General features: G+C 42.7%; 3 protein-coding genes, 1 long non-coding RNA gene and 1 pseudogene across 10 annotated transcripts; 2 read left to right on the top strand and 3 right to left on the bottom strand.

Annotated features, from left to right (window-relative positions):
• Positions 1-17,374: 17,374 nt before the first annotated feature.
• LOC123041964 (zinc finger MYM-type protein 1-like) lies at positions 17,375-18,424 on the top strand (annotated as a pseudogene).
• A 3,722-nt stretch (positions 18,425-22,146) lies between these two features.
• Positions 22,147-49,359, top strand: LOC123062353 (serine/threonine-protein kinase ATM). Of its 2 annotated transcripts, XM_044485822.1 has the most exons (78): positions 22,147-22,338; positions 22,497-22,605; positions 22,688-22,831; positions 23,524-23,685; positions 23,772-23,970; positions 24,109-24,265; positions 24,349-24,485; positions 24,557-24,644; positions 24,749-24,855; positions 25,400-25,498; positions 25,585-25,641; positions 25,826-25,901; positions 26,564-26,647; positions 27,358-27,399; positions 27,512-27,582; positions 27,893-27,941; positions 28,654-28,731; positions 29,704-29,841; positions 29,924-30,016; positions 30,456-30,640; positions 30,925-31,531; positions 31,625-31,693; positions 31,807-31,971; positions 32,650-32,775; positions 32,858-32,985; positions 33,127-33,283; positions 33,441-33,487; positions 33,567-33,630; positions 33,731-33,805; positions 34,321-34,443; positions 34,779-34,964; positions 35,189-35,313; positions 35,402-35,471; positions 35,986-36,113; positions 36,633-36,774; positions 36,854-36,994; positions 37,106-37,204; positions 37,287-37,333; positions 37,456-37,651; positions 37,743-37,961; positions 38,171-38,242; positions 38,340-38,409; positions 38,911-39,019; positions 39,108-39,231; positions 39,304-39,462; positions 40,178-40,246; positions 40,705-40,752; positions 41,177-41,281; positions 41,392-41,478; positions 41,792-42,091; positions 42,175-42,287; positions 42,464-42,530; positions 42,617-42,691; positions 42,773-42,895; positions 42,989-43,153; positions 43,233-43,334; positions 43,495-43,646; positions 43,759-43,939; positions 44,014-44,061; positions 44,158-44,241; positions 44,964-45,047; positions 45,188-45,268; positions 45,354-45,443; positions 45,535-45,597; positions 45,957-46,097; positions 46,198-46,254; positions 46,346-46,411; positions 46,625-46,719; positions 46,812-46,920; positions 47,092-47,181; positions 47,269-47,348; positions 47,468-47,546; positions 47,632-47,678; positions 47,778-47,877; positions 47,952-48,083; positions 48,251-48,385; positions 48,476-48,541; positions 48,751-49,359. In XM_044485822.1, the coding sequence occupies exons 1-78, from the start codon at positions 22,270-22,272 to the stop codon at positions 48,967-48,969; spliced, it is 9,045 nt and encodes a 3,014-aa protein (XP_044341757.1). In that variant the 5' UTR covers positions 22,147-22,269; the 3' UTR covers positions 48,970-49,359. The 2 variants fall into 2 exon arrangements, with proteins under 2 accessions (XP_044341757.1, XP_044341761.1); XM_044485826.1 differs by lacking the exons at positions 22,147-22,338; positions 22,497-22,605; positions 22,688-22,831; ... (8 more) ...; positions 25,826-25,901; positions 26,564-26,647 and adding an exon at positions 26,920-27,014.
• An 8,335-nt stretch (positions 49,360-57,694) lies between these two features.
• LOC123062343 (F-box protein At5g46170) lies at positions 57,695-61,382 on the bottom strand. Its single transcript, XM_044485812.1, has 2 exons — positions 60,017-61,382; positions 57,695-58,221 (listed from the first exon to the last, which is right to left on the bottom strand). The coding sequence occupies exon 1, from the start codon at positions 61,322-61,324 to the stop codon at positions 60,059-60,061; it is 1,266 nt and encodes a 421-aa protein (XP_044341747.1). The 5' UTR covers positions 61,325-61,382; the 3' UTR covers positions 57,695-58,221; positions 60,017-60,058.
• Positions 61,383-80,447: 19,065 nt separating this feature from the next.
• Positions 80,448-84,099, bottom strand: LOC123062325 (uncharacterized). 6 transcript variants are annotated; one of them, XR_006429626.1, is made up of 4 exons: positions 83,512-84,099; positions 82,321-83,013; positions 81,357-81,806; positions 80,448-80,758 (listed from the first exon to the last, which is right to left on the bottom strand). It is a non-coding gene; the product is annotated as an uncharacterized lncRNA (long non-coding RNA). The 6 variants fall into 6 exon arrangements; XR_006429624.1 differs by having other exon boundaries at positions 80,448-81,480; positions 81,561-81,806; XR_006429620.1 differs by lacking the exon at positions 81,357-81,806 and having other exon boundaries at positions 82,321-82,516; positions 82,983-83,013; positions 83,512-84,096.
• A 1,639-nt stretch (positions 84,100-85,738) lies between these two features.
• LOC123062316 (ubiquitin carboxyl-terminal hydrolase 25) lies at positions 85,739-92,285 on the bottom strand. Its single transcript, XM_044485778.1, has 9 exons — positions 91,737-92,285; positions 91,136-91,628; positions 90,536-90,611; positions 90,315-90,407; positions 88,535-88,621; positions 87,629-88,416; positions 86,840-86,968; positions 86,241-86,385; positions 85,739-86,093 (listed from the first exon to the last, which is right to left on the bottom strand). The coding sequence occupies exons 1-8, from the start codon at positions 91,909-91,911 to the stop codon at positions 86,277-86,279; spliced, it is 1,950 nt and encodes a 649-aa protein (XP_044341713.1). The 5' UTR covers positions 91,912-92,285; the 3' UTR covers positions 85,739-86,093; positions 86,241-86,276.
• Positions 92,286-129,647: the final 37,362 nt, after the last annotated feature.

Genomic DNA, 129,647 nt, shown 5'->3' with positions numbered 1-129,647 from the left:
GCCTCTGCTCCACAGCTAACCGGAGCCCGCCTTCCCTGGTGGCCTCGGGCACGCGCCCGCGCGCATCCGTCCCTTGCGCTCGCCGCCGCCGCGCACTGCGGCCCCGGTCAGTCAGCACCTGGGTCCGGCGCCCCTGGGCTCCGTCCGCCGCACCCAGGTCAACCTCGGTGGCTGCCCACGCTCGTGCCCGTTTTCCGTTACCCGCGCGCCTGTTTGGCCCCTATGGGCCACAGACATGTGGGGCCCGGCCCCAGAACGGTTTTATAAAAAAAGAAAAAGAATTAAAAAAAAGAATTAAAAAAATAATAATAATAATAATTAATTAATTGACTAAATTAATTAAGTTAATTAATCCTACTTAATTAATCTAATTAACCTGTTAGTCTAATTAAACAGTAATTAGTTTAGCCTAAACACTAGTTACCTAAATAGAGTATGACAGGTGGGTCCCACGGGACCCACATGTCAGGGTTGACTCAGTCAACCCCTGTTGACTGCTGACGTCAGCATGACATCATGCTGACGTCATAAATACATTTTTTTCGAATTAATTAAATAAATAATTAAATTCCAAAATTGTTAAAATCTTTTAAAAATCATATCTTTTAATCCGTAACTCGGATTAAAATATTTTCAACATGAAAGTTGCTCAGAACGACGAGACGAATCCGGATATGCAACCCGTTCGTCCGCCACACACCCCTAACATATCAAACTCGCAACTTTCCCCCTCCGGCTCCTCTGCCCGAAAACACGGAACATCGGGAATACTTTCCCGGACGATTTCCCCCTTCGCCAGCATCACCCCATACTGCGTTAGAACACACCTAGCACCGCTCTTTGTCATGTCTTGCGTCGCCTTGCTTATGTTTGCACTGTATTTATTGTTTCTTCCCCCTCTTCTCTTCGGTAGACTACGAGACCGACGCTGCTGCTGCCCAGTTCGACTACGGAGTTGACGACCCCTCTCTCTTGCCAGAGCAACCAGGCAAGCCCCCCCCTTGATCACCAGATATCGCCTATTCTCCTCTATACTGCTTGCATTAGAGTAGTGTAGCATGTTACTGCTTTCGTTAATCCTATTCTGATGCATAGCCTGACATTGTCGCTACATCTGTTGATACCTTACCTGCAATCCTAAATGCTTAGTATAGGATGCTAGTTTATCATCATTGGCCCTATATTCTTGTCAGTCTGCCTTGCTATACTATCGGGCCGTGATCACTTGGGAGGTGATCACGGGTACATACTATACATACATACATACTATACAGATGGTGACTAAAGTCGGGTCAGCTCATTGAGTACCCGCAAGTGATTCTAACGAGGGGGCTGAAAGGACAGGTGGCTCCATCCCGGTAGAGGTGGGCCTGGGTTCCCGACGGCCCTTGACTGTTACTTTGTGGCGGAGCGGCAGGGCAGGTTGTGACCACCTAGGAGACAGGTGGGCCTGGCCCTGTTCAGCGTTCGCGGATACTTAACACGCTTAACGAGATCTTGGTATTTGATCTGAGTCGGCTACGAGCCTATACGCACTAACCATCTACGTGGGAGTAGTTATGGGTATCCCGACGTCGTGGTATCAGCCGAAGCACTTCAGACGTCAGCGACGGAGCGGCGCACGCCGGATTGGACTGGAACGCCACTAGGCTAGGTCTGCTTCCGGCCGCCCACGCAACGTGCAGGTGTGCTCAGGGCGATGGGCCCAGACCCCTGCGCGCTTAGGTTTAGACCGGCGTGCTGGCCTCTCTGTTTTGCCTAGGTGGGGCTGCGACGTGTTGATCTTCCGGGGCCGGGCATGACCCAGGAAAGTGTGTCCGGCCAAATGGGATCAAGCGTGTTGGATTATGTGGTGCACCCCTGCAGGGAAGTTAATCTATTCGAATAGCCGTGATCTTCGGTAACAGGACGACTTGGAGTTGTACCTTGACCTTATGACAACTAGAACCGGATACTTAATAAAACACACCCTTCCAAGTGCCAGATACAACCGGTGGTCGCTCTCCCTCAGGGATACGAGGGGAGGATCGCCGGGTAGGATATGCTATGCGATGCTACTTGGAGGACTTCGACCTACCCTCTTCTGCCTGTTGCAAGACGAAGGTGACCAGAAGCGTAGTCTTCGATAAGACTAGCTATTCCCCTCTTATTCTGGCATTCTGCAGTTCAGTCCACTGATATGGCCCTTTACACATATACCCATGCATATGTAGTGTAGTTCCTTGCTTGCGAGTACTTTGGATGAGTACTCACGGTTGCTTTCTCCCCCCTTTTTCCCCTTTCCTTTCTTTCTGGTTGTCGCAACCAGATGCTGGAGTCCAGGAGCCAGACGCCACCGTCGACGACGTCTACTAGCCCGGAGGTGCCTACTACTACGTGCAGGCCGCTGACGACGTTCAGGAGTAGTTTAGGACGATCCCAGGCAGGAGGCCTGCGCCTCTTTCGATCTGTATCCCAGTTTGTGCTAGCCTTCTTAAGGCAAACTTGTTTAACTTATGTCTGTACTCAGATATTGTTGCTTCCGCTGACTCGTCTATGATCGAGCACTTGTATTCGAGCCCTCGAGGCCCCTGGCTTGTATTATGATGCTTGTATGACTTATTTATGTTTTAGAGTTGTGTTGTGATATCTTCCCGTGAGTCCCTGATCTTGATCGTACACATTTGCGTGCATGATTAGTGTACGATTGAATCGGGGGCGTCACACTTTCCTTCTCTGATTCTCTATTATTAATCTGGTCCTACATGGTGTGTATTATATTCTCTAATGATATTTTGAAATTTTAAAGATATGTCAAGCACAAACCTGATGGTAATGCTTAAACTGTTTATTTTGGATGTTGCTTTGTAGCATGTTGCGGACCAATCCAAGCTCCCCGTGGTAGTGTACAGTGTGCCTAATTTTTTTTGACCAGTACATACAGGGATATAAAAAAATGGAATGTACAACACTCCTACATGAAACATTCTGAACTAAGTCATGTGGAGGTACCTCCAGAAATTTATGCAACTTCTGTGAACTATTATGTTATGAGAAATCAGATCAATATTGGTGGGTAAGAAGCTTCAGTTTACTTATGCAATTCTATTGGTGGCTGATTAGTTATTGCTCATATCCTAGGTTATTGAGTAGTCATGATTCGAAACTGAACCCTTTCATGAACCATGAATTACTGCAAGCTCTGTAACGTATGCAAGAAATTTTTATATCAAAGTGTGTGTATTTACAGTTGCATAAGATTCTTGTAGTCAGATACAATTTATTATTTTGCTCTGTGTGGCGCGTCCAAAAACTATGTACTTATTGCCTCATGATCTTCATCATTAGTTTTTCTATCACTACAGGGGTTTGACCTCACTGAAGCAATTACGTCTCCAGTCAAAACTTCAAAAGTGGTTCAATGCACATGTTGACGTACATACCAAATAACACTTTCATGATGTATGTATCTTTTGCCGAGGTTGGGTTTATAGGATCTCATTGCATGTGGATTTCCTGGGCTTTGAGTTTGACATGCTTACAATTACTTCCACTTTGGAATTAAATAAGGAAGAAAAAATCATTTCATCTTTACGTGCAAAAAAGAAGGAATAAGTCAATGCTAGAGATTTTGACATTGTATGCTATGCAAAGTTGATGCTTGTGTATCTTATATGGCTCAACATGTTTATAAGATCGTCTAAATTGTCTCGTGATCTCAGAACACCATGTATTTTTTATTTTGCTTTTGCTGCATTCAATTTTTTTGGCTCCCGTAGCAACGCGCGGGAAATTACTTAGTATATTAAAAGTGGAACAACAACTAACTACTACTCCCTTTGTAAATAAATAAAGGGCGTTTTAGATGACTACTTTAACATGAACAAACTAATAATACACTTAACATCCAAACAGTACTTATTAACAACCACCTGGTCGACGGCAACTAAAAGTACTCATGAACACCCACGTGATCCTGGTCGGGATCTTTATTTTCCCGGTGCGCCAAACGAAATTAGGGTTTAGATTAACTGGGATCGACGACTATAGGGTATCGACCTTAAGGATTTAAACGTGAAGGTTCATTTACGTTGTGCTCTACAACCTCAAGGTTTAAAATAGACTTTACTCTGCTTTTTTCCTTACACGAGAGGGGGTTCCGATGGAGGCATTTTGCACTAGTCAGGTCGGCAATGGTTTCGTACTTCATGGTCAATTAATTAAGTGTACCGCGTGAGGCATGCCGATTTCTTGGTACGGGCGAATGCTCTGCGAGACCGCAACAGTATTCTTATAGCCACATATCACTATGGGCTATGGGCACAGTAATACGTACTACTAGTACCCTGTTTCATTTGTCCTTCGCGAAAATACAGAAAAGAAGAGGCGCTCACACCATATGCACACATCCAGTACGTACTACTGTACGTTTCTTGATAGAATTCGCATCTACGGCATGGACCTCCAATGTGGCTGTGGTGACAAGTGCCGTGCCGACGGGGTCACCGGCTTTGGATGCCGTCACGTCCACTTGGCGCCGGGGTTTTGTCCGGCGACCGGCGGGGTCTGCTCCACCTCCACAATGGTGCGGTGTGTATGCGAAAACAAAACAAAGATTCGTTTCAGCAGGTACCGTTGCTATTCTAATGGATGAGACATTTTTGTACGATTTGGATGGATCCTCCACACGCTCGCTAGCCCTCGTGTAGAAAATGCGCATGACACGTTTCTGAGCACTACTGCTCCACATGGGCCATGACACGCAGGCGTGACTTCTTCTTCTTTGTTTGTTTGGGTACACATGTGCACGTGGATGTATTCGGACCACGATGCAACTCGCACGGTTTTCGCATCTTGCATGCAGATGTTGGCCTTCCCGCAGGAGGCTTCGCTGTCATTGACTGGCCGGCAGCTCCTTCACCGTCATACGCTTTGATACGTACTCCCTCCGTATCTAGATATAACTATAGATATAAGCTCTTCTAAAGATTCCAATAGAGACTATATGCGAATGTATATAGACGCATTTTAGGGTGTAGATTCATTCATTTTGCTTCATATGTAAGCTATATTGAAAATTTTAAAAAGTCTTATATTTAGAAGCGGAGAGAGTGCTACTACAGACACCGTGTGAGCGTGATGCATGTCGATAATCGACCCAACACACAACTACTTAAGAAGAAAGAAGAAAAACGTTTGCAAAGAAGATGGGTAACTCAATTCAGTCTGACAAAGTGGTTGTGTGCAAGCATCCGGAGCCGGAGGAGCGCCGCGCACACACCAACAAACCAACTCTGCCAGCCATCCATGACTTCGGAGCCTCGAATAACGACCTGAACCTGTTTTTTCGAGGCACCTAGAGCATCTCTGATAATCCACAAGTATAAAAGATTGTTTATAGATTTTTTGATAAATAAGAGTGTCGAACCCAACGAGGTAAAGGTAGAATAGATATTTCCTCAATTCATTGATCATTGATACAACTCTACGCACACTTGACATTTGCTTTACCTAAAACAAGTATGAAACTGTTTTGTAGGAATAAAACTATGAGTATTTTGCGAGAATAAAACTACGAATAAATAGCAAGGTAATAAAAGTATATAGCTTTTGTCAACAAAAAAGTCGTTTGTCCCTAGGCAATCGATAACTAGACCGGTAATCATTCTTGCAATTTTACATGAGGGAGGAGTATGAGCTAACATACTTTCTCTACTTTGATTATATGCACTTATGAATGAAACCCTAGCAAGCATCCGCAACTAGTAAAAATCATTAAGGTCGTAAAACCCAACCATAGCATTAAGTATCAAGTCCTCTTTACTCCCATACGCAATAACCCACTTATCCGTGTTCAGACTTCTGTCACTCCGGTAGCCGGCAATAAGCAAATTATGAACGTATTGCAACACCTTACAGTAGGGACCCCTCACATTTGCGCGAGACGGAGGGCACCGTAGGACAACACCATAATAAAATATACACTCAAACCAACCACGATCATCAATTAGCCCATAGGACAAACGGATCTACTCAAACATTATAGGATAACCACATATCATTGAAAAATAATATATAGCGTTGAGCACCATGTTTAAGTAGAGATTACGACGGGAAGAAGGGGCGTTACACCGCTGCATAGAGGGGGGAATAGTTGGTGTTGACGGCGGCGAAGTTGTTAGTGTAGATCGACGTCACGATGATTGCCCCGGTGGTGCTTCGGCACCACCGGGAGAGAGGGGGGAGAGCCCCCCTCCTTTTTCTTCTTCCTTGGCCTCCCCCTTAGATGAGAGGAGAGTTCCCCCTATGGTCCATGGCCTCCATGGCGACAGAGGGGCTGGAGCCCCTTCGAGATTGGATCTCCCTCTCTGTTCTCTTCTGTTTCGCGTCCCCAGATCTGGAGGAAAACCATTTCTTATATTCTCGAAGATTCGTAACTCCTATTGCATTGAGATTTTAACACGATTTTTTTCTGGATATAAGCTTCCTTGCTCCCAAAGTAGAGCTCCAACCGACGTTTAAGGATGGCACAACTCACCACCACGCGCCTGGGCTACCTGGCGCGCCCAGGTGTCTTGTGGTGGTTGTGGGCCCCCGTTTGCGTTGATCCCACCTCCCAAAAATCACAATCATTCCAAAATAATTCTCTGAAATTTTATCGCGTTTGGACTTCGTTTGATATGGATATTCTGCGAGACAAAAAACATGCAACAAACAGGAACTCGCACTGGACACTGGATTAATAGGTTAGTCCAATAAATCATATAAATTGTTGCCAAAAGTATGTGAAAGTTGTATAATATTGGCATGAAACAATCAAAAAATTATAGATACGATGGAGACATATCAATCTCCAACATTGACCTGCTAATTTGTTCCCTCATCTATCCGCTATACTTAGTGCCCTACTCATTCTCGGAGGAGTCTGCGACCTGTCTATCATCGGTGTCGGTGGACGTGAGGTCAATATGGACGTGGACGGTCCGTCACTGTCCACCTGCCTCATGCGCCCGAAAGTTGGACATCAGCGCGTAGGACGCGCAGTTGGCGGCGTTCTCGTCCTCGACCGCCTACGCAGGCATCGCTTGTGCGGCCACGTCCGCGTCCGGCTGCGTCGTTGCAAGCGGCACACTGAGCACGCGTAGCCTCGTAGAACGCCTACTGCTCCGCAAGAAGTTCGGGTTCACCGCGACCAGCCACGGCCTCCTTGCTTGCGTGCTCGCCATAGATTTGGCCCTCCATCAGCCGGTATTGCTCGAGGAGGAGCAGGTTGTACCTCTGCTCCTCATGCGCCTGCCAGAACGCTGACATAGGAGAAGACGCAAGCTGCTCCTCATCCGCCATGGCGGCATCGTAGTGCGCCTGCGCCTGCTTCATGGTCAAGTCGGCATGCACTAGCGTCGGCTCCGGCATGGTGTCATCGTCCGTCGTATCCAGTGTGGGGTCATCATCGGAGATCTCAGGGGAGCTAGCCGGCATGCTAGCCTCAGTTTGCCTGGCACGGCGGCTCTGCTAGGCGGCCGCAAGGGCCAATGTAGCAAATCTATGAGGTGTATAACTAAATCAGAATACTAATTACACCTGAACCAATGGCCTAAAAAACATAGATAGCAGGTAATCCACACCACAGAACCTTAAACATGAACTAGAGCATGAGTATGACCATAGAGCATCAATCAGAGTAGCACCACATCCATCCATGGCCATCGGAACAAGAACAGAGAGGTAGAAGAGAGAGTCGCCGAGGAGTTGAAGTCGAGGCAGGAGCACAACCCACCGCAGTTGCGCTGCAACCAAGACAATGTCGTCCATGCGATGGAGAAGAGCACCAGGAACACCACCATGATGCCTCACCAGGCTCCATGAGCACCACGGGCACAGGGCGCCGTCCCAAGGGCACCACGGAGTGCCACTAGCCATGAGAGAATACGAGCTAGAGAGTCAGAGCACAGCGGTGAAGCCACCACCCAAATGTAGAAATTATGCACTAGAGGCAATAATAAATGTTATTATTTATCTCCATCTTCATAATTATGTTTTTTGTGCTATAACTTCCATGGTTCTCGAGTCTGCAATAACCACGAGGCTCAGAGGAAAATTCATATGCATGTTTGAAATAATAAATGGAAAATAGATTCCTAGCCTAGCTTCTGAGGCTAGCTCAAGTGTTGCATGATGGTTCAGTTTTCATGATCATGGGCATGAGTATGCCCGCAACTTTGAGGACACAAATGTTAGAAGAACACTTGTGTTGAACCGACCCAATTGTTGTTATGCTATGAGATCCCTTCGTCATAAGTTAATGGTTTATAACACCTAGAAAGTTACACATTTGCATAATTTCTTAGACCGTGAGAGTGTCGAGTTCCTTCATACTTGCTTTGTGAACTTTCGGGTTTGTTAAATGTCATCTATAACAGGGTGGCTATTACAGCACTGAAAAGTACGACAAAGGACGAGATAGCTCAAGATTGGGATTTACTCCTTCGACGATGGAGATATATTCTTGCAGCCCTCTCGGTGTTATGGTATCCATCATCGTCTTGGCAAACACATTTTGATTTGATCATAAGGATGCCGGAACACGGGAATGAGAAAAGAGAACAAAACCGGTAACCAAGAAACTGGCATAGTGAACATGTTGTTGATTCATGGGGATGCCGATAAATCTCCTCTGGTTTTTGTAGCATATCCTGAAGCAACATGAATAGCACACGGTAACTAAAGGTTCACTCGAATATCCATTCATGTGGGTATATGGTTCAATATGGATGTCCACGATTCCGCTATTGATCATTGATCAGAAAAGTTCCCGTCATGTCTATATTTCATTGAACCTATAGGGTCACACACTTAAGGGTCATCTATCTTCTGACTACTAGGAAAGGAGTCTGAGAGAAAGTCACGGAAGTTTCAGAGACACAGAAAATGTTTCGGAGAGAAAACCAAAAGTGTTTCAGAGAAATCGATTTTTTCTCAAAGTAAACCACCAAGCTAGAAAAGTTTCGGAACGCCTCCGGATTTTTTTTGAGAGTGCCGGAAATGTTCTGGGACCTTCCAGAATTTTTTCGAAGAGAACACACGCGAAAAACACCATGTTCATGCAAGAGGGACAAAATCCCCCTTTTCGTGGGGAGCTGGTTTTGGTGGGGCCGCTTTTGGGGGGCAATACGCACTTGGTGGAAGCTTGTTAGGGGGCATGGTGTGGGGGCAGCCCCCACAAATGGTGCAGAAATGTTGGGAAGGGGGCCCTTGGGGGCAGCCCCTACGTGGTGCGCCATGGATAAGGGATCAACGGGAGGAGAGGGTCATCAGAGAAACCAATTGGACGGAACAGTAGAGCACAGAGAGGAGAGGAATCTGGAAGCCAGTACGATAGCCGAAACTGCCCAACGCCGACGAAATAGATGACAACACTGTCGGGCGAGAAGGGGGGGTCGAGAAAGAGAGGTGAGAGCTCGAGGGGGAGAGAGAGAGATAGGCCGCGACTGGGAGCTTGTCTCCCGAGCCAGTTGGGCCAAGCCCAATGGGCTAATGGGCCAGGTGATACGTCTCCAACATATATATAATTTTTAATTGTTCCATGCTATTATATTATCCATTTTAGATGTTTTATATGCATTAATATGCTATTTTATATTAGCACTTTCAGAAGATCTCTATATCAACCATTTGCTTGTTGCATCCGATTGCAAGGTGGTGGTAGATGCAATCAGACAGGGAAGCTCAGCAGAATTTGGAGCCATTGTTAAGGAAATCAAGACTAGAGAAACTACCTTTATTTCATGTTCGTTTACTCATGAGTATAGGATCTCCAATACGGAGGCCCATAATCTCGCAAAGCATGCGTTATCTTTAGGGTTTGGCCGACACACTTGGCTAGGACAACCCGGCGATCTTCTTTTTGTACCTATGAACATTATGATTCAGTAATAAAGCTTTGTGAGATTTTCAAAAAAAAATGAAACTGATTAAAACCCACCCAATTGCGTCTCCTCTGTTCCCTTCCAGTTCCTTTCTCCACCGTGCCTCTTCCCCTTATTAAGATAAACAATAATGGCCACGGCTTCCTTTTACATCCCCACGACTGTCCCAATTTGCTCCAGCTACGAGTCTGCCTATTAGCATGCCATCCATCGTTGGCGAGGCTTCCATTCTCCGCGAGGTCCTCGTGGGCACACATACGAGCCATGGATGTCTCACACAGGCGAATCTGTAGCCCCCAGCCCCGGCAATCATGATCTCATCCTCCATATTTGGGCGCCTCGTGCCAGGTCACCTGTATGTTCATCACATGATCTATCCACAAACGCGGATTTGTCTCAAACAGCTAGGCCCCATGTGGACACCTGCAGGTAATATGTGCACGAATGCCCATTCATCTCCAATATAATGTAATTTTTGTTTTACTTCTATCGTATTATCTTAGATTTATTACTAATCTTATCATGTATCTTTCTAATTCTTCGACTATGTGCCTGCAACTGAAACTGAAGACAAACTGAATCTTTGTGCAGGCCCATAAGGTGGTGCAGCTAGCAATCAAATATTTATGATCTCTCAACTGAGGTCATGAAAATTAGATATTATATATGTTTTCTGGTATTTGACCCACAAAAGGAAGTATACCAGTACGCAGTCAAAGTATTATAACACTCTCGATGAGCATCCAAAGTGGATGCCAAGTAGATGGTGCCAATGCAACTCTAACGTGCTCCCATGTTGAAGCTGCATATGTGGATTTTCAGGATACTCCTACTTTGTTCTCAGATATACTGATTTTTCACGACCTTTTTTATTTTACAAAGGTAAAAACAATTTTAATTTATTTTATATTGTAAATTATACATGTTGGAAGATGAAGGTGTATATTGTTCTGACCTTCCAATTATTTTGTGTTGTGGGCTCTGTAGCTCTCTCATGCATGTGGTTTTTTGATTCATTATGATGGAAATTGAAGCTTCTGATCATTCATTCATTTGAATTGTTATTTCTGATCAAGGGGACATATTTACCTTTTTGATCAATATACAGTGTACTCCACTCCGATTTGTGTTGGTTCATGGTTGACTTCACAAGGATGACAACTCCATCTCTTCCCTTTTCATGTAAACAACTCTTCTGTTCTCTTCTGCAACCTTTTGTAGACCAGGCCAGAAGTGGCTGTCGAAATTACAAACTTGCTCAAGCATTTTCACTGGACAACCACCATTACCTATAGTGAACCCTTCCTTCCAATTTAATTAATCATATTATTTTGTCGCACATTAAGGATTGTTGCTCTTTCCGAAGAGACTGATTTTCTAGTTTGGTTTCGTATATCACATGATTAACTTTTTTATTTTGCAGGGAGTAACCAAAGATTATCTTAATTGAAAACATGTTTTTTTATCTGGATCATACTCATCTATTCATGTTTAATAAATCCACCCTATATCCGGATCAAAAGGGTTACTCATAGTTCCGCAACAACGCGCGGGGTACCATCTAGTTAAACTAGTGTCCAGTGCCAGTTGTTATTTTTTCCTTGTTTTTTTCTTTTACAGAAAATCAATACCAAGCTGAGTTCAAACGGAACGAAACATTTTGAGGATTTTTCTTGGACCAGAAGACAAGCACGAAGCTTCGGGAGGAGGCTAGAACACCCATGGGTGAGCCACAAGCTCATCGGGCGCGCCCTAGAGGGACGCCCTATGAGCTTGTGGGCCTCCTGTGGCTCCTCTAACCCTAATTCCAGCTCTATAAATATCCCCTGTACATCATAGGGCACACCAAAAATATTTTTCCGCCATTGCAAGCTTCTGTTCCCGTGAGATCCCATCTTGAGGCCTTTTCTGGCACTCTGCCGGAGGGGGATTTGATCACGGAGGGCCTTTACACCAACCTTGCTCCCTTCTGATGATGTGTGAGTAGTTTACTATGGACCTAAGGGTCCATAACTAGTAGCTAGATGGCTTCTTCTCTCTCTTTGATTTTTAATTCAATGTTCTCCTCGATGTTCTTGGAGATCTATTCGATGTAATCTTTTTTTGCGTTGCATTTGTTGAGTTTCGATGAATTGTGGATTTATTATTAGATTATCTATAAATATTATTTGAGTCTTCTCTGAACTCTTTTATGCATGATTAAGATAGCTTTGTATTTCTCTTCGATCAATTGATTTGGTTTGGCCAACTAGATTGATCTATCTTGCAATAGAGAGGTGCTTTGTGATGGGTTCAATATTGCGGTGTCCTCATCCAGTGACAGTAGGGGTAGCGAGACACGTATTTGTATTGTTGCCATTAAGGATAAAAAGATGAAGTTTTTACCATATTGCTTGGATTTATCGCTCTACATCATGTCATCTTGCTTAAGGCGTTAGTCCATTCTTGTTAACTTAATACATTAGAAGCATGTTGGATAGCGGTCGATGTGTGGAGTAATAGTAGTAGATGCAGGCAGGAGTCGGTCTACATTCACGGACGTAAACCAATGTTCAACAGTAATTTGTTTACCCACCGTATGTTTCTTTCAAAGGAGAAGACTCTAGTGAAACCTATGGTCCTGGGGTCTAATTTATATCATATTATTTTCAGATCTATAAAACCAAAAACTCAAAAATACCTTACTGCAACTTATTTATCTTTATTTTATTTTACCCTTTTACTTATCTTCTATACATATCTCTATCAGATCTCGTTTTTGCTAGTGACCGTGAAGGGATTGACAATCCTTTTTTTCGCGTTGTGTGCAAGTGTTTGTTAGTTTGTGCAGATGCATTTATTAGGGACTTGTGTGTTTCTCCTATTAGATTGATACCTTGGTTTTTAACTGAGGAAAATACTTATCTCTACTTTGCTGCATCACCCTTTCCTTTTCAAGGGAAAAATCAACGCGAGCTCAAGAAGTAGCAGCAGGCAGGCCCAGTAGTTAAATAAAATAGCCAAAAAACTTTTTGTCAATTAAAATTTGATTTAAAGAAATAACATAAATACTAATATAGCTAGGTAAGTCCAAAAACTATATAAAAATAGTCAGTATTACTAGAGTAATATATACGATTTAGAAAAACTAATTCCTTAATTCTTAGACTTAATATAATAATTTAATAATTCTAAAGATACTTTAAAAATGTTCACTATTATCAGAATAATGCATTTAGTCCGAGAAAAACAATTATAGAAACAATAGCTAAGTTTAAGCATGTTAACTTAAAGAAACAAAAGTTGATAGTAATAACTCTATAAAAACTTAAAAGTAAATCCATTATTAAACCATTAGAGGGATGGAGGGGGAGTAAAGCCATAGCATTGTATGCATAATAACATGCTGCCAAGTTTCTTGGAAATTTAGTACTTATCGGACTACATGTCGATTTCAGAACCTGAAGCAATTGCGAATTCCGAAGCCTCGACTTACACTACATTTCAATCACCACACAAGTTCATACCTAACTCATGTCTTTGTTTATGCTTTCATAAAAGCATCTTTTCAAAACTCTCTATTATTACTGTATCTATTCACTGCAACCAATAAAAGGACTTTCAATATTATGATGGGTAATGGAACTCAGGTTGGTTACACGGTGGAGAGTTGGATTACACCAGGCTTAATAACCAAAGTCAATAGATATTCTAGCCTCGTAGCAATAGCGTTCATCAAGGAGCCTGAATGGGACGGGCAAGTAAATAATGCCTTCTTAATGCAGATGTGCTCTCGCACAGGTTACCGCACACGGGGCATAAATCCGTAAGCCAGCCAGAGAGATATGTATCCTATCGGTTATGGGTGCCGTAAATAGCCTTTTCGGCAGAGGTTCGTCAATCCTTAATCGTCAGGGCAACATAAATGCTCATCGGTCATGGGGCAATATAAAACCCTGCTTGTTGCAGGTTTTGGGAGATAGAGGAAATACCTCTCGAGCCAGGGGCAGGGGTGTTAACAAACATGGAATGGTGATAGACTCGGGTCTTAGACCCAACCATGCATCTTGGATGTGTGAGGTTACGGACATGACAGAAGGGCTAAGTTAATTGCTCATGGGTAAAGTAGCGCACCTTTGCAGAGTGTAATGAATTCAGTGGCGAAGCCACCCTAGACCTGTGTAGTCGAGCGACTACATAGGATTTTCGGGAGTGAATGACCCCAGGTCCACATACCACGCGGATGGACAAGCAATTTTCTGATTTTTACAAGATAGGCCCGTCTATTTAGGCGTTTGTTTTGGATAACAATTGGCTGGGCATGTACTATGTAGCAAAAAGAAAGTTCATAATAGCCTTGGCCCGCTGGTTGAACTGGCCCGAAATCACGTACAAAGTAATTTTCTCCTTAAACTTCTCTGCCTTCCCAATTTCTATCTCGTGTATCCAAATAAAAATCTCGATCATGTACGTCTCACAGGACCATCGACAGCCGCCGTGAGCCGCAACCTCCTCCCGCCGTCCGCCGGTGATCTTTGGTCAGGGCGTGAGCTGTGCGGCATGGACACCTCTGGCTATCCGGCGTCCGCGAGCTACGGGCGACGCACCATCCGGCGTCCATCGGCATGGATTGATCCAGACGGAATCGATCTATAGTTTCCTGTATATTCGTAGGTTCAGTCTTTTTAGTATGGTTATTTTCCTTCTCTAACCTCTAGTATTCCTTCTGATGAAGGTAGCTTTGATTTTGCCGGTCGCGACTGCAGAAGTGGAGTGAGCATTGAAATATATTTAGCCTCGTTTGCGCAATACAGTAGGCGATGACTTTTTTGTCTCGGTACTTATGTTGAAACCGATGTATTGTACTATAATAATACTAATGCCATTATACATACATATCAAAAATACTAATATTGCAAAGGCATTCTATACCATAATTATGTTTGCAATAAAGTATGTTTTTTATGTTCATTCGTCTGCAAAAAAAATCATTAGAAAAGTTTGACATCACAATGTTTTGACCCTGGCACCGGCACTGAATGAATTGTGGCTTGACACTCCCAGATATGGGAAAGTTCCGCGAGCGTGGCAGGGGAAGGAGTATATCGGCACTTGTAGCAACCCGTGAAGTCTGATGATCACATGTTTTAAGTAAAACTTGATCATATAAGATATTTTCCAAAACCATTGGTGAGACCTATTTGGAATCAGCAGTAGCTATAGTGCATATCTACCTCAATATATATGGACTTGTTGAGTACCCCTTTACTCATCCATGTTATCCTGGCATTTTAGGCTTGTCCCCTATGTCTTGTGAACACATTTACCCTGCAACATGTAGTGCCAAATTGATCGCGAAGACAAGAAAAGGGCACACATACATTTATCCCTAACCCACCTACTTTATCAATATTTTATTCGCCCTCGTTCCTAAATATAAGTCTTTTAGGAGATCCTATAATATGGACTACATACGGAGCAACATGAGTGAATCTACACTCTAAAGTATGTCTATATACATCCGTATGTAATCCATATTGAGATCTCTAAAAAGATTTATATTTGGTAAGGAAGATAGTATATGCAATAAGTGTGTCGTGTCACCATGTGTTACAAACTTACAATAGACACTCAAAACAGCCATATTATTTGTTCTTGATAAAGGAGATTTTCTCTCCGAATCTGTCACAGAAACCATACGGATGCTGAGAGCCATTTTTTTGTTTTCAAATTGGTCATTCAAATAGGTTCGAATATGTGTAGCTGTCTGTCTTGGGTCAATCTTTTTATTTGAGCAAACAAGATGCTCTTGTGCCACTTGGCAGGAACGGAAGCAACAGAATTCTAGTTTACGGTTACCGTACAGGCCTTTTCCAGCTCCTCCGTCAGCGAGTTCCCGATGTACATGCCGCCCACCACCGCGCAGCTCATGTACGCACGCCCCGTAGCGTTCACCGCCTCCAGCAGCCTCCAGTTGAGCTCGTTCGTCGTGGCCTCGGCCATGCCGTCGTCCATGGGGCGGAGGTGGAAGCACACGAGTCTGAACAGCGCTGGCACGAACACCTCGAACCGCGGCTCGGCGCGCACCATGGCCCCGAAGGCCGCGGCCATGTGCATGTGGGGGCGCACGAAGCCACAGAGGCCCTCTCCCGTCCGCCGCTAGCTCGACCTCCAGCCGTCAACTCCGCATCCGGCTGCCCAGTCTGGTCCGTCTGAGGCTAACTCCACTGCGCGACCTCAAACGGACGTCTATTTTGTTCGGATTCTGTCTATTTGGGTAGGAATTTGGGGTCATGTTCAGGCGTGTCCTGGATGCGGTGGCCGTGCGCCCAGCGCACGGACGCATCCTTTTGCCTCATCCTATCTGTCAGGACCAAAAATGCTCAAATTTTCATCAAAACTAGTTTTCAACCCAAATATTTGTCTAAAATTTAAAATAGTTTTAGAACCCAATTAAAATTGTTTTTAATAAAATAGTTATACAACCAAATCAAAATTGTCTTGACTAAACATAAAATGGACCAATACATCTATTGGTTGCCAATGTGATCCCACACGATTGAACACATGCCTAGCCATTCGAAAACGGCGACGGAATTTATCCGGCTTGAAGAGAGGGGTGTTGGCAAAGTAATCAGCATAGAGCAGGGTGTGGCCTCTCTCCCTGTTGCGGTTCAGGTTGAGAACACGGCCAGGGAGTGACCCCTTGTACCAGTGGCGGACCTAGCGTGTGTGCATGGTGTGCCGTGGCACACCCAGAATTTGTGAGAATTTTTTTATACCATATAATATTTTAGCCCAATTTAACTAAACCAGCCAGCCAGGCCCAACTGCCATTACGTGAGCGACCCGGACAGAGCGAGCGAGAGAGAGAGAGATAGGCAGAGCGGCGCGACCTAATGGCCTAATCCCCTCGCGCTCGGCCGCTGCCCAACCAGGGCGCGCCGCCGCTCGGCGCTCACCGCCTCACCCACTCGGCAGCTGCTACTCCCCTTCGAAGTCGAAGCAGCGCAGGCCACTGGAGCTCCTTCCCTTTGGCGAGAACAGCTAGCAAGCAGCAAGCACCGCAACCCGCGAGCCGCCGACCCGTCCACCTGGACCAGAGGGCCGCCGCCGCCCCAGAGGAGCTCTTCCCGCCCGCGCCTCCGGTCCCGACGGCCGACGCCCTCGACCCCTCGTATCCTCTCATACGGTCTTCCCCCGCTCGACCTTTGCTTGATTCGATTCAGGTGAGATACTGTACTGGTACTGCCTCATGTTCTTTTTGCCCAGTACTGAAATGCAGAAATGGTCGCTGCCTATATAACGAACAAACTGCACTGTCCAGTATGTAGTAATGTTTGATGCACTGTTTGTTGATGTTCTTAAACATTCAAAAAGACCATTTAAAACTCGCTGAACCTGTCCAGTTTTCATCTAGTAAACTGTAAACATAACCATTGATGATGCTTATTTGTGTTGTTCTTTTTGTTGTAATTGCAGAACCGAAGATGCAGAGGAATGGTGACATTAAGTCCTTTTTCAGAATTATGAGGCTGCTAAAAGAAGGAAGGTTGCAGCCGAAGAGCAACCTGAATATTAAGATATAGTGTCAAATATTGAAGATGAAGCAGTCCTTCCTCCACCTCTAGTCCATTCTGCAGAGTTTGAAGTTGATATTGAAGATGAAGCATTCCATTGAAAGTGAAAGTGAAGATGAAGCGGCATCAGCCCAACATCCGTGTGCAAGGCCATATAATATTCAAAGGCTTCCTCCTGATCCAGGGGAGAGGATTCCTATTTCAGAGTATGATGTCGATGATCAAGATAAAGTTCAAAGACGATACATTGCAAAGCAAGCAGTCCAACCATATGCACACAACTTTCAAGTCAGGAAAATCTATGGTAAAAGTCGACACTTCAACTTTGTTTGGTTTGAGACCTACAAATGGCTAGAATATAGTGTCAAATATGAGGCAGCATTTTGCTTTGTGTGTTATTTGTTCAAAGGAAAATCGAATGGGGGGCCTAGGGGTGATGTCTTTGTTAATGGTGGTTGGAAAAATTGGTATAAGCCTGATGCATTGGTCAAACATGTTGGTGGTATTAATAGCATTCACAACAAAGCTCAAGAGAAGTACAATTTATTTGTGGCACCTCAACCATCAATTGATAACATTATGGTGAGGGTGGATAAAGAGGATTTGCGTATGTACAAGGCTAGGCTGACTTATTCACTTAGATGCTTGAGGTTTCTTTTGAACCAAGGATTGGCATTTCGTGGACATGATGAGAGTGAAGAATCTAGCAATAGGGGGAACTTTCTTGAACTTCTTAAATGGATTTCGGAAAATGATGAAGAAGTTAATAAACTTGTTTTGAACAATGCTCCTGGGAATTGCATCTTGACTAGTCCAAAGATACAAAATCAAATAATTGAATGTTGTGCGGCGCAAACAACTAAAATAATTATTGAAGATATTGGTGACGACCACTATGCAATCCTAACTGATGAGTCTAGTGATGCATCTCATAAAGAACAACTTGCTCTCTACATATGATTTGTTGACAAGTCGGGAAGAGGATGTGAGAGGTTCCTTGGAGTTGTTCATGTTGCCAATACAACTTCATTGTAACTTAAGGATGCAATTCAAACTTTGCTTAAAGATCATCATTTGACTCCTAGTCAAATACGTTGGCAAGGATATGATGGGGCTAGCAACATGAAAGGGGAGATTAAAGGATTGAAAACATTGATCATGAAAGAGTCACCCTCTGCCTATTACATCCATTGTTTTGCACATCAACTTTAATTGGTTCTTATAGCTGTGGCAAAGGACAATGAACCATGTTTGTGGTTCTTTGATCATGTTTTCTTACTTGCTCAATATTGTTGGAGTTTCTTGTAAGCGCCATGACATGCTTCGAGATGTTAGAGCTCAAAAGGTGTTGGAAGCACTTGAAATGGGTGAGATTGAAAGTGGAAGTGGGCTAAATCAAGAGATGGGACTAGCTAGACCTGGCGACACTCATTGGGGTTGTCATTTTAAAACCATTATGCACATTGTTAGCATGTATTCCACAATCCTTGAAGTACTTGATGCTATTGGAAAAGATCCTTCACAAAAAAGTGAGTGGACAAGAATACGTGGAGTTGCTCAAGCCTTTGAATCATTTGACTTTGTTTTCAATCTTCACTTGATGCTTGTTATTCTTGGCTATACAAATGAGTTGTCCAAATCTTTGCAAAAGAGAGATCAAGATATTGTCAATGCAATGACACTTGCTAGTTTGGCAAAGAGTAGAATGCAGCACATGAGGTCTCATGGTTGGGAAGATTTTCTTGCAAAGCTAACCTTATTTTGCAACAAACATGACATTCAAGTTCCTTTGTGGGAGGATATTTATGAGCCAAATTGAAGATCACATCGGTATTATGAAGTACAAACAAATGATGATCGTTATAGAAGAGAAGTATATCTTGGTGTCATTGATCAAACCATTCAAGAGCTTGACAATCAGTTTGATGAGGTTAATACCGAGTTGCTTATTTGCATGTCGGCTTTGAATCCCCTCAATTCATTTGCTTCTTATGATGCACTCAAGGTAATGAGACTTGCTGAATTCTATCCCATGGACATTTCAAGCACAGATTTGATAAGGCTAGAATTTCAACTTACTAATTTTATTGATGATATGAGACAAGATGATAGGTTTAGAAATGCAAGTAATATTAGTGAGCTCTCTATTATGCTTGTTGCAACAAAGAAGCATGTTCTTTATGATTTGGTCTACTTACTCATCAAATTGATATTGATTTTACCGGTGGCAACGGCGAGTGTTGAAAGAGTGTTTTCAGTAATGAATCTAGTGAAAAATAAGTTGAGGGCTACTATGAGTGATGACCGCTTGGTGACATTTATTGAACGGGATGTGTTCATGGAAGTAAGCGAAGATGACATAGTTGATGCTTTCATGACAATGCAAAAACGTAGAGTTACCTAGTGATGTAATTTTCTACTTGTTCTTCTTTCATGTAAGACTACTCGGATTGCAATTGAGCACATTTGAGATATATTTTGTGAACTAAATTGTTGTGAGATTTGCATTAAGCTACTCATGTTATTATTTTGACATAATTTGTCTGACACATGGATTGGGTGGGGATTTTTTTGAGAGTGTGCACACCCTTCATTTTTTTCCTGGGTACGCCACTGCCCTGTACCGGGGAAGCTGCCGTTGAATGTGGTCGTGAACGACCAGTGCAGCCACCACAATATCTTCATTATCCGACGACGAATCGTCCGATGAACAAAGGAAGTGATGGAAGAAAAACTCGTCTCCACTGTCCATACCTTTGTGGGCAAAATGCCGAACACCTTGCGGGCGTGGTGGCGAAGAGGCCGCGATAATCACCTCGACGCAGCAGGGGTGGTTGCCGGCCGGCTACTGGCCGATGTGGAGCTCTCATCGGAAGCTGCCGAGGACGCCGTGGTGCGTCGCCGGCGGTCCTGTCCCCTCTGCGACCGGCAAAGACGGCGACGGCCAAACCTCCGATCGACGATCAAAACTACGGCCAAGGCGCGGGCGTGGTGGCGGCCATGTCGAGACGTGGTTTGGTAGGGACGGCCGGGGGCTGCGCGGTGAGGAGGCGGCCGGAGAATAGCGGCGGCGCCGGCGGCGGGGCGGGGCGGGAGAGAGAGGGTGGAAGTGTTGGGAGCGGAGGGACTGCTAGTGTCCCCGACAGGCGGGCCACGGGGGGACAAGGGCGTGCATCCAGGCCGTCCGCGCGCGTTCGTTTCACCCCAAACCGAGCGCAAGTTTGGGCCGAGGATGGGTCGAAAACGGATGGAATCCGGACATTTGTCCGTTTGAGGCCGTGCGCTGGGCCGCGCTATTCGTCTGTTTTACCCCAAACGGACGGGGGCGGACAGAATAGGGTCGCGCGGTGGAGTTGGCATGAGCTTGGCATACCGTCGCGGGTGACCTCCTCTCGTCCTCCCCCGCTCTGTCTTCTCCTGTGCCCCCCCTCTCTCTCTTGTCCCATTCCTCTCTTTTTTCCTCTGTTTCTCTCTTTCTTACCTTGTCTGTTTAACAATTTCTTTGCTTATGTGTTTGGTAAATTATATGCCGATTTATGTGGTGCAAATGTGAAAAATTGAATGATGGAATTTCCCCCCTCTATTTAGCAAATGTGTATGGTAATATTAAGATTTTTACAATATTCATAAATCTCCTTCGTGTTCACACTCAACGTGTAACTGTTTGAAACAAAAAATGCTAGCAATTAAGTACACAGCTTCAGTTTAGAAGCATTGTTCGGGCGGGTTTGGCTAGCGACCAAAACCCTAGCCACCGCCAAGAGATCCAACTTTCGGCACCGTTTTCTGGCGGCTCTCCTCCGCTGGCGACCTCTTGATCGTTGGTCGTGAGGGGGGTCGCCGGATCCCGCGCGCACGGACCGTCTTTGCTTTAGGTTTAGAGCCCTAATAGCTTAGGTTTTTGGATCGTCCAACATCTTGGCTTCGGCGGCGGCGACAATGATGCTGAATAAAGAAGCTCCAGATTCTTCTCCGGCGAGGCGATCGTCTCTATGGTCGGTGATGGATTTGGGAACCAGTCTGTTCAAGCAGGGATATCGTGGCGGCGAAGACATCCTTATGGTGAACTTGTGTCCTCGGGCTCCGCCGTTGCGACGACGTCTGCTCCTGCGTCGGCGCAGAGCTTGGAAGGTAGTTCGGGAGCGGATGCAGATTGTGGTCTGCATCGACGACATCTAGAAGACGAAACGTGTGTTGGGTTCGTGGTTGCCGGATGGCAGATATGGTTTCCTACTTCGGCGTCTTAGATGTGGTGGGGTGTCAGATCTGGAGTTCGATGGCGTGTCCAGGGTGTTGCCTCGGTCTGATTCGTTCAACGATAATGACTTCATCTTTGATGAACCATCTTGGAGATCCGCAAAGCTGGATATTAGCGATGGAGTCGCCTCGTGTTCGGGTGAGGAGGTGATCCGTCATTTTTTTTCTTTAGTGGCTGCTGTGGTGGTGCCGGAGACAGGCGATGAACATTGGTGTCAAACTTAACGATGTTCTGCTCTTTTCAGTTTTGTCATATCAGTCTTTACGTGACTTGTAATTTAATCTTTATGATATAAGTTAGACACATATTACCATGGAAAAAAAGTCTAGAAGCATTACAGACATTTCAGCACATAACCCGTACAAACTGGGATCTCAGAAAAGAACTCATGGCTGATTCTGTGAACAGGTGATTCTGTGGGCCCAAAAGAACTAGAGATGTTCTAAACCCACCAAGCACCAAAACCCCCGCCCCCCGCCCTCCGCCGCCGCCGTGGCCCCACCCGCCAAACCCTAGCCCCCGTCGCCGGCAGCGGTGGGCAGCGGCGATGGCCACTGCGCGCGACGTCGAGGAGGTCGTCCAGAAGCTCGCCTCCGACCGCGCCAGGCCCCGCGATGTGAGTACCCTGCTCCGCTCTGCTCTCCCCCCTAATCGGTCAATCAGTCCACCAATCATCTCCGACGACCTCCGATTCTGAGGACGGCGGCGCTCCTGGTGGCTCCGACGACCTCCTCCTCCGACCGATTCTGATTGCTCCGCCGCGTGCTGCTGCAGGAAGGGGTGAAGCTGCTGGGGACGTGGCTGCAGGGCGACCGCGCCCCCACCTTCTGCCGCCTCCTCGCCCGCAACACCGCCAGGGCCAAGCCCGGCCACCTCGCCTCCGGTAGCCACCTCCCACCTGCTCTGCTTCCATTTCGCTCGCTCCCCCCCTCGTCGACGCTTGTCATGCGTTTGCTGTTCCGCAGGGGCCACGTGGCCGTTCCTCATCACCGCGCTCGCCAAGTGCGTCCTCGCCGACATCGCAGCCAAGAGGCGCGGAGCCACCAGGAGCGCCGCCGCCGGGATGCTCCGTGCCGCCGTCCGCTGCGCAGAGGACGCCAGGCTCTCAGGTAATATTAAGCTAACAGTATTCCAAGGCCCTTCTTCTTCGTCCTGCTCCTTCCTTATTATGCCCAATCATTGCGACTCTGTTATCTGAAGTGCCCTGGAATAATGTAGTGCCCTGGAATTCTCGTCCAAATACTATTGCTAGTGCCTATTGTTGTTGACCGCAGCTTAATACTGGAATCATGTGGAATGTGGTATATCTTTTGCCATATGTTCTTACTCGTAGAGTTTGTGTTGGAGATACAGTAACTGTAAGCTTGGCAGTGGGTGTTAAATGTTTTGCTTGTGGTCTCAGCATTCTGTTATACCGTGAATTGATGTATTATGCGAGGTTTTACTTGCTCTGTTAACATTCTGAAAAGTTATCCAAACACTATTGTTAGTGCATATTGTTGCCTACCATAGCTTAGTATTGGGAGTCATGTGTTTTCTTATTCATACATCCTGTGTTGGACATATAATACTGTAAGCTTGACATTGGGTGTTGCATATTATGTTTGTGGTTTCAGCACTCTGTTTTTGGGCAAGCTGATAAATCACGTAGGCCTTAACCACGTGCTATTGCTACTTTGCTAGCATTATGCTTAATTTTTTTTATCTACTAGACTTCCATGCAAGTGGTTCTTCAATTGTTTTTATATGGAATATATGCTGGAAGGTGCACGCCATTAAAGATGGTTCACTGTCGTTGCAGGGCACTCCTTACTTTTGGTTTCAGTTGCTAAGCAGCTTTTTAGTCATATATTGGAGGTCATAAAAGATGCTCCCAGCTTTCAGCTAGAGTACAGCCCAATTCTCCGGCAGCTTTTGACTGTGAAGGAGTACCGATATCAGATGAAACCTCGAACATACAGCAGTGAGTTGCCATATCAATGCTCTCCCTGTTTTCATATCACAATGCCCTTTTGTTCTGTTCTTAATAAAATTCTGTATCTTCGCAAGATCTTGTAGTGCTCTATATGAAGAAGGTTGCGACTGGTTTTGATGCAAACTTCAGCAATCAAGCCAGCTCAAAGGAGGAATCCTTCCGCTGTACGTGGACTCTCCATGTTCTACTTGAAAACCCACCTGGCGATTATCCTGACACCATGAGGGAGGAGGTTCTTAATGGATTCTGTGCAATATTCTCACATATTAGGAGGCAAGTAGTCTCTGACCAAGTCTTTTCGGCTCTCCTGTTGAACCCCCTTAATTTCCAAGAGGAGCGGGGTGTTCATTTTAATAGCATCTCTTGTCAATTCTCTGAGTTGGAAATCATATATTAATTTTGTGGGATCAGGGAGGATGGAAAGCTGACTAGCAAGCTTATGGAATGCGTTAACACCTTTTTACTCATGGATGGACCAAACCTTGGAGACAAATCTGTGGAGATCCATAAAGCAGTTCAAGATTTTATATTGCGTTCGTGGCTGATGACTCGTGATCTGCGGCTGAAGGTTCTTATGACCCGACTTGCATTTTTCAACTTTGTTTCATATTTTTTATGTTTGATTCATCGTGAAGTTATTGTTGCTTCCAGAGCTTGTTCATCACATATGTGAAAATTCAGTTGAAGCTTGCTAGAGCTATTCCAAAGGTTTTGGAAAGAAAAAACCTTCTTGGTGTCATCATGGACGACCTAGATCAAAATGTTAACACTGAAGCAGGTTTATTATGGTAAAGGCTACTACTATGCTTTTCAGAGTTATGATTTTGACTTCTTCATTTACTAAGTTCAATAAATGTAGGTGTGAGGCATCTCGAGATGCGAAAGACGTGTCCTTAAGATGCTCCTTGGAAGAGTTAATGGATCTATCTGCTACTATTTTTTATCAGGTAATAGATATGCACACACAACTTTAACTTAACTCTTCTGAATCTCGTAGTAAATCAGCATTTTGTTTTTTATAATATACAAGTGACTTTTTATAACCGTGTAGGCATATAAATCCCCCACACCAATGAGGGGAGATGATGAGAAAAAATTGAAGACGGAGGATGTTATTAGCCGCATCACGAATAGCCTAAAAAAAGGATCTCTATGTTGGTAAGCTATACATGACACCATTTTTATCCCTGTAAGAAAACATCCTTTATCTTCTTTATATGAATTCTCAGATGTGTACCCTGAATATGGTGCCTTCCAAGCTTGAATCCTCTTACAACTGCATTTACTTGACCAAGATTCAGTAACTTCTATTAGACGCTTTATTGTGTGTAGTATCTTTCCATGCCTTTAGTTGTTTCTCTCTAATTTGAGTAACTCTTGACAAAGGAAAACCATCTGTATTCTAGTTGAAAAGTCAATTTTAGTCACCGAGACACTGACTAGTTGAGCCACTCTTGAGTCTTAACCATTGAGAAAGCGCTGACCCTCGTGTGGTCAACTCTTAACCATTGAGAAAGCGCTGACCCTTGTGTGGTCAACTCTTAACCATTGAGAAAGCTCTGTTACCCCCGTGTGACCACATGTACCTCCTACATGTTCGCGGGGGGGGGGGGGGGGCATACTTCTCAACAGATGTTCTATAATATTCTTTGGTGAACACACGGACAGATTGACTAATGGATCTTTTTTTTTTTTTGCACAGGATTGGTACCACATGTCTTCTTGTTCACAAGTATGGATATCGAGTAGACAAATCTTTGTTGATCAGTTGGCTCCAAGCATGTTGTCAATCTTTGAAAAGGTAACTGTACTTTCAATGTGCCATAGTTTTTGGTTAATGCAGTTATATGTTGTACCATCTCAGTTGACTTTGTTATGCTTATCCAGTGCTTTGAGCAAGGCAAACGTCATACGTTCTCAGGATTCACTGCTTTGGATTATCAGGTTTGTTTTGGTGGTAGTGAATTTTTTGGGAGTTTGTTGACATCATAAAACATGTAGGGCTGTTGTATGGAGTATAGTAAATACACTACTGGTACCAGTTATATGGAATATATGTAAGCACCAAGTTACATCTTCTATGGCTTGCTAATTAGTAGAACTGCCTGATTATCAATGATCTTAACAGGGCACTTAAGGAGTTCTCTGCGATGTTCATAGTGAATACTAGGGAGGAATCACATTGTTTATTAACAAAAGGCGAGGTTGTTTTTCGATTCCATATTAACTTTCTGTTTATGCCACTTGCATTTCAGTAGTTTTTGGTACTTACATCTATTGCTATGGAAAATACTGGTTAACTGGATCAGGGCTAAAGTGGATCCTCCTCTATCATATGCCATCCCCGTATCACTATATGCATGCTCTAGAATAATTTGGACTCGCATTTTTTTTCAGCTTGTATCTTTCAAATTAGATAACATTCAAAAAGTTGGAGTAATAAGTGAATATTTTATGAGGGATAATACATCAACAAGACTGCAAGGAATTGCAAGTATCTGTATCATTCATTACTTAATGCAGCTCTTTAGTTTGTATATGAATTATACTGTAATTTCCAGTATTTTGCAAGTGGCCCATTTCAATTTTACCAACCATTATGTACTGGCTTTGGTTTAGCTGGCCCCACTGTTACACATTGGTTTAACATGTCCACTGTTACACATTAGATATGTAAACATTTGCTTGCATGCTTACAAGGTTTTGTCTATTATTTTTTCTCAAGGTTATCAGATTGTCAAAACCCAAAACATGGCATCACTTTATTTTTAAATGCTTTAACCAACCAAGTCTTGTCACTTTTCTGCAAGTAAATTTATGACACTGATAGTTCTATTCAATATGTGTGATATCTGTTTATTTGCAGATGTCAATTGTTGAAGGTTATTGGCAAGATATCTGGAATTCCCTCATTCATGCACTTCCTTTGTTTAGCCCCACAGCTCTAGTGGTGAGTTCCAGTAAATTTCTTTTCCATATTTGCAGTTTTTTCAACCCCTACATTTTGGACATTTGAACACTTCATTCAAAAGCCCGATGTCATTGCCAGTCAGTACGCTAGATGCTTTTCATTCAAACCCTGCACTAATAGCTGATCTTAGCTCACAATATCTCAGTAAAATATCGCTATAATTACTAGAATGCTATTAATTCACGGTGTGTAATTTTTTATTTTTTATTTTTTATTTTTAGGGATTCAGAACTTAAAATGACTTTGAGACCGAATTTGAAGCATTGATCTGAACCTGATACATCCATGGTCAAATACATTAAGAGATGCAAGACATTCGCTGTTTATCATCGGTGACTTTTTCCTGGTACTGGATTATTCTTGCTGTTAGATGACCACAAAGATTTGAATGTTTAGTGATGCCCACCAACCTTTGAGTTCATATTGACTGCAAAGATTAAGTATGTAGTGATGCTCCCCAAGATTGAGTGGTGTTGGTATTGGAAATAGATATAGAACTCTGCATACTGAAATTGAACTCTGCATACAAACTCCCTGCCTTTTTATGCACTAGCGGTATTTTGCTTTGTTGTTATTGTGAGTGGTGGTAGGGGTGTTACTTGCCATTGCAAATTTAAGCTTTAACTTGTTACATTACACTACATCTATCTACTTTACACTCTGATAGTGTATACTGTGTACTTTTGTAGGCCGATTCAGCTCTAAATCTCTTGGGTGGAATGATCATGCGGGTGAGCTTTTTAGCCTGAGCTTACGACATGTTATATTATATACTGTGTATGACCTATAGCTGGCATTAGTTGGCTTTTAACTTCTGTAATTTATCTTGCTTTCTTCTTTTAGGATCAAGTCCATACTTCAGTTGTGTCAGAAGATACATGGAACCTGCAAACTTTTAAACAATCGCCATCACCGTATGCCTTCTTTTCCATAAACTCATTCATGTTGATTTCTTTATGGCTATGGTAGCTGCTAGTTGCCATATTTGTGGTAGCTTACTAGTGCTATTCCTTAATTTATTTTCTTTGTTCTCGGCATCCCTTCCCTTAGATAGAATTTTGCCTTCTAGTTTTTTCCGAGTTCCGACATTCTTGCTAGTTGTGACTTGTGTGTCAACTTTTTAGAAAAATAATTCTGGTCCTCATTGTGTGTCAACTTTTTAGAAAAATAATTATGGTCCTCATGGAAGTTATGTTTGTACTCTACTAATCATTCTCGCTCTAGGTCTGCTCTGTACTTCATTGCTTGTTACTTCTCAAGGATAGGGTTGCAGGTATGTTTTCTATCATTTTACTACGTTAACTAGTTAGAGCCCTGAATATGGTAGACTTGACCCCATTTTTTCGAAAAGCAGCTTTAGTTATCTTAAACCCTACCCTTTTGCTACTTCTCTTTTTATTGAGGGATTCTTAAATCATAAAACCCAACTTAAGGTAAACACAGAAGAATTGGGCAAAAAAGGACTTTAAATGGCTGAGATCATTTTCCCAGTTCGCTAGGTTTGCTTGGTGCCCAAATTCAAATTGTTCAAGTAAATTTGGTTATATTCCTCCCAAACGGAGTTCTATTATGTAAGAAACTTTATATGGTTTACTGCTGGTCATTCTGAAAATTATTATGCGCATGTTGTTTCATAATTTTCTATATTAATGGCTGCAGCTCACCGGTAGTGTTTGCCAGATTGTTCACATGTTCCTATATTGTTTATGACTAAAGTTGAAAAATATTGAAGCTGCTCCTGCCTCTGTATAGTTTCCATGCTTGCCAAACTGATCAGTAGGTAAACAGGACAGTATGAATGTACGATAGTGGGGATTTATAAACCAGCACAAAATAAAATCAGCTCAGGTTCGATGTACTAGTCCAAATCATACGACCTACTTAGTAATCTGCCATTATCAGATAAAGCAGCCGCCGCCTTATTTTCGTATGTATCTCAAATACGCTCAAAGGATGCATTTGTTAATTGACACCTCGCTATGCAGGGCGATTTATCCAATTCTAGCCTTGTTCGAAAGAATCTGCTAAGATCAACTTTGGAGTTGATTCAGTCAGTGTCAAAGGTGGTCCTATATTTAACCCCTTTTCTATCTTTGTATTGTATCCATTTTAAACTTTTGTTCAAGTTATGTATACTTCTCAATCCACAAACATTTGACCAAACTCTGCCTCCTCTCCAGTTATGTTAACTCCTGGTTTAGCTGCACTCATGTTCTAGAATGTGAATGCATGGCTCAGGCCTGTATATGGTGAATTGGTGATTGCTAAATGAACTCTATGCAGCAACCACACATCTAGGCGACAGGGCAACAATAACATGAAAGAACTTGTTTCGGAATTTATATGGCTTGTGTTCATATAGTTTATATCTTACATCTTTACAGATGCTATTTTATAATTCTCTGTAACTTAGCTTCTGTGTGCATTTCTCTTACTAACTGAATCATGCAGGGAATTTCCGTTACTCACGAACTCATTGTTATAGTAATTCTGCTATGTGCCAACATGCATATTGATAGTCCCATTGTTTACACATTTTTGGTTATTTTTTCATTTTTTCTCAGCTTTCTCCGTTGACTTCTGTGTTGTAAATGTTTTTTTCCTCTTCTGCAAGGGAGTATGGTTTGTATGTGATTACTGCATGCCTTAAATGAATGTGAGTTTTGCTGAAATGAGTTTCTTGATGGTGTGATTATTTAAGTCTATCTGATCTGATTTGATCTAGTTTACACTTACGTTTACTCCTTATGTTATTGTGATGTATTTTACTGTGGTGTTTATTTGCTTATACACTAATAAATCTTGTAGTCCTTATGTTATTGTCCGTACACTAATTTTGTTAACACTGTTGAGCAAGATAGCAAATTGAACTTGGGTTTGCTCTAGCATTTCATCACCATGTATTGTCCATTTTCGTATGTACATTCTGCACCACTACATCTATTTTTTTCTCACTTCCTGTCGGGAATTAGTCATCCATTTTAAATTGCCATCGAGATATTCAAGCTCAGTTACTGATATACGTTCTACGGCAGGGATCCTCTCTTTTAAATGAGCAAAATGTTGTGATGATTCCTGAAGCCATTTTTTCTATCTGTGCTGGTTTTTCATCATCAGCCATTAACTCAGCAAATGCATCCCAACTGTTTGATGAATGCAAGGACTTCTCCAAGGTATGTTACAGTTTGTTACAAACACTTCAATCTTTCTGAATATTTCTTTCTGGTTGCCTTCTACTAATTTTGTTTATTTTAGTTGTTACTCGAGAGTGAGAGTTGGGTCATCAAAGATGAACTAGGTTACTCTGTGGAAGCCTTATCAGAAATCAGTACTGAAAGTTCTACCAAGGTGATTTACTTGTTTTCCTGTTTTTCTCACAATAGTTTTGGGTCTGTGAGTAGCATGTGTCTATGCAATATGCATTGAACTTATAAAGCCATGTCCTGTAAACATGGATTTTTTGTTATGAAGTCATCTGATTTCATGGGCAACTGAAAGCCATTTTGACTTAACATGCACTGCAAACGTATGTAAATAATACTCCCTCCGTTCGGAATTAGTTGTCGTAGAAATGGATGTATCTAGACGTATTTTAGTTCTAGATACATCCATTTCCGAGACAAGTAATTCGGAACGGAGGGAGTAGATATATTCAGATTTTCTCATTTCTCATTGTGAAAGACCCAAATGAAAAGTGATATATCAAATATGACATAGTTATGTATGTTTTATTTTTATTCCACTTCTATGTATGTTGCTTACAGAAGGTTACTCATTTCTTAAACAGGTCATATCTGATAAATGCAACCGAGCACACCTTCCTGGGCACATCCAACAGCAATTGCTTGATCAGCTTATGGAGTTCGAAGGATTTATGGCCTCAAATGAACAGCTTGAGAAAGTGGACTTATGTACTCTTGTATACCGTTGTTCCCTCCTCTGCAATCTAATTCATTGTGCACTATTGTCAAGGTATCTTTTTTCTAGTCATATGTATCTGTTGTAATCAGTTGGTGACATCAACATCTGTGTCTTTTTTTTTGACTCAAATAGGATACCCAAATTGTAGTTACCAATTACTTAGCTAGTTACGTCGTAATCTTTACCAAATACTGTTATATGTTTTCCTGTAGTACCAATCAGTCTTATGTTGTATAACTCCATGCTTGTATTTCTCTATTTTTGTTAATGAACAGGCAGTGCTCTCGCCTGGTATTCCAATTTTTTTCCTTATATTATTCTGTGAATTTTTGCAGGGCAATAGAAGAAAATTCTTTATTTCTTAAAGAATTATTTGGTCATGTTACTGGCATCATAAAATATATGATATCAATGGTTATGAAAAAGCACGAGGAACTATCTCATGGTCTTACTAGTGTAGGCTCTGCATTTGAGACAGCCGGCTCCATTTTATCCTCATTTCAGACCTTCCTCTCTGCTCCAATTTTTAGACTGCGGAGTGTTAGTAACAGAGCCAGCTCTGTGCTTATTAAAGGTGTCACTGTATTGCTTGATGAACTATTGGTGGAATTCTCTCAGTTGTTTTCTCGTCTTTCTAGCTCTGCGAATAATTCTGATAGTGAGAACACTAATAAAATGTTGCCAATATCTTCTGTCAACTTGTCAGAAGATCTAAATCCTTTTGTTGACCACAAAAGTGTTGTTGATATGGATTTTGATATGACGGACTCTGGTGAGGTTGACTCTATCACAGCTAGTGTAAGTGGAAGTATTGGTATCTCGTCACGCCTTTTGGAGTGGAAGCTTGAACTAGTTGGTGTTATTTCAACTTTTTTCTCAGTGTCAGCACCCCATACATGGGAAATCTTGTACAACTTAGTGGAGAAAGAGAGTGATGTCAAGGTACAAATTTGTAATAGAATCTGCTTCATGTTCATTTTATTGTTGTTGTTGTACTTATATACTATCATTGTAACATTTTATTTCCTTTTGAAGGTCTCCCATGCCATCCTGCTTAATCTTTGTCAAAATATCTCCGCTTCATCTAAAAGTTTATCTTCTGTGGTACCGTCCGACTCATACTTGAGTTATACTCTAATTTGTACTAAGCTATTGCCTTATGAGTTTTATCCACTCAAGCTTTATGTGTTTTTAACCTTTTGGTTTTGGTCATGCAGGTCCATTTGCTATTCGATATGAGGGAGAAATGTGCAAGTTTACTACTTGGTTCTGCTGACTGCTTAACACATGTACATGCCTTGTTAAGAACTTTAATGGTTACACGTGATGTTGGACAAAATACTGATGGAAAGCTGCAAGCATATAATGAGGTTTCAAATGAGGTTGGTAGCTGGGATAATCATTTTGCTATGCAAAATATATTTCTCTGTTGTTAGTTTTGTTGTCTTCAATGAAAAGTTAACTTAGTGGAGTCCTGAATCTAAGCCATGAATAAACTTAAGAATCACAGTCAATCATTGTTATTGAATAGGCTGTTACTTCTTTTTAATAAAATGCATATCGGGCAAGGGCATTTTGATCAATTATGTTACAGTGGAATTGGCACTGAACATGTTTTCCTCCTCCCCTTCCAAGTTTTACTGGTGACCTAATGTATTGTTAGATATTTGCATGCCACTTCAATGAGCAGTGACGATTGATTTCAATTTCCTTGATTAGTTGTGTTTAGTGGTTCAAACTACTGAACATACTCAATTGTGCCAGAGTAAGGATGTAGAGAACATCTTTCAAACAAAGAAATGCTCCTTTCTAGTTTCTTCGAAATCCCATAAATCATCGGGTAAGAACTGATCAGAATCGTTCATAAATCATTGTACTTAGAATAAATCAGAGTTAATATGCTGATCCTGACAGGTTTCAGTACGGACCAGCTGGTTGCATAATCCTTGTTGGTCCATTGATCCAAAGAAATACCTGTAATAGTGCTTGGCCTACATTTTTTTATCCACTGCTGGAACCTGGAAGTAACGAACTGCAACATATGTTCTAATTATCTGCAGAACCAGGACATTCTATTAGACTTGGTGACTAAAGGTACTGAGATCAGCATCACAGATTGGTTTTTCCGGATCAAGCTCATTGATTGCATCACCCACTTTATTCACTTGTTCCCTGATGGTGCGCAGGTGATATATTTTTTCCGTTTTCTGTTATCTCGTACTACCATTTCAAATTATGTGTATAATGAATTGAATATTCTCATTTCAGGATATGATTGGACATTTCCTCAACATGCTGCATGATACTGATTATCGTGTTAGGTTGTATCTGGCTAGGAAAATGGTTGTGCTATTCGAAACATGGGAAGGACATGATGAATTGTTTCGTGACGTTTGGTAAGTGTTTGACGACGATACATGCTGTTAAATTCGTTTGGCTACACCAGTTAGTCAACCCTGTACATCAATGATGATTGGCATTTAGATTGCCAACCTCTAATCATGAGAGTTAGCTTACCAGTGTTCTGTTAATGTCAGCTCAAATATTGGTGTCAAGATGGTGCAGTTCTCCAGCGAGATTCCAGTTAAATCTAGAGAAGTCTTAGCTGTTGGTCCACAATCTGTTCCAGTTATTGAAACTGTCCTCATTACATTAGCTCATTTGTCTGTGCATAGTGAGGAGGTTGAATTTGAGGTATGTTTGTTCTCGTTGTCACAAAGTATTTCTGGGACATGTGTCACCATTATGTGTTTGCCTACTGATGTCTAATTCATGTTGGAAAAAAAATATTGGTCTGACTCTGCACTGAAGTTTCTCACTCAACATAATTTTGTCCTGTCTGATGTTGCAGTGTGCATTCATGATTTCTGCAGTTGCTGCTATACAGCCTTCTCAGCGGTATTTTCACAACAAATGAACTTTTTGTTGGTTTATGGAAATATTACCGTGCTTACTCTCTTTTCATGCTACTTCTCAGAAAATTGGAATATGCTTTATTTGATTTTATCTCAAGAAAGCTCAGTTACGCTTCACGAAGTAAGGTGAGTGGACATTCATCTACTTTATTGAGTTTACTAGAAGAGAATGACTTGCTTGTGGCAAACTAAAATTTGCATATTGTGATTTCTTCTCCATACCCAGTATTTGGACCAACTGATGGGTCCAATTCTCTTCCGGTGGGTTGCCTGTGAAGTGAGCCTAGTTTCACTTGTTAAGGTAATCTTCTTTTCTAGTGCTTATTACATTTCGATAATTGATTCTGAAATATGATTTCAATGTTTCCACATAGCGCCACAAAATGATGCCATTAAAAAGTTAAGCAAACTGAACACAGCTTAAATGGTTGATTAATGAGATAAGTAGGTCATTAGCTCCAGCTGACGTTGGATCTTCATAAATCCTGAGATCTGAGCTGTTGGATCTTCATAAAGCCACCATCCAGTTCCGAAAGGGCATTGCTCTCATGAGAGAAGGCGACACAGAATAGCTGTGTCGTGATAGTATACATCCAGGGTTCACAATGCCATCTGGAATCTGGTCTTCTGGCATGGGGATAAGCCAGAGTATATACTCTGAACACAGTACAATTGATTAGTTTTGCTGTGAACAGTCATAAACTGGAAAGTTTATTTACTTATTTTTAGGGTTTGTAAGATTTCCAGCTGTTATTGTATTAATGAATTACTCATTCATGCGTTAATGCATTGTACTTCTCATGCAATTTCTTACAGGTGCAAGAGATGTTTGGTTTTGATACGGCCAAGCCAAAGGAGTTCATTGAACATATCTGCCCATGGCTTCTTTCGTTCCTTATTCTCAGAGGTGATGCCGCTGGCCTTAATTGGATATCCAAGGTGTGTTCACCATTATTCTAAAACATAATACTAGCTTTGCTGTTGATTCTTAGTTTCTGTTTTTTTTCTGTAGTGTTTCATTCTACATGTAAGAAGCTTGTAAACAACGGAACATACAAAATAAAATTCAAAATTGACCTTGTGAATTAACTTCCCTGAAAGAAAAACATACCAAACATCGCAGTATTATTAGTTTCAAAAGTTCTTTGACTATTTGATAGTACTGTGTACAAATGCTTTTTATAAGGCGTTTTCTCTAGTCTCCACTGCCCAGTACTTGAATGCATTGAATGTCTATGGTCTAATTTTTTTTTTCACCTTTATGCACTTTTCAGACGTTGTTACAACCTTTATCTGCTGTCATCAAGGGATATTTTGTTCAGATCTTTGGATTGTGTATTGCCGCCAAAAATGGCACTGGGCCAGAGAAGGACTTGGCAGAAACTGTCTTATACGAATCACTTTTACAGCTTGGCGAAATTTCTGAGTTTGAGCGTGATGATCTCATTAGAAAACATATGGTATGCTTTCTGAGTAAACATCTCCCCTTCGATCTGCATGCAATGTTTGCTGTTCCTTTGTGTATTGTAATATTTATATGTTGTTTTCATCTAGTGCATTTACATATACACAGCAAAGTGATGTTGTTTGTGCTCCTTTTTGTGGTTGACTTTTACAATCTAGATGTTCTCAATCTTTTATCAGCTGTTATTCATTATCGCACTCATTCTTGTCCTATTTTTAGGTTTCCATTGTGGGCGTTTTGCTCACAGTTTCATCCACTGCTCGCCAATCAGAACTGCCATACTTTTCCAAGGAGATTTTAGCACGCACAATCAAACAAGTTGTTGATGGATTCATGGATACAGCGTATGTCCTTATTTTTCATGTATCCTACACAATTTTGATGGTCAAGTGCTGATGTAACAAAATCATTGCTACGCCTCTTTCATTTTAGGGACGACGATTCGGCTGATACGGTGGTTATTGACAAAGTTAATATATTCCGTGCTGACAGAGTTTTTAAGGTATTTTGTTTTTTCACGTGTTCAATGTTTATCTAATTTCTGAATTCTTAACTGCAAATTAGAATGTTTTCTGGCAATTATTAACTGCAATGTTATGCTGCAATCTGAGGGATGAATAGTCAAGAGTGTTATCTGCCAGCCACACTGTTCCTGTGATTATTATTTTTATATGTTGTACCTAGAGTTCAATATCATGAGAAGTGTATTCCTCAAGTAAACCAAATGAATGTTAAACCTTCCTCACAAACGAATTATGATGTTCAACCGAAAAAGAATACCTGGAGTTCAATATCTAAAGTGTATTCCTTGAGGGCCTGTATTTATGAGTGGGGATTAGTTCTTGCCTATCCAATTAAAACTTTTCAAACTACGAAGTGTTTTGTGCAAGTCTGCGGTTGTTCATCGACAACATAGGGACAAATGAAAACATTACTTTGGTCTAATCTATATATTAGTTCTTTTGTTATGTGGGTTTGACCAAGTTCCATGTTTTTTTCTTCTTATTTGGTTATAGTTCCTGTTGGCAATACATCAACAAGTTACAGAAGCAGGCCATCCTAGGCACATGAGTCATCGGCTTTGTGCGATTGAGGTTTTAATAGATGTACTTGGGCACAGAGTGGTACATTATAGCACTTGCTTGTAAGTGTTTTTCCTGTTCTCTTGTCATTGCTGTACCAGATGATTTTTAGATGTCTGTCAGTTTGGAATGGATTTTGTCGTTGTCATCTAGCACCCTCAAATATTTCAATGATCCAACTTTAGACTTGCTCAGCAAGAAAATGTGTTATACCTGATGTAATCTTCTGTAGGAATGTGATTCATGTTTCCAGTTTGATGCTGGCTCCTGCGTGTCAATGGCTCAATGCCATTGTCAGAGCTTTAGTTGGAGCACCAATTACTATGCAGTATTTCTAAAAGTTAATTAACTGCCTTCATTTAAGTGCATGTGCAGTTCTGAATTACTAGACTTCTTGGTTCATGCTGTGTTCTAGCACTGGGTTTTACTTTTATCTTGTCTTGTACAACCTCTGTCCCAAAATACTTGTCTTAGATTTGTCTAGATACGGATGTATCTAGGCACATACAAATCTAAGACAAGTATTTTGGGACGAAGGGAGTATTAATCTAAATTGTACTGGGTGCATGTCTCGACTGCAGCTATATTATTTGTATAGTGGGGAATTATATCTGGAGGCAACCATTGCAAGGCCAGTGCTGCAACATTTTATCTAAATTGTTGGTTGCTTTCAATGCAAACTCATCTACAGAAACTGTCGCTGTGCTTGGCACACAGCTCCAGGTTATTTTCACAAATAACGTTATTGGTTTCCTTCTTGTACTTCTTCTGTCACTTACTCTTCTCATCTGGACTGTTGCAGCTTTTGGTTCCTAAATTAATCACCTGTTGCCTACCTAATGATCAAGAAGGAGGATGTCCCAATGGGGATTTGTCAAAAGTTCTATCTTTGCTTCGTCAATTAACAGTTGATGCTGATCCCTTGCTTTATGATTACATACGAGTACGCTTCATCTCCACTGATCCACTCTTTATCTACCATTGCAGTCTGACAGGCTGCAACATGTTTTCCTTATCATCGTTGTGATCTTTTTTGTTCTTAATGGCCTTGCAGGATTTGGAACCACTTCCTGCTCTTGATTGCTTGAAAGATATAAAAGTTTTCCATGCTTCACTTTCTGACTCATATGCCTCAAGAGACCAGTTTCTGAAGGTTGCTGTTCATTTCTTTTTTTCCTATAATTATTATTGTAATATTTGTTATGGGCTAATGTATTACTTTTAACTTCCTGTAGTTTGTTCACAGGGCTCCTCACTTGCCTGCAGAATTATTTTTGCTGAGGTATGCCCTTACTTGCACAGCATATGTGAAACATGTTAGCTTAGACCATCATGATATCGTATCATGTCTTTCTTTTGAAGTCATCATGTTATTTGTTCTAACATAATTCTTGTTCTTGTAAGTCTTCGTACACATCACAAGAAGTTATTATCGGGAGAAATCATCTGCAGAGGCGATGTATCTGTCGGTAATGCTGACACAGTTAGTTGCTGGCGCAGCGACCCAGATGTTGTTTCGGCTGTATGGACTCTTGTTGGCCTTTGCAGCTCATCATCTGTTGCAAATGAAGCTTCAGTGCTTGCTGATTTTATCTCTAGGGTGTGCTTTCTATCTTCATCCTTTTGCCATGCCCATTATATTGTTAATGCGATTTTTCTCTTGTAATCACTTTTTTTCAACATAAGTGCAGGCTGGTATATCTGATGCTCATCAAGTAATATTCGATGTTCCAAATCTTACTCAAAAGCACTCCTTACAACTTCAAAGTGGTTCTACTTCCAAGGAAGATAAATTGTGTTCAGACTATGGTATTTCTGATGATATCTTGCTTGATCTTCTGAAACTTTTGAAGACTTATTTATCAGACGGGTCTGTTGAAATAATAGAAGTTACTTCACAGACATTGAAGGTAAGTTACTTCTAACTCTTTGTGTGAAGATTTGTGACTGCTTATGGTGGTAATTACTGAGCACATTTTACATGGACTAATGATGACTTGTTCGATTGTTAAATTTTACATGGAATTGCAAGTGTCATGAACATCCTAGATTCAGCTTTATTAGTAATGTCACTACAATGCGTTTAAGAGCTGGTTTTTGCTTTTGTTTCCATAAACAGGGGATTCTGTCAACATCGAAGGGCCTCAATTCTCTGCAGTGTCTTGATTCTCTTGATAGATCTTTACTGATGGTATTTAGTGCTACATTGTCGCGTTTCTTATGTCCTTTCAAGTTCATTTTTCATGCCTTCCAGCTTATCTTTTCACCTACTCATTTTTTTTCCATAGGTTCATTCGAGGGGAATAAACACTCAGTTAGTTGAGCAGACACTTTTGGGAATGGACAAGTATTCTACTGGTGAGCGATAGCTTGTACCTTTTATAAATTGATGATTTGTGTTATTTTTTCCTTTTAGTTGCACGACTTCAAATTTTACAGCTGCAAATTTGTTATTTTCTTTTCAGAAGCAATTTTGTTCTTTGTTTTACTCCATTTTCATGTTGGAATTATTCTGAATGGTTTGCTCTACAATGCACTATCCCAGAATGGAACAGAGACATATGCCACATCCATAAAGATAAATTATTCAACCATAAATATTTGGACGAATTAACAAGCGTAGCGCACCATGTAAATTTTTTTACTGGCAAGTTGACAGATTGGATTTTATTGTGCACTCGTTGTTTCTGGTCCCACACAATACTTGACAAATTGTATCATGAGATTTTGTATGTGCGTATGCCTGAATATTCTGAAATCTGTATAGTGCACCATGTAATATTTTCAAATATGGGCCTGTGTTCGCTGGTAATTCCAGATTAAATTAATTGCCGTTTTGGTTGAACTTTTGTTTGATAGTTCCACTTGAAGATTCAGACATCTGGCAAACTGATGGTCAGCCGTATGAGCAATGGTTATGTACCCTAGTGAGCTCGCTCATTTCCCATTGTGATGACATCATCTTAAGGTATAATTTTCCACAGAAAATATAGCCGTGACATTACTCAGTGTGACTGTAACCTCTATAGAGCTTGATAATGGTGTTTTTCTTACAGACTTTGTAGAAGTCTTGTTTTTCTTAAAGTTGAGGCTGCTGAGCTTTTGCTGGCAAGTGCTCTGGTGAATATTGCTGGCAATATGGATTCTAATAGCAGCATTTGCGTATTAATTTCCTCAAAGGTTTGTACCACACGAAGTTATTTGGTTGCTTGAAAACTGTCAATTGATGCCTTTCGTGATATATGCATGTAGGTTGAGAAAATAATTTTTTGCGACTCGAATTATATGATGAAATCAGTTAAGCTATTTCTGGATGCACTGAATGTTGTCAGATCTTTTTATGTTACCGAACGAGCCAGAGCTTCCCCTTATAATACTAGAGCTTCCCCCTCCCCTTACAATACTCCGAAGGTATGTTTTTAATGGCAGTCTGTTCGGCTGCTTGTTTCTAAATTTTGTGTATCATGACCATTGTTTTCTCTTACCATAGTTACACACTTACATGATATATGATTGAAGGCTCATGACAAGTTTTTCTGCGCCTGTCAATTGTATATCTCCAAGATATCACTTAGCATTTAGTTTTTCGTGGGAAGCGCTCAAGTTATTGGCATCTTTATGCTAAAAAACCATGGTTCGCTACTCTCGCATGGAACTCGATTACTTTAGAGTTGTTATCATGGTTTCTTTACTGAAAAATTCTCTTTGTTGCATGACACTTCACAATGTAATATTGAGTTGTTGACCATATAGTCAACACATCTTCTTTTTCTTGAGAGTGTTCCATTTGGTAACTTTCTGTGACTGCATCACATCAAAGAGCAATTTACTGTTCCTTTGCCTTCCAGCTTTCTTGTCTTTTACTTTAAATGATTTGACTCAGATACTGCATGCATGAATCAAGCAATCGGCATACAAATCCACTTGGCGGGCCTAGTTGATTATTTACTATTGTATGGTAGCCTTTAACAATCCTGTCTGTCAGGAATGAACGTATCAGGAGCCAATACTCAATGTCCTGATGTCACAAACTTAACTACTGTTTTTCTTCAATAGTAATGTTGTGCACTTGATGAACTTATTTCTGTTTATTTCTACTTTCCAACTGCCTATGGATCTTCTGTAGGATGGTAGTAGATCCGCTAGATCCAAAAGTAGGTCACCAGCGGCAACGCCGTCATCTTCATGGAGGAAGGTACCTTATTATCTTATCTTCTCTCTTTTAGAAAAAAACAGGTATCTTTTGCTGTAGATTTTTCATTGCCGTACGCATTTCTGTAAATCTTGGTATACAAGAGGATATCTGTCGTATTTTTACAGTTCTTGGCTGTCACAAGCTCATAAACATGCCATTCTATATTTCTATTGATGAATTGGCGTATTATCTCTCCTCTTAGCAATGAATTAAGTAATGAATTTTTGGGGATGCTCTTAGACTCCACCTTTAATCTTTAGGCCTGCAGGAGCATGTCCTTCGAAAATAGCAATTCCTTTGTAGTGTACTCCTTTTCATCCATGCTTCTATGTTTTTCTGTAGTTGGCACATGCGAAGCTTCTCACATCAGTCTATCTCAAAAGTTTGAATGTTTGCTTGTAACTGGGGAGAATGTCTACAGCTGCTATCCCTTTCTTAACATGTCATTAATTCTCCAGGTGTACTGGCTTTCGGTTGATTATCTTGTAGCTGCCAGAGCTGCTCAAGTAAGTGTGATAACTTTGTCATTATGTTGTTTGTTTCCTTTGTTATTTGCCGATCTCTATTATAGTTCTCTAGATGTTCAGTTACCTTCCATTGAAAATATGTTTAGCTACAGTCTTTGGTTTGAACCCATGTCTGGATATGGTAAAAAGTGCATGGCTGGAGTAATAGGATCGATGTGCTGTTTTGTATGGGTTCTGGAGTAATAGTATCCCGTCCCTCGCAGTGGTATTTAACAAAATAAAACTTGTTCTAACATTTCAACCATGAATAGTTCTTGGCCACAGAAATGCTTGCTGCACCAAACCTTTCTTCTGCATACAGTTTTTTCCACCTTACGCCTCTAGAGACTGAATGTTTCAATGCTTCAAGGGCTCCTTTTCTCTTTGATGGCACTGATTGTTGCTTTCTACTGGATTTTTGTAGCGTTGCTCATGTGACTTTGCGACACTTATGTATGTTGAACTTTGGTGTGAGGAACAATTCAATAAGCTGGACCTAGGACCTCCAGATTTTTCACAGCAAGAGTCGGTCAGTCCACTTTACATTTCGTCGGTTGTTGCTTTACATCTTGCTTGTGCTTTTTTAGCTCTATTTTGATGTCTTCAGTTGTGTCAAATTATGTTTCTTCCTCTTTCCAGTTGCCACCACATATTGGGCTATTGGTTGAGGCATTTACTCACATAAATGAGCCGGACAGCATTTATGGAATAACACTGGCCAATGAGGTTACTCGCACAACTTCTATTTGTAATTGTTGATTTATTTTGGGCGTGTTCTAATTTTATGTACGAAATCCGGTTGTTCTTAAAACGCCATTTTACTTTCACCTTTCTGTGTGAACTCCATACAAATTTGAAAATAGTGAAGGGAAATAATCTTCATCCATCGCCACATAGGCACACAATCGTTAAATTCACATTATAAACGTCTTATATTTAGGAACAGAAGGAATACTATTTTAGATATAACAGTTTTGCTGTTAAGGTCTGGAAGTTATGCATCTTAGATTGCTTCTTGTTCTGGCTGTATCTTGAACAGGTAGCTTCTCAAATCATCAGATATGAGCATGAGGGTAACTGGAGCAGCGCTCTTGAATATTATGATTTACTAGTAAGATCAACCCCGAAGGAGAACCTTGCCAATTTTGCTGGGACAGTGTTGACTGGACCATCTGTGTCTTCTAAAGCAGAGGAGAATCTGCTGAACTGGAAAATGCACAAAGGTCTGATGAGGTCATTGCAGAAAACTGGATGTAGCCATGTGCTTGATATTTACAGCCAAGGGTTAACCAACCAAAAAGCGTGCCTTCAACAGGATTCAGAGTTTGTTGATATACAAGTTAGTATTGCGTATTCTAGATAATATGCTTATTGCTAGATTTTGTAGTAGTTTTGTTATATGTTTGACTATCTATCTCGCAGTACGAAGCTGCTTGGAGGGCAGGAAACTGGGATTTCTCCTTTTTCGTTCCATACTCTTCGCAGCCTTCAAGCCGCTCCCGCGATTATTGTCTTTTCAATGAAAATTTGCACAGGTTCGTATTCTTCATTTGTCCTTTCTTGCATATCAATATGTTTTACACGTTCCACATTACCTTCTGTTGAAACAGCTCTAAGTTAATTAATTATTTTCATTTCGCCATTTTGCCCTTACCTTCTGAAAACTTGTTTCCCTACTTGTATATCTTTTAACTTTCTCTGCATGCTTCAGTTGCCTAAGAGCTCTTCAGAATGGTGATTCTGAGCAGTTCCAGGGGAAACTTTCCCATTCCAAAATGGTAGTGTTCAGTGTTTATATTAATTTACACAGGGTACTCATTTGGGTTTCTCTAGACTGTAACTTATTTACTTTGTCCTCTTGTAGGATCTCGTGTTGGCTCTTTCAAATGCTAGCAAGGAGAGCACGAAATACATCCACTCTACCGTTCTCAAATTACAAGTACTCCTTGTGATTATATGCTGGCCTTTCATGTTTTTGCTTATCGTTAGGTACATTACTTCTAACATTTTGTTAATTTAGATGCTAGATCATCTTTCTATGGCATGGGAGCTACGCTGGAAATTTTGTCCCGACCAAGCTCCAAAATTTAATGTTGGAACTGAGGAATTTTCTCTTGTGCCTGCTGTACCCAAGAGGAATCAGGTTCTGACGCTTTCCTTGTCATATATTGAAACCATTTTGTTAATACTTGAACTTTCCTGGTTGCCTAATCATTTCGTTACCTTTTTTTTGCAGCTGGAGTTGTTGAGTAAAGAGTGGAATTTCATCCTGTGTCAAACAGAACGTAACCTTGATCTTTTTGAACCCTTTTTAGCATTCAGACGTGGCCTCCTTAAGATCTTAGGTTCTGAAGAACATCTCATAGAACATTTATTTCAATCCGCTTCTGCACTCCGGAAGGTTGGCTCACTTCTTTACTCCGACTATGGGTCCACTGTGTTTGTTTGCTTCGTACATCATGATTATTTTCTGGATTCAGGGATTAAGGTTTTCTTTGGCTGCGGCTTCCTTATATGAACTCAAAGAACTTTGCTGTCACAGAGATCAGCAAACTGTGCCAAGCACTTATTTCCTGTCAAAGGTAAACAATTTACCTTTCTGTTATCCGACTGCTGATTTGAACTTTTGAAGTTCTAACTTGCTTTCCTTTCCCTTTCTCTTTTGCATCTTAATATCAGAGCATGTTTTTTTATGTGATCAATTGAAGTTCATATTCTGATAATCCTGCATTCACTCTCCAGCTTGAAGAAGCTAAACTGCTGAGAGCTCAGGGGCAGCATGATATGGCTATTGGTCTTGGTAAATACATACTGAAGAACCATACTGATGAGAGAAACAAATCAGATGTCTACCGATTGGTTGGCAAGTGGTTGGCTGAAACAAGATCGAGCAAGTAATCCTTTATATTTGATGCCTCGTATACTGTTTTTCTATTGCGAAGTGAGAACTCTTTCCACTTTTTGTATGTGTTGTTAACATGAACATTCTTTATAATAATTTTGTAGCTCAAGAACAATCATTGAAGACTACCTAAACCACTCTGTAGCTCTTGACAAAAAGTACATGTCCAGGCAGTGTCGCACGCATTTTCATTTAGCACATTACACATACAACTTGTTCAAAAGCTACGAGGAAAGACTTTCATCCAATGAATGGCAAGCCGCTCTGCGTTTAAGGAAATACAAGGTAGCTGAGTTGACAATGCCATCAATATTTGACTTTAAGCTTTGTTTATCTTAATCAATTGCTATTTAATGCAGACTAAGGAGTTGGATACGCTGCTTAAAAGACTCAAAAATTCATCCAAGGCACGTAGATAACTGGAACTTTTGAGTGTTGCTGAAACCTGAAAAGCAAGGTCTTTTATTCTTGCTACCTCGTATACTAAGCCTTCAAAATTTCAGGCTGAGAAAAGTGATTATGGTGCGAAAATCCAAGAGTTGCAGAAACAACTTGCACTTGACAGAGAAGAAGCACAGAAGATTCAGGTGTGCATATACTGTTTATCCAAGCTTCACACCAAAATTTCAAGTTCATGGTCCCTTCATATATACCAAATATACTGTTTAATAGTTCTATCCAATAACCATATATCCAGAAAAGGTGCTGATATATAGGCAAAACCTACCGTTCTCAAAAATTAACTATTTGGCAAACGGATGATGCAATATTATGATAATTTACAGAAAGATGCATTCACTTCATGTTGTGCATATATATGCCAAATTTAGTGGTAAATTCATCTGAGGCATAGAGTGCCAGAATGATGATTATTGCATCATGCAGTATTCTCTTTTACTGATTTTTCTTTTCGTAGTTGTCTACATCCAGAGGTGGAGCCAGCATACCACCAATGAGTTAATCTAATAATTTTTTGCATATCTTATACAATCACTATCTATCCATGGAGCTAAGCTCATACATTCGTCAATCTGACCATGCACTGGAATTGACTCCTATGGTGTCTGTCCTGCTTCCCCCGTCTACATTTTGGACTAGCGTGTCATGTGATTTTCATAAATGGGGTTATGGTGTCCATAGGAGCACCAAATATGGAGTCCCTCGTTCATTATGGCCTCAGTAGAAACTCACAGCATAATTTTAGCGTTACAATTAGTTGGGCATGTTGAGTGTTATGCAACGCATTCCATGGAATATTAAATTTCTCAGTTTGTTTTGAGCGTTTTATTAACTTGAGCCCTTTTACCAGGATGATCGAGACGAGTTCTTGAGTCTAGCACTTGAGGGGTACCAACGTTCCCTAGTTGTTGGTGGCAAATATGACCTACAAGTGGTATGCAATATATTTTCTGGGAATGTTCTTGTTCTTTCAGTCTCAATGTGTTTCATACTGCAAAACGGTTTACCTTCAATTCTGTGTTCTGTTCTCAAGGATACTGTTGCTTATGTCAGTGTCAAACATCTTACATTCAGGTTTTCCGGTTGGTATCACTGTGGTTTAATCTCTTCTCAAGGAAACAAGTTGTGGACTCAATGATTAAAACAACAAAAGAGGTCATCTCTTTTAGCTCCATTTCATTATTCCTGCTGGTACTTTTTTCCCTTCCATGCTAAAAAACTTTATTTTTTGGTTCGATAGGTCCAAAGCTACAAGTTCATACCATTGGTCTACCAGATTGCTTCTAGACTTGGGAGTTCAAAAGATGCTCAGGGGTCAACAAACTTCCAGGTATGCACAACATTGAGAACTGTCATATGTTGCTTCCGTGAGTAAACATGAATATGAACCTCTCAAGTAAGATCATTATTTTCCCTGGCAGAATGCATTAGCTTCTCTCTTGAAGAAAATGGCCATTGATCATCCATATCATACAATATGTCAGGTATTAAAGTTACAGTCTTCTATATATTGGAAGAACTACGATCAAAGTCTATTTTCATGGTTTTCATACAATGCGTATTGTTTTAGTGTTGAACCTAATAGTATATTGAATAGTGAACCCAGATCTAGTCAGCCAAATGCTGAATGCATGTAAAACAATCGTATAACATGGTCAGTACTGTATCAACTAATACAAATACCAACACAACGTTGTTTTAGGAGAACCCCAGCACGACTTTCACCATTAGGCCTAGTTGATGTATGGAGCAACTCGAGCACATTTTTGTTAAATCTGAGATTCTTTCAGGCCAGTAGAACACTCTTTTGCTGTTTTAAGTATGTGTCATTCTTTGGCCTCAGCTTTTGGCTCTAGCAAATGGTGACCGTGTCAAAGACAAGCAAAGAAGTAGAAGTTCTTTTGTTGTAGATATGGACAAGAAGCTTGCTGCTGAGAATCTATTAAAGGAGCTATCTTCTTTTCATGGGGCTTTGATTCGTCAGGTTTGCCACTTCTTACAATGATCATTTTATCGCGATATTCTTAACCATGGAGGTGGTCATGTAATATATTATTCATGATGCTCATCCCCACGTCTTATAGATGAAGCAAATGGTTGAGATCTACATTAGGTTAGCGGAACTGGAGACTAGGAAGGAGGTTAGTTACCTGTTCAAATAACGGCTTGTAGGGGATTTGTATACATACATTCTCCATGCTGACATATTCTTTTTGTACATCTGGTTTTCAGGACACTAACAAAAAAATCTCACTACCCAGGGAGTTCCGCAGCATTTGCCAGCTTGAACTTGCAAAGGTACTTTTTATGAAATTTACTTCTACAAATTCCTTCTGTCGCTTCCAGCTGAAAAATTACTATATGGTTAGGACAATAAGCAGTCTTTGCTTTGTGGGACCTTCTGATTTTCCTTGATTAATAACCTGGGTCTGTGTGTTCTCAACCGTGGGTGTTTTAAATGACTTATGGAAATTTCACTACGCTGCTTCTTTGTTTGTTTGATTTCATCAGGTTCCTGTTGTGACTGCTACTATTCCAGTTGATCCTAATTGTCGGTATGAAGAAGGTACCTTTCCACATTTCAGTGGGCTGGTGGATTCTATTACGTAAGTTGGGTTTTGGTTTAACACATTGTTTGTACCCGAGGATTTACTGTTTTTGGTCTTTATTGACTGTTGGAAGTCTTCCTCCATGACAGTATAATGAATGGAATTAATGCTCCAAAAGTTATTCAGTGTATTGGCTCGGATGGTAACAGATACCGCCAACTTGCAAAATCTGGAAATGATGACCTGCGACAAGATGCTGTATGTTGTTCTCTTTCATTTTATTGAGAAGTTCGACAATGTATTAGGCATACAGGGTTTGACACTAAATCAGTACTTAACTTTGGCAAAAGCTATAGTTGCCTGTGAATATCATAATACACCGCACTTCCACCCGGAGCCTGAGTAAACGCTGTCTTGTGTAAATTTCAGGTTATGGAGCAATTTTTTAGTTTGGTAAATATGTTCTTGCAAAATCACAGAGATACTTCGGAAAGGAGATTGCGAATACGCACATATAATGTAGGAATGAATGCCATAAATTTGCATTTCTCTTAAGTTTCTCCATGCCTATTTTGCAACTTGTGACAAATCAACTACTTTCTCAAGGTTGTTCCTTTCACCCCAAGTGCTGGTGTTGTTGAATGGGTAAATAGGACTGTTCCGCTTGGTGACTATCTCTTAGACAGGTAATTCTGTTCAGATTCCAGTTGTTATATGTAAAATAAATTCCAATTTCTGGATGTTTTTTATTAATTAAAGGTATTTTTGATTTCTAAAAAAACACGTCTTTCATTGGTTCGGACAGCAATAGAATTGGCGGAGCACATGCACGATATGGAACTGGAGACTGGACATTTCTGCAATGTAGAGAGCACCTGGCGTGTGTATGTTCATATCTGGAGCTTTCACTTTTATATATTCCAATAAATGATGATTAGTGTCCTTTCTGAAAGCACTTATGTTTTGTAGGAGAAAGACAAAAGGAAGGCGTTTTTCAAAATCTGCGACAACTTTAGGTTTTTGTTGATTATTTTCATTTACTGAAAAATGCAGAAGTAAAGTTGTCTGTTTTGCTTACATTTTCTTTTCTTTTTTCCTTGTCCTGCAATAACCAGGCCTGTGATGCACCATTTCTTCATTGAGAGATTCTTGCAGCCCGCAGACTGGTTCCAAAGTAGACTTGCGTACACAAGAAGTGTGGCAGCAAGCTCAATGGTAACTTTCATTTTAGTTGGTGAACGGGAGTCATTTGTCTTTGCCTATACCGGTTACTAATTTTGAGGGTTCAGGTGGGATATATTGTTGGGCTTGGAGATCGCCATTCCATGAACATTCTCATTGATGAAGACACAGCCGAGGTTGTGCACATTGATCTTGGTGTTGCATTTGAGCAGGGTCTCATGCTTAAAACACCTGAACGGGTACGTGATCGAAACCATACCATTGTAATGTTTGCTACTACTCCCTCCGTTCTAAAATAGATGACTCTCATCTTTTTTAGAATGGAGGTTACCATCCTGAAGCCTACTATGTGCGTGAAGCCTACTATAAATGATAGCCTGGATTAAGTTTCCATCTGTGCTTGTAGGTTCCATTCCGGCTGACAAGGGACATCATAGACGGCATGGGCGTTACTGGCACTGAAGGTGTATTCAAAAGATGCTGTGAGAAAACCCTGTCTGTTATGAGAGAAAACAAAGAGGCATTGCTAACCATTATTGAAGTATGTAGATTGCCAAAAGTTTTTTCATAAATGCATTCATCAGGCAAGTCGCCATTACAGTTTATCCTGATAATTGATCTAACATGTCAGGTCTTCATCCATGATCCTCTTTATAAATGGGCCCTTTCGCCACTGAAAGCCTTGCAGCGTCAGAAGGTAACCAGATGATTTTTCGGTTATACAAGTATAAATGTCCACTATGCATGACTACAGCTTGCAGCGCCGGTGCTGCTGCATATGTCAGCGCTAAAGCCACTATATCGTCCATACATACAATCTTTGTCGAAACATACACCATTTTTTTTATTAATTTCCCTTTGGAAAGTGTGGAATTCCAAAGTCTGAAGTAACATCTGATCCTTCAGGAAACTGAATACAATGACTCGTGCCTGGATGATTCTCAAGAGGCGTACGAGGGCAACAAGGACGCGGCCCGTGCGATACTCCGCGTCAAACAGAAGCTGGACGGTTATGAGGACGGCGAGATGAGGAGCGTAGAGGGGCAGGTCCAGCAGCTCATACAGGATGCGGTAGACACTGATCGGTTATGCCAGATGTTCCCAGGGTGGGCACCTTGGCTGTGAAGCCGCCCATGAGAAAGAACATAGATGGGAGATTCCGAACCCGCGGTAGAAGCGATGTTGTGACTGCTAGAGAAGCTTTTACTTTTGGTGCCCGGCGCCTGTTTTTGTGCGTGAAGGTGAGAAACATGGATGGAGATTCCGAACCCACGGTAAAAGCGATTTTGTCACTGCTTGAGAAGCTTTTACTTTCGGTGCTTGCTCTTGTGCGCGAAGGTGGGAGAGGGACTTATCACATCATACATGGGCCTGTAGGTGTACATATAACTGTTGTAGATATACTTGTCTGTTGATTGTATATAAAGGGGCCTCTTGTCTGGAGGATGTACGCATCGGAAGAAAGGTAAAACTCATGAGTAGTGTTGATGAAATGCAAAAGAAGTTGCTTTTCGAGGACTATTGTCTTTTCTTTATAATTCACTAACCGCAGTGCACGCCACAAGGACATGAATATCTTTTGACCATGGTGTCTGATGCACAACAACTATTGATGTGTGGAAAGTGAATTGGAGAGCAAATAAGAGGCAGCAAGCAGGGAAATAATTTTATGTGTGATTAGTGTAGATATCATTCACAACAAACATCGAATACAAATATTCATAATTTGGTATCTGCAAAGTTTTGGCATTGATTATCCTAATGAAAGAGCCCATGATGGTTAAATAGAAAATTATCGAGTTGAAATAAAGATTTTAGATGACTTGCATGAGCTAGGACTTAGATCATCCCTAGCCCTTGCACTAAATTTTAACCCATGATGGTTAAATAGAAAATTATCGAGTTGAAATAAAGATTTTAGATGACTTGCATGAGCTAGGACTTAGATCATCCCTAGCCCTTGCACTAAATTTTAACCCATTAAAATTATAAGTCCTCAAATTTGAGTTATAGCTTTTGCACCAACCCTTCCTCAAAATAGATTTTTTTTGCAGATGGTCATTTAAAATAGAACTTCAAACTAGATTTAGAAAACTTGCTGGTTCATTGTACTACATAACACAACCTAAATTAAGAGCTAAACTGAGCTAAACATCTACTTATTGTCAGAGGAGATGCCAATGAGTGGCCTTCCTAATCCATGGCATTGAGGCGGGGAGAAGGTTTAGGGAGAATACTGATGAGTTGGTTAAATTTGGGCAGGAGGTGGTGTACGGTAGACTCATGAGAGTGAGTTAGATCCATCACCGACGTGTGCAACAAACAAAAACCATGGCCAAGAGGTTAGGTTTTTGGGCTAAGGGGTTGGTATAGGTTGTCCGTGGCTATACTTTGATGATATTTCGATTCCCAGCTTATCCGTTGGGCCTGTTTCTCTATGAAAAGTGAATTGCGTAAATAACCTCGATTGATGTATTTGTCATAATCAACTACACTGCACACACCTCTTTCCAGTAAAAAGACCGAATGTAAAAGCGCCTTTTAGCTCCTCTTGCCATTAAACATGAAAATTAGGTTCCCCTTTTAGATGCATACTTTCTGATTTCTTTTCTAAAATTTCTGATGTATTTTGAATTTCATATTTTATCCATACAGATTGGTTTCCACATGTGCAAAAATGCCTTCAAATAATTCAAAAATCTACTTCTTACGATTCAAAGGATGGCGCGGAAAATATGTATTGTTTGGTATTGAAGGCCAAACTTGTTTGAGTATTAGTTGGAAGACGCCAGCATGACTCAGGGGCCTTCATCTCTGACGATAATCAATGCTCCACCAAACTTTCACTTGTCTGAATAACACATTTGCCCTTTATAAATACCACCATCTTCGCCGGACTAGGAAATTCCACTGCCCCGCTTCACTTTTATATGTAGCATATTTGTAGCACTGGATCTTAGTGCGCCAACAAAGACAAGGAGCGGATGAACAATAGGAACAGGAAACCATGGGAATAGGAGATAACAGGAAGATCTGATGACCGTGAAAATACATCACATACTATTTGGTAGCTAAAAGCATAGGTAAGCAAGCTCACTCACACTTTGGAGTAAACATACACTCAAGACGACGATACAAGCACCTACTCTCCTGACACGATGGTTTATTCATTGTCAAAGCTCAAAAAAGATCTCTCTATACAGACATTTAGTTGTAGCAGACATGAATTCCCACAAAAGTTTTGATGGAAGACCAAAATTCCACCAAAAATCAGAGTCATTCTTTGATTGATGGTCATGAATAATGTCCTAACTAGAGATGATTTGCTATGGTCATGATGATAGCATTGAGCATCTCTTCTTCAGATGTTTTGTTACTAGACTGGTATGGAGCCTTTTTAAGTGTGCTTTCAATTTAAGATCTATACCTGACAGTTTGAGTGTATTTTTTAGTAGTTGGTGTTGCTGCGAGAAATACACTTTGGTTCCTGGTTGTATATGCACCCTATATGGGGATTTTTTTTAATATTTTAACAAAAAGTCAAAATAGGTAAGAACTATTTGACAAAACACTTGACTTACTTTTGCACTGATATATAAATGTCGACGAAAAAAAACCAAAAGTTGACCTCACAGCAAAAAGGACAAAAATTATTTGCTATTATAAGTCACTATTCACACTATTTTAGCCAAAAAATTGTCTTTTTTGAAAAGAAGTCAAAAGGATATATTTTTTTGTGGATTTTATTTCTCACGAGTACAATAGAAGGTCAAGTTTATTTTAAAAATATTTTCAGGAATTTTTGACTTTTTGTTGAATTACTAAAAAAAATCCCATATAGGGTGCATATGTCCCCATAGACCAAAAGTTCCCCTCCGTGTTGTTGCTATATTTTGGATAATTTTGAGATGTAGAAATGACATAGTATTTGAAAGGATGGCCAGTAATGATTCTGTTATACCGATAAAAATGACTAGTCATTAGATAATGTTGGGCCTTGTGGCAGATAAAGGAGGAAAGTCAAAAGGTGTTGATGCTGGGAGCAAAAATCATAGAGCATGTAAGTGAAGTTTGCCGAGCATCTCAAGGGTGGCATCCTGGAGTTTTTCAGCTCCATGGCTGAAGCTTCTTCAACTTCGACATCCTTTGCAGCTTCTATGGTGATCTTGCTCTTGGATGCATGCGTTCTCTTTTGCTGCCTCATAGCTACTTCAGTGTCGCATGGTCTGGTGATGTTTCATGGGCATGTAATACAAGTATGGTGATGTTTCATTGCCGTGCAATGTAAGTATTGAGTCTGGTGTTTGATGCCTGTTTAGCGGGTTTGCTTTCAGGCTTTTGGTGATGGCTGGTAGTTCTTTGAGTAGGTCTATGTAATGAATCAGATGGCTTCTTAAATACTAGAAATCAGAGGTGGAGGCCTCTGTTTCGTTAAAAAAATCCTGCAAACAAACAAAAACACATACAAAAGCAACAGAAGAAGAAAGTCGAGGCCGGAATAACATTTTGCCCCGACTGCGAATAAGACATGCTCTCAGCAGCAGCGTCGACATAGAAATGCTTCAGCACTCAACACACAGCATTGTACCACTACATTAGCCCTTGTTTTGAAGTGAACATTTACAAAAGGTCCGCACGTTCAGACTAGAAACGAACCTGCTGATACTCATGTACATCTCGTGCTACAGAACGCTGCAAACTTCCTTTCCAAAAAGAGCTACAATCCTAATTGAAAATTCGACATGGTGTTAGCACCAGCTTCACGAGGATAAATACATACAACGAAGATCCGCCACATCCGACGTAGGCAAGGGCTTCCCTGGAGGGACGGCTGCCAACAGGCTCAACGATGACTTGTCTAGCAGCTCACGAGTACAATAGAAGGTCAAGTTTATTTTAAAAATATTTTCAGGAATTTTTGACTTTTTGTTGAATTACTAATTTTTTTTCCCATATAGGGTGCATATGTCCCCATAGACCAAAAGTTCCCCTCCGTGTTGCTGCTATATTTTGGATAATTTTGAGATGTAGAAATGACATAGTATTTGAAAGGATGGTCAGTAATGATTCTGTTATATTGATAAAAATGACTAGTCATTGGATAATGTTGGGCCTTGTGGCAGATAAAGGAGGAAAGTCAAAAGGTGTTGATGCTGGGAGCAAAAATCATAGAGCATGTAAGTGAAGTTTGCCGAGCATCTCAAGGGTGGCATCCTGGAGTTTTTCAGCTCCATGGCTGAAGCTTCTTCAACTTCGACCTCCTTTGCAGCTTCTATGGTGATCTTGCTCTTGGATGCATGAGTTCTCTTTTGCTGCCTCATAGCTACTCCAGTGTCGCATGGTCTGGTGATGTTTCATGGGCATGTAATACAAGTATGGTGATGTTTCATTGCCATGCAATGTGAGTATGGAGTCTGGTGTTTGCTGCCTGTTTAGCGGGTTTGCTTTCAGGCTTTTGATGATGATATGCTGGTAGTTCTTTGAGTAGGTCTATGTAATGAATCAGATGGGAGAGTGGCGTTACTGGTAGGGGTGGCATCTGGACATGTTATCCTGGCCCTAGGTCCATCTCTAGAGATCTAGACTAATGGGTCCATCTTTAGGATATACGGGTGTAAGAAAATGCAGCCATCTGACGCTATACTATGAGGAACAGTGATGTACGGTAGCCTGCGGGCTCGTTTATTGAAATTCAGGTTACCTTGACGCCGTGGCTCGCCTCCGTAACGAAAAGATGTGCGGGGATCAGAAACGTATGCGCGCCGTTTGCTGCAAAAACATCACCGTCAAGGTTCAGTAAACGCTGACGGCAGATGAAGCGTGGGGCAGCAAAAATATCTCGGTCAGCTTTAAGAAAAAAAACACACCTCGGTTCCCATCTACTCAGTTGAGCCCTTCCCCCTAGCTCGACGGCGGAGGGCAAATCAATGGTGGCGGCGAGCAATATGGCGGAGTTTGCGGACCTACGCCACAATGGGCTCGGATATCTGCTGGATCTGATTGACAGGTAATTTCTCCACCGTATTATTCTGTTCGATTCGATCCGAAGACGCGTGAGCGGAAATAGTCAATGACTGGTCTTCGGTTTGTTGAACATGCCATAGGCTCCCGCTCAGAGAGGTCACTGCGGATGTTGAGCAGCCAGATCCATTGGTGTTGACGTCCGTTGAGCCACCCGCACCGGCAAACGCTGACTCGTCGTGTGCGGGTGTGGTTGGACAACTTGGCGGCGTTGCTGAGCAGAACGATCACGCTGGCAGGAGGAAGCAATAGCAAACCTAGCCCGTGAGTCGACCGGGAAGGTGAACCCAGAGGCACCTGGGTGAACCAGATGGTATACATAAAATTCAATGTTCTTTCTCTCTGGATTCATGTTTTATTTTTATTTTTAGTGCCTGTGTTGATAGATGTCCAGGGACATTACTACTACTGTCAACTAGCTGACCCCCTGATTTTGGTCGTCATCCTCATCCATGCGCGTAATTAGCATACATAGCGGTTTGTGGACAGATCATTACGTCCAAATGTGCTGATGCACAAAAATCACGCCCCACTGTTATATGTGAAAGGATTGCATCATCTCAAAACTGTGAATTCAATTTCAGGTTAAGACTTGAGAGTAGGACGTGACCCTCCAGACAGGGTACCCTATCCAGGTATAGTCACTCCATTAGAAGAAACAATCAGGAGGTACGCTGATAAACTCTCAGACAATGTAGTGAAGCCAGAGATTGGGATGAGTTTTGACTCACTCGGGGAAGCATACGATTTCTATAACCTGTATTCTTGGGAGCTTGGATTTGATATACGATATGGCAAGGGATGGCTGAACATCGAGCGGACAAAGTGTATGCAGGAGATTGTTTATGGATGCTCAGTTAGCACTTAAGAGTTAAGAGCCGAAAAGAAAAGATTTGGCAGTTTTTTAACATATTGATTGCACGGGAATTCATTTTTAAAATTTGACACGGAGAAAACATTTTTTTTGCAGGGGAAGCCTGAGCAGCAAAATAACCGATCTTACCGGTGCGAGTGCCCTGCAATGATGAGATTACTTACAGGTGCAGACAATGATGGCTCATTGCTGAACACTGGTCAAGCCACAACCATTCACTGTCTCTTACTTGCGGTGAGAAAGTTCATTGGCCATCCACAAGCACATAAATGTGTACAATGTGAACTTGAACAAGGCACAACATGGTTGGCAGCTTCTTTGGTTCAACCCAGAATGTGCCTTCAACAAAACGGACGTTGCGCAATCTGTGTGGCCGGATAAGTCAAGACCAGACTGACGATGATGGAAATAAGACACTAGCTGTATTCAAAGGGATACAACGGAACGATCCAGAATTTACCTACCGAGTACAAGGTGATGAGGAAAGCAGGATCAAGCGAGATACCTCACGAACTGAAGATGTTCTTCCTGCCCTGCCTCCCTCGGACACTGGAGCTGTTGTTCGGTCGCCGTCCACATCCGAAAGGCCCCCATCAAGATCCTCCAAGAACGAAGGATTCCAAGAGAAAAGCCTCATCAAGATCCTCACCAAGGTATTCCCATCAGAATTATGGAAGTGTTCAAATGCTAATGACCTCAAAAAAATTCAATTACACATGCTTTAGCATCTCAAAAGGCACTCAAAAATGTAACTTGTACTGTTGTACATGCTTTAGCAAATACATATCTTTTTTCAAGTACCATTACATGCTTAAGAATTACTCTGAACTTCTGTAGTGTGAATTGCATATGTAGTGTCTGTTTTCAGAAAACAACCTTGTTTATGTGATGGTTCAGTGGTCAAATGATATTATTCTTGGCTAATTTGTTTTCTAGAAACAAACGATTCTGCAGTCACTAGTCCTAGAAAAATCAACAAGGCAGTATTGGTGATTTGTGAGAACTGAACCATTGAATCCAGTGAGAACCAGGATGCTGGTATTTTGAGTCCAGTGAGAACTGAACCTTTGAATCCTTTTTTCAGGGCACTGCTCAGATTCTTTTGATAGGGTCTAGTTAGTGCTAAAAGCATACAAGGTACTTGTCATAAAGTTCCTGTCATCCCACTCCATTCAAAAAACAATTGTAGATCTATACAGCTGTTCAGACAGTAAACTTTGCTAATTGTTCGCGGATGGACAACTTGACAGCTTGCTCTTTCCTTAATCATTTCATTGCAATTGCTCGGGAACTTGCACATCATACAGTAGATTTCTATCTCGTATCTTACTCAAGTTTTCTGTATGACTTCTTAAAGCTGCTGGGAAATTGTCAAACTGATAGCTAACTTAGAAAATAGTAAGATTGGAATCAGTACTTGCTAATGCCCGACACTTGAGGGGGAGGCCAGTGTTCTGAACTTAATTGCTTTTCGCACCTAACAGGTAAATATGTGAGAAGTTTAACTGTCCATATCAATCCTAGTCATACTTGTGGAAGTCTTTTTCAGGTAGTAGCCATATTAAGCCACACATCCTTTTCTCTTCAAGAAAAAGTGCAAACCTTTCAAATTATACAGCAACCGATCTAAAAAAAGATATACACGAGTTAAAATATAAGATCCTAGTACACTTTATTCAAAACTCTTCTGCTAATTAAACTGCCTTTTGTGAAGACATAGTATAGTTGAGCATTCATATGGTGATTTCCAAGTACAGAATTATCTGTGAATTCACATCCTAGAAGAGAAACAATCTCCAAACCTCATGCTCGAATTAAATTTGGTTTGCACAAATAATTATTTACCATCTGGATTCAAATATGTGAGCATGACCATCTGTCTACAATATTTTCGATCATGCCAATAACCATCTGCCAATGCATCAGTTCTCTTGTTCATCTCACTGACAATCAACCTATTTCCATTTTGTGCCAGGCCAAGTCTTCCAAGCAAAACAGCAGGAAGCAAGAAACTAAGCAGTAGTTTGTAATCCTGTTGAGTTTACTGATTGGGCATCATGTTTACAATGTTGAGTTTACTGAATGGGCATCATGTTTCAGAATAATTTTGAGGGTTCTCTGGCTGTACACTGAATCTTATGTCTTGTTTCTTTCTGTACACTTTTTGAATGAGCAAGAAACCAAGCAAAACATTGAGTTTACTGAATCCTGTGTCTTTTTGTACACTTCTAGTAATCATCGGCTAATACACACTGCTGTAGTTTGTGTCTTTCTGTTAGACAAGCATCGTCGGCCGTGCTAATTCTAGTGTTGTGTGCGTTATGCGAGCTGCACTAGTTTGGTTGATTCACTAATTTGGCTGCACTTGTTCCCTGTCAAATTGGCCTACGTGGGTGTATGTGGCCTATGCGCACGATGAAGAACAACCGGCAGGTAGCGGCGGCGGCAGGGATGGATTTTTCTCGAGTCTGGAGGGGTGGGGACTGGGACCTACGATTACTTATCCACCCCACCGGCTGGTAGGTTGCCGTTCACTGCGTTCGTCAACACGCAGTGTCGCACCGGAACAGGGAGACGCAGGAAGAAACCTGATCCATCCACGAGTATCCTGTACTGGTCTGACGGAGTGGCTGAGCAGCAAATTAATGCGTGGGCCCTGCCCTGAAATACTATGGCAATATGCTTGTCGCATACAGTATGGAATACAGAAAACGCATGCATCCCCAGAAGAGTCATCGAACGTGATTTCAGGATCAGCTGTGCTCAGGACCAGATGCAAATTTTCCATCAGATGGCTTCTTTAATAATAGAAATCAGAGGTGGGGGCCTCTGTTTCGTTAAAAAAAATCCTGCAAACAAACAAAAACACATAAAAAAGCAGCAGCAGAAGAAAGTCGAGGCCGGAATAACATTTTGCCCCGACTGCGAATAAGACATGCTCTCAGCAGCAGCGTCGACATAGAAATGCTTCAGCACTCAACACACATCATTGTACCACTACATTAGCCCTTGTTTCGAACATTTACGAAAGGTCTGCACGTTCAGACTAGAAACGAACCTGCCGATACTCATGTACATCTCGTGCTACAGAACGCTGCAAACTTCCTTTCCAAAAAGAGCTACAATCCGAAGCGAAAAATCGACATGGTGTTAGCACCAGCTTCACAAGGATCCATACATACAACGAAGATCTACCCGTAATACCGCCACATCCAACATAGGCAAGGGCTTCCCTGGAGGGACGGCTGCCAGCAGGCTCAACGATGACTTGTCTAGCAGCTCCAACATTGATGAGTTGAGAGGTTCCGAACGGGCCTGAAGGATGCACACAGCTTTTCTCCACATTCATACATTAGTAACTACTTGTCCGAGTCTCTCAGGTAGGTGCAGGCTGGAGTAAAATAGGCAGCCAGAGAACTTCAACTCCATTGCTTAAGATACATTGTGCTTCGAGTTGCATCTCGTGAGAGAACAGAATAAACCTGAAAACAGAGACAGGAACGTGAAATAGTTCAGCAAAACGCTATGAAGATTGAAGGGACTTCACAGTTACAAAGTTATTACAGCTTTCCATATAGCCTTCTGCACAGTAGTTAATTAGTGTACAACTGTACATTACATTAAACAGATTTGAGTTTTATGGCATTATAAATTGACCAGAAACTATTGTAGTAGGGCCTGAAATCTACAGCCTACATATAACTAAGTGGATCCTACATTTTAAGTGGCCCATCCACCCTCATCTTCTCCTGAGCGAAAATCCTTGAAGCGGACTAACCAATTTAGATGGATGAATGCGGAAGATTCATCATATGTGCTTGGGCTATGCATAGCAAGTACCTAATTCTAGGACTAAAGTACACAGCATATTGGGCCATATCGGCAGATACACATGATGGTAAGTTGGTAACCAACGCAATTAAGAAGATCGGCTTTTGTCCCAGAAAGCACACTTTCCTTTGACTAGCCTAGCATCAAGACTTAACATTTCTCCTTTTTTTCCTACCTTAACTGCACAATTCAAAAGTAGTAATGGAACAGATGATCCTTAAAGAGCATGCAGTACAACTTTTATCATAATGGGTAGAAATAATACATCCCGAAAGTGCAGGTTGGGGCACAGCATTTTCCTTTTCTCAAACCACACTTGCCTTCCACTAGCCCTTAGCCCCCAGCATTCCCCAAATCTCCACCACCCCCTCTCTTTATTTCCTGTTCCTTAATTGCGCAAGTCCAAAGTAATACTGGGAAAGATGGTTCTTAATGAAGTGCAGAGTACAGCTCTTATCAAAAAGGTAAAACAGCTGAAAACGACATTTTGCGGGTAGATATTGGTGTTTGTACATAAGAAAATGCAAGATATTTGGCATAGCAAAGAAAGCTAGCCAGCTAAACCTGTTTGCTTCTTGCTGGAAAGATGGACATTCTTATGTGTGGGTTTCAACTTGGTCAGTCAGTTAAATTTTTGAGAGTCGGAACTCAGAAGAAGAATTGACACCTCATAAATTAAGCGCCACAGGCAAATCAAACAGGATTATCTATGTCATGTATCACTGATGAATGATGATCAGTGCTAACATAATTTTCCAACGTCGCAAAAAGAAAGAAAGTGACCGGGAATAATGATTTGGCAAACCAATTGTTGATCATACGAATTGAATTATTTCATTTAAGTTTATATGAAGGTTACTGGCTTATCACCATCACCAAAAAAAACTTAAGTAACGAACACCAAACACATCACTGCTGAATCATCAATCTAGGAGCCTGTTCAAACTCCGATACTCTTTCAGGATTTGTGCAATAACGTATTGCCAGAGTTCATAATGTTCATGAGAAGTATGATTTTAAATTGAGTTCCATTGTATGATTGTACACTCAGTCTAGCAATGTACTCATGTAAATTGAGTTTGGAGCCAAAACTGAATATTTAAAGGGAGAACTAGTATATATACTAGCCGAAACAAGTGCTTCACAATAACTCCATACAAGTACACACTAATTCGATGATTGGTTTATCATAATTTGCTTCTTACGACAAAATAAACAAAATATTAACACGAGGTAAACCTAAATCCAACATTCTGACTAACACTCAAATCTTAAAATTTCTAACTATGTTGGTAAACTATGTTGGCTACAAATCTACAATGCATCACAATGGTGGTGAGCTGGTGATGATAGTGTCACAATTGTGCAAAATAAGGTTGAGTCAGTCCTTGGAGGCAAAGCTAAATAATCAGACAAATATTGGACCGAATGCAATGTGAAATTTACCTCTCACAGATGAAACTTCTGGAATGGCACTCCCTCCATAGCTTAGAATGAGTTCATCTCAAGGCTATACATCCTCCGCTTGAGGAGCACACCGACGGCCGTCCGATATGGCTCCTCAAAGGCATCTGAAACCCAGGATCCACCTGCCGAGCCAGCAGTTGCATTCCCAACTGCGTCCATCATTGCCTCTTCGCTCGGCTTGATGGCCACCAGTGTTGCTCCATTCAAGACCGTGCCCCCAGGCAGCTCAATGTGTGGCGCATACCACAAGCGCATGCTAAGGGCCGGCATGAGCGTGCGGTGTGAGTCACCAGACGCTGATACTGGCCTGACCCGTAGCTCCTGCAGTTGCCACTTGTCCATGGTGAGCACGCCCTGCCCATCGGCGTCCGTCAGATCCAGGCTCTCCAGCAACGCGTGGTCGGAAATGATGGGCTGCAGCAGGTAATGCCGGGCCGACGCGGCAATCAACGAGCTGATGGTCCACAGCACCCGCAGCTTAAGCCCCCCGTTGGTGTAGAAGGACTCCGGTATGCTCCCTGAATCGTCAGACTCGGCGCAATCAGCAGTTGGAGGAGGAGGCGCGGCCGTGGCGCCGTCCTTGGCGGCAGAGGACGGCGAGGCGGAGGCGGAGGCGGCGCCGAGGATGACGCAGCTGCCGAGCGTGGAGCCGAAGTCGGCCTTCCACTTGAGCAGCACGCCGTCGTCCATGCCGAGCTCGCCGGCGGGGAGCTCGATGCGCAGGCTGCGGAGCTCCCTGAAGGAGCGGAGCACCTCGGAGGGCGAGTGGTGCGAGACGTCGCCGGGGGGCGCCGACGCCGAGGAGGAGGAGAGCGAGGAGGCGGCGGAGCGGCGGAAGGAGGAGAGGGAGGCGGAGGCGGGGAAGTCGGCGGCGGGGCCGGCGTGGGAGAGGATCTGGCCGAGCGCCTGGATGGGCTTGACGATGCCGCCGATGAGCATGCGCGCGATCTGGGAGAAGACGCCGCGCGCGCGGGCGGAGGCGGAGGCGGTGGGGGAGGAGGGCGCGGAGGAGGACGGGGAGGAGGAGGCGGGGTCGTCGGGGATGACGCAGTCGACGCGGACGAGCACGGAGTCGACGAGGGGCACGAGGGCGTGGAAGCGGCGGGAGACGAGCGCGCAGCGGCCGAGCGCCTTGACGTCGCCGATGCGGTTGAAGATGAGGAGGAGCAGCGGGTCGGGGAGGCCGTCGAAGCGGTCGTCGGCCGCCGCGGCGGCCGAGAGGCGGTGCGGCTGCTGCTCCTCCTCCTCGCGGCGCCACCGGCGGGGCCCCGCGGCGGCGGCGGCCATCGGCCGCAGCGGATCTGGGGGAGGGGGAGGGGGGAATGCGGGGCGTGGGAGGGAGGCCACGAGGAGAGCCAGAGAGAGAGGGGGGCGTGGAGGTGGACGGCTTGCACTGCCTTGAATCCTCGATGTTGCTCTGTCTGCTCTCTCTCTCGGCCTCGGGGGAAGACAAAATGCGGTGGAGCCCCCGCACCTTCCCGAAATCGTGGCCGTGCGATGCAGCTCTTTTTCACTTTAATAATTCGGCTTTGGAGGTTTTCATCGGAGAGGCCAGGCCCTACCGGCACCGCGATTTGATTCAGAATCTGAAATCCTAAGCTAATCAAACTCTAGATTAGCCTAGAAAAAAAAGTGTTGCCAGGAAACTCTATGTTAGAGCATCTATAAAAAGGATTGGACAGTCCAGCCCCCTAAACGTCTGCAAGTGTTTTCCCGGACACGTCCAAAGCCAGTGCTGAATGGCCCCCTCATTTGTCCTCTCGGACAACCACACCTCTCATATATCCAGACTCTCGAATCCATGCAATTTCATGCCCGTCCATCATATAGCATGAATTCATCATTAATTTAACGGCGCAACCAAAAAAAAAACACAATTCAATAATTCAACACATGCCAAAAATGGAATACAATAATTTATAGATAGGCGATACGATAATGAATCGTTCGACGCTCGTGGCGGTGGTTGCGACTGCGGCCACACTCTCTTTTCGCGTGCGTTGATCTCCTTTTTCTTCGCCTCAAGCCACTTCGATGTAGGCGACCTCCTGGCCTGCAACTTCCTGCTTTGCGCTGTTGGGCGCACCGCTTCCACTAGACGACGTTCTCCACCTTGCAACTAACTCCCATGGACATGACCCCGACAAACTCCGCCGAGGTATCATCCATGCTGGCGGTGAGAGACAGGGAACTTAGCGACGACATCTACGAGGGCGTCCGTGTACTCGACGACAACATCCACGACCGCAGACATGGAGCAAGGGTGGAGCACGACGATGACCCAGACTCAGGAAATGAAGGACAGATGCGAAAGAAGGGAGATCGATATGGTGGACTCGGTCAATTTGAAGGGAATTAGGGTGGTTTCGTCTCTCGGACCAGACATGCCGGACGTGTCCGATACCCTATATTCGGCCGGCCCTTATATGAACTGGTTTTGAGGGGTGTGATTGCTTTATATGAACTGGTCATTGATCAGGCCGTCCGGATGGATGTTTGATAATAATACGGCAGGTCCGGGTGTAGATGCTTAGACCATAGAAAATGTGGGCAGGAGACTCCATGCAGTATTATACTACTCCCTCTGTAAACTAATATAAGAATGTTTAGATTACTATTTTAGTGATCTAAACGCTCTTATATTAGTTTACAGAGGGAGTACTAGAGAAAAGGTAATCTATCATGAGATAGTAGACGGGAATTTATACATCCAGTTGAAAGAGACAAACAGGAGTAGACAGTTGTACACTTGCACTATTTTGAGGACAAACAGGGGAGACTAGTAATAACCAATAACTTTGAAATCTTTAAAGTTTTGAGTGAAATTCGGTAGCTTTCGTCGGTGCGAACCCTACCACTAAGCTATGCAAACTCTAGAATACACAGATGAAATGTAGGCAGGAAACTGCATATAATATACGTACGTACCAAAGAAAAGGTAGGCACGAACGAGGCTTGGTGATCTATGATGGTAGACGAGAAGATGCATCCGTTGACAGAGACAAAAATGAGTATCTATATATACAGTTTTTTTGGGGGTATCTATATATATAGTTATGTTAACTTGTACTCCCTCGGTTCTTAAATACAAGTCTTTTTAGACATTTCAAATGGATTACAACATAAGAATGTATGTAGATATATTTTAGAATGTAGATTCACTTATTTTGCTCCGTTTGTAATCGTTTGTTGGAATCTTTAAAAGGACTTATATTTTGGAACGGAGAGGGTATTTTAACAAGCCTGACTTGGTTTGCCTATTGTTTGCTTGATAAGAGAGAGTGACATTTGGTGATTCACAAGAATCAGTAAACATTCGCAAAATTGCTGCACGATCCGTCCAACTAGGAAAAACAACAACTCCGTACGCATTAATCTGATTGATTGATTAATGGTGGTAAGTAAATTTGAGCTGCTCCACGCAAAAAAAAACTGTAAAACCTTGGAGGGTGGGGGCTGGGCGGTGGTGACTGATGCAGTGCACGCGGGGGAGTGGCTGCCAACGCTCGGTAAGGCTGCGTTCGGTTGACAGGGAATTGAAAGGGGTTTGACAGGGATTGAAGTGGATTGATTCCCCTGTAAGTCAACCCCCCCCCCCCCCCCCCCTAATCCCTCTAGGCAGGGTGTAATCGAACAAAACCTAACGGTAGGGTAGGGGCTCCCTTTTTTCCTAGACTAGACTAGATGGATTCTGCTCGTCCAGCTTTGAGCTTTCATCCTTTTGTTTAGGACCGGGCTCTCTTTGGCAATTGGCATCCCCTAGGAGCAGGACATACTCCCTCCTTACTTGTCGCAGGTACGGATGTATTTAAATGTATTTTAATTGTAGATATATCCATTTCTGCGATGAGTAATTCGGAACGAAGGGAGTAGAAAAGAAAAAGGAGTAGGACATAGAGAGAGCGGGCAGTGCTGCGGCGCGGGCGTTGGAAAATGTGTGTGTGTTTCTCGTATTCTGATGCCTGCCTCGGCGTGCAAATGTGCGTTTGCGATGATGGGGTGGCAACGGATCTGGCCATCCGTGAGGAGTATCTTTTCTCAGTCGAGTGCTTTGGTCATTTCTCAAATTCTCAGTGAAGCGCGGCCATCTTTGTTAGGGCATGTACAATGGTTAATAAGATAGTCTTATCTTAAGTTTTGCATGTAATTTAGAGATAACAAAAAAAAGAGTCTACAATGGGTCATCTCTTAGTCTTATCTTCAATAACTAGCAATTCCTAAAAACATGGTGAGACATATTATGCTAAGAGATCATCTCTTGTCTTCTCTTAAATAAGAAAAGACAAGCCTTTTCTTATGAGTTCTCTCTCCTCCACCTCATCATTGATCCTACGTGGCACTAATAAGATAGCACCTACCCGACTCGGGTGGATGAACACGTATTTTTGTCCAACCAATGCAGGATTATTCCTTCTTATTTTTTCCGCTGAATGCAGGATTATCCTTTTCTTATTAGTATTATTTTCAGCTGAATAATGGTGCCCCCGCGCCAGGCCCGGGTTCATGCTTGGGCCGCGCCACGCGCCTTGCACCCGACCTGGCTTTCATTTTTCCTCTCTGTTGGTTCAGCTGTTGTACCGGACGCGCGGGAATGGATATCGACTTGTTGAATAAAAACATAAAATGAAAAGATGGAGCGGCAGTTGACATCCATCAGCTCTCGGGGTTTGAAAACGTGCAACTTGTTTCCATGATCAACAAAGGTCAGTACAACATACGCGTGTTTTTATTGGGAAACAACAATGATAATGGAGAGCTGACTGGACCTGGACGTCGAGTACAAGGTTCAGTCAGGGTCAGGGATGCGCTGTCAATTCATCAGCTATATATGATGGTCAAGTGGAGAGATGCCAGTGCAGAATCAGAGCAACAAACCCGTAAGTTGACAGCCATGATAACTATAGATAGATATTGTTGTCAAGCCAAGTCCCACACGTAGGATTCCTTCCTTCGTGTAATCATCCCAAACACGCTACAAGCACTGAAGCACACAAAAAACATTTCTTGGACCGGGTTTGCATCAAAACAATCAAAGCTAAGCCAGTTAACGATGGAATGTGTCCAATGTCTGGAAATTACAAGAGGAAAAATATGTTGAGTAAATAGGCAATTTCTCGATTAAATTAATCCATGAGTAAATCATTAGCATGGCATTGATTAAGTTGATGACATACTGACTCTGATCTAAACATGCACGTACTAAGCAAACAGTAGACAAATCTACACATACTGCTAGTACTGCTAATATGAAAATAATCAGGAGCGGGATAAACGAGTTATACCCTCCAGTAGGCCACGCAGAGGCCGCGGCTTTGGTGGCAGCAGCGGCGTCCTTCTTGTCGGCTTCAGCTTTCTCGGCGGCGGCACGGTCGGCGTCGGTGGACATGGTGATGATGAAGGCGACGCGAACGTAGAGGAAGTAGACGATCGGAAGCGAGCAGTCGCGTAATCGCTGCCCAAAAACCTATTCGCCCCTCACCCCGTACAGGAACCAGAAGGGCGTGGTTTCGGAGACCTGCTCTCCCGTCGACCGTGTACGCGGCGGACGGGATGGAGTCACCGGCGGCAGCAGCAGCAAAGGAACGACGGTGGGCGTGCGCGTGAGCAGATGTGATCTGTTCGTGGCGGCTAGGGTTAGGAGACACCGCATACTTATAGGCGCAGCCGCGTGGAGAGACGTGGGCTCGACCCACGTCCGAGTCCGTGACAGCCCACGATCCGACGTCTCAGATCGTGGCCCAGCTGTCAGAAAACTCTCCGTTAGTGACTGGCAAAAATAAGCGCGTAGGTGTGAGCTCGGCTCGGCTCAATCCCGCAACCCCGCGGCGCGTCGTGACGAGGCGTGGCGTGGCGAGGCGGGCGGCGGAGGAGGAGTGCGCGAGGGCCTCTTCTCTTCTCAAGCTCCAATAGCATGTAGAAGAGAAACCCTTATAAACCACTCCAACTCTCCTTCCACTTCCGGGGTGGGACTAAACTTCCCACCACACCTAGTGCCATATAACCCACATGGGCCCTTAGAGATTTTTCAGAAATTGCAATATGGGCCTAGAGCCCATCTCAGATTTCAGCAATCCCCCACCAGATCTCGAGGGCCCATTGTGTCCTCTGTTCCAATTGCTGTTTCGATATACCAGTGTTTCAGTAAAGACCTGTTAAGGTTGAACTTCACCTAGAACAAGTGGCTACACTCCTTCACAACTGAACAATGGACTATGCCTTGAATTGTCAGTTTGGCGTAAAGAAGTTTCACTACATGTCTTACTAGTACTAGGCTGCCGAAGGCTGACCCCTCGGGTGGAGCATATAAGTCACACTCCTGGCCTATTCATGAGCTTACTAGAGATCACCCCAATCTCATAGACTGTGACCAGCAGTCGGGCTCATATAGGTGTGTTCCTCCAAAGATCGCTCTGTAGGATAGCATCTTGCTTTTATAAGCTTTGGAACACATTGAGACCGTAGTCATCCTACCATACAGTATCGAGAGTATTGCATCTCCAACGGAGTGGGTTAGTATAGTTACTCTCCTCAGTTCACCACTGGCTTGTTTTCCCAGGTCCTAGTTCACGGGATCTCCGATCACATAGGTTGGGTTACCACCATGGCAACTCATGTGGGTCTCATACCCATCTCCCTCGATGCATTATCTATCACAACACGTGATAGCCCTTTTGTAAAGGGATCTGCCAGATTCTTAGCCGTATGGACATAGTCCAACGCTATCACTCCGGAGTTTCTTAATTTTCTGACAGCTTTTAATCTCATTCTTATGTGTTTGGTGGACTTCATGTTGTCCTTTGAACTCTTCACCTTGGTGATGACAGTCTGATTGTCACAGTTCATAAGGATAGCCGGAACCGGTTTATCAACCAATGGCAAGTCCATCAAAAGATCTCGAAGCCATCTCGCTTCAACACCAGATGTGTCTAATGCCGTTAATTCTGCTTCCATTGTCGATCTCGTTAAGATCGTTTGCTTGCAAGACTTCCAGGAAACAGCGCCACCTCCAAGAGTAAACATATACCCAGTTGTGGCCTTCATCTCATCAGCATCAGAGATCCAATTCGCATCACTATACCCTTCAAGTACCGACGGGTATCCGGTATAGTGAAGTCCATAGTTCATAGTACCTTTCAGATAGCGCATAACTCTCTCAACAGCATGCCAATGTACATCACCCGGTTTGGAAACAAACCGGCTCAGTTTGCTCACAGCAAACGCGATGTCAGGCCTCGTTGCGCTCGCTAGGTACATCAGTGAACCAATGATTTGAGAGTATCTCAATTGATCTTTAGCCATGCCTTTGGACTTTCGAATCAATACGCTAGGATCATATGGTGTTTGAGATGGTGTGCAGTCCGAATATCCAAAACGACTCAACACCTTCTCAACGTAATGGGATTGCAGAAGTGTGATCCCACCCTCATTATCTCTCAGTAGCTTGATGTTCAAGATAACATCAGCCACACCAAGGTCTTTCATCTCAAAGTTCTGAGATAGAAACGATTTGACCTCCTCAATGACTTTGAGGTTTGTTCCGAATATCAGTATGTCATCAACATACAAGCACAGTATAACTCCTTCGCCCCCACCATGGCGATAGTATACACATTTGTCAGCCTCATTAACAACGAAACCAACAGATGTCAGAGTTGTATTAAACTTATCATGCCATTGCTTAGGTGCTTGTTTCAGGCCATATAAAGATTTTATCAACCTACACACCTTTCTTTCCTGACCATCTATCACAAAGCCATCAGGCTGTTGCATGTAGATTTCCTCCTTTAGCTCTCCATTTAGAAAAGCCGTCTTAACATCCATCTGATGGACGAGAAGACCATGTGAGGCCGCCAACGAGAGTAATACTCGAATGGTGGTCAGTCTAGCCACAGGTGAATAAGTATCAAAGAAATCTTCCTCTTCTTGCTGGTCATAGCCCTTGGCCACAAGCCTAGCCTTGTACTTTTCAATCGTACCATCGGGCCTAAGCTTCTTTTTGAACACCCACTTACATCCCAGTGGTTTGCAACCATAGGGACGGTCAGTGATCTCCCATGTCCCGTTAGCCATGATGGAATCCATCTCGCTACGGACCGCATCCTTCCAGTAGTCAGCTTCTGGAGAGGCATACGCTTCTGAAATAGAAGTGGGAGTATCATCCACGAGGTACACGAAGAAATCATCACCAAAGGTCTTTGCAGTCCTTTGTCTCTTGCCCCTACCAAGGGTTTCCTCGTCATCCTCCTCAGGATTTTCATCATGTGTTTGTTCATAATATTCCATAGGGATGGCAGGTTCAGGAGTCTCCTCAGATTCCTGTCTAGAAGTGCTTTGCATATCTCTCATAGGAAAAATATCCTCAAAGAATGTAGCATCCTTAGACTCCATAATTGTACCGATCTTCTGGTCAGGTACCTCAGATTTCACTACTAGAAATCTATAGCCAACGCTGTTCTTAGCGTAGCCCAAATTAATGCAGTCCACGGTCTTATGGTCCAAGCTTACGCTTTTTGGGGATCGGCACGTTGACTTTCGCCAAACAGCCCCAAGTGCGCAAGTACGAGAGTGTCGTCCTTCTCTTTGCCCATTTCTCATAGGGAGTGATCTCACTATCCTTTGTCGGAACTTTATTCAGGACATGACATGCCGTCAATATAGCCTCCCCCCACCATGCCTTGGATAAACCCGATGTATCTAACATGGCGTTAACCAAATCAGTTAGAGTACGGTTTTTCCGCTCGGCAACCCCGTTTGACTGGGGTGAATAGGGAGGCGTCCTCTCATGAATAATGCCGTGTTCCGCACAGAAGGAATCAAACTCACTCGAGAAGTACTCTCCACCACGATCTGACCGGACTCGTTTAATTTTCTTTTCAAGTTGATTTTCAACTTCTGCCTTATAGATTTTAAAGTAGTGTAGAGCCTCATCTTTAGTATTTAACAGATACACATAGCAATATCTAGTGGAATCATCTATCAATGTCATGAAGTATCTCTTTCCACCTTTAGTCAACACACCATTCATCTCGCAAAGATCAGAATGTATGAGTTCTAATGGTGCCAGGTGTCTCTCCTCCGCGGCCTTATGAGGCTTGCGAGGTTGCTTAGCTTGCACACATGAAAGGCACTTAGAACCTTTGGCTAAAGTGAAACTCGGGATTAAATCCAACTTGGCTAGCCGCGTCATAACACCAAAACTAATGTGACAAAGACGTGAATGCCAAACTTCAGATTCATTAACATTCGAATGAATATGGTTCACGACTTTATTACAAAAATCTGCGAGGGAAAGGCGGAACATCCCTCCGCTCTCATAACCTTTTCCAACAAAGAGTCCATATTTTGTAACAACTAATTTATTAGACTCGAAAACCAACTTAAACCCTTCTCTACATAGAAGGGAGCCACTAACGAGGTTCTTCTTGATGGCGGGGACATGCTGCACGTTCTTCAGCTGCACGATCCTTCCCGAAGTAAACTTCAGATCGACCGTGCCAACACCATGAACAGAAGCACTCGCGCCATTCCCCATCAATACGGACCCGTGACCTGTGACCTGGTAAGAAGTGAACAATGAAATGTCAGCACACACATGAACACCTGCACCTGTGTCCACCCACCAATCGTTGGGTTGAAACACTGAAAAAACAGTAAATAAATTACCGTACCCAGATGCACCATTCTCATTGTTGCCCACAATCATGTTGACAGACTTGGAGTCCTGTCCTGACTTCTTGTACTTGTTTGGGCACTTGTTGGCCCAATGTTCAACCGAACCACAAGTAAAGCAGCCCTCGTCCTTCTTGTTCTTCTTGAAGGTCTTCTTACCCTTCTTCTTAAAGTCGGTATTGTGTTGGACACCGTTCTTTCCCTTGGGCTTGTGGGAGTTGAAGTTCTTCTGGTTCACCATGTTGGCAACAGAAGTCCCTTCGGCCCCTTTTCCGTGCGAGTCTTTTGCCCTCGAATTCTGCTCAACACTCAGATGGCCAATGACATCCTCCACAGAGAATTCACGCCTCTGATGTTTCAGAGTGGTGGCAAAGTTCCTCCAGGAATTAGGGAGCTTAGCGATTATGCAGCCCGCGACAAACTTGCCCGGTAACTCGCACTTGAGAAGCTCAAGTTCCTTAACAATGCATATTATCTCATGAGCCTGCTCCAATACAGGACGGTTTTCAACCATCTTGTAATCGTGGAACTGCTCTATAATATACATCTCGCTCCCTGCATCGGCGGCCCCGAATTTAGATTCGAGCGCCTCCCACAAGTCCTTGGCGACATGCACATGTAAATATGCGTCGACCAGTTTATCTCCGATCACGCTAAGAACTGCTCCGAGAAACACAACGGTAGCCTCCTTGAACGCCTTCTCCTGTTCAGGAGCAATCGTTCCCGTGGAGACACCGGTGACCCAGAACACGTTCATAGCCGTGAGCCATAACGTGGTCTTAGTCTGCCAACGCTTGAAGTATGTACCGGTAAACTTATCCGGTTTCAGTGCAGCGGCAAAGCCACTTGCCGAGAAATTCCTACACATAATAGGTTTTTGGATTGTTGAGTAAATAGGCAATTTCTCGATTAAATTAATCCATGAGTAAATCACTAGCATGGCATTGACTAAGTTGATGACGTACTGACTCTGATCTAAACATGCACGTACTAAGCAAACAGTAGACAAATCTACACATACTGCTAGTACTGCTAATATGAAAATAATCAGGAGCGGGATAAACGAGTTATACCCTCCAGTAGGCCACGCAGAGGCCGCGGCTTTGGTGGCAGCAGCGGCGTCCTCGGCGACCTTCTTGTCGGCTTCAGCTTTCTCGGCGGCGGCACGGTCGGCGTCGGTGGACATGGTGATGATGAAGGCGACGCGGACGTAGAGGAAGTAGACGATCGGAAGCGAGCAGTCGCGTAATCGCTGCCCAAAAACCTATTCGCCCCTCACCCCGTACAGGAACCAGAAGGGCGTGGTTTCGGAGACCTGCTCTCCCGTCGACCGTGTACGTGGCGGACGGGATGGAGTCACCGGCGGCAGCAGCAGCAAAGGAACGACGGTGGGCGTGCGCGTGAGCAGATGTGATCTGTTCGTGGCGGCTAGGGTTAGGAGACACCGCATACTTATAGGCGCAGCCGCGTGGAGAGACGTGGGCTCGACCCACGTCCGAGTCCGTGACAGCCCACGATCCGACGTCTCAGATCGTGGCCCAGCTGTCAGAAAACTCTCCGTTAGTGACTGGCAAAAATAAGCGCGTAGGTGTGAGCTCGGCTCGGCTCAATCCCGCAACCCGCGGCGCGTCGTGACGAGGCGTGGCGTGGCGAGGCGGGCGGCGGAGGAGGAGTGCGCGAGGGCCTCTTCTCTTCTCAAGCTCCAATAGCATGTAGAAGAGAAACCCTTATAAACCACTCCAACTCTCCTTCCACTTCCGGGGTGGGACTAAACTTCCCACCACACCTAGTGCCATATAACCCACATGGGCCCTTAGAGATTTTTCAGAAATTGCAATATGGGCCTAGAGCCCATCTCAGATTTCAGCAATCCCCCACCAGATCTCGAGGGCCCATTGTGTCCTCTGTTCCAATTGCTGTTTCGATATACCAGTGTTTCAGTAAAGACCTGTTAAGGTTGAACTTCACCTAGAACAAGTGGCTACACTCCTTCACAACTGAACAATGGACTATGCCTTGAATTGTCAGTTTGGCGTAAAGAAGTTTCACTACATGTCTTACTAGTACTAGGCTGCCGAAGGCTGACCCCTCGGGTGGAGCATATAAGTCACACTCCTGGCCTATTCATGAGCTTACTAGAGATCACCCCAATCTCATAGACTGTGACCAGCAGTCGGGCTCATATAGGTGTGTTCCTCCAAAGATCGCTCTGTAGGATAGCATCTTGCTTTTATAAGCTTTGGAACACATTGAGACCGTAGTCATCCTACCATACAGTATCGAGAGTATTGCATCTCCAACGGAGTGGGTTAGTATAGTTACTCTCCTCAGTTCACCACTGGCTTGTTTTCCCAGGTCCTAGTTCACGGGATCTCCGATCACATAGGTTGGGTTACCACCATGGCAACTCATGTGGGTCTCATACCCATCTCCCTCGATGCATTATCTATCACAACACGTGATAGCCCTTTTGTAAAGGGATCTGCCAGATTCTTAGCCGTATGGACATAGTCCAACGCTATCACTCCGGAGTTTCTTAATTTTCTGACAGCTTTTAATCTCATTCTTATGTGTTTGGTGGACTTCATGTTGTCCTTTGAACTCTTCACCTTGGTGATGACAGTCTGATTGTCACAGTTCATAAGGATAGCCGGAACCGGTTTATCAACCAATGGCAAGTCCATCAAAAGATCTCGAAGCCATCTCGCTTCAACACCAGATGTGTCTAATGCCGTTAATTCTGCTTCCATTGTCGATCTCGTTAAGATCGTTTGCTTGCAAGACTTCCAGGAAACAGCGCCACCTCCAAGAGTAAACATATACCCAGTTGTGGCCTTCATCTCATCAGCATCAGAGATCCAATTCGCATCACTATACCCTTCAAGTACCGACGGGTATCCGGTATAGTGAAGTCCATAGTTCATAGTACCTTTCAGATAGCGCATAACTCTCTCAACAGCATGCCAATGTACATCACCCGGTTTGGAAACAAACCGGCTCAGTTTGCTCACAGCAAACGCGATGTCAGGCCTCGTTGCGCTCGCTAGGTACATCAGTGAACCAATGATTTGAGAGTATCTCAATTGATCTTTAGCCATGCCTTTGGACTTTCGAATCAATACGCTAGGATCATATGGTGTTTGAGATGGTGTGCAGTCCGAATATCCAAAACGACTCAACACCTTCTCAACGTAATGGGATTGCAGAAGTGTGATCCCACCCTCATTATCTCTCAGTAGCTTGATGTTCAAGATAACATCAGCCACACCAAGGTCTTTCATCTCAAAGTTCTGAGATAGAAACGATTTGACCTCCTCAATGACTTTGAGGTTTGTTCCGAATATCAGTATGTCATCAACATACAAGCACAGTATAACTCCTTCGCCCCCACCATGGCGATAGTATACACATTTGTCAGCCTCATTAACAACGAAACCAACAGATGTCAGAGTTGTATTAAACTTATCATGCCATTGCTTAGGTGCTTGTTTCAGGCCATATAAAGATTTTATCAACCTACACACCTTTCTTTCCTGACCATCTATCACAAAGCCATCAGGCTGTTGCATGTAGATTTCCTCCTTTAGCTCTCCATTTAGAAAAGCCGTCTTAACATCCATCTGATGGACGAGAAGACCATGTGAGGCCGCCAACGAGAGTAATACTCGAATGGTGGTCAGTCTAGCCACAGGTGAATAAGTATCAAAGAAATCTTCCTCTTCTTGCTGGTCATAGCCCTTGGCCACAAGCCTAGCCTTGTACTTTTCAATCGTACCATCGGGCCTAAGCTTCTTTTTGAACACCCACTTACATCCCAGTGGTTTGCAACCATAGGGACGGTCAGTGATCTCCCATGTCCCGTTAGCCATGATGGAATCCATCTCGCTACGGACCGCATCCTTCCAGTAGTCAGCTTCTGGAGAGGCATACGCTTCTGAAATAGAAGTGGGAGTATCATCCACGAGGTACACGAAGAAATCATCACCAAAGGTCTTTGCAGTCCTTTGTCTCTTGCCCCTACCAAGGGTTTCCTCGTCATCCTCCTCGGGATTTTCATCATGTGTTTGTTCATAATATTCCATAGGGATGGCAGGTTCAGGAGTCTCCTCAGATTCCTGTCTAGAAGTGCTTTGCATATCTCTCATAGGAAAAATATCCTCAAAGAATGTAGCATCCTTAGACTCCATAATTGTACCGATCTTCTGGTCAGGTACCTCAGATTTCACTACTAGAAATCTATAGCCAACGCTGTTCTTAGCGTAGCCCAAATTAATGCAGTCCACGGTCTTATGTCCAAGCTTACGCTTTTTGGGGATCGGCACGTTGACTTTCGCCAAACAGCCCCAAGTGCGCAAGTACGAGAGTGTCGTCCTTCTCTTTGCCCATTTCTCATAGGGAGTGATCTCACTATCCTTTGTCGGAACTTTATTCAGGACATGACATGCCGTCAATATAGCCTCCCCCCACCATGCCTTGGATAAACCCGATGTATCTAACATGGCGTTAACCAAATCAGTTAGAGTACGGTTTTTCCGCTCGGCAACCCCGTTTGACTGGGGTGAATAGGGAGGCGTCCTCTCATGAATAATGCCGTGTTCCGCACAGAAGGAATCAAACTCACTCGAGAAGTACTCTCCACCACGATCTGACCGGACTCGTTTAATTTTCTTTTCAAGTTGATTTTCAACTTCTGCCTTATAGATTTTAAAGTAGTGTAGAGCCTCATCTTTAGTATTTAACAGATACACATAGCAATATCTAGTGGAATCATCTATCAATGTCATGAAGTATCTCTTTCCACCTTTAGTCAACACACCATTCATCTCACAAAGATCAGAATGTATGAGTTCTAATGGTGCCAGGTGTCTCTCCTCCGCGGCCTTATGAGGCTTGCGAGGTTGCTTAGCTTGCACACATGAAAGGCACTTAGAACCTTTGGCTAAAGTGAAACTCGGGATTAAATCCAACTTGGCTAGCCGCGTCATAACACCAAAACTAATGTGACAAAGACGTGAATGCCAAACTTCAGATTCATTAACATTCGAATGAATATGGTTCACGACTTTATTACAAAAATCTGCGAGGGAAAGGCGGAACATCCCTCCGCTCTCATAACCTTTTCCAACAAAGAGTCCATATTTTGTAACAACTAATTTATTAGACTCGAAAACCAACTTAAACCCTTCTCTACATAGAAGGGAGCCACTAACGAGGTTCTTCTTGATGGCGGGGACATGCTGCACGTTCTTCAGCTGCACGATCCTTCCCGAAGTAAACTTCAGATCGACCGTGCCAACACCATGAACAGAAGCACTCGCGCCATTCCCCATCAATACGGACCCGTGACCTGTGACCTGGTAAGAAGTGAACAATGAAATGTCAGCACACACATGAACACCTGCACCTGTGTCCACCCACCAATCGTTGGGTTGAAACACTGAAAAAACAGTAAATAAATTACCGTACCCAGATGCACCATTCTCATTGTTGCCCACAATCATGTTGACAGACTTGGAGTCCTGTCCTGACTTCTTGTACTTGTTTGGGCACTTGTTGGCCCAATGTTCAACCGAACCACAAGTAAAGCAGCCCTCGTCCTTCTTGTTCTTCTTGAAGGTCTTCTTACCCTTCTTCTTAAAGTCGGTATTGTGTTGGACACCGTTCTTTCCCTTGGGCTTGTGGGAGTTGAAGTTCTTCTGGTTCACCATGTTGGCAACAGAAGTCCCTTCGGCCCCTTTTCCGTGCGAGTCTTTTGCCCTCGAATTCTGCTCAACACTCAGATGGCCAATGACATCCTCCACAGAGAATTCACGCCTCTGATGTTTCAGAGTGGTGGCAAAGTTCCTCCAGGAATTAGGGAGCTTAGCGATTATGCAGCCCGCGACAAACTTGCCCGGTAACTCGCACTTGAGAAGCTCAAGTTCCTTAACAATGCATATTATCTCATGAGCCTGCTCCAATACAGGACGGTTTTCAACCATCTTGTAATCGTGGAACTGCTCTATAATATACATCTCGCTCCCTGCATCGGCGGCCCCGAATTTAGATTCGAGCGCCTCCCACAAGTCCTTGGCGACATGCACATGTAAATATGCGTCGACCAGTTTATCTCCGATCACGCTAAGAACTGCTCCGAGAAACACAACGGTAGCCTCCTTGAACGCCTTCTCCTGTTCAGGAGCAATCGTTCCCGTGGAGACACCGGTGACCCAGAACACGTTCATAGCCGTGAGCCATAACGTGGTCTTAGTCTGCCAACGCTTGAAGTATGTACCGGTAAACTTATCCGGTTTCAGTGCAGCGGCAAAGCCACTTGCCGAGAAATTCCTACACATAATAGGTTTTTGGATTGTTGAGTAAATAGGCAATTTCTCGATTAAATTAATCCATGAGTAAATCACTAGCATGGCATTGACTAAGTTGATGACGTACTGACTCTGATCTAAACATGCACGTACTAAGCAAACAGTAGACAAATCTACACATACTGCTAGTACTGCTAATATGAAAATAATCAGGAGCGGGATAAACGAGTTATACCCTCCAGTAGGCCACGCAGAGGCCGCGGCTTTGGTGGCAGCAGCGGCGTCCTCGGCGACCTTCTTGTCGGCTTCAGCTTTCTCGGCGGCGGCACGGTCGGCGTCGGTGGACATGGTGATGATGAAGGCGACGCGGACGTAGAGGAAGTAGACGATCGGAAGCGAGCAGTCGCGTAATCGCTGCCCAAAAACCTATTCGCCCCTCACCCCGTACAGGAACCAGAAGGGCGTGGTTTCGGAGACCTGCTCTCCCGTCGACCGTGTACGTGGCGGACGGGATGGAGTCACCGGCGGCAGCAGCAGCAAAGGAACGACGGTGGGCGTGCGCGTGAGCAGATGTGATCTGTTCGTGGCGGCTAGGGTTAGGAGACACCGCATACTTATAGGCGCAGCCGCGTGGAGAGACGTGGGCTCGACCCACGTCCGAGTCCGTGACAGCCCACGATCCGACGTCTCAGATCGTGGCCCAGCTGTCAGAAAACTCTCCGTTAGTGACTGGCAAAAATAAGCGCGTAGGTGTGAGCTCGGCTCGGCTCAATCCCGCAACCCGCGGCGCGTCGTGACGAGGCGTGGCGTGGCGAGGCGGGCGGCGGAGGAGGAGTGCGCGAGGGCCTCTTCTCTTCTCAAGCTCCAATAGCATGTAGAAGAGAAACCCTTATAAACCACTCCAACTCTCCTTCCACTTCCGGGGTGGGACTAAACTTCCCACCACACCTAGTGCCATATAACCCACATGGGCCCTTAGAGATTTTTCAGAAATTGCAATATGGGCCTAGAGCCCATCTCAGATTTCAGCAATCCCCCACCAGATCTCGAGGGCCCATTGTGTCCTCTGTTCCAATTGCTGTTTCGATATACCAGTGTTTCAGTAAAGACCTGTTAAGGTTGAACTTCACCTAGAACAAGTGGCTACACTCCTTCACAACTGAACAATGGACTATGCCTTGAATTGTCAGTTTGGCGTAAAGAAGTTTCACTACATGTCTTACTAGTACTAGGCTGCCGAAGGCTGACCCCTCGGGTGGAGCATATAAGTCACACTCCTGGCCTATTCATGAGCTTACTAGAGATCACCCCAATCTCATAGACTGTGACCAGCAGTCGGGCTCATATAGGTGTGTTCCTCCAAAGATCGCTCTGTAGGATAGCATCTTGCTTTTATAAGCTTTGGAACACATTGAGACCGTAGTCATCCTACCATACAGTATCGAGAGTATTGCATCTCCAACGGAGTGGGTTAGTATAGTTACTCTCCTCAGTTCACCACTGGCTTGTTTTCCCAGGTCCTAGTTCACGGGATCTCCGATCATATAGGTTGGGTTACCACCATGGCAACTCATGTGGGTCTCATACCCATCTCCCTCGATGCATTATCTATCACAACACGTGATAGCCCTTTTGTAAAGGGATCTGCCAGATTCTTAGCCGTATGGACATAGTCCAACGCTATCACTCCGGAGTTTCTTAATTTTCTGACAGCTTTTAATCTCATTCTTATGTGTTTGGTGGACTTCATGTTGTCCTTTGAACTCTTCACCTTGGTGATGACAGTCTGATTGTCACAGTTCATAAGGATAGCCGGAACCGGTTTATCAACCAATGGCAAGTCCATCAAAAGATCTCGAAGCCATCTCGCTTCAACACCAGATGTGTCTAATGCCGTTAATTCTGCTTCCATTGTCGATCTCGTTAAGATCGTTTGCTTGCAAGACTTCCAGGAAACAGCGCCACCTCCAAGAGTAAACATATACCCAGTTGTGGCCTTCATCTCATCAGCATCAGAGATCCAATTCGCATCACTATACCCTTCAAGTACCGACGGGTATCCGGTATAGTGAAGTCCATAGTTCATAGTACCTTTCAGATAGCGCATAACTCTCTCAACAGCATGCCAATGTACATCACCCGGTTTGGAAACAAACCGGCTCAGTTTGCTCACAGCAAACGCGATGTCAGGCCTCGTTGCGCTCGCTAGGTACATCAGTGAACCAATGATTTGAGAGTATCTCAATTGATCTTTAGCCATGCCTTTGGACTTTCGAATCAATACGCTAGGATCATATGGTGTTTGAGATGGTGTGCAGTCCGAATATCCAAAACGACTCAACACCTTCTCAACGTAATGGGATTGCAGAAGTGTGATCCCACCCTCATTATCTCTCAGTAGCTTGATGTTCAAGATAACATCAGCCACACCAAGGTCTTTCATCTCAAAGTTCTGAGATAGAAACGATTTGACCTCCTCAATGACTTTGAGGTTTGTTCCGAATATCAGTATGTCATCAACATACAAGCACAGTATAACTCCTTCGCCCCCACCATGGCGATAGTATACACATTTGTCAGCCTCATTAACAACGAAACCAACAGATGTCAGAGTTGTATTAAACTTATCATGCCATTGCTTAGGTGCTTGTTTCAGGCCATATAAAGATTTTATCAACCTACACACCTTTCTTTCCTGACCATCTATCACAAAGCCATCAGGCTGTTGCATGTAGATTTCCTCCTTTAGCTCTCCATTTAGAAAAGCCGTCTTAACATCCATCTGATGGACGAGAAAACCATGTGAGGCCGCCAACAAGAGTAATACTCGAATGGTGGTCAGTCTAGCCACAGGTGAATAAGTATCAAAGAAATCATCCTCTTCTTGCTGGTCATAGCCCTTGGCCACAAGCCTAGCCTTGTACTTTTCAATCGTACCATCGGGCCTAAGCTTCTTTTTGAACACCCACTTACATCCCAGTGGTTTGCAACCATAGGGACGGTTAGTGATCTCCCATGTCCTGTTAGCCATGATGGAATCCATCTCGCTACGGACCGCATCCTTCCAGTAGTCAGCTTCTGGAGAGGCATTGTCTCTTGCCCCTACCAAGGGTTTCCTCGTCATCCTCCTCAGGATTTTCATCATGTGTTTGTTCATAATATTTCATAGGGATGGCAGGTTCAGGAGTCTCCTCAGTGTTAGTGACTGAGCTCGGCTCGGCTCAATCCCGCAACCCGCGGCGCGGCGCGGCGGGGCAGGCGGCGGAGGAGGAGTGCGCGAGGACCTCTTCTCTTCTCAAGCTCCAATAGCATGTAGAAGAGAAACCCTTATAAACCACTCCAACTCTTCTTCCACTTCCGGGGTGGGACTAAACTTCTCACTACACTTAGTGCCATATAACCCACATGGGCCCTTAGAAATTTTTCAGAAATTGCAATATGGGCCTAGAGCCCATCTCAGATTTCAGCAAAATAAAGTAACTGAATGGACAGTCGGTATTTCATGCTAGAAAAATACAAAAAGGAGAAGCAATAGTACTGTTAATTCGAGAGTTACATTTCCTTAAGCTTCTCTTGTTCAAGATGATGATGCTTGAAGCGTGCACTGCCTTGACTAAGTCAGCAGGTACTTGATGGTGTAAAATTGAGCTTTTAGAATTTTCTGAACTAGAAATGTTCTTGTCCAGTGTCGAGAGAGGGCGTGGATGTGGACGGCTTGCACTCTCCTGGTGTTTTGATGTTTCCTTGTCTCTCGGCTCGGGCCAGGTCGATGAAAAGAAACAAAATGCAGTGGAGTCCCTGCACATTCCTGAAATCGTGGCGGTGTGATGCAGCTCTCCCTTTAATAATTCATTCAGTTTTGTGAGTTTTCAGAGAGGAATTGGCCATGGCTTTCGTCGGTGCCAGGCCTACCAGCACCAAGATGAGAAGATAAATAAATAAAGCACAAAAAAAAGCTACGTAAGCAAGCTCCGCTAGAGTATATACTGGAGGAAATGTAGGCAGGCAGGAAACTCTAGATCAAATGCAGGCGGGAAGATGGTACATCCGTTGATAGATACAGTAGTATTTAACTTGTACTCCTACTTGAAAACTAACTTTGTTTTCCTCTCCGTTTGGTCCCGGGCAAAAAAGTTGGACCTTGCCCAATAATTTCGCATCGAACATTCCTCGGGTAGATGCACTGTCCGAATTCTTTTCTTCCAAATTTGATTCATGCATACTCTAGTGGTAAGTGAATTTCAACTGATCCACGCTCAGTGAGCGCCCACCTTTTTTTCCTGGACTAGTAAGTATGCACGTGCAACGCACGTCTCGATCAAAGCATCTATGAAATTCGTGTGAGTATTGAATTCTGAGTTCATATTTAAATAAATTAACCTCTATGTAACGGAAGATCTCCTCGGTGAAATGAAGCTTACTATATACTACTCCCTCCGTAGACAAATATATGAGTGAATTCTATTTTCAACAACACATGAAAAATAGTAATAAACCCGTGTAATAGCAGCATCTATGACAACCATATAGAGATTTGAATAATAAAAATGAATGATAAAAAGTGCCTGCATGAAGCATTACACTGCTATACGATATTGGACCAAAGTAAACATATTTGCAATCCTTAATCTTGGCACATAGCATTGGCCTTGTTTCACGGGAGTTGTGCAGGTCATCTTCTTGATTAGGAACATTTGGCTTCAGGCCTTCAACTCTTCCGCCCAAACCATTTTCTTTTGTAAATAATCTGCAAAAGAAAGGCCGAATTAGGTTGATAAAATCAAACCACATAAAACAGAACGCCAGAACGATCAAATGTGTAAGTGCTTACCAAAGAGTGAATAAATCAATTTTGATTTATATATCACTAAAATCAGATATAATCTAGATGGATCTCGGATATGATACAAAGGAGAACTGGTTTACATAGAAGGTTGAAGATTTTAAGAAAAGATCAATCTATTTTTTAGCAGGTGTGTTTCCAAACCAAATGATTTATATTGCGATTAAACTTGCCATGAGCATCCTTGGTTCAGTTGCTACCACAAAAAATATATTATGAACACATGATGTTCTCAATTATGAATCCCATCCTCGTGTTGATGCCACAAAAAAAAAAGAAATTAGTTGCTAAACATCCTTGGTTCAGTTCATGCAGCAATGGGACATCCACAACCCTTTATCCTGGATGCTCTACACTACATATGTTTGTAGTTCAGTTTTACGTCCTTCTTTCCTAGGGTAGCAAATATGCACATTATTCAGTGTTTTGGTGGATCAAGAGCTTTTCTATGTGAGATAGAGAAAACAAACAACAGAAAGAGGAGATTGAGAGGGAGAGAGACATGAAGGAGTAGACTGGTGCAGAGGAGACAGGAGGGCGTCGCTGGCAGCAGGGAGGAGACCAGTGCTCCATGCAGCCTCGACCTCGTTTGCCAGCAACTGACAGAGGACGGAGTGCTTGATCTCCTACCGGTGCCCACACCCAAAACTTAATCATGGACATAATCAGGATGGAAAGTTGCAGTTTTAATAGCAGAGAAACTTACATTAAACCCCCAACCTTGAGAAAAATTGTGAATAAAAAATCTCTTCGGGTGCTTAATTCAACATATTTTAGTCTTTGGACCGCTCAAGAATTTATGTATTTTCCCTTTGCCTCTTGAGCTATCCCCATCTAGCTCCGCCATTGTAATTAGTTAATTAAAATGACTTAGTCAAAAAGGCATTCGGGTGTTGCATCCACCCAATGGGTTCTTTGTTATGTTGGCGGAAGAAATCCTTTCTTGTTGGCCCTTCAAAATAAAAATGTTTGGCAATGTTATCATTTTATATTTTAAGATGGTGCCCAACCTTGGCACAAACCACAAGAATACTTTTGTCCAACAAATTGTTATATACTCACATGGTCAGACAGCACAACATAAGTACACCAATGACTCAGAAAACAATTGTTCTTTTAAAAATGTATGGTAAGGCAAGATGGAATTTGGAAAGATATACAGAGGTACAGTATATACACAAATGCTTCCATCGTAGATCTCCATGCCCAATCCTTCTATAATATACAACTAAAAATAATATATTAAAAAAACAAGATAAAGGTGCAAAAAAAAAGGGAAATTCCCTTCTCCGATGCCACAAACAGGTCAAGGACTACCATATAGTGAGAAAGAAAAATTGATAGCATGAATAGAGTGATATCAGCTGACCAAAAATGATAGTTTTCAGACACCAATAGAAGATATGAACTCAAGGGGCCATGCACATGATAGAAAGTGGTACTGAAGCTTAGGTGAAGCAAATTACCCAAGAGAAAATATGTATTGACTGTCGAAAGAGTGTGACCAGGTCAGACCACCATATAAAAGAGCCTGACCAGCAGCAGACTTCAGAGGGAAGTTGATTTTACCCCTAAATAACTTGTACTTCCATTTGACATGCTCTAAATGCACTAATGAAATAATGTAGAACTCCTTTGCAACTCTGGGGATTTAGTAATTAACTGCAGATTGTACAAAGTGTCAAATATGCGATATAAGTAAAATGTAGAGCAATGGAAGTCAAGTTATACGCCTGAATAAAGCATAACCTACAAGAATCACAAGGGCTAAAAATTCAGAACGCAGAAAATCTACATATGCCAAGAAGGTCCCTGACCAATAACCATGTGTACTTACATATTGCGCAAACAGGGGATAAAAATTGTTTGATCCGCAGTTAATCACCTAAGCATTGGGTTTACACACTGGTGCTACTTTTCTTTTTCGTCCCAAATGGAACCATCATGTCTTTAGTTTCGTAAATAGCAGTAGACATGCATGAGAATCCTAGTACTAGTTAACAATTGATAAAAGATGTCGATCAAGCTTCAGAAACTTAGCGGCTGCATATTGAGTTCCATAATTGTTTTCCTTGAAACCACAATCCATAACACCTGCATATATCTCACCTGGAGTATTATGACATACCTGTATTCATGCCTTTGAGAGTATATATCACCTGCAAAATAGGACATGTGCTACTTAAATTCTATTTTTGATCTGACAAGGCACTGAATTAAATAATTCCTTTGCCCATGAGTCTAGGTTTCTAACAATTTACTGAGAAGGGCAAAAAAAGTGCAGCTTTTGTAGGACATGCCAAAACAGAAAAGTATACATGTAACAGAAGTGGGAAGGACGGAACCAGGGTGATGGTATTTATATGGAGGTTATGGAGCTGAATTTCTCCCTCTGCGTCTGGTTATGGGATAACCAATCTTCAGACATTTGAAAGATGGGCCTTTGTTCTGCCGTTTGTTGGGAAGATTTGCTCTTATGTAAGAAGGCAGTTAGATTAAAAATTGTGAACACAACTTGCCGCAGAGCTTAATCCATGTTTTGCCACAGAACAAAATACATAGCCTAGCATAGGTGTTCTAGAGTACATAACCTACCGGAAAAAAAATCTGGAGGCAAAGAAGAAAGGATCAGACATTAACGAAGAAAAGGGGCTAACCTCAGAATCCTGTTTTTTCAGTTGAAGTTTATCTCATGATTCATACTCATCATCCTGTGTCCCCTGCCTGGTTCACCACACTTATGATTACTGCAACTTCTTCCTTCTTCTCCCTGTCCGCTAATCTAGCAGGAAGTGGCGGTCGTGGTCTAGTAGGAAAACGTGGCCACGAACCCGCAAAATAGGACGGTGGCCAGCCCGGATCACAGCAGCCGCGTCGGTGATCTGGTCGGGAGGAAGGCTGGCAGTCATGATGGAAGGTCCGGCGGAGCTTTCGTCCATGGCCATGGCGTCCTGCACGGGAACAAAGAGAGGGAGAGAGATCAGCGAGGAGAGGGAGAGAGAACGGAGGAGGAGGGCGTTGGGTACGGCTGAACGGAGGTCGGCGACGGCTTGCAGGAGCGCAGGCGGCGACCGGAGGTGGGGTGGATGGGGGGAAGTGCACGGGTGGAGGGGAAGGAGCAGCGACACGAGGTTTTGCTGCTGATTCGTTCTTCCTTATCACGTGGAATCGATCCTGTAATTAGGGAGTTGCGGGCGACGCCGCGGGGATATGTGGACGCGGAGCGCGCGACGACGTTTGCCAGGCAGAACATTTGATCTCAGACGTTGATTGAGATGGCAGATTATTGATGTAATATGGTTGGTTGGATGTGTTTAACTTGATTTAATCAGAGGGTCTGAATTATTCCGTGTGCAGTTTGTTGTGTGGCTTTAGACAAAATAATGTTTGCTCTTTTAATAGTAGTATAGATATAGATTCTGCTCGTCGTGCTTTCACCTTTTTTGTTTCGCTTTGGCATCCCCTAGGAGAGAGGCGTGGCTCTGGGTCAGCGGCACGAGTAGCGTGAAAGGAAGCGCGATGGTGCCCAACGGCGGCTCTCGGTCGGCGTCCGTCCCTGGCACTGGCAGGCATGCATGCGATGTATGCCAAGGCCACAGGTTGGCTGGCGTTGGAATTGCGCTACTCTACTCTTGCTGCGTACCAGCTCACACACACGCACACAATCGATAATGCTCGAGGTGGTTGGACGTCGTCCACGTACGGTTTCATCGGCCTTCTCCGATGACATGTCCGTTTGAATCCTCCGGGCTTCTCCGCAACACGCCTTTGTACCGAGCTCGGTTTCTTTCCCCCCTCTTTGTCGGTTTAGCTGTTGTATCTGACGCTGTGGGGATAGATGTCGACTTGTCAAATACTCCCTCTGTCCCATAATGCAGTGGCGAATCTAGCATGAAAATGAAGGGTAGGCTCAAACATCAAGTTCTAAGCCTAATTAGCAATTGCATTGTGATTCTTGCATGTAAAGCACATAAATATAATTGTTAAGTGGTATGGTTAGCTGAAATAATGTTTGTGGAGGGTAGGCTTAAGCCTGATGAAGCCCACCTAGTAGACTCGCCATTGCCATAATCTAAGACATTTTTAGATACTAGTACAATATGAGACCGATGGGAGTAAGTACTAAATGGAGCAGCAATTGACATCCAACACCACCCACAAATGATGCAACTTGTTTCCATGATTTTTGGACAATAAACTACATAACATACGCGTGTTTCTATTGAATAATGACAATACTAAGGCTCCCTCGCAAAGAAAAAAAACAATAATAACTGACTGCAACTGCAAGTCGGTACAAGGATCAGCCGTGCCGTGCGCTGTCTTCAGGCCATAATGCCAAGTGGAGAGATGTCATAGATTGCTAGTGCGGAATCATAGCAACTTGACAGGTAACATAAGCCTCTAGACATATTATTATCAAGCCAAGCCAAGTCCCCGCACGTATGATTCCTTCTGGTAAATAATCATCTGGAACACGCAATATAAAAGAGCACACAAAAAACATTTGACAGACCGTTTCTCCTCTGCCTACAAAGACGTGTACGGCAGAAAATGAAATGCATCACATAATACCAGAGTACGAGAGCAATTACAGCTAACGCTGCGCATCTCTTTCTTTCACTAAACGTTCATGCTGCTCCTCGAAGAAAAAAAGTGAATATTTCGGTATGTTGTTGTCGTTATGAAGAAAAACATTAATTTGTATTCCCTCTGTAACTTAAAATAAAACGTTTTTGTATACTGTCATGGACTCTAAAGACGTCTTATGAAAAGTTACAGAGAGAGTAGTCTACATCTATTCACAGACGACATGTCGCTTTTGAGAGATCATTATCATATCCGGAATCCATCAGCCGTTCTGCAAAATGACACCCAGAAAGCTGAAAGTAACCGATCATATATAATTAAAACCATCAACAGGTTTATTTTGAGATCAGGTCAAAACCCAAGAAATTCATGAGCTAATCTACCAGTTATAATCGTACAAAGGGGTCTACCACTTATAATTGTACAAAGGGGGGAAAACAAGAAACAGTATGCTGCTACATGCTAGAAACAGAAGAAAGGGGGTGCTGATTGTGGGGTTTCAAGCCTACAGTATAGCATGGGGAACAACAGCAAAAAGGAGGCAAGCTTTACACGTCGCTCTACTTCTCAACCTCATCTCATCTCAGGGAACAAAAACGCCTCAAAAATAAGCCAGCCGTGCATGAGCTTCCTAGTAGACCACTGGCACCTAAATTGTCAAGCATAAGATACATTAAAAATTGAAACAAAAGGGGAATTACCAGAGCATAAAAATGTATGTGCACATGACACACAAAATCCCTCGTAAGATTATCTTTACAGTGCTTGGAAAATATATAAGTAAATTGTGTATTACCTTTTAAACAAGGCCCACACAAGCTTAAGCATCCAGTCAAAATTTATCCTCGAAGTATGATCTCAGGGATTGAATCAGATCTTCCCGCAGTAACTCTGGAATTTTGGACCTAAATACTCTTCCAGAATCACTTATTAGCTGCTTCCTGCATTACAGGAGAAAGCATATATAAACAATATTAGACACATTGGACGATGTGGACACACCACCCACGAGTGTAATGATGATCACACAGTGGAAAATAAATTCTCATATTGGGCATATGCCTAAAAATAACTTAGCTAGAAAACTGAAATATTTCCTACAAAGGTACTCCCTCCGTTCACAAATATAACATGTTCTACTTTTTTCTGGATCAGATGTATATAGACATGTTTTACTATGTTTGTTCACTCATTTTAGAGTAACGCGGTGCTATATGGCACAAGGATATGGCTAAGTAGAGTAATAAGAAATCGAAATATCATAATAGCAGTGTGCAGAGCATTAAGTTTCCCTGTCTATCTCAGGAGCAAAAGAACAGTTCCATATATAAATATATTTTAAAGCAACAGAAAAATAAAGCTGAAGCAGAAAAAACTTGGAGCAAAGCACTTCACCTGATTGCCTCACTATCTTGAGACATGCCTGTGTTCTGTATACACTGCCTCTTTGCAGAACGCATAAAATTACATACATCATCCGCCCAACCAGACGACCGAAGCTCAGAAGATGCTGATTCAGCAAGCCTGGAAATTTTAATTAATAAAACAGGCAGTAAGCATCATGAAATTACTACAGCTGACAACACAAATTAAAACCTAGACGTCAAAGATAATAAAGAAAAATAGTAAAATGGTGAAGCATGCAGTGCAGATATGCTAGCTTAGTGACTCTGGGATATCAGTCACTGAATTAGGTTCAGCTGGATGCGAATATTCAAAAGGTGTTACAGCCTTCATGCATGAATTCTTATATCTGAGGGATTATTCACGAAGTACCGATCCATGTCATCCTTGAATAATGTATGAATCTAGTCTATCCAAGCTTCATGCAACGTTAGATCCTTAAGTTGATACTTCCTATTGAAAACAGACATGCATGAACATACACCACTTGCACATTTGCAATGCAAATTTCAACGATGTTCAAACCATGATAGCCTAATATTTGTTGTTTAATCTATCTTCATAGCTAGATGGGTGTGGACTCAGTTCAAAATAATCAAAGCTAAACCAGTAAACGATGGTGCGGGCTCAGTTCAAAATAATCAAAGCTAAAGCAGTAAACATGGAAGGTGTTCAATGTCTGAAAACTACAGGAGAATAAAGCAACTGAATGGACAGACAGTGTTTCATGGAAAGAAATACGAATAGGAAAAGCAATAATACTGTCAATTCAAGACTTACATTTCCTTAAACTTTCCTTCTTCAAGATGATGCTTCAAGCATGCACTGTCCTTGGCTGAAGCCACCACTGCTTTGACTGAGTCAGCAGATACTTCAGGGTGTAAAACTGAGCTTTTAGGACCCTTTTCTGAACTACAAATGCTCTTGTCCAATGTTGAGGTAACAACACTAGATGGCTGTTCAGGGGGGTTTTCAGCACACGTGGCCTTGGCACCACTGGTCTCTTGGAGGCCAACAAAATGAACTGGATGTCCATTTCCATCTGTGCCTTGCAACATTCTTTGTGAATCAGCGTCCAACTTATCGCAGGAAATACTACCATTAGCATACCCTTCACTGGGTTCTGCAGATTTTGCGGGTCCGCATCCGTTCGATTCCACTAGTGCTGTGGCTTCATTAACTTCTGGCTTTCTCAAAACGGGGTGCGGTTTGCCATTTGATGCAACCTTCTCTGTTCCTGTATTCTTCAAGTGGATCGGCTTGAACTGTAGACCTGGTGCAATCTTGCCATTCTTTAGGGGTAGTGGCACAATACCTTTAGTAGAGCATGAGCCGTTCTGCTTCACTAATGGTATCTTCAGGGGCTCACTACATGCGGCACTTGATATGCCATTCCCATTGGTGTTGGAAGATTTAACTGCACTAGAAGAGTAACCATTTGTACTATTTGTTTGAGTTTTGGAACTCAGTATATAGAATAGGATATAGACCTTCTCAGTCAAAACGTCCTGAGATCTTGACAGGGAGACCTGAGAATCATTACAACAGTACCAGCGACCAGTAGCATCCTGCATGTAATTCAAGTTCCCAGTACATTTAGCAAAATGTTTTTGGCAGAAACATTTAGTAAGATGTTAGGGCAATAGAACTGAAGAAGTTTTAGACACTGACTGAATAGCCTATTACCTTAACATATGCATAGTAATGACCAGAATCTTGGGAGAAACCTGAATGGACGATGCTGCCAAAAAGATTATATACCGGTTGTGGGTCCTGCAGATCCATGCGATAAAATCAAAAAAAAAGTTATTGTGAACAAATGTTCAGACAAAGGAGTGCACTAAAATATCCAAAATTATATTTGGAAATATGGAAAGTAATCAGGCGCTACTCGTTAATGTCAATAGTATAAAAAGTTTCTTGGAACAAAAAAACATTATTAAGATATGTTATTCACACCCACTCAGGTCTCACTACTGGCATCTTTGTTGGTGGATTTGTAGCTTCATGCAGTCAAAAAAAAAATCATGCATTATCGAGACCGGCAGACGAGCTATTACTGAAACATCAACTACAGAACGCATTCCATTCAGGTATAAATAACCATGTAAAGGTCATGCAAAGCACTAGTTAATGTCCTAATTTATTAGACACTAGATATTTTGTTGATAACCACAAAGCTTCCGTGAAGATCAACGGGTACAATGAGTTCATTAGAAGATTTTAATGTTACTGCATTAGAAGTTTAGAAGTGTTGAGAACATAATGTATGGTTTTAAAAACTGACAGCGACCCTCTCTGACATTCACCCAGAAACAATTTCCGAAGTCCGTTTGTATTTACCACTAAAGATTAAATAGAAGGGGGCACGCATAAATGGCGCCTTGAAGATTTTACAGGATACTTCAAACATTATTTACTGGGGTGCACTTCTATAGCTCAGTCGCATGTAACTAGATAAAAACTCTTCTATGGTTTTCCTTTCTGAGCCATGAAGTTTAACTTGTATCCAAGATTCCAAATCTGATCTGCATAACTCCAACTACGTCTACACCAACAAAATCATAAAAAGTCAGGAAACAAGAACGTTATCTTGTGACCGCAAAGAAACAAATAGAAATATAGCTAATGCATACTAACAACAAATTAAGCTAGCACTTGGACACAGTTTATAAGATCATCATGCAAACACAGGTATGCTTTAGTTCAGATACATACAGTTCACAACCTTAAAGAGAATTACTTATTAATCAGTATATTCCTTTTTTTGTCTGGGACAGAATCAGCAGCCTGGTTTCACCGAAGCAGAGAAGAAGCGCATAAGTAAAATAGAAGATAAGAGCTGGGTAATATCAAAACAGTACAGAAAGTTACTTCCCTACAATTACTTGGCTCTATCGAGCATTCTGAGGAGATTCAGAAATTGCTAAAACGGTTATCAGAGCTCAAATTTGCTACGTGTAGTGATATACATCTGCCTTTTTACACATTCAGGTTAATTTAACAATAGAAGAAAAATGCCAGGATCTGAGCAATTGTTGCTTCAACAATTACACTAGCTCAGACAGAACTTTTAGAATGAAGCAACACATCTTTTAAGATGGGCTTGATTATTGTGAACTATGCTGTTTTCATCAATTTTCATATTGTTTATTTCAAAATCATTCACGTAAAACTAACTGTTCATGATTTTGAACTTTGGTCCAGTGAACCAGAGAGTCAATCTAACCCATAATTCCTAAAGGAGTTCCGAGCTAACTAGAAACTGATGGTACCCTGTAATAACATAATCATAACAAAGTTGCATGGTAAAACTATATCAGTCAACAAGGTAGCATGTGATCATGAGCAGCTGATTACATGCGGAGTATATTGCTTTCATGACTAGTTTTATATCCACAATATCGCCAACCTGGATAATGTTCAACAGTACTCTAAACCATGTGGCAATCAAAAGGTATCATACCTGGTTTTTGTCATACATGAAGTCGGAAAGAACAAGACCTTCCTTGAACTCTATGTTCCTATTGATCTTCCCACCATGTATTCCATCGAACCTCTAATAGCAGTTCACCAAAAATGGAAACAGAAACAGATCATGAGCAATCCCTTTTAGGCATAACCCAAGTTAAATAGAAGTTGTATGTTCTTTGCACAATAAAGAAATCAGGGAAGAAGATTTAGAACCTTGAGTTGTATAACAAGAACCTTAGGTGCCTTGAGTATGAACATTTGCTTCCGAGCTGAGGTGAGCTTCTTGCATCTGCAATACCAAAATCCACATTTCACAATTTAAATGCATGTTTGATAACAAAGGGAAAATATATAAGAATTCAAATGGATGCAACACCGAATTGGATATACAGAGGAAGAGGGGGCGATTAGGTCAACAATGACAATAGAACAAACAAAAGAAATTGTAATCTGTCCATGAAACATTTCTTATGTTTTAATATGTCAAGACTTTGCCCTCTCTCAGAAAACCCAAACTCGCTTTCCTCCCTGTTTATACTTGTATTCTCCAATTAGCCACCGAAGCACATGGATTGATGATGGTCATGGAAAAGGAAATTGACCATACATTTTTCCAGAGGGATTCTTGCAACCAAAATGGGTGAGTGGTGAAAATCCTTCCTGGCATGGAATCCTAATATTTCATCTGAAAATCTAGTGAAACGAACATACGTTTTCTCCAAAACATTTTTGCATTTCAATCTCACAGTAAATAGCAAAACCTAGTTGATTCGAATATACATATTTTCCAGTAACTGGGAAGACGTGTAATACCTTTCACAACTGTATTTGTTTGCACCCTCCAATACCTCAGGCTTGAAGAAGCATGTAAGGGCATCGCCAACAGAACTGGTCCCGAGCAGGTCGAGGCTGAGGTCCATGATCTCGTCGGTCTTGTTTGACTCTCCCTTGCACACAAGGCACTTCACCTGGCTGAGCAGTGCCCCGCCAAATGTCTCCCTCATCACCATACAGCTCCCCTGACCTCGGCCCTCCTCCGGGCCACAGTCGCCATTGGCAGTTGCCACGGGGAGGCGCTTGCGTATGCGGAGGCAGGCAGTGTGACAAGCGTCTATGACGTAGCGCAGGAACTCGTGGGCGTCCTCCTGGCGCCCCCACCGGAAGTGCTCGGCGAAGAGCGGCAGGCTGCGGAGGACCTTCCCAGGCGAGTCGAGCGCCCCTGCCTCCGCCCGAAGCTGCCGCACAATCTGCCGCTCGAGGACGCAGAAGGCGCACTCCTTGTCCCTGTTGGGAAACACTTTTTTGCCTATACAAAGCAAACGGACCGACATAAACATCAAATTAGCTTCTGACGACGACGAATTGCAACAGATGCAAATTAGAGCAGGGGAAAGCGGGGGCTAGGGTTTGGTACATAGATTGGAGTGGCGGGAGGCGAGACAGAAGCTGGCGAGCGGAGGCGTGGAGGCGAGGCACTGGAGGACGCTGTTGAGGTAGCAGGTGTTGCCGAGGTTCTTGAGCCCGGGGGGCGGGCCGGAGCGCGGGCGCCGCGGCGGCGCCGGGGACGCCGGCTCCGCGGTGGGGGCCATCACCGTCCTCCGCTCCGTAGGGCTGGTGCGGCGGCGCCGCGGGGAAGCTGGACCACCTCCTCCTCCTCCTCCTCTTCTCCACGTAGCACCGCCGCCGCCGCCGCCCACACCTCATCCGATCGCATCGCCCACCAGCGCGCGCCGCGGAGGAGTGGCCACCGTGGTGGTGGTGGTGGTGCTGGCGAGCTTTCGGGGGTCGGCGCGGCCGGCGAGCGGGGGCGGGGGCGGGAGCAAGGGCCGGGGCGCCCTCGAATCGAGGAGGGGGGCGACGGCGGCGGCGACGGGTGGAGGGTGAGAGAGACGTACGGACGGGGAGGGTGGGTTTCGTTTGTGTTCCCCTCGTGCGTGCTTCGAGGAAAGGGAAAGCCGCGGGTAGATGCGCTCGCGGCGAAGAGGTAGACCAGTCCGTCCCCGGTTTGGACAGGACTTCGCCTTTGGTGTCCGACCAGAACCGCCAGGAAATTCATAAAATTGACACTCTCTTTTCCTTCACTTACTTTTTTTCCCAGACAAATCTATTCATCACACATCATGTCAATACAAAAAACATCTGAAATAATAAAAATTACATTCATATTTATAGACCACATAAGCGACAACTATAAGCACTGAAGTGAGTCTAAGGCGCGCCGTCGTCATTGCCCCTCGCTCATCAGAGCCGGGCAAACCTTGTTGTCGTAGATAGTCGGGAGTCGTGGTGCTAAGCCCTAAAGGACTAGCGCATCAAAATGGCAACCGTGCGGATGAAAAGAATCGAATATCAGAAGGACCCAATCTATAGACACAAGAACGAAGACGAATAAAGACTGGTTTCACGCAAATCCAACGAAGACAAACACCGACCGAACCCCGAGAGATTCATCGGAGACACTCCTCCACATGCCATCCAATGACACGAGACGCCCGCCAAACGGAGGTTAGGCAGGGAGAACTTTATTCCATCTTCAGGGAGTTGTCGCCGCCTCACCTTCCTCAACAGACACAAACCCTAAGCGGATTAGGAATGAGCCTTTCCGTCGGCAAGAGCTGGGATTCACTGTGTAGACGAGGTAGATCGGCGACAACACCGATGGAAAGCACAGAAGTCCTAAATGATTGGGAGCCTTTTTTTCTTGCACTTACTTACTCACGAGCACGCATTTCTTTTCTTTTTTTTTTTTGCATCGGCGAGTCGTCCGATTTCACCTGTTACATATCTCTCTCTTCTTAACAAACTTTGTGTCGATCTTCTCTAGCAATTTATATATTCTATTGTTTTTTGTCTTTCTATAATTGACTATGTAAGCATTTTTATTGCAATTTACCATATAAAACATATAGATTTTTATAGACTAGTTTCAGTATAGTCCGTGGACATGAACGCTTCAAATCAACTGTTTTTATGTGTCAATTCTTCACACTCCAAAAATAGACAAAGTTCATTATAAAGTTCAAGGGTGATCAAGTTATTACAATATTTGACCACAATTCGATCATAAAAAAGTATGCTTGGAAATTAAGATGACCAACCACATTGCAAAGTTCACAACTAATGGGATGAAGAGAGCATAATTAATTTTGTAGCAAATTCATCTATCACTTTAAGCCATCAATTGGTTTTATCATGTTTATGCTTTTTACAAAATCTATCATCCATATAAGGCATGTCTTCACAAAGTTTAGGCACTCCACAAAAATTGACATGCTTATAAGAAACATTTTTATCACGACTAGTGCAATCATCATTAGTATTGTGGATGTTCATAGAAAGCATACTAACAACATTGCAATCATGCGTATCATTCAAGGATTTTATACCAAATATTTTATTGAATTCTTCTTCTAACACTTTGGCACAATTTTTTTGATCCATCATTCTCAATAAACACATTATAAAGATAAATAACTTGATGCAACTTTAATTTTATTTTTTACAGTTTTATTTTATAAAACTAAACTAATGATAAAAAGAAACAAAAAATATTCAATTGCAAGATCTAAAGATATACCTTCAAGCATTCACCTCCCGGTAACGGCGCCAGAAAAAAGCTTGATGTCTACTACACAATTTTACTTCTTGTAGACTCTGTTGGACCTTCAAGCGTAGAGTTTTTGTAGGATAGTAGCAAATTTTCCTCAAGTGAATGACCTTAGATTTATCAATCCGTGTGAGGTGTATGACGAGGATGGTCTCTCTCAAACAACTCTGCAATAAAATACTGTTGGAAATATGCCCTAGAGGCAATAATAAAATGGTTATTATTATATTTCCTTGTTCATGATAATTATCTATTGTTCATACTATAATTGTATTAACCGGAGACCATAATACATGTGTGGATACGTAGACCACAACATGTCCCTAGTGGGCCTCTATTTGACTAGCTCGTTGATCAATAGATGGTTATGGTTTCCTGACCATGGACATTGGATGTCGTTGATAACGGGATCACATCATTAGAAGAATGATGTGATGGACAAGACCCAAACCTAAGCATAGCACAAGATCGTGTAGTTCGTTCGCTAGAGCTTTTCTAATGTCAAGTATCATTTCCTTATACCATGAGATTGTGCAACTCCCAGATACCGTAGAAATGCTTTGGGTGTATCAAACATCACAACGTAACTGGGTGACTATAAAGGTGCACTATAGGTATCTCCGAAAGTGTCTATTGGGTTGGCACGAATCGATACTGGGATTTGTCACTCCGTATGACAGAGAGGTGTCTCTGCGCCCACTCGGTAATGCATCATCATAATGAGCTCAATGTGACTAAGGAGTTAGCCACGGGATCATGCATTACAGAACGAGTAAAGAGACTTGCCAGTAACGAGATTGAACAAGGTATTGGGATACCGATGATCAAATCTCGGGCAAGTAACATACCGATGGACAAAGGGAATTGCATACGGGATTGATTGAATCCCCGACATCGTGGTTCATCCGATGAGATTATCGTGGAACATGTGGGAACCAATATGGGTATCCAGATCCCGCTATTGGTTATTGGCCGGAGAGGTGTCTCGGTCATGTCTACATGGTTCCCGAACCCATAGGGTCTACAGGTTCGGTGACACTAGAGTTGTTATGGGAAATAGTATGTGCTTACCGAATGTTGTTCGGAGTCCCGGATGAGATCCCGGACGTCACGAGGAGTTCCGGAATGGTCCGGAGATGAAGAATTATATATGGGAAGTCCAGTTTCAGTTGCCGAAACAATTCCGGGGGTTATCGGTATCGTACCGAGACCACCGGAAGGTGTCCGGGGGTCCACCGGGTGGGGCCACCTGCCCCGGTGGGCCAAATGGGCTGAACAAGGGGGGACCAACCCCTAGTGGGCTGGTGCGCCCCCTAGGGGCCCAAGGCGCCTAGGGTTGCAAACCCTAGGGGGTGGGGGCGGCCCCCCACCCAACTTGGGGGGCAAGTCCCCCTTGCCCCCCCCCTAGATGAGATCTAAGGGGGCGGCCCCCTTCCCCTTCACCCTATAAATAGAGGGGAGGTGGGAGGGCATCAACACCCTTTCCAAGGCGCAGCCCTCCTCCTCTCCAACACCCCCTCCTCCTCCGTAGAGCTTGGCGAAGCCCTGCCGGAGAACTCCAAGCTCCTCCACCACGTCGTCGTGCTGCCGGAGCTCTTCCCCAACTTCTCCTCCCCCCTTGCTGGATCAAGAAGGATGAGACGTCCCCGTGCTGTACATGTGTTAAACACGGAGGCGTCGTCCATTCGGCGTTAGATTGGATCTTCCGCGATTTGAATCGCCGCGAGTATGACCCCATCATCCGCGTTCCTTGTAACGCTTCCGCTTAGCACTCTTCAAGGGTATGAAGATGCTCTCCCTCTCACTCGTTGCTAGCATCTCCTAGATTGATCTTGGTGACTCATAGGAATTTTTTTTATTTACTACTACATTCCCCAACAGTGGCATCATGAGCTAGGTCTATGTGTAGATTCTATGCACGAGTAGAACACAAGTAGTTGTGGGCGTTGATTTGTTCAATTTGCTTACTGTTACTAGTCTTATCTTGGTTCGGCGGCATTGTGGGATGAAGCGGCCCGGACTGACCTTACATGTTGGACCCGAAGGTCTGAGGTAAACTACTCACACATCATCGGAGAGGCTATGGTGTTGATGTAGAAGCTCTCCATGATCGATGCCCCCTCCGGCGGAGCTCCGAAAAAGGCCCCAAGATGGGATCTCACGGGTACAGAAGGTTGCGGCGGTTGAATTAGGTTTTTGGCTCCATATCTGGTAGTTTGGGGGTACATAGGTATATATAGGAGGAAGAAGTACGTCGGTGGAGCAACGTGGGGCCCACAAGGGTGGAGGGCGCGCCCAGGGGGTAGGCGCGCCCCCCTACCTTGTGCCTTCCTGGTTGATGTCTTGACGTAGGGTCCAAGTCCTCTGGATCACGTTCGTTCCGAAAATCACGTTCCCGAAGGTTTCATTCCGTTTGGACTCCATTTGATATTCTTTTTCTGCGAAACTCTGAAATAGGCAAAAATAGTAATTCTAGGCTGGGCCTCCAGTTAATAGGTTAGTCCCAAAAATAATATAAAAGTGTATAATAAAGCCCATTAATGTCCAAAACAGAATATACTATAGCATGGAACAATAAAAAATTATAGATACATTGGAGACGTATCAAACCGCATATTATAATGAGTTGTTAAATCATTGCATCATATCTCTAAATTAAATTGAAAACACAAAATTAAAGGAAAAATAAAAAATAAAACCAAAACCCCCCAAACCTTTAGTACCGGTTGGTGTTACCAACTGGTACTAAAGGTCTCCCCACCCCCCGCCCAGGCTCGTGTCACGTGGTGGCACTTTAGTGGCGGTTTGTGCTGAAGGCCCTTATGAACCAGTGCTAAAGCCCGGTTCTGCACTAGTGTCAATTTCATTAGTGCCAGTTTCAACAATACCACTATGAATTACTACATTTGGTTGCTGCATCTTGTAGTTAACACACCTTTCCATTTTTATTTAACAATAATCAATGTACTTAGACCGGCACAATACATGTTTGAATGACTATGTTTGCTTTTTGTTAAATGTTAGGCCTGTTGCAGTTAGCACACCTTTTCACTTGTTTTGCTTTACTAGCGTGCTTAAACCTGCACACTGAAGCTGTATTTTGGAGATTATTTTGTCTGCCATGGATAATTTTGGTTGATGTTTAGCCTGTTGTGCTTAACATGCTTCTCGATGTACCTACACAGGACAATTTTGGGAACGACTATCGTTTTCTATCGAGGTTAGTTTCATCCCATGGCTTATATCTTCTCACTGTTCAGGATATCGGTAGTTGGTACCATATAGGCTGGCGGCTGATAAGGGACTAATCGGTGAATCGGACTTTTCACTGAATATATCTGCAACCCATTTATCGTTAGGTTAACTAGGGCCATATGTAATATATCCGAGGCTACATAGCAACATGCACTGTACTTAATGTCTAAATATGCAATCCTAGGTTACATAGCAACAAGGAAGAGTGTTACATTAATGTTCTAATGATGTCTAGATATACGTAGAAGAGCAGCAACAGCAACAACAATAACAACACAACCCTGTTTGGATACTCAACTTAGCTAGAGGTTACAGTTAGTTTCTAGCTCATGACTAACCCTGAACTAACTCCATCCAAAGAGTTGTTTGGATGACAGGGTTAGATTGACAATAAATGCACTAGGAGAACTAGCTCCAATTAGCACCTCTTGGGTTGGATAATTTTTTTGGGTGGGTTATAGATGCAACTAGCTCAAACTAGCCCTCAAGTTTAGATATACTTTAGGGCTATTTGAGCCCGAACTAGCTCAAACTAACTGTAACCCATGGATACAACAGCAGTTAATCAGCCAATAATTTGTAAGAATGCACTAAACTCCTTCCGGCCCATAATATAAGATGTTAATTCATCTAATATGTGAGTATATTGGATGTTATAAGATACTCCCTCCGTTCCTAAATATTTGTCCTTTTAGAGATTTCAAATGGACTACCACATACAGATGTATATAGACATATTATAAAAGAGTGTTGTACTACATCATTGTGCAATTGTTGTTTAGCTTCTAATATTAACTTGGTGCTTTTAGGTACATATGTCATTGGTAAAGATCCGCGCTTCGACCCTTTCTGCGTATGGGGCAATGATACGTCCATTTTGCATCATGCTTTTATATCGATATTTAGTGCATTATGGGCTGTTATTACACATTATGTCACAATACTTATGCCTATTCTCTCTTATTTTACAAGGTTTACATAAAAAGGGAGAATGCCGACAGCTGGGATTCTAGGCTGGAAAAGGAGAAAATATTAGACCTATTCTGCACAACTTCAAAAGTCTTGAAACTTCACGGAAGATGTTTCCCAAATATATAAAAAATACTGAGAGCAAGAACTTCACCAGGGGGCCACACCCTGCCCACGAGGGTGGGGGCGCGCCTACCCCCCTGGGCATGCCCTACCCCCTGGACGCGCCCCCTACCTCATGGGCCCCCTGGTGGCCCTCCGGTGACCATCTTCTGCTATATGAAGTCTTTCGGTGGGAAAAAATAGCAAGCCATCTTCTCGGACGAAACTCCGCCGCCACGAGGCGGAACCTTGGCGGAACCAATCTAGGGCTCTGGCGGAGCTGTTCTGCCGGGGAAACTTCCCTCCCGGAGGGGGAAATCATCGCCATCGTCATCACCAACGCTCCTCTCATCGGGAGAGGGCTATCTCCATCAACATCTTCATCAGCACCATCTCCTCTCAAAACCCTAGTTCATCTCTTGTATCCGATTCTTGTCTCCAAGCCCGGGATTGGTGCTAGTAGGTTGCTAGTAGTGTTAATTACTCCTTGTAGTTGATGCTAGTTGGTTTAATTGGTGGAAGATCATATGTTCAGATCCTATATGCACATTAATACCCCTCTGATTATGAACATGTTTATGCTTTGCGAGTAGTTACTTTTGTTCCTGAGGACATGGGAGAAGTCTTGCTATTAGTAGTCATGTGAATTTGGTATTCGTTTGATATTTTGATGAGATGTATGTTGTCTCTCCTCTAGTGGTGTTATGTGAACGTCGACTACATGACACTTCACCATTATTTGGGCCTAGAGGAAGGCATTGGTAAGTAATAAGTAGATGATGGGTTGCTAGAGTGATAGAAGCTTAAACCCTAGTTTATGCGTTGCTTCGTAAGGGGCTGATTTGGATCCATATGTTTCATGCTATGGTTAGGTTTACCTTAATACTTTTGTTGTAGTTGTGGATGCTTGCAATAGAGGTTAATCATAAGTGGGATGCTTGTCCAAGTAAGGGCAGTACCCAAGCACCGGTCCACCCACATACCAAATTATCAAAGTACCGAACGCGAATCATATGAACGTGATGAAAACTAGCTTGACGATATTCCCATGTGTCCTCCGGAGTGCTTTTCTCTATATAAGAGTTTGTCCAGGCTTGTCCTTTGCTACAAAAAGGATTGGGCCACCTTGCTGCACTTTATTTACTTTTGTCACTTGTTGCTCGTTACAAATTATCCTATCACAAAACTATCTGTTACCACTTATTTCAGTACCTGCAGAGAATACCTTGCTGGAAACCGCTTATCATTTCCTTCCGCTCCTCGTTGGGTTCGACACTCTTACTTATCAAAAGGACTACGATAGATCCCCTATACTTGTGGGTCATCAAGACTCTTTTCTGGCGCCGTTGCCGGGGAGTGAAGCGCCTTTGGTAGGTGGAATTTGGTAAGGAAAAATTTATATAGTGTGCTGAAATTTACTGTCACTTGTTACTATGGAAAGTAATGCTCTGAGGGGCTTGTTCGGGGTATCTTCACCCCGACCAGTAGAGCAAAGAGTTGCTCCTGAACCTACTGAAAATGAAAATGAAAATGTCTGCTTTGAAATTCCTTCGGGTATGATAGAAAAACTGCTAGCTACTCCTTTTTTAGGAGATGGAACAAAACATCCTGATGAGCATCTAATATATGTGGATGAAGTTTGTGGATTATTTAAGCTTGCAGGTGTACCCGGAGATGTTGTTAATAAGAAGGTCTTCCCTTTATCTTTGAAGGGAGACGCACCGACATGGTATAGGCAATGTGATGATATAGGGTCTTGGAACTACAAACGATTGAAATTGGAATTTCATCAGAAGTTTTATCCTATGCATCTTGTTCATCATGATCGCAATTACATATATAATTTTTGGCTTCGCGGAGGAGAAAGCATCGCTCAAGCTTGGGGGAGGCTTAAATCAATGTTATATTCATGCCCCAATCATGAGCTCTCAAGAGAAATGATTATTCAAAATTTTTATGCTCGGCTTTCTGATAACAATCGCACCATGCTTGATACTTCTTGTGCTGGCTCTTTTATGATGAAGACTATTGAATTCAAATGGGATTTATTGGAAAGAATTAAATGCAACTCTGAAGATTGAGACCTGGACAAAGGTAAGGAGTCAGGTATGACACCTAGTTTTGATTGTGTTTAATCTTTTATGGATACCGATATTTTTCGTAAATTTTGCACTAAATATGGACTTGACTCTGAGATAGTAGCTTCTTTCTGTGAATCTTTTGCTACTTATGTTGATCTCCCCAAGGAGAAGTGATTTAAATATCATCCTCCCATAGAAGTAAAAGTAGCTTCACCTATTAAAGTTGCAGAAAAGATTGTCACTTATATTGATCCTATTGTTCCTTCTGCTTATGTTGAGAAACCACCTTTCCCTATTAGGATAAAGGATCATGGTAAAGCTTCAAATCTAGTTCGTAAAAGCAATAATAAAACATATACACCTCCTGAGCAAGTTAAAGTTGAACCTAATATTACTATTGTTAAAGATCTATTGTCTGATAATATTGATGGGCATGTTATTTATTTCCGTGATGAAACTGCTAGAATTGCTAAACCTTGTGCTACAGATAAACCTAGACCTGTGGTAGGCATGACTGTTATTTCTGTTAAAATAGGAGATCATTGTTATCATGGCTTATGTGATATGGGTGCCAGTGCTAGTGCAATACCTATTAGCCTATATAGAGAAATCATGCATGATATTGCACCTGTTGAGTTAGAAGATATTGATGTCACAATTAAACTTGCCAATAGAGATACTATTTCACCAATGGGAATTGTTAGAGATGTTGAAGTCTTGTGTGGGAAAACTAAATATCTTGCTGATTTTCTTGTTCTTGGTTCCCCACAAGATAGCTTTTGTCCCATTATATTTGGTAGACCCTTCTTGAACACTGTTAATGCTACCATAGATTACAAGGGAGATGTTGTTACTATCGGTTTAGATGATATGACTCATGAATTTAATTTCTCTAAATTTAGTAGACAACACCATGAAGAAGAATTACCTAGTAAGGATGAAATTATTGGTCTTGCTTCTATTGCCGTACCTCCTAGTGATCCTTTAGAACAATACTTGCTAGACCATGAAAATGACATGTTTATGAATGAAAGAAGGGAATTAGATGAAGTATTCTTTAAACAGGAACCTATTCTGAAAAACAATTTACCTGTTGAAATCCTAGGGGATCCTCCTCCACCCAAGGGTGATCCCGTGTTTGAGCTTAAACCGTTACCTAATACTCTTAAATATGCTTATCTTGATGAGAAAAAGATATCGCTTGTTATTATTAGTGCTAACCTTTCAGAGCATGAGGAAGAGAGATTGTTGAAAACTCTGAAGAAGCACCATGCTGATATTGGGTATACTCTTGATGATCTTAAGGGCATTAGTCCCACTCTATGTCAACATAAAATTAATTTGGAAGAAGATGCTAAACCAGTTCATGATCATCAACGTCGGCTGAATCCTAAAATGAAAGAAGTGGTAAGAAAGGAAATACTAAAGCTCCTTGAGGCAGGTATAATCTATCCCGTTGTTGATAGCCAGTGGGTAAGCCCTGTCCATTGTGTCCCTAAGAAGGGAGGTATTACTGTTGTTCCTAATGATAAAGATGAATTGATCCCTCAAAGAATTATTACAGGTTATTGGATGGTAATTGATTTCCACAAATTAAATAAGGCTACTAAAAGGATAATTACCCCTTAACTTTTATCGATCAAATGCTAGAAAGATTATCCAAACATACACATTTTTGCTTTCTAGATGGTTATTCTGGTTTCTCTCAAATACCTGCGTCAGCCAAAGATCAATCAAAGACTACTTTTACATGCCCTTTTGGTACTTTTTGCTTATAGACGTATGCCTTTTGGTTTATGTAATGCACCTGCTACCTTTCAAAGATGCATGATGGCTATATTCTCTGAATTTTGTGAAAAGATTTGTGAGGTTTTCATGGACGACTTTTCCGTCTATGGGTCTTCTTTTGATGATTGCTTGAGCAACCTTGATCGAGTTTTGCAGAGATGTGAAGAAACTAATCTTGTCTTGAATTGGGAAAAGTGCCACTTTATGGTTAATGAAGGCATTGTCTTTGGGCATAAAGTTTCTGAAAGAGGTATTGAAGTTGATAAAGCCAAGGTTGATGCTATTGAAAAGATGCCATGTCCCAAGGACATCAAAGGTATAAGAAGTTTCCTTGGTCATGCCAGATTTTATAGGAGGTTTATTCAGGACTTCTCAAAAATCTCTCGGCCTCTGACTAATTTATTACGAAAAGATATACCATTTGTCTTTGATGATGATTGTGTAGAAGCATTTGAAATACTTAAGAAAGCATTGATCTCTGCACCTATTGTTCAGCCACCTGATTGGAATTTACCCTTTGAAATTATGTGTGATGCTAGTGATTATGCTGTAGGTGTTGTTCTAGGGCAAAGAGTTGATAAGAAATTAAATATTATTCAATATGCTAGTAAAACCTTAGACAATGCTCAAAGAAATTATGCTACTACTGAAAAAGAATTGTTAGCGGTTGTATTTGCTTGTGATAAGTTTAGACCTTATATTGTTGATTCTAAAGTAACTATTCACATTGATCATGCTGCTATTAAATATCCTATGGAAAAGAAAGATGCCAAACCTAGACTTATTAGATGGGTTCTCTTGCTCCAAGAATTTGATTTGCATATTGTTGATAGAAAGGGAGCTGAGAACCCCGTTGCAGACAACTTATCTAGGTTAGAAAATGTGCTGGATGACCCACTTCCTATTGATGATAGCTTTCCGGATGAGCAATTAAATTTCATAAATGCTTCTCATACTGCTCCATGGTATGCTGATTATGCTAATTACATTGTTGATAAGTTTATACCACCTAGTTTCACATACCAGCAAAAGAAAAAATTCTTCTATAATTTGAGGCATTACTTTTGGGATGACCCACATCTTTATAAAGAAGGAGTAGATGGTGTTATTAGACGTTGTGTACCTGAGCATGAACAGGAACAGATCCTATGCAAGTGTCACTCCGAAGCTTATGGAGGACACCATGCTGGAGATAGAACTGCCCACAAGGTACTGCAATCTGGTTTTTATTGGCCTACTCGCTTCAAGGATGCCCGTAAGTTTGTACTATCTTGTGATGAATGTCAAATAATTGGTAATATTAGTAGACATCAAGAAATGCCTATGAATTATTCACTTGTTATTGAACCATTTGATGTTTGGGGCTTTGACTATATGGAACCCTTTCCTTCCTCTAATGGATATACACATATTTTAGTTGCTGTTGATTACGTTACTAAGTGGGTAGAAGCTATTCCAACTAGTAGTGCTGATCATAACACTTCTATTAAAATGCTTAAAGAAGTTATTTTTCCAATATTTGGAGTCCCTAGATATTTAATGACTGATGGTGGTTCACATTTTATTCATGGTGCTTTCCGTAAAATGCTTGCTAAATATGATGTTAACCATAGAATTGCATGTCCTTATCACCCACAGTCTAGTGGTCAAGTAGAATCGAGTAATAGAGAACTCAAATTAATTTTGCAAAGGACTATCAATAGCTCTAGAAAGAATTGGTCCAAGAAACTTGCTGATGCATTATGGGCCTATAGAACTGCATATAAAAATTCTATGGGTATGTATCCGTATAAAATGGTCTATGGAAAAGCATGTCACTTACCTCTCGAACTAGAACACAAGGCTTATTGGGCTATTAAAGAACTCAATTATGATTTTAAACTTGCTGGTGAGAAGAGGTTATTTGATATTAGCTCACTTGATGAATGGAGAACCCAAGCCTACGAAAATGCCAAGTTGTTTAAAGAAAAAGTTAAAAGATGGCATGACAAAAGGATACAAAAGCGTGAGTTTAATGTAGGTGACTATGTATTGCTATACAACTCTCGTTTAAGATTTTTTGCAGGAAAACTTCTCTCTAAATGGGAAGGTCCTAGCGTTATCGAGGAGGTCTATCGTTCCGGTGCCATAAAAATCAACAACTTCGAAGGCACAAATCCGGAGGTGGTGAACAGTCAAAGAATCAAACACTATATCTCAGGTAATCCCATAAATGTTGAAACCAATGTTATTGAAACCGTAACCCCGTAGGAATACATAAGGGACACTTTCCGGAACGTTTCAGACTCCGAAAAGGAATAGGTATGTGGTACGGTAAGTAAACCGAATACAAAATAGTTTTTAAGGCAATATTTCTCCGTTTTGGAATATTTAGAAAAATAGAAAAATAAGAAGCAGTCCGGGAAGGACACGAGGCCTCCACGAGGGTGGAGGGCGCGCCCTACCCTACTGGGCGCGCCCCTACCTCGTGGGCACCTCGTGTGCTCGCCGGACTCCATTTTCGTACACGACACGTATTTTGGTCGGTAAAAATTCATTATATAATCTCCCGGGGGTTTTGACTCCCGTATCACGCAAAAATCTCCTGTCTTTGTTTTGAGCTGTTTTTCTGACAGATCTAGATTATCATGACGTCTGCAAGTGCTCCCAAGGACAATTTCTTCGAGAAGGTCATCAACCCTTACCTCGCGGAGGTGGAGCGACACCCTCAAAGCATTGTGATGCGTGATGGGTTGCTGCACATCCGTGATGCTAAGGGACCGAAGGGGACCGAAAGCGTGGAGACGAGGTTCGAAGCAATGGAGCAACAAGTTTTCAAGTGTCAGGGGATGGTGGAGCATGGACTCAACTCCAACCACATGATGACCGCAGTGTTCACCAACAAACACAAGCTGCATGCCGACAATATCGGGGAGACCATCTTCAAGCTTCACGAGAAAATCGAGCAACTTCAAGCTCAAATCTATGACCTGCAAAACCAAAACTGTGAGTATGAATATAGATTCAAAAGGATGAGTTTGGCTGCAAATTTGAGGATCCCGGAGACTCGGTCATCCTTCTATGATGGTGAGCCTATGCCTTGAAAGAAGGACGACAAGCATACACCATCAACAAAATCACCGCCGTCTCCACCAACAAAGAAGAATTGAGTATCTGGTATGGGCACTCCACTTGGCAACTGCCAAGCTTGGGGGAGTGCCCCGGTATCGTATCACCATCACTTTTATCTTTACCTTTTTTCTTAGTTCGATCCTTTTGGTAATATCTTGATCTAGTAGAATAAAAGTTCTTAGTATGATCTAGTTGTGAGTTTTGCTTTATAATCCTTCTATGTAATCGAGTCCATGAGCTATATAATAAAGATTAGTCATGATCCTAAAAATAGTCAAGGGCTTGATTATTTTGCCATGATCCTAAAGAAATAAAAGAAAAAAGAAAGAATAAAAAGAAACAAAGAGATCATGTGAGTCTTATGGACAGTAATGAGCTCACATAGAAAAAGTATGATGAATAAAAGTTGTTGAGAGTTGACAAACATAGTTTTGGTCATCGTTGCAATTAATAGGAAGTAATAAAGAAAGAAATGTCTTCACATATAGATATACTATCTTGGACATCTTTTATGATTGTGAGCACTCATTAAAATATGACATGCTAAAGAGTTGACATTGGACAAGGAAGACAACGTAATGGGTTATGTTTTCTTACATCTGAGATAAATTATATTGTCATGGATCATCCAACATGGTTGAGCTTGCCTTTCCCCCTCATTCTAGCCATATTCATCGCACTAAGTAGAGATACTACTTGTGCTTCCAAATACCCTTAAACCAGTTTTGCCATGAGAGTCCACCATACCTACCTATGGATTGAGTAAGATCCTCCAAGTAAGTTGTCATCGGTGCAAGCAATAAAAATTGCTCTCTAAATATGTATGACTTATTAGTGTGGGAGAAAATAAGCTTTATACGATCGTGTGATATGGAAGAAATAAAGGCGACAGACTGCATAATAAAGGTCTATATCACAAGTGGCAATATAAAGTGATGTTCTTTCGCATTAAGATTTTGTGCATCCAACCATAAAAGCGCATGACAACCTCTGCTTCCCTCTGCGAAGGGCCTATCTATTACTTTTATCTCCTACCTGCATAAGAGTCATGGTGATCTTCACCCTTCCTTTTTACATTTTATACTTTGGCAAGCACAGTATGTTGGAAAGATCCTGGTATATATGGCTAATTGGATGTGAGTTTTCATGAACTATTACTGCTGACATTACCCTTGAGGTAAAACATTGGGAGGCAAAACTATAAGCCCCTATCTTTCTCTGTGTCCGATTAAAACTCCATACCCATAAGAATTGCATGAGTGTCAGCAATTGTGAAAGACTATATGATAGTTGAGTATGTGGACTTGCTGAAAAGCTCTTATATATTGACTCTTTCCTATGTTATGATAAATTGCAATTGCTCCAATGACTGAGATTATAGTTTGTTAGTTTTCAATGAAGTTTACAATTCATACTTGAAATTGTGATTGAATTATTACTCTAGCATAAGAAATCATATGTCAAGAATTATATAAGTTGTTGTTCTAAGAATGATCATGATGCCCTCATGTCCGTATTTTATTTTTATCGACACCTCTATCTCTAAACATGTGGACATATTTTTCGATTTCGGCTTTTCGCTTGAGGACAAGCGAGTTCTTTGCTAGGGGGAGTTGATACGTCCATTTTGCATCATGCTTTTATATCGATATTTATTGCATTATGGGCTGTTATTACACATTATGTCACAATACTTATGCCTATGCTCTCTTATTTTACAAGGTTTACATAAAGAGGGAGAATGCCGACAGCAGGGATTCTAGGCTGGAAAAAGAGCAAATATTAGAGACCTATTTTGCACAGCTCCAAAAGTCCTGAAACTTCACGGAAGACGTTTCCCAAATATATAAAAAATACTAAGAGCAAGAACTTCACCAGGGGGGCCACACCCTGCCCACGAGGGTGGGGGGCGTGCCCTACCCCCCTGGGCGCGCCTCCCTACCCCGTGGGCCCCCTGGTGGCCCTCCGGTGACCATCTTCTGCTATATGAAGTCTTTCGATGGGAAAAAATAGCAAGCCATCTTCTCAGACGAAACTCCGCCGCCACGAGGCGGAACCTTGGCGGAACCAATCTAGGGCTCTGGCGGAGCTGTTCTGCCGGGGAAACTTCCCTCCCGGAGGGGGAAATCATCGCCATCGTCATCACCAACGCTCCTCTCATCGGGAGAGGGCAATCTCCATCAACATCTTCATCAGCACCATCTCCTCTCAAAACCCTAGTTCATCTCTTGTATCCGATTCTTGTCTCCAAGCCCAGGATTGGTGCTAGTAGGTTGCTAGTAGTGTTAATTACTCCTTGTAGTTGATGCTAGTTGGTTTAATTGGTGGAAGATCATATGTTCAGATCCTATATGCACATTAATACCCCTCTGATTATGAACATGTTTATGCTTTGCGAGTAGTTACTTTTGTTCCTGAGGACATGGGAGAAGTCTTGCTATTAGTAGTCATGTGAATTTGGTATTCGTTTGATATTTTGATGAGATGTATGTTGTCTCTCCTCTAGTGGTGTTATGTGAACGTCGACTACATGACACTTCACCATTATTTGGGCCTAGAGGAAGGCATTGGTAAGTAATAAGTAGATGATGGGTTGCTAGAGTGACAGAAGCTTAAACCCTAGTTTATGCGTTGCTTCGTAAGGGGCTGATTTGGATCCATATGTTGCATGCTATGGTTAGGTTTACCTTAATACTTTTGTTGTAGTTGTGGATGCTTGCAATAGAGGTTAATCATAAGTGGGATGCTTGTCCAAGTAAGGGCAGTACCCAAGCACCGGTCCACCCACATACCAAATTATCAAAGTACCAAACGTGAACCATATGAACGTGATGAAAACTAGCTTGACGATATTCCCATGTGTCCTCCGGAGTGCTTTTCTCTATATAAGAGTTTGTCCAGGCTTGTCCTTTGCTACAAAAAGGATTGGGCCACCTTACTGCACTTTATTTACTTTTGTCACTTGTTGCTCGTTACAAATTATCCTATCACAAAACTATCTGTTACCACTTATTTCAGTACTTGCAGAGAATACCTTGCTGGAAACCGCTTATCATTTCCTTCCGCTCCTCGTTGGGTTCGACACTCTTACTTATCAAAAGGACTACGATAGATCCCCTATACTTGTGGGTCATCAAGACTCTTTTCTAGCGCCGTTGCCGGGGAGTGAAGCGCCTTTGGTAGGTGGAATTTGGTAAGGAAAAATTTATATAGTGTGCTGAAATTTACTGTCACTTGTTACTATGGAAAGTAATCCTCTGAGGGGCTTGTTCGGGGTATCTTCACCCCGACCAGTAGAGCAAAGAGTTGCTCCTCAACCTACTGAACCTACTGAAAATGAAAATGAAAATGTCTGCTTTGAAATTCCTTCGGGTATGATAGAAAAACTGCTAGCTAATCCTTTTTAGGAGATGGAACAAAACATCCTGATGAGAATCTAATATATGTGGATGAAGTTTGTGGATTATTTAAGCTTGCAGGTGTACCCGGAGATGTTGTTAAGAAGAAGGTCTTCCCTTTATCTTTGAAGGGATACGCATCGACATGGTATAGGCTATGTGATGATATGGGGTCTTGGAACTACAAACGATTGAAATTGGAATTTCATCAGAAGTTTTATCCTATGCATCTTGTTCATCGTGATCGCAAATACATATATAATTTCTGGCTTCGCGAAGGAGAAAGCATCACTCAAGCTTGGGGGAGGCTTAAATCAATGTTATATTCATGCCCCAATCATGAGCTCTCAAGAGAAATGATTATCCAAAAAATTTATGCTCTGCTTTCTGATAACAATCGCACCATGCTTGATACTTCTTGTGCTGACTCTTTTATGATGAAGACTATTGAATTCAAATGGGATTTATTGGAAAGAATTAAACGCAACTCTGAAGATTGGGACCTAGACAAAGGTAAGGAGTCAGGTATGACACCTGTTGACACAAGAACACGTCACGTGTACCCTTGACACTGGGGGTGATACACCGCAGCTCACGTCGAAGGAGACCCGACCGACAACGCGATACGCAAGACAGTCGACAGGCGCTTTTGCAGACCCGAAAACCCCACACCCCCGGGAGGGACCCCGTCAGGGAGTGCGGCGGCTATGGGCTGCCCTAAGTCGATTCTCTCGCCCCTAGAGCCTCGGGATTCGCAGCTCTCAAACACGAAGAACAGTGAAGAACGAGATAGAAAAACGGTGGAGAGATAAAATGTAGATGAAAAAGTAGTATATTGATTTGTTCAATTGTGTGTTGTTCAATCGGCCATCACCCCCAACATATATAAGAGGCGGCTGGACTTCCCGTACAAGCAAAGGATTCATCTAGGCTTTCCTTACAAAAATTTACATTAATTCACGTCATAGAGTCCTAGTTCTATTCCAACTCGGATTCAGTCTGAATCTGGCCCAACTTCTGTCTTCCTCCTTGTGCGGGCCGCCGAGCTTGCATATGACCTCCGATCAAGACGGCCCAAATATGAAATTGTGTGCCTCGACGAGACGAACAATCCTTATGTTGAACACTTTTCCAAATAAGACCATCTTGAATATTCTATGAAGCCATCTTTAATATCCAGTCGGACTCGGTCATGTAACGGACTGGATTGTCCGAGTCTCGTAGTGAACTTACAGGCCGTATACTATCTCATATGATAATGACTCCAAACCCAAAGTTCACTGTTTTGACGATGCGCACAACTTCCGTGTTGATCACTTTTCCATCCGAGGTCATCTGGATTACCTTTCGGGCACATCTTCAGTTTCACTCGGATCTGAGCTCATCCACTCGGATATTAGAGTTTTTCGTCCGACTGGACCTTTTCACTCGGATGTTAGAGTCTTTCACTCAGAAGACAATCTTTCACTCGGATGACTATAATATCACGCGGAAGACAATCTTTCACTCGGATGACTATATTTCGCTCGGAAGGCAATATCTTACTCGAACGTCAAGTTTTCATTCCGATGGTAATCTTTTCACTCGGAATAACTTCACTCGGATTACTATATTTTCACTCGGAAGCCAATCTTTTACTTGACCGATAAGTTTTTCACTCGACCTTTTACTCGATCGGTAGGTTTTCACTCGGATGGTAAACTTTTCACTCGGATTTCCCGACTGAAAACACAGCCTGATCTTGATTTGCCTCTCCAGGTTGCATACGACCTCGGATTGAGACAAATTTTATATGAAAAACGATCGGCTCAACGAGACAAAACTTTTTCGTGTTGAAGTTTTTCGATTAAAGGCCGTCTTGATGGCCGAATTACTCGCGGAACCTATCAGACAAGTGTCTGCCACCTCGCGCCATATTTCCATTGAGGTTTGGTCTGCAGTGTATTGCCTCTAACTTTTGCATATGAACTCGGATCGAGATAATTTATATATCAAAATCGATTGCCTCGACGAGACGAAGACAATTCCTTAAGAGTGATACTTCATCCGAGGTAATCTTGAAGACGTGATTGGCCAAAAACCACTCGGAACATTAAATTATACCACTCGGAGTATAGTTTCGGTCCGTAAGATAAAGTTGAATGAATATAATCAAAACATCAAAGTGGTTCCACTCGGCGACATGAATCTTTTCATGCTGAAAACCCGTTCACTCGAGACCATCTTCATTGTAATCTGTATCTTACCAAAATCAGGTGTCAACACATGCCCCCCTGTTTTTCGGCAAAGCTTGCATGCCGAAAAATAATATGCATAGTGTTTGCTCTAAGGACGATATCAACACTCCATCAGCAATTTATTTTTCTCAGGGCGATAATTATGTATCGGCCATGTTTGTGCTAAGGGCGATAATCATATATCGGCCATTGCCTACTTAGGCTTCCTGCCACACACTCGGGTGGTACTTCTTCAAATATTTGCCATTGAGAGCTCGAGGTAACAATGCCCCTTATATTGATTCCACCAAATATGAATTTCCGAGAACAACTCTTGTAATTCTAAAAGGACCTTCCCAACTTGGAGGCCACTTCCCGAATTTTTTATCTCTTGAACCAATCGGCAGAATCACTTTCCAGACGAGATCACCAACTTGAAAATTCTTCAACTTAACTTTCTTATTGTAAGCTCTTGCAACCCTCAACTTGTCTCTCTCTATGGACTTCAAAGCAACCAAACGTTTATCGGCAACCTCATCAATATTGTCCATCATCAAGTTATAAAAGTCTACTCTCGATAAATCATTTTGTTTGGCTATTCTCAAAGCATTCAAATTTACTTCCACTGGTAAAACGGCCTCTTGACCATATACTAGCTCATATGGAGTCACCTTCGTAGCACCATGCCTTGAAATTCTATGTGCCCACAAAGCTTCAGACAACAACTCATGCCATCTCCTTGGATTATCTTCAATCTTTTTCTTGATGAGTTTGATTAAAATTTTATTGCTAGACTCAGCTTGTCCATTAGCTTGGGCATAATATGGAGAGGAATTGAGCAACTTTATGTTATAAGATCCGGCAAACTCTCTGACTTGGTGTGACATGAAAGATGAACCTTGATCTATTGTTAACATTTGAGGAATACCGAATCTATGAATAATGTGCTCGGTTATGAATAGAATTACCTCTGTATGTGTCATGTTCTTGAGAGGTACTACTTCAGACCATTTAGTGAAATAATCAGTTGCCACCAATACGAACCGATGCCCCTTTGAGGAAGATGGATGAATTTGCCCAATAAAGTCTAAACCCCATCCTCTGAAAGGCCACGACTTGATAATAGGATGCAACATAGCAGCAGGAGCCAATTGAATATCACCAAATTTTTGACAAGCTTCGCACCCTTTATAATATCTGAAGCAATCATTAATCATAGTCGAGCAATAAAACCCAACACGTCGCAATAACCATTTCATCTTGGGAGCCGACTGGTGAGTGCCACAAATGCCTTCATGTACCTCTCCCATAGCAACTCTTGCCTGGTCCTCATCCAAACACTTTAGAAGAACATCATCGACTGTTTGGCAATAAAGACCATCATCTCTCATTGTATACTTGAGAGCCATACGCCGAACAGCCCTGTCCACCCTTTCACTCGGATTGCACAAGTAATCAATAATGGGCTTCCTCCAGTCGGGATTGTCACCTGCACTAGACTTTTTGTTAATGGCCGAATCAGTGGGTTCAGGTTCGACCTCTCCCATATTGGTAAGACAAGACATCGGTCTTTGAGAGATATGAAACATGCCATGATCAACATGATATCCGGATGCTTGTTGTGCCAATTTATTTGCTTTCCAATTGTTATGTCCAGATATATGAGCAATGCTAAAGCAATCCTAAGTAGAAATTATATCTAGACATTTATCAAGATAAACATTAAGTGATTCGTCCAAACACTGAAAGACTTTGGATATTTGCTGCACCATTAGTAACGAATCACCATAAGCCTCAATATGTGTAACACCTATAGCAAGTAACATCTCTAGGCCGAATAATAATGCTTCATATTCGGCTTGATTGTTTGTACAAAAATATTCTAAGCGGCACGAGGCTTCAAAAACAGCACCATGAGGAGATATGTAAACAATACCAACACCTTGGCCATTGGTACAAACTGAACCATCAAAATATAATCTCCATGGTACTATTGAGACAAGGTTTATATCAACATCATGCTTGTCATCAATCCGATGTTCAACAATAAAATTAGCAACGATTTGTCCTTTCATGAATTTTAGAGATTCATAGGCCAAATCATATTCAATCAAAGCATAAGCCCACTTGCCAATTCTACCACTAAGAATTGGTCTATGCAACATGTATTTAATGACATCGGTCTAACAAGCTACTATGCAAGCACTCGGTACTAAATAATGTCTCAATTTTGTGCAAGCATAATATAAACATAGACATAATTTTTCAATAAATGTATACCTTGTCTCTGCGTCCAATAGGCGGCGGCTCAAATAAGTGATGGCATGCTCTTTTCCTTCGGTATCTTGAGTTAGAACAGCACCAATAACTCCTTCCTCTGCTGCAATGTAAAGTCTGAAGGGTTCCCTATGCTTGGCTGCTTTCATCATCAGAGGAGTGCACAAATAATTCTTGATCATATCAAATGCTTCTTGCTGTTTCGCCCCCCAAGTGAAATCAACATCATTCTTTAACCGAAGGATAGGAGTAAATGCATCAACTTTCCCTGATAGATTAGCTATGAACCTTCTCAAATAATTGACCTTGCCAAGAAACTTTTGCATATCTCTCTTGCATGTTGGAGCCTCCACTTTATGTATGGCCTATATCTTTTTGGGATCAATCTCTATGCGATCTTCATGAATAATAAAACCCAAAAACTTGCCAGCTGATACACCGAATGCACACTTTAAAGGATTCATCTTTAGTCCATACTTTTTCATTCTTTCGAAAGCTAAACGCAAATCGGCCAAGTGAGATTCAAAAGCATCCGATTTGACAACAATATCATCAATATAAACTTCAAGTATGACACTGAGTAAATCATGAAAAATTAAATTCATAGCCCTTTGATATGTGGCTCTAGCATTTTTTAATCCGAATGTCATCACTGTCCACTTGAATAAACCAAGGAAACCAGGACATCGAAAATCCGTTTTGTACATGTCCTCTTCGGCCATAAAAATTTGATTGTATCCGGCATTACCATCTAGAAAGCTAATAACCTTATGTCCAGAAGCATCATTAATAAGCATATCGGCTATTGGCATAGGATACTCATCTTTGGGTGTAGCCCTATTCAAATCTCTGAAATCAATGCACACCCTCAACTTGCCAGATCCTTTCTTCTCTACTGGGACAATGTTAGAAATCCACTCGGCATACCTGCAAGGTCGAATGAAATTAGTTTCAAGCAGTCGGCCGATCTCTTCCTTGATCTGGTCATATGTTTTCGGATTAAATTTTCTGGCCGACTGTTTATAAGGTCTAAAACCGGCCTTTATAGGCAACCGATGTTCCACTAGCTCTCGGCTTAACCCTGGCATCTAATGATATTCCCATGCAAAGCAACAAACATATTCTTTCAATAGCTCGATTAACTTAGCCTTACAATCGGCTTTCAAATTTTTGTTTATAAATGTCGGTCGAGTGACTGAACCATCTCCAATGTCTACCTCTTCTAAGAATCGGCTGATGTAAAACCTTGTCCAAGTTTATCCATGTCATCCAACTCCTCTATAGACTCATACATATCGTTCTCATTGGACCGATACTTTACAAGACGTTTTTGTAACCACTCGGAATTAGGATCCATTTAAACATATCATACCTTGGAGCCAATTGCATTCACTCGGCTTTAAAGAGACGGGCACAAAACCATTCTTGGTCGCGCTGAGAAAATCAAATTCTGATAAGTCACGTCCCGTCAAGCAAGTAGCATTGGGATGTTGCCAATCCACCGATGCATCGGCCAAAGCAACACAGGCCGAGTTATCCGCATGAATAACTTCCACTTCATCATCAACCCACTGAATCAAAAACTGGTGCATAGTGGATGGCATGCACTGGTTTGCATGAACCCAATCACGACCTAGTATGATGTTGTAGTTACCTTGCACCTCAGCGACAAAGAATGCAGTATCCAAAGTTTTGCTTCCGACTGTAAGCTCCACATACATCACACCTTTGGCTTCATTTTTCTCTTTGCCTTCAAATCCGTTGAGCACCATATTGGTCTTGATCAATTCTTCATCAGGCAAACCCAATTTCTTGAAGACCGAATAGGGCATCAGATTTACCACAACACCACCATCAACAAACATCCGAGTGAGCGGCGACCCATTGATATGACCTCTGAGATATAATGGTTTAAGATGCGTTACTGGTTCTTTTGGCTTCTCGAATATTGCGTTTTTAGGGCCAAAATCCAGCCGAGCCACCTCCCCTTCTTCATCTACAGCACGAAACTCAGCAGGTAAGTAATACACCATATTGATATCCATACCTTCATGAACCGGCATAGACTCATAGTCCAACATATCAGCCTCCTCCTCGAGTGCAACCACAGATTCTGAAATTTGTCCGAGTGGAGGAGAAGTAAGAAGTGTCACAGACGATGTCATATATGTTGCATCGTCCTCCTTTGGTGATGTAGGTATTGCTGTGATAGATGTAGAAGTTGCTGCATCTTGTATTTGTTTAGGCCTCCACACTTGTTTTGGTGGAACCATGGGTCGAGTGTCATTGAACAACTTATCCCTTTGTTTCTCGGCCTCCTGTTCTGCCATCTCTTGACTCCTTAACCTCTGTAGTTTCCTCTTTTGTGTCTTTGTTAGCCCTGGAGGACACGACTTTGGCTGAGTGTATTTAGGATCTCTCGTTTTTACCTGGCTGGTGCTTGCCTCATGGTCATTAGCCGAGTGCTTTGGTGCGATAGCAAGTATCGGCTCAGTCGGATTGCTATGCACAATCGGCTGCTGTATGGCGAATGTTTCGGTGCCCAAGATAAGTGAGTCGACATCCATTTTCTCCTTGCCTTTTCCCGACTCAACTGCTGCAACACTTGGTGATTTAACACGCCATTCTTTTCGACTTTCCAGATGCATGAAATTTCCACTCGGGCGCACCTTTGTACTCCGATGGAATCCACTCGGATGGATATCAATCGAATGGAATTCAGTCTGATGGAATCTACTCGGCCACATTTTTTCACTCGGATAGCTTCCACCTGGGTGCATTCTTACACTCGGATAATTTCCATCCGGTCGCATGTTTTGACCAGCCGACCGATAGTTACCGATGTTCACTCGGCCATTATATGAGTATTCAAGTCGACCCCAAATAGTTTGCCTTTGCTCTTCTGGAAACAACGCCTTTGGTCCACTCAGTTTCATACACTGACTGAACATATCATCTGATGGTGACCTTGGTCGCTTCAAGTATGATGGCCGGTTAGAGCTGGGACCAGCCGACTGATTAACATATTTGGATAGCAACATATCAAAAGTTGGCTTGATCCGCTTGCGTTGCACTTTAGCTTCATTCCTCTTCCACTTGCCAACTTCTGGACTCTTGGGTTTGACAAATTTAACTCGAGTATTTTCTTGCACTTGCGGTTGCCCCCCGAGTGTAGGATTCTTGATGGTGATTTTGATTACTTCCTTGCCATCGGGCTGCTTATCAAGCACAACATGTCTCCCCAAGACCGTGCTGCCTTCCTTGTCTTTCCTGGGCTCACCAATAATGATATTAGCTTTATTAGCAGATTCGGCTACCTCAGGCCGAATGAGTAGCTTCTTCCCCTCCAAATCCATGGTATTCATTGGAAAAGGTTGTTTATCAACTTGCATCTCAGAAAAGTTCAATCGTCCGTCATTAATGGCCGATTGTATCTGTCATCGAAAAACATTGCAATCGTTAGTAGCATGAGAAAAAAATTATGATACTTGCAATAAGCACGCCGTTTTAGCTCTTCAAACGGTGGTAAAGTATGAGATATTCTAATAACCTTAGCCTGCAGCAAAGCATCAAATATTCTATCACACTTAGCAATGTTAAAAGTAAACTTCATCTCTTCATCATGATTCTTATGAATCGGTTTCAGATCATTGCAAGTAAAGGGTTTGGCCTTAGATGGCCAAACAAATTCAGTAGCAAAAACATCACCCTCATCGTCCGAGTGATCACTATCATATTCCACCATATTCATCTTTGGACGATCGGCTTTGTATCTGTGCACTTCTTTAAGATCTTTGCTTTGGCTTTCCTGAGCCAAAGCCCTTTGTAAGACTTGGTTGATATTTAAGAACTCATAACCTTCTAGCTTTTCTCTAATGGGAGTTCTCAAACCACTCAGCACTAGGTCTGCCAAGTCTCTCTCGGTTATCACCAAACTAAAACACTAGTTTTTGTTTCTCTGAATCTCTTGACGTAATCGGAGACCGATTCATCATGTTTCTGTTTAACCGATGTTAGATGTGATAACTTGAGTTCATTGTCGCCGCTATAAAAGTGATCATGAAATTTCTGCTCTAGCTGCGACCAAACCCGAATGGAACCATGTGGTAAAGAAGAAAACCATGAAAATGCAGTACCAGTTAAAGATAAAGGAAACAAACGCACTTTCAACTCATTTAGTGAGCCTGCTTCACCTAGTTGTGCTAAGTATTGACTAACATGCTCCCATGTGGTTTTTGTGCCCTCTCCATTGAACTTAACAAAATCTGGAATCTTATATCCCGGAGGGCACTAGATGGCATCAAAGTACTCGGGGTACGACTTTTGGTAAATCCGATTCCGAGGCAACTCAACTCCAAAATTCTCTCTAAGCATCTTAGCCATCTCCTCTCTAAGATTAGCCAGACCATCATCCGTAGTGGACGATGAAGCTTGTCGCAGTGACATAGGAAGAGTATGGTTACTAGCTGTAGGTAGGAATTGTGGCATGTATGTCGACCCATAATTTGGTAGTGGTCGAGTGGTTGTAGCTGCAGGTAGAGTTTGGTTCGGTGTTGCCACCGAACCTGTCATGCTCATAATAGGATTAATGGGTGTAGCCACAATCTGATTTGTTTCGGTAGGATAATAAGTCGTTGGCACAAGAGGCGCCGATGCAATCAGTAAAGCCAGACTAGGGTTTTGCACACTAGCAGCTACACCATTATTACCACTAGACGATTGAGATATATTCTTCTGAGCATTAGTATTTTCTATAAAAGTTTGATAGACTAGATTGTTACCATCAGCAATACGACTTTCAATCTCAGCCCACTGCTGAGGAGAAAAGGCAGTACTTACAGAGGGTTTAACCTGTTCAGTTTGAAGAGGAGGGAACTTGATTTCTTCAATCGGAGTGATGTTGCCTTGGTGATCTTTCTTGAATTTTGCGAGGGACTCCTGCAGGTCCTTCTCCTCGCGCGCCTTCTTGTACTCCTCATAGACTTGGCGATGATCGGCCGATATCTCATCAAGACTGAGCTTAATGATGTTATCGGCGTATACCTCAAATGGCTTGGGAAGATCGGACATGGTGGATGATGATGATTGATCTTTGATCCCCAACGGAGTCACCAAAAAGTGTGTTGACACATGAACACGTCACGTGTACCCTCGACACCGGGGGTGATACACCGCAGCTCACGTCGAAGGAGACCCGACCGACAGCGCGATACGCAAGATAGTCGACAGGCGCTTTTGCAGACCCGAAAACCCCACACCCCCGGGAGGGACCCCGTCAGGGAGTGTGGCGGCTATGGGATGCCCTAGGTCTATTCGCTCGCCCCTAGAGCCTCGGGATTCGCAGCTCTCAAACACGAAGAACAGCAAAGAACGAGATAGAAAAACGATGGAGAGATAAAACGTAGATGAAAAAGTAGTATATTGATTTGTTCGATTGTGTGTTGTTCAATCGGCCATCACCCCCAACATATATAAGAGGCGGATGGACTTCCCGTACAAGAAAAGGATTCATCTAGGCTTTCCTTACAAAAAATTACATCAATTCATGTCCTAGAGTCCTAGTTCTATTCCAACTCGGATTCAGTCTGAATCTGGCCCAACTTTTGTCTTCCTCCTTGCGCGGGCCGCCGAGCTTGCATATGACCTCCGATCAAGACGGACCAAATATGAAACTTGTGTGCCTCGATGAGACGAACAATCCTTATGTTGAACACTTTTCCAAATAAGACCATCTTGAATATTCTACGAAGCCATCTTTAATATCCAGTCGGACTCGGTCATGTAACGGACTGGATTGTCCGAGTCTCGTAGTGAACTTACAGGCCGTATACTATCTCATATGATAATGACTCCAAACCCAAAGTTCACTGTTTTGACGATGCGCACAACTTCCGTGTTGATCACTTTTCCATCCGAGGTCATCTGGATTACCTTTCGGGCACATTTTCAGTTTCACTCGGATCCGAGCTCATCCACTCGGATATTAGAGTTTTTCGTCCGACTGGACCTTTTCACTCGGATGTTAGAGTCTTTCACTCGGAAGACAATCTTTCACTCGGATGACTGTAATTTCACTCGGATGATTATATTTCACTCGGAAGGCAATATCTTACTCGAACGTCAAGTTTTCATTCCGATGGTAATCTTTTCACCCGGAATAACTTCACTCGGATAATAATTTCACTCAGATTACTATATTTTCACTCGGAAGACAATCTTTTACTCGACCGATAAGTTTTTCACTCGACCTTTTACTCGATCGGTAGGTTTTCACTCGGATGGTAAACTTTTCACTCGGATTTCCCGACTGAAAACACAGCCTGATCTTGATTTGCCTCTCCAGGTTGCTTACGACCTCGGATTGAGACTAATTTCATATGAAAAACAATCGGCTCGACGAGACAAAACTTTTTCATGTTGAAGGTTTTTCGGTTCAGGGCTGTCTTGATGGCCGAATTACTCACGCAACCTATCAGACAAGTGTCTGGCACCTCGCGCCATATTTCCATTGAGGTTCGGTCTGCAGTGTATTGCCTCTAACTTTTGCATATGGACTCGGATTGAGATGATTTATATATCAAAGTCGATTGGCTCGATGAGACGAAGACAATTCCTTAAGAGTGCTCCTTCATCTGAGGTCATATTGAAGACGTGATTGGCCAAAAACCACTCGGAACATTAAATTATACCACTCGGAGTATAGTTTCGGTCCGTAGGATAAAGTCGAATGAATATAACCGAAACATCAAAGTGGTTCCACTCGGCGACGTGAATCTTTTCATGCTGAAAACCCGTTCACTCGAGACCATATTCATTACAATCTGTATCTTGCCAAAATCAGGTGTCAACAACACCTATTTTTGATTGTGTTAAATCTTTTATGGATACCTATATTTTTCATAAATTTAGCACTAAATATGGACTTGACTCTGAGATAGTAGTTTCTTTTTGTGAATATTTTGCTACTTATGTTGATCTCCCCAAGGAGAAGTAGTTTAAATGTCATCCTCCCATAGAAGTAAAAGTAGCTGCACCTATTAAAGTTGCACAAAAGATTGTCACTTATATTGATCCTATTGTTCCTACTGCTTATGTTGAGAAACCACCTTTCCCTATTAGGATAAAGGATCATGCTAAAGCTTCAACTCTAGTTTGTAAAAGAAATATTAAAACATATACACCTCCTGAGCAAGTTAAAGTTGAACCTAATATTGCTATTGTTAAAGATCTATTGTCTGATAATATTGATGGGCATGTTATTTATTTCTGTGATGAAACTGCTAGAATTGCTAAACCTTGTGCTAAAGATAAACCTAGACCTGTGGTAGGCATGCCTGTTATTTCTGTTAAAATAGGAGATCATTGTTATCATGGCTTATGTGATATGGGTGCTAGTGCTAGTGCAATACCTATTAGCCTATATAGAGAAATCATGCATGATATTGCACCTGTTGAGTTAGAAGATATTGATGTCACAATTAAACTTGCCAATAGAGATATTATTTCACCAATGGGAATTGTTAGAGATGTTGAAGTCTTGTGTGGGAAAACTAAATATCCTGCTGATTTTCTTGTTCTTGGTTCCCCACAAGATAGCTTTTGTCCCATTATATTTGATAGACCCTTCCTGAACACTGTTAATGCTACCATAGATTACAAAAGAGATGTTGTCACTACCGGTTTAGATGATATGACTCATGAATTTAATTCCTCTAAATTTAGTAGACAACACCATGAAGAAGAATTACCTAGTAAGGATGAAATTATTGGTCTTGCTTCTATTGCCGTACCTCCTAGTGATCCTTTAGAACAATACTTGCTAGACCATGAAAATGACATGTTTATGAATGAAAGAAGGGAATTAGATGAAGTATTCTTTAAACAGGAACCTATTCTGAAAAACAATTTACCTGTTGAAATCCTAGGGGATCCTCCTCCACCCAAGGGTGATCCCGTGTTTGAGCTTAAACCATTACCTAATACTCTTAAATATGCTTATCTTGATGAGAAAAAGATATATCCAGTTATTATTAGTGCTAGCATGAGGAAGAGAGATTATTGAAAACTCTGAAGAAGCACCGTGCTGCTATTGGGTATACTCTTGATGATCTTAAGGGCATTAGTCCCACTCTATGTCAACATAAAATTAATTTGGAAGAAGATGTTAAACCAGTTCGTGATCAGCAACGCCGACTGAATCCTAAAATGAAAGAAGTGGTTAGAAAGGAAATACTAAAGCTCCTTGAGGCAGGTATAATCTATCCCGTTGCTGATAGCCAGTGGGTAAGCCATGTCCATTGTGTCCCTAAGAAGGGAAGTATTACTGTTGTTCCTAATGATAAAGATGAATTGATCCCTCAAAGAATTATTACAGGTTACAGGATGGTAATTGATTTCCGCAAATTAAATAAGGCTACTAAAAAGGATCATTACCTCTTACCTTTTATCAATCAAATGCTAGAAAGATTATCCAAACATAGACATTTTTGCTTTCTAGATGGTTATTCTGGTTTCTCTCAAATACCTGTGTCAGCCAAAGATCAATCAAAGACTACTTTTACATGCCCTTTTGGTACTTTTGCTTATAGACGTATGCCTTTTGGTTTATGCAATGCACCTGCTACCTTTCAAAGATGCATGATGGCTATATTCTCTGACTTTTGTGAAAAGATTTGTGAGGTTTTCATGGACGACTTTTCTGCCTATGGATCTTCTTTTGATGATTGCTTGAGCAACCTTGATCGTGTTTTGCAGAGATGTGAAGAAACTAATCTTGTCTTGAATTGGGAAAAGTGCCACTTTATGGTTAATGAAGGTATTTTCTTGGGGCATAAAGTTTTTGAAAGAGGTATTGAAGTTTATAAAGCCAAGGTTGATGCTATTAAAAAGATGCCATGTCCCAAGGACATCAAAGGTATAAGAAGTTTCCTTGGTCATGCTAGATTTTATAGGAGGTTTATTAAGGACTTCTCAAAAATCTCTCGGCCTCTGACTAATTTATTACAAAAAGATATACCATTTGTATTTGATGATGATTGTGTAGAAGCATTTGAAATACTTAAGAAAGAATTGATCTCTGCACCTATTGTTCAGCCACCTGATTGGAATTTACCCTTTGAAATTATGTGTGATGCTAGTGATTATGCTGTAGGTGTTGTTCTAGGGCAAAGAGTTGATAAGAAATTAAATATTATTCAATATGCTAGTAAAACCCTAGACAATGCTGAAAGTGCTAGTGATCGACTAGAGGGGGGGGGGGTGAATAGGCGATTTTTATGAAAGTCTTTAATACATGTAAGTTTCGAAGACAAACGATAGAAATAAACCTATTACCATGCAGCAGAAGGTAGACTACACTAGGCAAACCATAGTCAAGTATTCAATGAAGTGAAAGCACAATGACTAATAGCAGCTAGACAGTAAGGATCAGGTAGGAAGATATTGTGAAGCCAATCAGAACAAGTAATCACTCAGTGAAGTCAAATGATGATGCAATCGTACAATGACTTCACAAGGACCAATAGTAAGTAAAGGGAAGGGAAGGATGAAACTAGTGACTCGTTGAAGACAATGATTTGTTGGACCAGTTCCAGTTGCTGTGACAACTGTACGTTTGGTTAGGGAGGCTGAGATTCAACTCAGAAGACCTCGTCTTCACCTTATTCCCCTTGAGCTAAGGACACCCAGTCCTCGCCCAATCACTCTGGTAAGTCTTCAAGGTAGACTTCCAAACCTTCACAGACTTCATTCACCGGCGATCCACAATGACTCTTGGATGCTCAGAACGCGACGCCTAACCGGCTGGAGGATTCACAGTCCTCAAGTGTAATAAGTCTTCAGATCACACAGACAAGAAGACTTAAGTGATGCCTAACACTCTTTGGCTCTGGGTGGTTAGGGCTTTATCCTATCAAGGAATTCTCTCTCAAAGGCTTCGAGGTGGGTTGCTCTCAAACGACAAAAGCCGTGCTTTAACTCTGAGCAGCCAACCGTTTATGGTTGTAGGGGGTGGGCTATTTATAGCCACTAGGCAACCCGACCTGATTTGTCCGAAATGACCCTAGGTCACTAAGGAACTGACACGTGTTCCAACGGTCAGATTTCAAACACACACGACAACTTTACTTGGGCTACAAGCAAAGCTGACTTATCCAACTCTGGACAAGATTTGCTCTCATAGTCTTCACTCGAAGACATAGGATTTTGGTTAAGCATCACTTCAGTCATTCTGACTGGTTCTCTTGGACCCCACTTAACAGTACGGTGGTTCCTATGACTCAACAAGGAAAAACACAGAACGACGAAACTGCTAAGTCTTCGCGCTCCATAGTCTTCACGCGATGTCTTCTCTTGTCATAGTCTTCAATGTGAATGTCTTCACATACCACCTTTGACTTCAATGTCTTCATACATTTTAGGGGTCATCTCTGGTAGGAAAACCGAATCAATGAGGGACTTCAACCTGTGTTATCCTGCAATTCTCACAAACACATTAGTCCCTCAACTAGGTTTGTCGTCAATACTCCAAAACCAACTAGGGGTGGCACTAGATGCACTTATAATCTCCCCCTTTTTGGTGATTGATGACAAACTAGTTGAAGTTTTCAACGGGGAATATAATATGTGAAATGTAAAGGATAGGGAATTGTCTTCATAAGTTGCAAGGGCTCCCCCTGAAGATGTGCATATAAGTAATTTGCTTTTGGAATGCAAATGCACATGGCAGGTTGTACTTGTGGAGATCCTCTTCAACTTATGATGACAGTTCATCATGCATGAAAAGTATGTGAAGATAATGACATGCATAATGAAAAATGGACGTCTGCAAAATGATCTAAGTGCGGAATTTATCGTCGCACATGTGGAATTTATCATCGCATCACAGAATAGCAAATAAGTAGCAGACGACCATCAAGTTTAAGTGTTACAACTCAAAGAACCAAATGTATCAAAACGAGAGTTGTAAACACTAGGCAAAACATAAAGCAACCGCCCATATGGACCCGCTTGAAGACTATCAAACTCATATGCTTCTCCCCCTTTTGTCAGTAAGGACCAAAAAGGTTTGAAGACATAGAGCGTCTACTCGTTCCCGTGAGGAGTAGGTGAAGCAGCAAGGTCGTCAGTGTTGTTCGGTGGTGCAGACGAACTCGGGGCAGTGTCGATGCGTGCAGAAGTAGGGAGCGGTAAAGTCGCATCGTCTTCGTCCTCGATCACTCTGGCATTCACAGTTGCCGCGGAGGAAGAGAACTCAGAGTCTTCAAGAGACGGAGTTTGTCGCAGTACAGTCCTTCTTGGAGGTGTAGAGTCAAACTTGAAACGTTCAGAGAAGCCATCCTCTTGAAGATCATCTTCAGAACACATAAGCGTCAGCCCTTTCCATGTACGCTGATAGGTTTCATGGGCAACAAAGGCATTCTTCGTGGCAAGATTGCAAATGCGGTTGACATCCACCAAGAGGCTTTGCATTTGGCGCTTCAGCCAGTCATGATGCCTATCCTGTTTCTGATGAAGGGCAACCAAAAGCTCTCGGTCATTGAGAACACGAGATCGCTTCTTGGGCCGTTGGGCAATAGTGCTTTCAGTGGCTTCAGTGAGGGCACGATGAGGTGCACGTGTAGTACCAGCTAGAGGATAAACATGAGTGACTGCTTCAACTCCTTCAATGTTTTGAGAGAAGCTTTGATGCTCAGCATTCTGAAGACTAAGAGGCTCCTTGGCAGGCTCTGGATAGATGGCTTCAACGGACATATCAACGTCAGGCAGAAAGATCCGATGATTGCGAGCAGAGGGCTGATATGAGACAACTGAGTGTAGTTTGATCAGCCGCATTATCCACGGAGCATAAAACTTCAAGCCAAAAAGATGAGATCCTGATGCAACAAGTTAGCGGATTAAGAAGTCTTGTGCATTGAAGCATTTTCTGTGAAGAATATAAAAGACCAAAGTCTTCATTGCACCTTCCAGCTTTGCATGTGGAGAATGTCCTTTGATGGGCCAGAGAGTTCGCCTGATAATGTGATAGATAGTGCGTGGCAGATACTCAAGGTCTTCAACAAAGAACTCCTTAGGATATGCAGCATCTGGAGGCAAAGGCTTCATCATGCTAAGCATCTGACTCATGTTCGGTTCAGGCTTCTGAAAGATGCTCTGCATAGCTGCACTGTGAAGCTGACAACCAGGTTCATAAAGATCTCCAGGAGTGGGCAGACCAGTGAGCTCAATGATATCAAAGGCTTTGGCTTCGTGATGAACATTGCCGGTCATCCACTCAAGGACCCAAGTCTTCGGATCTCTGTTGTAACCACAAATGTGAAGAGTGGCATAGAATTGAAGCAGCAACTCTTCATTCCAGTGCTCTTGGTCGGTGACGAAAGGCAACAATCCAGACTCTTTGAAGCAATCCAGAGCTTCTTCCAAGCAAGGCAGACCAGTTATGGCTTCAGTGTCAAGACGCATATGAGGGAAAATGCGACCTTGATTGTACAGAATGCATGAGTAATAACTTCGCTGCGGATAGCTCCAGAACCGATCAGAAGATATTCTTTCCCTTGAGTAGGGGTTCTTGGCGCTATTGAAGAAGGTGTTGTCTGCTTTGAAGCCGTTAACATTAAAGGATCCGGGTGCTGATGCAGGACCTGGAAACCTAGGCAACCTTGGCATTGGCTTCTGTACCTGAGGCCTGTGATCAACGTGATAGTCAAACTGAGGACCAGCAGTAGGCGCAGGAACAGGAGCAGTAACATCATTGGCTTCACTGACTTCTGGCACATTTGTTGGTTTAGGCTCCACATTTGCTTCAGCCATGACAACGTCATTGGCTTCATTTGTGTTGGTGGTGGCAGCCTCAAGATTCTCAACCTCCACTTGATGAGCTGGAGGGTCGGGCACAGACACGTTCTCCTCGAGAACAGCTTCTTCAGTAATGGGGGGAGTAGGGACACGTTCTTGTTCTTGTGTGTCATCGGCTGATGTAGCCGGAATGTCTTCAGCAGCTTTAGCCTCAGACTCGGAGACATTCACAGTAGGAGTTGTATCTGGAAACACTTGACGTGCAACAGATTGGTGGGGCACTTCTCCTTCTAGAACGCTCAAAAGAGGGACTTGAGACCTTGGTCCTTTGCGAAGCCTGCGTAAGCTGGCGATGCCTCTGGAGACGGAGTTGGCTGGGCCTCAAAGTCATCTTCTTCTTCTTGCCGGGGTGGTGTGACTTGTTGTTGTGGGTGATCAGCCCATGATGCATCATGAGCAATTGGCGTCAGAGGACGACCAATGCTGATGAGTTCGCTGTGCGTAAGCACAGGTGATGATACCAAGTTGTGCTCGATCTAAGGAAGAACTACATCATCTTCAACATTGTCGTGGTGACCAATGTCTTCAGCAGCAGTGGGATCAGCTGCTGGAATGTCTTCAGCTTCATGAGCCTCTGTGGAAGCAGGCTCATGGACAGTCAGTTGGCGCTCTTGATGTTCAGCGGCAGGGAGAACCATGGAGCTAGGTTCAACAACTAAGGGCTGTGTGGGAGCAGCCCGATCCTTCTTGGTCTTGCGCTTCTTCTTGGAGGGAGCAGCAGCAGAGGCTTCAGGATGTTTCCTCTTTCTTGCTTCAGCCTCAACAGTCCTTGTCTTCTTCAGTTCTGAAGCGGTTGACCTGACCTTTGGCTTCGAGCCAGTCATGCTGGCTGGGAAGACAATGGGATGTGCTTCCTGCCTTGGTGCTTCGGGTTCGGCCATAGCTGGCTTCTTCTTCTTCTTGGCAGCCATCCTGGGATTTATGCCAGGATGACCAAGGGCCTTGCACTTTTCAGCCTCATTGTAGGCTTGCACACTCTTGTCAGCGAGGCTCTTCATGCGCTCACGAGAACCTTGAGCTTCTTCACGCTTCTTGAGAAAGGCTTCTTTGAGCTCGTGCAGCATGATCTTGAAATTTTTGACCTCTTGCACGCTGAGCTTGGCCATGTTCTTCTTGAACTGAGCTTTCTCAAAGTCGATCTTTTGCTTCAGTTCAACGATGCGCTGAGCTAGAGCTAGCTCTGAAGCAATGGCGCCATGGAAGGCGACACTGAGGCCAATTGGAAGTTGCAGATCTTCAAAGCTGAGGTTGGGCGTGTCAAACCACTCATCAATGAAGTTGTGGATGATTGTCACGTCAAAGAGAGGCAAATCATTGAAGATTTCTGCTTCTTCTTTGCTCTTGATCAGTTGCTCAAGAGCGTCATCTACAAGATCTTCATCGCTGGACAGATCAATAGCGTCGTTGCGCAGAATAGCAGCAACAGTCAGTTCTTGGCCGGTGTGTTGCAAAGGCATCTTGACTTTCGAGGGCTTGGAGATGCGTGACAAATCTTCAGACTGCACACTATCTTCAGAAGGTGCAGTAGCCAGTAGCTTCGCTCGTGAGATTTTTGGTGCTAAGGCAGGCTTTGAAGCTTTAGGCTGCTTCAGTTTCTTTGGCTTCGGCGGTGCAGGCGCTTCATCAGATTCAGCGTCATCTGCAGGCTCATCCACGGCTGTCCCTTGAACCATGATATGAGTGATGAGACCTTCCAGGTTGTAGAAGGGCCCAACAAGATTGGGTTCAGCTTCGCGGGTGCCATCGGCACGGGGAGCAGAGGGACCAGGGTTGAAGTCTAGTCCCAATGACTTCTTGTTCTGCTTCGCCGAATTCTGGGCAAACTGGAAGTTGCGCTTGAACAGATTGTCATCACGACACCATAGCAATGATGATGGGTCAGCATCCGCAGGCTGTGGTCCATGGACCATGCAGGGATAGAAGCCTTGTTCAATGGCTTCATCTCTGGACCTGGGTTGAAGATTTCTGTATAGGATGTCTCCCCATGGTCGCTTGATGGCATTCTTCTCAGCATATTCCTTGGTCACAAACCTGTACTTGAACCACTGTTCTGCCCAATATCGTCGAATCCATTGGATTCGTGTCTTGCGCTGATTGTAATCCTCTTTTGGATCTGTCTTGTACAGCTCTGAGAGGTCATTGGGTAGATCTCTTGATGTTTCACCTCGACGCTTTCTGCCACCCTTCCTTACTAATTTCTCTGCAGCCATGAACTTTAAACTGAATGGCTTCAACACGTTCAAAGGCTTCAAAGGCTTTCGCTTGCTGGACAAACAAGAACTGGCTTCGGGAGAATTTATATGATGCTGTAAGAATTCTGCAAATGAATGCAGACTATGAGAACCAAGGGATTCTCCCACGGACATGTACCTGTGACAGCATTAAGGTGCGAGGGAAGGGGAAGAGGTCATATGCATTCTCAGAAGATTTTGAAGATAAATTAGTTTAGAAGACATTGACCTCATCGTGCGAAGACATTCACTCATAGATAAGGAGTTGGTTCCAGATTTGTACAAATCCACGGATCAGTACAAGTGAGGAATCTAACTACTTTGTGAAGCATAAGTGAACATACTAGGCATATTATGAGATGCAGTATGAAATAGATCCAACTTGTGTGAACAGAAACTGCTTGTGGTAGAAAGTGACGAATCTATAGGATCAAAGGGGCCGTAAAAAAGAAGTTTTATTTACCACATGAAGAACTGCTAGACGGAGTGGAAGAGGAGGCCGAGCAGTTCGATCGTGTCACACCCTAGCTAGTCATGCATCAGAGTGTGTGCATCATGTTTAAAATTCCATTTAATTTGAAATGGGGATTTGTGAAACCCTCAGAATCATTTTGAAAATGACCCAAATAAAAATTTCTCCAAAAGGGTCCAAGAAAATGCTCATGTTGCTCTTTGAAAATATTGGACAGAGATAATAATCAAACCAATATTTTTAAGAGCTCATAGGTATTTATTTTGGGCATTTGGAATTAATGCATAAATATTTGCTTTGGAAATATATTAATTATATATATTAATATATGTCCAAATATTATGCCATTTATAAAGGAGCTCTGAAATAATATATCTAGCCCCTGCAAAAATTGGCATAAGTTAAATAAATGATTTAATATATTATTTAAATCAAAACAAATGTCAGAAATTAGAAAAACAGAAAAAAATAAAAGGGAGAAGCTTACCTGGGCTCCTCCCTGTGCAGCCCAGCCAACTGGCCGGCCCAGCCAGCAGCCGGCCCAGCCCACCTCCCTCCTCTGTCGTCTTCGTCCTCGACAGAGGGAGGGGAGTGTGGCCAGCGCGCGCGCGCGTCACCGCGCCACGCCACCTCTCTCCCTGCTTGCCTGCCCTCCCCTCCTCGCTCGATGCCCCGGACGACGCCACGCCTCCCCCCTGCTCTCTCTCACTCGCCCTCGGCTCTTCCCTCCTCTCCCTCGCTCTCTCTCTCACACGGCCGAACACAACCGTCGCCGCCGTTCGCCATAGCAGCCATCTCCGGCCACCCCTCGCTCCCCCGACTAGCTCAGAAGCTCCGCCACAACCCCCTCTTCCTCCCCACCGCTCCACGGGCCTCCGGAAGCCCTGCATCGCCGCCACATCGCCGTTCCCCTCTTCGGGCTCCGACCATCATCGCCGTCGAATTCGCCGTCTCCAGCGCGTCTCC

The sequence above is a fragment of the Triticum aestivum genome, chromosome 1A, assembly GCF_018294505.1.
Source record: "Triticum aestivum cultivar Chinese Spring chromosome 1A, IWGSC CS RefSeq v2.1, whole genome shotgun sequence".
Lineage (NCBI taxonomy): Eukaryota > Viridiplantae > Streptophyta > Magnoliopsida > Poales > Poaceae > Triticum > Triticum aestivum.
The sequence above is the reverse complement of the archived record's forward strand: the minus strand, read 5'-3'. Positions and strand labels throughout refer to the sequence as shown.

What these genes read in the sequence shown, in the direction of transcription:
- LOC123062353 (XM_044485822.1), top strand. Translation starts at nt 22,270, where the DNA reads ATGGCCACTGCGCGCGACGTCGAGGAGGTCGTCCAGAAGCTCGCCTCC. An exon ending in AGGGGTCAACAAACTTCCAG is followed by an intron (nt 45,444 to 45,534) that starts GTATGCACAACA and finishes TTTCCCTGGCAG; the next exon opens with AATGCATTAGCTTCTCTCTT. An exon ending in GTAGAGAGCACCTGGCGTGT is followed by an intron (nt 47,547 to 47,631) that starts GTATGTTCATAT and finishes TATGTTTTGTAG; the next exon opens with GAGAAAGACAAAAGGAAGGC.
- LOC123062343 (XM_044485812.1), bottom strand. Translation starts at nt 61,324, where the DNA reads ATGGCCGCCGCCGCCGCGGGGCCCCGCCGGTGGCGCCGCGAGGAGGAG.
- LOC123062316 (XM_044485778.1), bottom strand. Translation starts at nt 91,911, where the DNA reads ATGGCCCCCACCGCGGAGCCGGCGTCCCCGGCGCCGCCGCGGCGCCCG. An exon ending in ATTACTATGCATATGTTAAG is followed by an intron (nt 88,417 to 88,534) that starts GTAATAGGCTAT and finishes AATTACATGCAG; the next exon opens with GATGCTACTGGTCGCTGGTA. An exon ending in GAAGGAAAGTTTAAGGAAAT is followed by an intron (nt 86,969 to 87,628) that starts GTAAGTCTTGAA and finishes TAAAATTTCCAG; the next exon opens with GCTTGCTGAATCAGCATCTT.